General features: G+C 53.8%; 4 protein-coding genes across 14 annotated transcripts; 2 read left to right on the forward strand and 2 right to left on the reverse strand.

Annotated features, from left to right (window-relative positions):
* Positions 1-9,370: 9,370 nt before the first annotated feature.
* Positions 9,371-24,240, reverse strand: ZMIZ2 (zinc finger MIZ-type containing 2). 7 transcript variants are annotated; one of them, XM_058725655.1, is made up of 19 exons: positions 24,129-24,240; positions 18,351-18,484; positions 18,077-18,191; positions 17,572-17,774; positions 17,136-17,328; positions 16,681-16,944; positions 16,343-16,519; positions 15,732-15,809; positions 15,378-15,546; positions 14,627-14,771; positions 13,963-14,173; positions 13,508-13,613; positions 13,216-13,373; positions 12,599-12,666; positions 12,220-12,288; positions 11,737-11,987; positions 11,202-11,413; positions 10,883-11,122; positions 9,371-10,213 (listed from the first exon to the last, which is right to left on the reverse strand). In XM_058725655.1, the coding sequence occupies exons 2-19, from the start codon at positions 18,398-18,400 to the stop codon at positions 10,106-10,108; spliced, it is 2,817 nt and encodes a 938-aa protein (XP_058581638.1). In that variant the 5' UTR covers positions 18,401-18,484; positions 24,129-24,240; the 3' UTR covers positions 9,371-10,105. The 7 variants fall into 7 exon arrangements, with proteins under 7 accessions (XP_058581638.1, XP_058581637.1, XP_058581640.1 ...); XM_058725654.1 differs by lacking the exon at positions 24,129-24,240 and adding an exon at positions 23,769-23,902; XM_058725657.1 differs by lacking the exon at positions 24,129-24,240 and adding an exon at positions 23,769-23,901 and having other exon boundaries at positions 11,202-11,371.
* Positions 24,241-38,475: 14,235 nt separating this feature from the next.
* OGDH (oxoglutarate dehydrogenase) lies at positions 38,476-104,151 on the reverse strand. 5 transcript variants are annotated; one of them, XM_058725662.1, is made up of 24 exons: positions 104,020-104,151; positions 88,362-88,610; positions 77,555-77,746; positions 75,897-75,999; positions 70,480-70,524; positions 62,673-62,788; positions 58,248-58,402; positions 57,989-58,135; positions 57,712-57,802; positions 57,162-57,341; positions 54,286-54,414; positions 45,349-45,528; positions 44,892-45,044; positions 44,292-44,394; positions 44,048-44,176; positions 43,776-43,926; positions 43,408-43,535; positions 43,125-43,303; positions 42,661-42,732; positions 42,233-42,361; positions 41,814-41,886; positions 39,808-39,971; positions 39,566-39,720; positions 38,476-39,429 (listed from the first exon to the last, which is right to left on the reverse strand). In XM_058725662.1, exons 2-24 carry the CDS (start codon positions 88,581-88,583, stop codon positions 39,309-39,311), a joined length of 3,117 nt encoding a protein of 1,038 aa, XP_058581645.1. In that variant the 5' UTR covers positions 88,584-88,610; positions 104,020-104,151; the 3' UTR covers positions 38,476-39,308. The 5 variants fall into 5 exon arrangements, with proteins under 5 accessions (XP_058581645.1, XP_058581646.1, XP_058581649.1 ...); XM_058725663.1 differs by lacking the exon at positions 75,897-75,999 and adding an exon at positions 76,117-76,207; XM_058725666.1 differs by lacking the exon at positions 104,020-104,151 and adding an exon at positions 89,537-89,560.
* An 8,986-nt stretch (positions 104,152-113,137) lies between these two features.
* On the forward strand, positions 113,138-116,158 carry TMED4 (transmembrane p24 trafficking protein 4). The gene is made up of 5 exons (XM_058725667.1): positions 113,138-113,393; positions 113,513-113,613; positions 113,777-113,902; positions 114,162-114,308; positions 114,683-116,158. Exons 1-5 carry the CDS (start codon positions 113,153-113,155, stop codon positions 114,830-114,832), a joined length of 765 nt encoding a protein of 254 aa, XP_058581650.1. The 5' UTR covers positions 113,138-113,152; the 3' UTR covers positions 114,833-116,158.
* A 1,906-nt stretch (positions 116,159-118,064) lies between these two features.
* DDX56 (DEAD-box helicase 56) lies at positions 118,065-125,716 on the forward strand. Its single transcript, XM_058725668.1, has 14 exons — positions 118,065-118,202; positions 118,291-118,452; positions 118,904-119,064; positions 119,217-119,387; positions 119,505-119,595; positions 120,114-120,358; positions 120,665-120,784; positions 121,286-121,399; positions 121,476-121,570; positions 122,627-122,700; positions 122,833-122,922; positions 123,059-123,164; positions 124,998-125,074; positions 125,384-125,716. The coding sequence occupies exons 1-14, from the start codon at positions 118,143-118,145 to the stop codon at positions 125,459-125,461; spliced, it is 1,644 nt and encodes a 547-aa protein (XP_058581651.1). The 5' UTR covers positions 118,065-118,142; the 3' UTR covers positions 125,462-125,716.
* The last annotated feature ends 10,623 nt before the right edge of the window (positions 125,717-136,339 follow it).

Here is a 136,339-nt window from a genome sequence, read left to right on the forward strand (position 1 = left end):
CAGTTCACCTTGCAGACCTTGGGATGTGTCAGCCTCTGTATTCATGCGAGTTAATTCCTTGTGATAAATATCTTTATATTAATTCTATTAATTCCTTTATGTGTGTGTGTCTTTTATTGGCTCTATTTCTTTGGAGAACTTTAATACAGACACCCCAAAAAAGCAAGCTGATGTGGCCCATCGTCCAGGGAGACGACAGTCGATAGAAGCAGACCCAGGCATGGCCTGCAGCAGTGTGGGAAGACAGTCTTTAATCCTGGGGAGTGTGTGATAGGGTGTAGTGCTAAGGGTGGACAGCATGTGCGAAGACATGGGGGTTTCAGCGGAAAGAGAGAACAATAAAGAAGACCCGAGCAGAGCTGCCGCAAAGGGAAATTATGAAATTAGAAGGAAATAGGACATTGGAGATGAAGGCCTCTTGTAAGGATGGAGAATGTACTGGACTCACAGGGGGAGGTCCCGGCGGGTTTGAGGGCAGCTGTGGACTGGACGTCTGTCCCTCTCAACAAGTCATGCGTTGAAGCCCTTAGCCCCAGCATGACTCTGTTGGAGATGGGGTCTCCACGGAAGTAACTCAGGTTGAATGAGGTCACGAGGGCAGGCCCCGATCACATAGGACTATGCCCTCCTCACGTCTGGCTCTCCCTCGCTCAGCGCACACACGAAGGAAAGACTGCGGGACCGAGAAGGAAGCTTCCTGAGGGTCAAGAAGAGAGGCCTCACCAGAAAGCAGATCAGCCGGAAGCTCGACCTTGGACGTCCAGCCTCCAGAACCATGAGAAAATACACATTTGCTGTAGAACCACCCAAATTGTGATGTTTTGTTGTGGATGCCCAAGTCGACTAAGACAACAAGGCAAAAGAAATGATCCAATCAGATATATGAAGATAAAGAAAAATCAGGAGAAATAAAGCAGCAGCCAGCACTGCAGATGTGTGAGACGGTGTCTGACTGTCCGACCTGCCTGCAACTAGCATTTCCTGAAGGTAATGAAACATGTCAACTGATCCCAGAAATCCCAAAATGGATTTAAAAATTTTTTTTTCAACGTTTTTTATTTATTTTTGGGACAGAGAGAGACAGAGCATGAACGGGGGAGGGGCAGAGAGAGAGGGAGACACAGAATCGGAAACAGGCTCCAGGCTCCGAGCCATCAGCCCAGAGCCCGACGCGGGGCTCGAACTCACTGACCACGAGATCGTGACCTGGCTGAAGTCGGACGCTTAACCGACTGCGCCACCCAGGCGCCCCCAAAATGGATTTAAAAACAAACAAAGAGGGGCACCTGGGTGGCTCAGTCAGCTGGGCGTCTGACTTCTGCTCAGGTCATGATTTCACGGTTTGTGAGTTCAAGCCCCACGTCAGGCTCTGCGCTGACAGCTCAGAGCCCAGAGCCTGCTTTGCATTCTGTGGCTCCCTCTCTCTGCAGCTCCCCTGCACTCTCTCTCTCTCTCTCTCTCTCAGAAATAAATGTTAAAAGACATGCATTAAAAAATTTTTTTTGAAATGGTCAGTAAAACCCTTGAATGGCCTTAAAATTCTGAATACTATTTAAAAAAATAAGACATTTAAAAGAACCAGATATAAAGTATGAGGTGTTATTTTTTATAATCTCGGAGAAGAGAGGCAGCCAGGAGACGCGGACTAGATTCATAGATCAGTAATAATAAAATTAAAAACTACTCCAGCCAAAGGCTATAAACAAGGTTAAGATAAGCAAGATTCAGGCGCAGACAGAAGGTCAATATCTGTAATATTTGAAGTGTTCTTTTAACTAGAAAAAGACACTAGAGAAGAAAACCAAAAAAGGAACATTCGGTATGAAAAACGGGATGCGGCCCACCGATCATCAAAGAAACATAAAGCATGACATAAGACCATCCATGGTGTCCGCTCTGGCAGAGATGGAAAAGGAAATTATGCCAGGCTTCTCCCTAGGCTTGAGTTGGACACACGGAATACACAGCTGTTTGTATGTCATACCTCAGTAGAGTGCCTTAATAAAAGAGAGAGAGAACGAGAGGGAGGAAGAAGGACAGGAAGACAGCCTGGGTCTGGCAGGGAAGTGGTGGGGGAGAGCATGGGGAGGCAGGAAGGTCATCCCATCACTAGACCTGTGGCCCGGCCCGTGTCCAAGCCCCAGGCGAGGCGGGTGGGCCTGGACAGCTCTCCCGGGGTGGGGCCACAGCTGCTGGGACGCGGTGGGGGTGGGGGGAGGGGCACAGGCATGGGATGCGTCCTCCGGCTGTGAGGTCACCAGGGAGCCACGTTCCATCAGAGTCGAGCTGCTGGCTTGTGTGGACAGTGGACGGCTGTGCCGGGTGAGCACTCGCTCCCGTCAGTGCCCCGACGCCCTCGGGGGCCCCCTCACCGCACTGCCCATGCCAGGAAATGTGATGGCATTTGGTTTAGACCAAATTTGGTTTAGGCCCAGCCAGCATAGGCCCAGCCAGCTTTCCCACGGACATGGGGTTGGAGGCTCCTTTTCTGGCGGCCATGCTAGGAGGTGGCCCTCACTCCTCCCTTCGCGGGGGCGTCCCTGGGCCGTGTCCCTGCCCCAGGACCACTTCTCAAGTCTTGGCTCAGCCCCCCCACCCCCAGCAGCTGTCCCCCTGGCCCCTCGTCTCGCTCTGGCTCTGCCGGGACTTCATACACAAACTCTGGAACCCAGGACAAAATAAATACTTGGGGCCGCTTCTTGTGAAGTTATGAAGAGTTTCAAGACAAAGACGGTGCTTCTGAGCACAGGTCCTGTGTGACTCTGCAGTGGCCTGACCTGAAGCCACCGCTCGCCGTGCAAGTGCGGCTAGAGGTGCAGCTAAGACCCAGCGGGGCCATCGGAGTCCCCGAGCTGCCTCTCTGCAGGGTCCTCTCTGGACCTGACCCCAGGCCCTGCTGCTGGGGCAGGGTTTCCTCAGTCCCGGGGCCCTGCTCTCTGTGGGTCTGCTTTCCTGGCCTGGTCTGGCTGGTGCCACGGGGAATGTGGGACGTGCCCCAGGCCCCTTGCTTCTCCCAGAGACCACGGCCTGACTGTCTGGCAGCTGAGAGCTGTTGTCTCTTGCGTCCAGTGCTGATGGGATGGGGTGAGGGGAGTGAGTTCTTCTGCGGTGACTAAACCAGAAGTCCAAGGTTGTTTTTTAAAGATGTGTGTATCTGGGCGCCTGGGTGGCTCAGCGGGTTAAGCATCCAACTCTTGATGTCAGCTCAGGTCACGATCTCACGGTTCATGGGTTTGAGCCCTGTGTTGGGCTCCTTGCTGACAGTGTGGAGCCTGCTTGGGATTCTTTATCTATATCTGCCCTCCCCCCCCCCCCAATAAATGAATAGACTTAAAAAAAAATAAATGAATAAACTTAAAAAATGTGTATCAACCAGCCAAAAATCGTGTGCCTATCAGCAGAAACCAGTCCCGGCTGAGTTAGGCCGATCTGGCCACACTCATGCACAGTGGAGGGCTGGGGCCACAGGCTCAGAAAATGGGCAGGAACTAGGAGCCTACATGGCCCCAGCATCCGGAAGGATGCCGCCCAGTGCCTTGGTGCTCCAACTGTCCCTGCGCCTGTGGCAGCCCAGGCCTCACCCGTTGGGGGACCTGTGTGGGCAGGGCATACATGTGCTTACAGGGGTCCTGCCTGCTTCCCACCTGTTTAGGCCATTTTGTTTGTTTTAAAGTCAATGACGGGGCGCCTGGGTGGCTCAGTCAGTTAAGCGTCTAACTTCAGCTCAGGTCATGGTCTCGCAGTTTGTGGGTTCAAGCCCCGTGTGGGGCTCTATGCTGACAGCTCAGAGCCTGGAGGCTGCTTCAGATTCTGTGTCTCCCTCTCTCTCTGCCCCTCCCTTGCTCATGCTCTGTCAAAAATGAATAAATGTTAAAAAAAATTAAAAATAAAGTCAATGACAACGATTAAGAATTTATATCTGGTATTTAAAAATAATACGTAAAATGCCAAATTTTTAACAGACTTTGTGAATAGACATTTTTAGAACAGTTGTAGGTTTACAGCAAAACTGAGTGGAAGCTTCGTACAGAGATTTCCCCCCACGTCCCCCACATCCCCCCACCATCACCACCCCCACGATTCGGTGTGCTGGTTACAACCGACAAGCCCACACTGATGCGTCATCACCCGAAGTCCACGTTTGACGTGAGGACTCCCTCCTGCTGTTGGGCATTCTCCAGGTTTGGACAAGTGTCCCGCATGTACCCACTGTTGTCGTGTCACACAGGGCTAAACCCTGCACTCTGCCTATTCATTGCTCCCCGCAAAACCCTGGCAACCAGCAACCTCCGTACTGTCTCCGTACTTGTGTCTTTTCCGGAAGGTCAGAGAATTGGGACCAGTGTGTAGCCCTGGCTTCCTTCACTGGGCAATAAGGTTTACGTTTCCTCCACGTCTCTCCATGGCTCAAAGGCTCATTTCTTTCTAGCGCTGAGTAATACTCCACTGTGTGACTGGACCGCCGTGTAGTATCCGTTCACCTGCTGAGGGACACTCCTCAGCAATCCTGGTTGCTCCCAGGTCGTGGCAGCTATGACTGAGACTGCTGTGACACCAGTGTGTGGGCTTCTGTTTGGACACAAGTTTTGAGCTCCTTTGGGGAAAATACCAAGGAGCTCGCCAGCCGGACTGTATGGTGAGAATATGTTCAGTTTTACAACAGCCCCCCCCAACTGTCCTGCAAAGCGGCTGCACCATTTTGTATTCCCACCACCACCGGGTGAGCCCTCCGGCTGCTCTATTATTTCTTTCACCACGCGTGTGTGTTTGCAGTACAGAAGCAGCCTTTCCTGCCCACGCAGGGAGCTCTGGGGACCGCGGCCCCCGTGGCTGACCGCCGGCTCTTCTTACTTTGGGCTCCCATGGGGAGGGTCAAAGGACACAGAGGCGGACAGCCAGTTGCTGGCGAGACGGCTGGAAACCAGGGGCCTCTGGCTCTGTGGTCTTGGGCAGCCTCGGTCAGGATAAGGTTTGGCTTTGAGACAGAAGCCACCACAAGCCAGGCTTAGACTGCACGGCTGCCAACCTGCGCACACGAGTGAAGGCCCCGGGGTCTGGGTGCCGCGTCCTGCCCGCTCAGGAGAGAGGAGCAGCGTCCTGCAGGCTGGGTGTGGGAACCGGTTCAGTCCAGCCGGAGAGCAGGGCAGCCGCTCCTGAGGCGGGGGGGAGGAGGGGAGGTACCCCCATCACGTTGTTGGAGGGGCTCCTAGCATAGGCCTATGCTGGGACCCCGACCATCAGGGCTCACCTTGCCCTCAATCCTCATCGGAGCACATGCTCGCCGGACACCTGCCAGCCATCCCACGGTGCACCTGCAGGGCACAGGGCCTCAGCCGGGACAGCAGCAGGCTGGTTGGAGAGACGCAAGCGGGCGACAGTAGGGGTGCTAGGTGCTTAGCCGGCCATGGGGCGGGGGGGCTCGTTCCGGGCACCGGGGCCTCGTCCCTACTTAATCTCTCGGACAAACATTGCTGGCTTGGGGATAAATCGCGACACAGAAGTTGGTCCTCGCCCCCATGGAGCTCACGGTCTGGAGGGTGGACACTTAAAAACCAAGGCTTGTCTGGGGCGCCTGGGTGGCTCAGTCGGTTAAGCGGCCGACTTCAGCTCAGGTCATGATCTTGCGGTCCATGAGTTCGAGCGCTGCATCGGGCTCTGTGCTGACAGCTCGGAGCCTGGAGCCTGTTTCAGATTCTGTGTCTCCCTCTCTCTGACCCTCCCCTGTTCATGCTCTGTCTCTCTCTGTCTCAAAAATAAAAACATTAAAAAAAAAATAAAGTATTCAAAAAAAACCAAGGCTTGTCTGACCAGGAGCATTCAGGCAAGCTCTAGACGTCCCTTCTAGGGGACAGGACACACAGGGCAAAGCACTGAGTGTTGCCAGGACCATATATACAGGTGAACGTGGGCCTTTCTGTGAGGCAACTGGCCCAAATTGTTCAGAAAATCAGCGTGAGGGAAAAAAGCCAAGGGCTCTTCTCTCTTAGAGGGAGCAGAGACACAGCCACCAGTCGCAAAATGTGAGCCTTGACAGAGTCTCGGTTGGTAAAAGTTATAAAAGGCATTGGGACACTGAAATGTGATGGAGGACGCGGTGGGACTGGATGTGCTCACGTAAGGGAACATTTTTGTTTCTCCAAGATGCAAGCTGAGGTGTTTAGAGACCAAAGGTCCATCTGCAACTGACTTTCCAAAGTTGGCAACAACTGTGTGCACATAAAAAACACAGCTACACGAAAGGATGGTGGGAGGAAAGAGGCGGCATAATGCTCAGTCCGCAAACCCGAGGGTTGTGCAGACGCTCCCTGTGCTGTTTAACTTTGCAAAGATGGAAGTGTTTTTGAATAAAACATTGGGGGGCGTCTGGGGTGCTCAGTCGGTTAAAGCGTCTGACTTCGGCTCAGGTCATGATCTTGTGGTTCATGGGTTCGAGCCCCACGTTGGGCTCTGTGCTGACAGCTCAGAGCCTGGGGTCTGCTTCTGGTTCTGCGTCTCCCTCTCTCTGCCCCTCCCCTGCTCACTCTCTCACTCTCAAAAAAAAAAAATAATAATAAATAAATAAATAAAATAAATTAAAAAAAATTGTGAATAAAACATGTGGGAATGATCACTACCAAGTTGTCTGTGATCAGCTGCACGGGGGCCACGGAGGCAGCCATGGAGAGAGCAGTGGCCACAGCAGGCTCCCCGACTTGTTCTGGTGGAGGGCCCCCTGGGGCAGGGGCAGGTCAGGCGAAGCCTGGATTTGGGAGGAGAAGCCTGTGTGTCTCTGGCGGGTGGCCTGTGACAGGTCAGCAGGGGCTGTGGTACTTCTGGTACCTGTTCCCTGTGGCAGGGAGCACTCCTAACCCTACCCTGGTCTCGACCCCCTAGCCAGCCGGCCAGAGCCCCCCCACTGCAAAGCAGGTGGCTGAGGCCTTGGTGGGGTGCCGGCGAGAGCAGGCAGGGCTTGGAAAGGCAGGTCTCTTGCTCTCTGGCAGCCGCTGCTCTGGAGAATGAGGCCCTCAACGGCGGCAGGCCGTTCCGGGGCTGTGCCTGCCAGAGTCCGGCTGTCCCCAAGGCACTGGGTGGCCCTTTCAGGATGGCTAGCTTCCATCCTTCCCTTCCAAGCTGGTCCTGGTCACTCGCAGCCTGAGCCGTGGCGAACGCACACAGAAAGGGAACAAGTGGAGGGGGCCTGGCCGGAGGTGTGGAGGCAGGAGTGGTGTCAGCTCGTCCCCTACACCCGTCACAGACAAGGAGGTGCCAGCCTGGGTGGCCAGCAGCTAACGAGGAGGCGCAGCCCCGTGACCCCACTGACAGGCTCAAGACCATGCTAAGTCATTGTCTGCTGACAGAAGCAAAGTAGTGGTGGGTGGCCGCACAACAGGGACAGTGACGGTGCATCACTTCACATGAGCCCACTGCACTTAGCATCTGGGCAATTCATAGATGCCAACTTTAAGAACTGGATTGGGAAAAAAAAAAAAAAAACTGGATTGGGGAAGTGGCCAGTGATTCCTAACCTCAGATGTAAACTAAAACAAGTGATCCTGTCCAGGGACCCTCCCTCCAAAAGGGGCCTGGTGTCCCGACTTGTGTCATGATGCCCATCCTGGTCCCTGTGGCTGGCCCAGCTTGGGAGGGGGTGAGGCAGGGGCCACGCTGCAGGGAAGGGGCTCCTGAGGCTAAAGATGGGGGATTCCTCGATGTCAGGTAAACGAACCCGAGCTGCATGGGGTCCCAGCTTGTGTGTGTGTGCTTGGGGGGCAGGTTGACCAGGGGCTCCGCGACCATGCTAGAGTGTGCACTCTGTGGTCCCCTCGCCTCCTGGGACCTGCACACTGGGTTGTCTGTCTTCTCCTCTCTGTGACGGTGGCCACAGTTTCCGGCCCTATTGCTGACCTTAGTCACTCGGTCAGACTCCAGGTCGGATCATTCTGTCGCTTCTTAGAGATGCGCGTTTACCTGGCCTCCTCTGCATGGGCCTTCATTTCCTCCTCTCTGCGGCTTTGGACTGTTTCCCTAGTTCCTTCAGGTGCAGAGTTGGGGTGTTGAGAGCTGTTGGCAGCTAGAAAATTCCCTCCTGTCGCTGCTTTCACTGTTGCCTCTTAATGCCTGCTTGGCTGCAAAGTATCTTGTAATTCGGCTCGGTACTCCTCTGCGCCTTGGACCGTAGCGGTTGTTTGACCTCCACGCTCGTTACTGTTCCATGGAAGGTTACGGTGTCCCACCTGAATGCTGTTGGTAACACGCAGCCTTGTCCCGCTGGGCTCAGAGAAGGTACCTTATAGGATTTCTGTCTCTTTAATTTATGGAGACTTGTCCCGTGGCCTCAGGCAAGGGGTGTCACCCCGGGCACTTGAGAAGAGCTGGTGGGTGGTGGTCAGTGCTCTGAGTCCCGCCGGCTTGTTTTCATATTACACACATGGCAGACATGAGGACACGATGAAGCATGAGGACAGCTGCCACTCACCTGGAGGAGGTCATCACTGGTACCCCCCATGGTGAAGCACTGGTCGGTGTGCCCTCGCTGTCCCCCGGAACTATAGTGCATACATAGGAGTCCCGTGAAAGGTAGATTTGGTGTTGTGCTTTACTAAAATGGCACGTCCTATGTGAACGATCGCACCTTGCTGTCACCCCACGTTGTTTGAGGGGAGTCCCCATGTGGCCCTGCCCATCCCTTGGGAGGACTGCCTCAGCTCAGGTCTAGAGTTCTCCGTTCCACCCAGAAGCACCCAGAAGACACTGACGGTGCACGGATGTCCAGTGAGACCACACCCCGCATGGCACCCTGGTCTGCCCCCCCCCCCCCCCCCACAGTGGGACAGCACTCTGGACAGGTCCCCTCGTCCCCTGCCGTGCTGGGTGGCACTTCCCATTCCCTCAGCAAGGAACAGGCTGCAGGCAGACACTAAGGCTCACACCCGGGGTCCCGAGACGTCAACGGCTAAAGCCACCTGGGGCTGGGACACCTTCCACCTGAGCTTTCAGTACCCCACCACAGGGTTCAGACCTGCTGTACAGGAAGACCCTCGGGGCCAGGAGGAAAGGGCCACCCAAGCAGCTGGCAGACAGAGGGGCCTGCAGGACCCGGGAGCCCAGGACCACCCTCCATGAGCCACCTGGGGCTGGTGTCTAAGGCCCCTCCCGAGACCCCTGGCTCCCTACCCCAGGCACGACCACGCACAGTGACATGGTGGCAGATGTGTCTCCTGGCCCTGGTGACACCTCACAAAATAGTTCTCCAGCTGAGGCCAACTTGGAAAATTCCAGAGACCAGGAAATTTACCGTGAGGCAGGAACAGCCGGGTCTTGGCTTGGAATGGAGCCCTGCCCACGTGAGGAACACGGGCAGGGCACAAAGGAGGGACTGGCCAGGCCCACCTTGAGGGAGTCCTTTAATAGAGACTGGCAGACAGGGGACACGACTGGCCCCCCCTCCCCCACCCGGCCTGGCCCCGGGGTGGACGCAGGAGAGGCAGTTTTAAAAAACACAGCGGGACCAATTCTTCACGTTCACGGAAAAGGGGTACTCGGGCAGCCCGCTGGAGTCTGTACACAGAGCTGGGTCTGGGCACCCACCCCCAGGAGACCGAAGCTCACGGCCATCTGCCCCACTGTCTGCACCCAGGAGGGACAGGAGCCCGCGGGGTCCCCGGCTGCTTGCCCAGAGCTCTTAGTGTTTCTACACTATGTACACTGTTGTGCTTTGGACCTCCTACCCCATGGCCCTGGCCTGAGGCTTGGGTGGGAAGACGGACCGCTCCCACTGCGAGCTCAGGCTCAGGACAGGGCCACCCTGCTCCTTGCCAGGGAGCCACAGGGTCACTGCAACAGAAGGGTCAACGCTGGACAAGATGCAGGCTGGTGGGAGCAGGTGGAGCTGGGTCCGGGGGTGAGGTTGGGGACACAGGTGTGTATGGACGGGGCCCAGCTGGGGTCGGGGGCAGCAGGTGGTGGATGGGGTGGGGCTGAGCTGGGCGGGGGCGGGGTGTCTGAGGTCCCCTCCCACCCAGCGCAGCTGCCTCCACGGTCCGAGGGGGGTGGTGGGCAGGTGGCTGGGGCAGGGTGTGGTGGCATCTGCGGGTGTGTCCCCGCCAGCTGGGCGGGGGCGACAGGATCAGTTGTTCTCGAAGAGAGAGAGAAGGTCGTCATTGTTGTTTGTGGGGAGGTCAGGTGGGCCAAGGTAGGACAGCAGTTCCTCGGGGTTGGTCAGTTCTGGGAGCAGCTGGGGACAAAGCAAAGCCATCAGCAGCTTTGGCCTCAGGCCCACCACACCCCTGCAGGGGACCCTGTGCCTGAGCCCCTCAGCCTGCACGGGCCTCTCCCTGCCGAAGGCTGCTCTTAGACCAGGAATCACTCCATACAAGTTGTCCAAGGACAACCTGGGACACAGAGCACCTGCCCCAGGGGGCACGCATGGGGCCATGTGGGGACCCCTATGTGAACAGAGCAAATGCAAGAAGTGGGGTTTCCAGTGTCTGGGATATTCTGCTTTGAGCTGCTCTAATTTTCTCCCGCTGAACTTCAGGGTGTTCGGTTTATTAGAGAGAAAGACCGTTACCTGCAGTGCACGCACTGATTTTGGCTCACGCGACACCTGTGGGTCAGCTCAAACCACACCGAGGCCAGTGTGGTCCTCTGCAAGCCCAATCTTCTTGGGGACTCTACACAGGTTCCTGTAGCCAACTGCCTGGACAGAGTCGTCCCACGGCTACTCAGGTACCTGACACTCATCATCAAAAGAGCTGACGCTACCTGACCAGCTGTCCTGGCTTCGAGGTCACTAGGGCGTCAGTGTCCTCCCTTCTATGAAGCATGTGGACCCTGGGGACGACGGACACACCGTCCCCAGCCCCAGCTCCCATGCGCTCCCTGGCATGGGGCCTGTACTCACGTCCAGGGCTGGTTCCGGGGCCTCCCCCGCCCCAGACATGGGGGGCCCCATCACGCCTGTGGCAGTGCTGAAGGCCAGCTCGCCGATGGGGCCTGAGCTCACTGGGCCCAGGGGCTGCCGGGATGCTGGGGGAGGGTTTGGATGGTGCAGCTGGGGCCCTGGGGCCCCTCCAAGGCTGGGGGCGAGCAGCCCTGGAGCCCCTGGGTTGTGGGCAGGGTCCAGGTGACCCGCTGGCGGCATCTGGAGAAGGAGAGAAGAACCAGGTAGAACAGCTCCTGGCCCCCTGGAGTTGGCCCTCCGCCCCACAGCTTGCACTGACCTGGCCTGGGAGGCAGGGAACAGACTTCTCAGGTGTCAGGAGGCTGCTAGGAATGTCGGACTGGTAGGAGCTGGGGGTTGGCCCCGGGGTGAACTCAGGAAGGGCCGGGGTGCTGGGCGTGGCAGGCGGGAAGGACTCAGGGAAGGTCCCAGGTCCCAGGAAGCTGGAACCTGAGAGCAGAGCCCATGTTGGGTGAGGTCTGGGAGCTGGCACTGGGGAGCAGCCAGGGGGTGAGGGGGGCTGGCGGCCCAGGCTCCCAGCGCTCTCCGCAGGTAGCTCTGGGTTTTACAGAAAAGAGCATTTCCTCTCATCACAGGGGAGCGGGCCTCACCCAGGCACACCCACACATGGGGTCAGGTGGGGCCGGGCCCCCAGCGGGCCAGCAGAGAGCCTCCGTTCCCAAATGCCGGGCCCCCCTGCCCGTCCCCAAGGCGTGGCCACACCTACCCCACCAGGTCCCCAGGAGGCCCCCCCAGGCACAGGGCCCGCAGCAGACTGGTCTGGAGAGAGCAAATCACTGGCCCGTGGCACTCACCCTGGCCGGGGTAGTCACCAGGGGCTGGGGCCGGGGCCGAGGGGGGCTGCAGGGGGGCGAAGGGGGTGGCGGCGGGGCCCAGGGCTGCTATCATCTCCATCACGCTGGGCATGAGCATGTGTGCGGGGCTCACGGTGCGACAGCGCTTCAGCACTGGCCCGTCCGGCTCTTCCTTGACGTGAACGTCGGGCTTTACGGGCACCGGCTTCCAGCTGCACGTGGGGTCGATGGTGATCTCCTCGTAGTCAGAACTGGGCAGGGACACATGGCTGGTCACCAGCTGTCCTTGCCGTCTCTCTCGGCCCCCGGCCCGCTTCTAAGCAGACCTCCACTCCAACGCCTGTAGCCGCACGGCCCATCACACAGGCCCCGTGGGCAGCCGGGCCCGGTTGGATGTGGGTTCCATCTGCGGCTGGAATCAGCCCGCCCCGTGGCCGAGCTGTCACAGGGCAGCCGGCGGCGGGACGGCACGAAGACACTTACTTCTGAATGTGAACGAGGACACCCAGCACATACTGGTCCACCTGCAGGCCCTCCAGCAGCGCCGTCTTGCTGTAGGAAACCAAAGGCATGTGGCTCAGGGGCCTAGCCCGACCTCGCCCCGGCACACTTCTCAGCTCTTTCACCCTGCTTGAGGCCACATGGCATGAAGTGACCCCGCATGCGATGACCCGTGTACATGGACCCCACGTAAAGCTATTCTATGAGATGATCTCAGAGATGACCTCGCACAAAGCGACTGTGTGCGTGAGACTTTTGCCCTGAGCCGCACCGTCCTCGTCTGCTCTGTGACCCCCTAAACCTGGGGTTTTGTTGGTCCCCGTGCCTGGGATCCCGGGAGGACTGTCTGGGAGACACTCACTTGCACACAGGGCACCGCCAGGTCCCCCGCTCACAGTTGAGCTGCAGGTAGGACTCCAGGTCGAAACACTGCGGGGAGCAGGAGAGATGGCTTCTCACACGGGTGCCGGGGGCAACCGGGCCGTACTTTGCAATTGAGCCTTGTGGTTTCGGGCTGAGTTACGTGAATGTTGAGAAGCCACGTGGGCCAGGCTTGCCCGGGCACCATGCTAAGTGCTTGGCCCTGGGGGCAGCCGGGAGAGCACAGCCCTCCTGGGACTAGGGTGCCTTGTGGCCACAGAATAGGGTATCTGTGCTGGCAAAGACCCGCCTCCGGGACAAGGTGCTGAAGGGAAACTAGGGCCAGGGTCTGTGCGTGCTGCTCCTGGCCAGGGCAGGAAGACCCCACCCGCCACACTGACACCTCTTGAGATATGACACGAGAACGCAGGAAACCATGGGGTGCGCTCCAAGAAACCAATGCCTGGTCTGGGGAGCACGTGGGGGACGGTCTGGTGAGTGCATGGGGGCTGGTCTGGGAAGCACGTGGGGGAGCCGGCTACCCACCCGCTGGCTGGTCACCTGCTGGTGGAGGGTCCGCGGGAAACCGCTGCACGTCACAAGTTCTGGACCACCCACCTGTATGTGGCGACAGTCATGGCCTCGGGCGGGGAGCTGGATCCTGCGGAATGTGATGGGGCACCTGAGGGACACCTTGATGGCTGTCTGCTCCACCCCGTCCTCACCGTTGGGCCCAGGGGTGCCGGGGACGGTGCCGCTGCTGAAGTTGCGTTTTACTGGCGTGCACGGGGAGAGGACTCGAGTGAGGGGCCGCCAGCTGGGCCAGCTGCTGCCCCTACCCCCCGAGTCCCCAGCCCCGGCAGATGTGGGGGTGTGCCATGTGGTGGCTGGTCACCGGGTGGCCACTCACTCTTGGTGATACAGTGCTCCGCGGGCAGGAGGCGCTTCCTGAGGAGGCCCTGCAGCACCGAGCGGACGGACGGCCGGTGCACCAGCTGCAGCACGAAGAGGTGGGACTGCGGGAGGTGAGGAGGGTCAGGGGCGCGGCCCACACCCCCACATCCCGCACTAGCTGTCTGTCTGCGGCCTGTCAGAGCACCGACCCCCAAGAGCCCCCCTGCACGCCCTGCAAACTGCACCTCGGTGTCTGTGCAGGGCCTGGGCCTGCCTGGAGTCCCCAGCCGGGGAGGGTTCAGGTCAGCCTCCCCCTGGGGAAGGACAGGCTGCCGTCTTGTAGGGAGTAAGCGAGAGCGCCAGGCCCCGGTGAGCAGGCCTCACCAGGGAGGAGGGAGGTCCCCTCTCTCGGCAGGGGCTGGGGTCGGGGGCAAGCACAGCCAGGCCCCTGCAGGCCCAGGAGGCACTCACGCAGCAGCAGGCTGTGACCGTGATCTGGATGGTGTTGCGGCCCGGCTGGCACACGTGCTTCAGGTACAGCGGCTTGTGGGAAGTCTTATTGTCGCCGCGCTCGATGGTGAGCGGGGTGGCGTTGACGCTGACCTGCACCGACGCCGGCCAGTTGGTGTTGGTCTGCCGGTCCTCATGGTGATAGCACTTGAACTGCAGCTCCAGGTCTGGCCTGCGAGGGGTGGGCCGCTGAGCAGGGGTTGCAGGGCGGGGCTCGGTACAGAGCCACAGTGGGGATGGGGCAAGAGGGCGGGGCCCTAGAAAGGGGCCGTTGGGTGGGACCACTGAGAAGCCTCAGGCAGCCGGAGGGGGTTGCGAGCAGCTAGGCAGGGCCACAGGGCGGGGCGGCACCTCTGGGAAGGGGGCTGCAGGGCGGGGTCACACTGTGTGGCGGAGCCAGGCACCAGGCCGCTGAGATGTGGCTGAGGGGCAAGGCTTCATGGAGTGGGGCGTGGGTGGGAGGGAATATCTTGGGGTAGGGCCTCACCGTGGGGCGGAGGCACTCAGCAGGGGTCTCTAGGCGGGGCCACACTGGGGGCGGGGCCTCTGGAGGGGCGGGACCTCTGAGAAGGGTCAGGCGCTGGAGGGGGCTGCGCAGCTAGGCGGGGCCGCAGGGCCCGCTCACCTCAGCATCAAGGTCTTGTAGACAGAGTCCCGGAGCTGGAACGCGTGGTTGCTCACAGCCAGGTTGTGCTGCAGGCGGAAGGGCTCCAGCACTACCCCGTCCCGCACCGGGAAGGTCAGCCGCAGCTCGTCACCCTGGCCGCTGCCTGCGACACGCTGCTATGAGCAGGCCACCCCTGTGGCAGGGCCCCGGGGGGGGGGGGGGGGCAGGTCCCCTCATCCTCCTGCTCGGGCTGGTGTGGGCGGCATCTCCCCTGGGGTCCTGGGCCCGGCCATCACCCCCAACAGGAATAGGATCTTGGTTCTGTCCTGGTTCTCCCGCTGTTCTGTCCTGCCTCAGTCACCTGGCCCCATGTCCCCTAAGTTATGACTGGAGAACGTGCCCCAAACCCAGAAAGGAGGGTGCTCCTGTGCTTTCAGAAGGGGTGCGAGGCTAAGGTGTGAACAGACCACCTGCCATCATCCTAGCGCTTGAGCTAGGGTTCTAGGACCCCAGCTTCTGTGTGGTGGTCTCCCCCAGAGCATGGGTCTCTTAACCAGGAGTGGACCTCAGGAGGCCCATAAATCCCCTGAAATTATACACAGAACTCTGCGTGTGTGGGTATTTTTCTAGGGAGAAGATCAACACCTTGGGATGTGCAGAGTTCTAGGAGCACAAAATGAAACTGAGGGCCCCCCACCCCCACATTCCCTGCAGAACTCCAGGGTCCTGGGACCCCCGCCCAACCGTCTTAAGAGCAGGTAACACTCACTGGGGGGTGATGGGTGTAAGGAGCTCACGCTGGGCTTGAGGTCCGGCAGGAAGGGCGATTTGACCTCCTGGCTGGTGGACATGTAGGGGACGCTGCTGCCGGGGGTCATGGGTGGCGTAGGGCTCCCAGGCAGTGGGGAGCTGGGGTAGCCAGGGATGGAACGGGTGGGCTGTGGGGTTGAGCAAACAGTCAAGGTGGGATGGTGGGGGGTGGAGTTTGTTCTCGAAGCACCCGCTGGGACCGGTCACAACAGAAATGGGCAGGGGTATCCGGCTGGCCACCCGCACTTCCTCCTGCTTGGGTGCCCTCTGTCCACGTGCCCACCCTGAGAGCCGCCCACCCGTGTGCCCGTACCCCACTCAGGCCGGGCTGGCTGTAGCTGACGCTTCCCCCGTTGAAGTTGGCACCCTGCCCGTTGAACTGCTCTGTGGGCTGTAGGGAAAACACGGTGTGCGCCCGGGGCCCCAGCCTGCCCACCGCCGGGCCCCTGAACCTGACTCAAGGAGTGGGCTGGGGGCAGGGAGCCCACCACACACATGGCACTAGCCTGTTTTCTTTGTACACTTTTGAAGTTTACCATGTGATCTGCGGGGAGCACATATCGTTGTGTAATTAAAAAAAATTGCTACTATAGAGAACAAGATAACCCCATGTGGCAGAGGGGTTTTGGGAGAGCCACAGAGAGGCTGAACCCCCCCCCCCCCCCCCGCCCAGGCCTTGCTGGGCTTCTCCATGGTGAGTGGAGGGAGTGGAGACACTTTTCCACAATGAAATTCAAGTGACTTGGGGGCCTGCCTACTGCTCCCTACACCCAATTTCCAACAAGACATATGAATTTCAGAGGGTCCTTTCAGAGCTGGATCCCTGCCCTGGTCAGGAACCCTATGAAGCTCCTGGCTTCTTGGTCACCCTGAGTGCACAGGGCCCAGCAGGAGCTGTGTCGGGCCCGGAGGAGCCATGCCTACCTTGTAGTGCAGTCCTGCTGGGCCAGAGGCGGACAGGGACTGGCCCACACCCTGCTGCAGGGGCAGCCGGTGCCCAGGGTAGGAGGATGGGGCAGGGGGCGGCCCGGCACCGGACGTGTACTGGGTGGCACTGGGTCCGTACTGGCTTCCTGGCAGGTACTGCTGTCCTGGATAAACCTGAAAGAGGCACCATGCCAGGGGAACAGGTGTCGGGGAGGCCAGGTCCCAGGGAGGATGTGGTGCCCGCTCCATGAGGCGTGGCCGCTTTTCTCACACAGATGCCCAACTTCACCATGGGTCTGGGTGGAGCTCAGGATGAGGGAGGAATGGACACTCACCTCGCTGGAGTAGGCTCTCTTGACCCCCTGTCGGGGCAGTGGCTGGGCCTGGGGAGGCCCAGGGTACCCGTGCTGGGGCAGGCGCTGCCCTGCATAGAGGGGTGCCATGCCTGCTGCCCGGGTGGGGTTCATGCCCATGGGGTTCATGCCAGAGGGGCCCAGCAGCCCTCCCACGCTGGTGGGGTTCATGCTGCCAGGGACGCTGGGCCCCCGGGGACCTCCGTGCTGCAGGAACTGGCTGTTAAAAGCCTGCCCGGCCCCCATCTGGGGAGAAAAGAGAGGAGCCATTCAGCACCCCCACCACTGTGGGTGCTGCCCAGTTGCCCCCTGCGCCCCCTCAACCCCCTCGTCTCTCTGTGTGCACATCCCCAGTCCCCAACCCAGCTGCCCGACTGGTCCCTGCCTTCCAGACCAGCACATGTGTGGGCTGCATAGGAGGAGCAGCTGGGCCTCACCGCTCCGTACTGGCTCAGCTCCTGGCTCTGCTTCTCCTGGAGGGCAGCCACGGTGGCCGTGGCGGTGGCCGTGGCGGTGGCCGCAGCAGCAGCCACTGCAGCTGCTGCTGCAGCCTGAGTAAAATCGGTGGAGGGTCGTGTGGCATGTGAGGGCAGACCCAGGCCCCCTGGCCCCCCCGGGCCGCCCGCATACCTGTGAGAGACACAGATGGCTTGGCTCAGAAGTGCTTCCCTGCCTGTCGCCCAGGGGCCACATAGCACCTGCCGGGGCCCCCTTCTTGTCTAGATGCTCCAGCATCAGCCGTGGGAGCCGGCAAGAGCATCACACTCACAACAGTCAACAGACTGGTTCACATGGTGCCAGGCACCTGCCAAACCAGAAGCTTTGCACCTAGAGGACTCCCAGCACACCTCACAGGTCAGGGGTCCTGCTTACCCAGCCGTGAAGCCAGGGCCCCCTGGGTAGCCCCCGCGGCCATACACTCCTTGCTGCACGAAGCCCTTGCTGGCAGTGCCCTCGCCAAACGCCTGCTGTCCGAGGCACTGTGGGGAGTTCAGGGCAGGGCCACCACCTGCCACGCCAGGCATTACAGAGCTGCCGGGGGGGCTCCCTGCAGGGCCCATGGGGTTCCCCAAAACCTGCGAGGAAGCAAGAATTGCCAATGGGAATCATCCAAACAACTCACTTCCTGCAGTTGCTCTAAAGGGCTACAAAGGAGAGGCCTGGCAGTGAGGGGCTGGGGGCAGAGGTGAGGGAGGAAGGAGAGGAAGAGAGCAGGGGTACAGAGGCCCAAAGACGGGGGAAGAAGTCCCACACAACATGTGGGGGGGGGGGAACTCGTCTACAAGGATGGGGCAGACTCGGGGAGCCCAACCCCATTTCTGTCTAAGGTCTAGGGGGGCCCTGGCAGCTCTCGGAGGTGGCCCCAATGCAGGCTCACCTGACTCTGTGCCGCGTTGCCGACGCCCCACACGGTCGTGACGACAGACAGCGACCCTGCTGGCTGAGTGGCGCTCTGCTGCCAAGGCACCGGTTCATAAGCAAATGGACCATCACTGCAAGTAGACAGGTGGGTGGGGAGGCCCAGGTCAGGAGGCCATGGGTGTCGAGACCCCTGGCTGGGGAGGCTGGCAACTGGGGGAGGAGAGGTCCTGCCCTGCCACCCCGCCCGTACCCGAGGCCTGAGAAGGGAGGGCGGCAGGAGACCCACTCACCCGTGCGGTGTGGGGGGCAGGGCGGGTTTTACGGGGTGCATGGGGTTCATTAGCCTCGGGCAGCCTAAAGGCCGGGTCTGCGGGTGGCAGGAAGTAGTCCTCACAGCTGTTTACGTGGGACTCGGCTGCTCTGGCTGTGGGGACAGAGGAGGACGTCAGTGGAGATGCAGTGGCCGGGGGCTGTCGGGGGGGTGCCGGGAACCCCCAGCACCAGGCCCCCTTGCTCTGCTCTGACTGATGGAGGGCCGGCGACAGCGGGGTCTGAGGGCCACTGTGGGGGTGGGGGCAGCCTCAGCCTGAATTGCCCACCCTGACAAACCTCTGTCCTCTGCACCCCTAAAGCCAGCCTGGAAGCCAGCATTAACCCTTTCAGGCCAGGCCCTGCTACTCACAGCCCCTGAAATAGAGCAGGCTTTCTGACCCAGATCCTTTTCACACGCCCCTCCCTCAAGAAGGCCTGGATATCCATTAAAGTCAGGGAACTCCCAGGACCCAAGTGCCAGAATCCCCCAGGTAGGCCCCAGGGTGGAGGCCAAGGCCAGAGCCAGCAGAGAAGAACAGAGGAGGACCAGCTGGCGGCCACCTTCTGCTCAGGCTCTGAGACTTGCCCACTCTGGGGAGGGGGCTCTGCTAAACAGGGCTGAACAAGGTCAGCCAGCTGCTGGCTTCACCCTGGGCTGGGGAAGGGAGTACAGGTCACCTGCGTGCTCCTGGCTGACAGCCCCTTGAGGGCTGACGTGGGCACAGGGCCAGGTGGACCTGACCCCCACGGGCCACAGTGACACCCACTGAGAGGTCCCCAAAGGGGAGGGATGCACACACGGAGCAATGGGCAGGGGGTTGGTGCAAGCCCAGGGGCATGTCAAGGGGCCAAGGGGAACACGGCGGCAGTGACTGGCAAACTTTCTTGGGACCCATGTGCCCGTGCAGGGGGCATCCTCCTACTGTGTGAGGCTCACCGCCCCCTCCAACTGCTGTCTCAGAAAAATGAGGGAGGGAGGGCCAGGCACTCACATCCTTCAACACCCCCAAAAGCAAGCCCAAGCCCTTGTTGGCACCCCCAGGGGTATGCTGCACACCTACATCTGCCTGACCCAACCACAGAGGCGCACTGGCTGTGGTTCTCAGGGGTCCCCGGGAATCCCAGGTGGGGGACTCTGCCCTCCTGGTGTCCAGGTTCTGTCCTGGAGCACCAGTGCCTTTTAGGGGCTGTAAGCCCCCCCCCCCCCCCAACATGCACACATGCCACCCTGGACAAGCTAATGTGTGGTGGCTCAACCCAGACACCCCAGCACTCACAGCACCTCCCTCTGGCCTAGGAGTGAGAAAGTCGCCCCAGAACCCACCCAAGCCCGTGACTCACATTCCTGAGTGCTGACCAGGGACCTCAACGTTACCATGTCGTCTGTAAATAATCCTGGAGGTGTGTGTGGGGGGACCCTCATCAGGGACCCAGAGCAGGGAAGGGGTATAGTGGGAACTGTGACACGGGTGGTTCTGCCTTTGGCCCTTCGTGCCACTGAGCACTGAGGTAAGTGGGTCCCGGAGCCGCAGCAGAGCCGGGGCTGGGGCAGGAACAGTTGGCAGGTCTGCCTCCTACCTGGCTCTGCTCCCCCTCTGAACGCTGTTCTCCCCTGCCACCCAGACCAGGTCCCACTCTGGAAACAGAGGCCAGAAAATGCAGGAGTCAGTGGGTCCAGAAGGCTGTGGCCCCAGGAATCTGGGTAGACACAGGCCTGCGAGCCAGGATCACCCAGCCAGGCTGGCGTCCTCAGTCCCTACCGTCCAACTCCAGGACGGTGATGCGGCCACCGTGGATATGGATGGGTGGACCTGCCAACCAATGGACCAGACCACAGAGGGCACAGACCAGGCACCGGAGGAAACCAGCATTGTAACGCGGGGCTCCCACAAGCGAAACCAAAAGTTCTAAACTTCACATCTTGTGCAAAAATTAACTTGAAATGGGCCACGGATGTAAATGAACAACAGAAAATGATAAAACCTTTGGAGAAACTCTTCGGGACCTGGAACCAAGGAAAGAGCCCTTAGATGTGACACCAGTGCAGTCCTCACAAGGGAGAGGGGGAGTCATCTCAGAAAGGCCCTGCTGATGCAGAGCGACAGGTATGCCCGCAAGTCGCATCTCTGACGAAGGACTAGTATCTAGGATATATAAAGAATTCTCAAAACTCAAAAGAAAAATAAACACCCCAGCTAGAAAATGGGCAGAGGACACAAAGAGACATTTTAGCGAGGAGGTCGTCCGGACGGCATGCCGGCCCAGGAAGAGACAGACATCTGACGTCATGGCCACCGGGGACGTGCAAACTAACACCACATGGAGGCATCGCTATGCACCTATCAGAGTGGCTACAACAGTGACACCACCAAGTGCCGGGGCTGGGGGGACTGGGGGGACTGGATCTCCTACCCACGGTGGGTAGGACTGGAAAATGGCGCGGCCACTCTGGAAAAGTCTGGCAGCGTCTTGTGAAAGTCGGCACACAGCTACCGGGCAACCGGGCGACCGCACTCCTCTTCGAGACATGCAAGCTGAGGTTCACAGAAAACTATGCACGTGTCTACACCAGCTTCCTCCTAGCAGCTCAAGAACGGCCACCCAGACGCCCTTCGGGTGAGGTTAGCCAGCCGTGGGGCGTCCACAGCCCGCGGGCATGAAAAGGAAGAGCGAGCAGGAATCCCCAGAGGATCGAGCCGTGGAAAAAGCCAGTCCCCGAAGGTTACACGCGGTATGATTCCCTTTATGTAACGTTCCTGAAATGATGAAATCACAGAAGCGAGGAGCAGAGCCCAGCTGCCAGGTGGGGAGGAGGGAAGCAGGTGCGAACAGAAGAAGGTGTGGAAGGAGAGATGTGCATCTGGCCCGTATTCCCGGAGCATCCCGGTGTGACATGCCCGTCGTCTGGTGAGACGTCACCGCCAGGGGAGCCGGGAAAAGGATACAAGGGTGATTTCTCATAGCTGCACGTGAATCCGGAATTCTCTCAGAATACAAGTTGACTTGAAAAACAACCACCACCACCCGTGGTCTCCACAGAGAAGCCCCCGGCAATGCTCCCTTAGCCCAGGCTGGTTGGGCTGGCTGGGCCCACTCAGCTGTCCCAGAAGCAGGGGGGAGACCAGCCCCCTGCCCGGTGCAGAGCCCCAAGACTGCAGGTGCTCCACTCTGCTCTGGGCCTCCTGTCTGGCACATCACACTCACCTGGAGGGCGGGGGCCGGAAGACTCCTGTTTCTAAAGAGCTTGTGGGTCAGGGTCAGGCTGCTGCTGACGCAGGGACCCCAGTCTGAGAGCCCCGGAGATCCGGGGAGGAGGGGGCAGGGCAGGGGCCCCAGGAGGCCTCCTACATCACCCCCGAGACTTCTCTGCCACGGACGAGACCACAGACGGTTCCAGTTCCCCCTGAGCCTCCTGCACGCCTGGGTGCTTGGGTGTATGTGTGACTTCCTGCTAAACTGAGTCTGCTCTCCTCCCTGAGAAGACCCAGACTCTCCGAGTGGGGCACCCCACAACCTGCTGCTCCCCACAAATGGAGAGGTGCCCTCTGAGTGCAGACCCTCCTCCCACTTCCTGGCCTTGAAGACAGAGCCAGGAAAACCGGTGCGGGCCCACGGGGCTTGTGCCCCAGTGCCAGCTGGAAGCCGGGACCCCTCGGCAGAACTGCCCTGGTTCTGGTTCTGCGCCCCATCTTTCTCCAAAAAACTCACCACTCAGGCCCCCTGCCCCAGGGCCTCAGAGCAGCTGTGCCCAGGCTCCTGTGTGCCAACCAAAGGCAGACATTAATGTGGGTCAGCCTCTTCCACTCCACCCTGTCCAGGCCGCCTGGTCACCCAGGGGCGGCACGCCCCATGACAAGCCACCTGACCCCAGGAGGGCAGGCCTACTCCACGGTCACAGAGCAGGGAGCCCATGGTTCCAGGGCGAGTCCCCAACCGGAGGGACACCAGGGTCAAATGGGCTCAGAGGAGGTAGAAATGACGGCTCCAGTGAGCGCGACGGCACAAGGTGGAGACTCAGGTGTTCTGGTGTCTGCAGGTCCTACCGCTCTACATGCGAGGTCCCAACACTGACCAGCTAACTAGAGTCGTCTGAACACCCAGGAAGGAGCATTTGTGAATGGCCCAGACACCAGACACATCAGAGACCAGCTACAGGGTTTCGCTACTCTGAGCCTCGGTTTACAATGTGTAAAATGGGTACGTGGTAGCCACCCCAGGACTGAGGAAAGAGGAAGACACATGACTGCATTTATGCCAGCAGCCCTGACAGCTGTAGTGGAGGCAGCCACCAGTGGACATGCCATGGGGAAGCCTGGCTGCCCTTGGAGTCCTCCCCAGGCACACCCTGCCTGTCCTTCATCATCTCCTCCTCCCCCCCCCCCCCCCCCCCCCCCCCCCGACTTCTCTTCCCAGCCAGTAACCAGCCCCTGGGCATGGCAGGTCCTCAAGGCCAGTATCCCACCAGGTGAGGCTAAGACCCTGCACGGATCCTGGCACCTCCCTTGAGCCTGGAGAGGCCCCCGCTGCTAGCAAGCCAGGGTCTGGTTGGTGAGTCTGTGCTCACTCTCTCTACATCCACCACCGGCTTACAGATCAAGTCACGTGTTCTGTGTAGGTCCCTGCGAAATCTTGAGATAAAACAAACGACTTACAGACGTGGCCATAGATGTTCTGCAACTATCAGGAAGAGAGCAGGGCAGGGAGGAAGCAAGTGTGGGGGGGTAGGAGGGAGTAAAGGGGAGCAGGGCTGTGGAGAAAGGGGACCAGGCCAGGGAGGAAGCAGGTCATGAGGGGGAGAAGGGAGGATGGCTGGGAGCAGCTCAGAGGGGGAAAGCGGAGGAGGAAGGGAGCAGGTCGGGGGAGCAATACACCCTCCAGCCTCAGCTTCGTGCGTCCCGTTTGGAAAGGGGTGTCCCCACGGAATCCGCGGCCGGAGGCTGAAAGGTCGGCCAGTGTCGCCGGCCCGAAGCAGACCTGCGTGGGTCCCACGTCGCTGGACGGTGGGCGCGCACGGCCCAAGACAAGCCCGGAAGGCGAGCCCGCCGGCCAGAGCGCGGGGCGGAGGCGGCGGAGCCAGGTGGGGCGAGGGCCGGGGGTCACCCTCCCCGCGCAGGAGGTCGCCGGGGCCGCGCACACCCGTCGGGCGATCGGCCGGCTACCAGCCCCAACAAAGGCTCAGGTGAGGGTCTCCCGGCGCGCACGGGGTCGCTGGGCCCAAAACCGCGACGCGCACGCGGCAGGTGCGGCAGGTGGGCGCCGGGGCCGCCCCCAGCGCGGCCGGAGCCCCGGGGCAGAGGCGCCGCAGCGCCGGGCCCGGGGCGCCGCACCTGCCAACCGCGCGCACCTGCCGCACCTGCCGCCCCCGCCGCCCGCACCTGCCCGCCCGGCCCGCTCACCTCCGCCCGGCCCGGCCCGGCCCCTCGCCGCCGCGGCCCCCGGCCCGCGCCGCTCCATGCGCTCAGCCCGCCCTCCGCGCCGCCCGCCGCCCCGGGGCCGCGGCCGCCACCACCCGCGCCATCGCGCCGCCGCCCGCTCCGAGGGCACAATGGAGCCGCCGCGCCGCTCATGCATATGCATGACGCCGCGCGCCGGCCCCGCCCCCAGGCCAGAGCAGTGGAGCCCAGAGCCGGCACTCGGGCGGGGCTGCCGCGGGCCTGCGCGGGCCGGGGTGGCTGACCGAGTGGGGCCGAGCCGGAAGCGGGCGGGCGGCGCGGGCGGCGGGGGACCGCGACCGGCGACCCGCGCCCCCTCCACACCTTTCCGAACGCCGCGCCTGCGGAGCCTCCAAAGCTTCCTGCTCTCTGTCCGCCGGGGCGTGGCCAGATGGAGGGGCGGGGCCTGATGGAGTGGATGGGCCCGGGTGGCGGCGGGGACGGCTGATGGGCGGGGCCTGTCAGGGGGGTGTCAGAGCCTGGCTAGGGGGCGGGGCCTGGTGGAGGTGGCCCGGCGGAGGGGCGGGGTCCAGCCGGAGGGGCGGGGCCTTGTAGTGTGGGGTGTGAGAACCAGACTGGAGGGCGGGGCCTGGTGGAGAGGGCACAACAGAATGGAGAGCGCTGCCGATAGGCGGGGCCTGTCAGAGGGGAGGGGTCCGGCAGGAGAGGCGGGGCCTGGTAGAGGGAGTTCAGAACCCGTCTGGGGTCGGGGCCTTGCTGAGAGCGGGGCCAGTCAGATGGGGGGGCAGGGCTGAGGGCGGGGCCTGGGTCTGTCAGACGCGGGGTATCATAGCCTGGCTAAGGGGCGGGGCCTGGCGGAGGGGGCCGGTGGAGGGGCGGGGCCTGCCTGGGGGCAGGGCCTGTCATGAAGGGCGGAGGCGGGAGGTGAACGGGGTCTCTTCAGGGGCGGGGCCTGGAGGAAAAGAGGGCCCGCCCACGCTGGACAGGTCGCTGTAGCGCCTTAGCCGATGAAGCGCCTTCTCTGATCTGCTGGTACCTTCCAAGTACTGTTCTCACTCTTTCAGTTGTCCGCCTTTTCCTATCCTTGCTTTAGTGACACCTCGTTCTCCTGAGTACTCATAATTAATCTTTTTTTATCGGGGGAGGGCCAGAGAGAGAGGGAGACACGGAATCCGAAGCAGGCTCCACGCTCCGAGCTGTCAGCACAGAGCCCGACGCGGGGCTCGAACTGCCGCACCGCGAGATCATGACCTGAGCCAAAGCCGAACACTCAACCGACTGAGCCACCCAGGTGCCCCTCATCTTAGCTACTTTAAAAAGTATTTTTGAACAATTACTATGCACTGGGCAGTTCTTTATTTTAAAGTTTTAATTTATTTTGAGAGAGGAGCACAAGCAGAGAGGGGCAGAGAAGGAGGGAGAGAGAGTCTCAAGCAGGCTCTGTACTCCCAGCCAGAGCCTGTCATGGGTGGGGCTCGAACTCACAAACCGTGAGATCATGACCTGAGCCAAAACCAACAGTCAGATGCTTAACTAACTTATCCAGTCGGGTGCCCCAGAATTTCCTTCCTCTTTAAGACTGATAATATTTCATTGTATGGATGTTTGGCAATTTGTTTATTCATCCTTTGGTGGATGTGCCATGGCTTTTAACGTTCTTCCCTCTAGACTGTCTGAACCCTGTGCTGTTTTTCTTCTTCTATTTATTTAAAAACAATTTTTTTTTGTTAACATTTATTCATTTTTGAGAGAGAGACAGAGTGCGAGTGGGAGAGGGGCAGAGAGAGAGGGAGATACAGAATCCAAAGCAGGCTCCCCCCTGGCGTGGGGTTCAAACCTACGAGCCATGAGATCATGATCCGAGCCGAAGCCAGACGCTCAACTGACTCAGCCATCCAGGAGTCCCTTTCTTCTTCTTTTAAATGTTTATTTGTTTTGAGAGAGAGAGAGAGTGTGTGGGCCAGCAGGTGAGGGGCAAAGAGAGAGGGACAGAGAAAGAACCCCACGTGGACTCCGTGCTGTCAGCACAGAGCTGGGTGTGGGGCTCGATCTCAAGAACATGAAGTCATGACCTGAGCCCAAATCAAGAGTAAGATGCCCGACCACCTGAGCTGCCCAGGCACCCTGGTGCCCTGTTCCTTCAGAGAACCATTTGTCAAATGGTGGACCTGTTTTGTGCCAGGCATTCATCTGGGCTCTGAACACTGGTCTGTCGACAGTGACCATGGCAGCAAGGACTCTCCAGCCCCAGTAGAGGGGACAAAAAGAAGCAGGTGACTCACCAAGTAACAATGTGTCCTTCAGGGAGAGGGTTAGGAAGAAAAATAAAGCCAGAGCAGGGGATGGGGAGTGCGATAGAATGGGGGAAGATTCTATGGAGAGTTGGCCCACATGAAGGGGGAGGCAGGCGCCAAGGGACCCTGACCCTCTTCTGCCTCCAGGAGGCCATGGGTTTGGGGGAGCTGCAGGCAGGTGTCTGGAGGAGGCCAGAAGGGCTGTACCAGGCCTCTGGGCCTGAGACTGGCATCTCTGTCATCTCCCCAGGGCAACAGCCGCCCCCCTCATCCTGGGAGATGCCATTTGGTGGCCACTCCCGTCTGCATCGTGTTTTCATCTCTGACCATATGAACTGTTAAAAGAGTCTTCCTTATTTGCTGGGAAAAATATGCCCTCCCCAAACTTTTCTTCTGTGACTGCATAAAATGACAGTCGTCACTTTGGTATGTGACAGCTCTTCAGGGATTAGAAGAAACTTCTCTTGCCCCTGAATCTTGGGCTGGAGGACACAAGTAACTGATCCCTTAAGTGTTTCAGAGCCAATACAACAGGCCACTCCCTCCAGGCCACTCCCTCCCTCCACTCCCTGTGCTGGGCAATGCCATTTTTAAATGTGACACCAAGTGGGGGACAAAATACTCTAAGTGTGGCCTAAAGCTACATTTGCTTTTTAACTTGGGCCCTCGGTCTTTATGAATGGCTGCTAAACACACATAGCTTCACCTGTTCTTGACTTGCAAAACTGACTTTGAAAAGAAAAAACCTACCACTTCTTTGTATACGAGTATTTTATTCTGACTGTAGAAAATACAGAGGAACTTTTTTTTTTAATGTTTATTTATTTTTGAGAGAGAGACGGAGTGCAAACGGGGGAGGGGCAGAGAGAGAGGGAGACAGAATCCGAAGCAGGCTCAGGCTCTGAGCTGTCAGCACAGAGCCTGACGCGGGGCTCGAACTCACAGAGTGTGAGATCATGACCTGAGCCCAAGTCAGACACTTAACCAATTGAGCCACTCAGGTGCTCCTAGAGGAACTTTCATAATAAATCGAAACCTTTCACCATCCAAATGTTCAGCGTTAATCCCTGTTGATTTTTTGGTCTATTTTCTCTCAGATGGTTCTCCACATATCTGAGCACACGTGTGACTTTGCAGCCTTATTTTTCACTCCATCAACAGAAATGTTTCCCTTCTCATAAATGTTTGAGCCTCCTAAAATCAATGCGAAGGTTTGTGCACCAGGATGTTGCACACAGGCAATTCCTGTAATATTGGACAACTGGATTCAAGCTGTGTTCGACCTTTCAAAACTTTTTACTGAGCTCCTCCTACTTGCCAGACATTGTTCTCAGCTGAAAATACGTCAGCAAGCGAGCCCAGGAAAACGTGCGGTGGCCAAGCGTCCATCTGTAAGCCCGGAGTCATGCTCATTAAGTACAGTACCCCCGCAGGCTGCAATTTAGGGAGCGCCCAAATAATGCTGTTGGAGCTGTTTAATTGTATGAGAAGACATTCACAATTCAATCTGCTAAGTAAAAAACCAGGATACAAAGTTGTGTATGATGACAGCATAGTTTCTTAAAACCGTTCATGGAGCAGAAGATCTTCCCCAGGTGTAGAAAAGTACTTTGCAGTAAAGATGTGGCTCAAACACCCCCTTAACCAAATGAGTGACCAAGTCCGCAAGGCTGGGCGCGGGGCCGCTGACATCCGTGTGACTCGCGACCAGAAATGTTTAACCTGAACCTAATCATGACAAGGCCACGCGGGAGTCAGCCCCCAGCGCTGGTCTGACTCGGAAAACTCCAGAAAATCGGCCTGGGGAAATGGCCAGCAGAGGCCCCCGGGGCCGGGACCCTCGCCGCGACCTTGGGTGGGTGGGGAAGGCATGTGGCGACGCTGGGGCTCCCTGGGCGCGGGCTACAGGCGGGAAGGAAGGGGCTTGGCTGAGGACGGCCCTGGGGGACCCCTGCGGGGCCTGGGGACCGGAGGCCGGCCTAGAGGCCCCAGTGAGACCCGCCGAGAGGTGTGCAGCCGGAAGTGGAGGCACGTGGCAGAACCGTGGCGGGGCACGGGGGCAGGAGAGACACAGGCAGGAAGTGGATGGAGGGCGTGTTTGTAAGTGGTGCGCGCACTCCTCAAACCCCCCGATGCTGTAGCTGGCTGCCTCCGCCCAGGCCAGGGAACCCAGAGCCTCGGGGCACGATGGGCCGCGCACAGCGGCTTCCGGGAGTCCCCGCAGACCCGCGGGGTGACGGCAGGGGCTGTCGAGGTGGGCGGTGGCGCAGGACGGTGGTGTCTCCCAGGGACTTGGAGACGGGGACAGGGGACCGAGCTTTTTCTCAAGGGTGTCCTTGGCCGCTGGCGAGGAGCTGCAGGCCGCGCTGGGTGACCGGTCCTGGCGCAGGCACGGCAGGGTCACTGCGACGCGGCAGGTCGGCGCTCAGGGACTGCTCCCGGGGCACCGTCCTGTTTTCTTCTTGCAAGGGGTGCTTGGCGAGGAAACCCGCCCAGGCCCCACCCAGGCCTCCCGGCCCCCATCCCCAGACCCTGCCCACCCCACACCCCGTTCCACCCTATCCAGACCCCGCCTGATCTCGGACCCGGCCCAGGCCCCACCCCAGGCATCCCCAGACCCCACCCCACCCAGACCCCACCCAATCCCCAGGCCCTACCCCACCCCAGAGCTCGCCTCACTCCAGACCCCATCCAAGCCTCACCCCAGGCCTCAGGGTCCCCGCCCCAGACCCCGCCCCACCCCGCCCCTGCTCCACCCCGTCCCACCCAGGCCTCACCGCAGGCCTCGGGGGTGGGCCCCCATCCCGACTCCACCCCACCCCAGACTCCACCCCAGCCTCAGGCCCCGCCCCACCCGAGGCACCCTGGCCTCACCCAGACCCCACCCCCAGGCTTAGCAAATTGTATTAGTTTTTAAAATAAATTTTTTTGTCATAAAAGTAATACATATTCATGTAAAAAATTAAAAATAAGCAAATAGAATAAATTTTACTGCAACTTCGTCTCCCCGAACAAAAATTATTTTTGGTGTACCTCCTTCCTGTATTCCATGTGTAAACTCTCTCGGGCAGCAGCAGAGACCACACGCACTTGTTCCCTACCCAGAGCTGGGCCTGACTCGCCTTCTCCTGGGTCCCTGGGGGTCACCCACCTCCTCCTCCACCTACCTGCCCCAGCGTTCCTGTGTCTCAGTGGGGGCTGCCCCGTTGGCACAAGCAGGGTCTCCTGGGGGCTCCTGTGACCCATGACCAGCAAGACTCTCACTGTTACTGTTTGCTTCCCAAGCCCCCGACCCTTGGGGTCCGGCAAGGGGTGGACATCTGAAAGGTGAGGACAAAAGTCAGCTGCGTCCCTGTCTCTGCCGGCCACGGAGGCTCCCACGCCCACAGGGCAACACTCCAGCCCTGAGCCTCAGTGGGGGTGGGTGGGCAGCGGAGAGAAGGGCAGTGTCCACACTGTGTCCCCCAAGAGCCTGTGACACAGGACACACCCCCACCAAGATAGCACCTCTGGTGGCATCCACATCCTCCCGAAGCGTCTGCTCCTGGGCTCTTCAAACCTGTCTCCATTCGCACATGCAGCCTGGCACCCGCCCCCTCTGCCTCTGTTTTCCTTCCCTACCATTGTCTACAGTGTACCTGTTCTTGGTCAATTCACCCAGCTCTGCCAGACATAGACCACTGTCCCCAGCTTCCTGCACACTCTCCAGAGGGCCTGCTCGGGATTTCAGGAGCTAATTGAACTAACAGGGGACACAACCCGCGTCCCTGTCCAGCTGCACCTGCTACTGACCCAGTCCTCTCTTCCCTGGAGGTTGCTGCTTGCAGTGGGTAGATTAGTGGTCCCCAAAGACATGTCCATGTCCTCGTCCCCAGAGTTTGTGGACATCACTTCCTAGGACAAGAGGTGTGACCAAGGACTGGGAAAGGATTAGCCAGGTGGTCCTGAGAGGGTCAGGGAGAGACAAGGCGACTTTAGAGACAGACCCACAAACGGCGATGCAGCCATGGGCAGAGAGGGGAGGTATGCGGCCAGCAGCCGAGGAAGTTGGAGGTGCCCAGAAGGGTCCTACCCCAGAGCCCCAGAGGGAGTGTGGCCCCACACACTCTGATTTCAGACTTTGGCCTCCAGACTGGGGAGAATGAACTGCTGTGATTTGGGGCCCCTAGTTTGTGGTCCCCTGTTAGGGTGTCTGCGGGGCCCGCTTCCTCTGTCTCCTCCCCTGCATCAGGTCCCTCAGCGCCTCCCACCAAAAACCGGGGACTCCCAGCCCTCGGGGACCTGTCTCCCTGCAGCCACCCCACTTTCTCCAGACTCGCTGTCCCCCACCGTCCCTGGGCAGTGGCCAGCCTGGGCTCAGTCCTCAGGGCTGCCCTCTGCGGTGACACGTGTGGCCCTGGAGCTTTGTCTTTCACGAATCTCCTGCCACCCTCGTCTGTCTCTTTTTGATTCCGGCCTCGGCATGTGCACAGGTGGTACTCCGGATCCTGCCCCAGGCCTGCTGATCCCGCTCCTCCGGCAGGTCCTCCCCCACAGCCACCACCGTCCAAACCCCAGTTCTCAACATCATTTTAGTGGAGATACTGTTCAGCCGCTTGAAGTATACAATTCGGTGGCACTATGTGTATTCGGAATAGTGCCGCCATCGGCACAAGATGAGGACATCTGCATCCTCCGGGGAGAAATCCCGCTCCCGGGCGCTCACTCCCCAAGCCTCCCCCAGCCCCTGGCAACCAGCCGTCTACTTTCTGTCCCCTTGAATTTGACTGCTCTGAACATTTCCTACCTACGGTATCACATGGCATGCGGTCTTTCCTATCTGGCCGCCTCACTTACTGTTCCCAGGTTCTGCCGCGCTGTTGCAAGACCGCACTCCTGTTTGAGGCCGAGGACTGCTTGTCACGTGGATGGACAGGCCTTTGTACCCATCGGTTAAGGGGCATTTGGATTGTTTCTGCCCTTTGGCTATTATGAGTAATGCACGTACACGTTTCTGTGTGGACATGTTGTGGGTCATACGAGAACTCTAGGTTTAGCACGTGAGGCGCCACTGGATTGTCTTCCACAGTATCTTACATTCCCACTAGTGCACGAGGGGTCCAGTTTTTCCACATCCTGTGTCTTACTCACTATAGTCATACTAGTGAATGTGAAGTGGCATCTCATTGTGGTTTTTTTTCTTTGTAATTTTTTTAAATGTTTTATTTATTTTTGAGAGAGAGAGAGAGAGAGAGAGAGAGAGAGAGAAAGAGACAGAGCACGAGCAGGGGAGGAACAGAGAGAGAGGGAGACACAGAATCTGAAACAGGCTCCAGGCTCTGAGCTGTCAGCACAGAGCCCGACGCAGGGCTCAAACTCAGACCATGAGCTCATGAACTAAGCTGAAGCCGGACGCTCAACTGACTGAGCCACCCAGGCGCCCCTCATTGTGTGTGTGTGTGTGTGTGTGTGTGTGTGTGTGTGTGTGTGTTTAAAGTAACCTCTATGCCCAATATGGGGCTCAAACTCATGACCCCTGAGACCAAGAGTCACAAGCTCTTCCAACGGTGCCAGCCAGGCGCCCCCTATTGTGGTTTTGACTTGCGTTTCCCTCATGACTAATGATGTTGAACATCTTTAATGTGCCCATTACCTATTTCTATACTTTAATTCGTTGTTTTATCGAGTTGTAGGAATACTTTATATATTCTAGACACAAGTCCTTTATCAGATAGATGATGTGTAAATATTTTCTTTCACTCTGAGTTGCCTTTTTACTTTCTTGATGGTGTCTATTGACTTACAATTTTTAAAATGATGTCTAATATATATTTGTTATTTATGCTTTTTGTATCATATATAAAAAACTCATTGCCTAATTCAGGGTCACAAAGGTTTATACTAATGTTTTCTTCTAACAGTTGATAACTTTAGCTCTTACATTTATGTCTCTTTTTTTAAAAAATATTTGCTTACTGGGGCGCCTGGGTGGCTCAGTCAGTTAAGCGTCCGACTTCGGCTCAGGTCATGATCTCACGGTCTGTGAGTTCAAGCCCCATGTCGGGCTCTGTGCTGACAGCTTGGAGCCTGGAGCCTGCTTCGGATTCTGTGTCTCCCTCTCTCTGCCCCTCCCCTGCTCATGCTCTGTCTCTCTCTGTCTCAAAAATAAATAAAAAAAACATAAAAAAAATTAAAAATATTTACTTATTTAGAGAATGAGCAGGGCGGGGGCGGGGGGCAGAGAGAGAGGGAGACAGAGAGAATCTCAAGCAGGATCCACACTGTCAGCTCGATGCAGAGCTGGAACTCACAAACCATGAGATCATGACATGACCTGAGCTGAAGTCGGATGCTTAACCAACTGAGCCACCCAGGCACCCCGGTATTTATTTACTTTTGAGAGAGAGAGAGGGAGACCGTGAGCAGGGGAGGGGCAGAGAGAGAGGGAAGCAGAGGATCTAAAGTGGGCTCTGCACTGATAGCCTGATGTGGGGCTCGGTCTCATGAACTTCATATTTAAGAAGACAATAGATGCTAACGCCAAAGTGAAAGAAATGTTAGAATTATCTGACAGAGATTTTATTTTATTTTTTTATTTTTGGGACAGAGAGAGACAGAGCATGAATGGGGGAGGGGCAGAGAGAGAGGGAGACACAGAATCGGAAACAGGCTCCAGGCTCCGAGCCATCAGCCCAGAGCCTGACGCGGGGCACGAACTCACGGACTGCGAGATCGTGACCTGGCTGAAGTCGGACGCTTAACCGACTGCGCCACCCAGGCGCCCCTGACAGAGATTTTAAAGCCACCATCGTGAACATGCTTCAACACACACTTATGAACACTCTTGGAACAAATTTAAGAAACAGCCTCAATAAATAGAAGGTATGAAGAAGAGCCAAGTGGAAAATTTACAAGTACAAACACCATAACTGAAATTTAAAAACTCAATGGGTGGGCTTGCCGGCAGAATGGAGAGGGCAGAGGATGGCACAGCTGGAAGGCAGAACAACAGAAATGAACCCAGTCTGAACAACAGAGAGAAACTGACTGGAAAAACGAAACAAAACCGAGTTCAGGGACTTGTGGGACAAGAACAAAGGATCTAACGTTTGTTTTTATCAGCGTCCTGGAAGGAGAGGAGAAAGAGGGCAGCTGGAAGAGCACCTAAAGAAATAGTGTCTGAAAACACTCCAAATATGACGAAAGGCAAACACATACAGCTTCAAGAAGGTGAGCAAGTCCTAGAGGGGATAAACCCAAAGAGACCTATGCCGAGACATATCATAAGCAAACTTTAAAAACTAAAGACTGAGAAACACTGTTCCATGCAGCAGGACAATTAATGTGACAGGATTTCTCATTGGAAACCAGGGAAGCCAGAAGGAAGTGACACATTTCCAAACACTAAAAGAAAAGAACTGCAAAAGCAGCAAAAATATTCTCAATGAATGAAGAGGCAGCCAATACATTCTCAGATGTAGGGAAAGTAAGAGATTTGTCAGCGGCAGACCTACCCTAAAAGAATAGCTGAAACACGTTCTCTAAACAGAAGGGAAATGATAAAAGAAAGCACGTCTGACCATCAGAAAGGAAAAAACAACACAGACAGCAAACCATGTTTTTAAGTAAAATAGAACTGGGTCTTCTAAATTGTGTTTGGTGGTTGAAGCAGAACTTATAACACTGTCTGATGTGGTTCTAAATGTACACAAAGGAAATATTTAGGGCGATTATATTTTAAGTGGAAAGGGTAAAGGGATGTACAGGGAACTACATTTTCTAAAAAAATTTTTTTTACCATTTTAATTTATTTTTGAGAGAGAGAGAGCACAAGTGGGGGAGGGACAGAGAGAGAGAGGAAGACACAGAATCCAAAGCAGGCTCCAGGCTCTGAGCTGTCAGCACAGAGCTCGACGTGGGGCTCGAACCCACAAACTGTGAGATCATGACCTGAGCTGAAGTCGGACGCTCAACCGACTAGCCACCCAGGCACCCCGGGAAATACATTTTCTGCACTTTACTTGAACTGTTAAAATGATGACTCCAATAGACTGTGACAAGTAACGTACACATTATGTCATACCTACAGCAACCACTAAGAAGCTATACCATAGACAAATACCAGTGGTCAAAAACACCACAGATAAATAAAAATGGAATTATAAAAAACATGGTAGTTCACAGAAAGGCAAGAAAAAAAGGATAGAAATTAAAAACAGGATGGGGCGCCTGGGTGGCGCAGTCGGTTAAGCGTCCGACTTCAGCCAGGTCACGATCTCGCAGTCCGTGAGTTCGAGCCCCGCGTCAGGCTCTGGGCTGATGGCTCAGAGCCTGGAGCCTGTTTCCGCTTCTGTGCCTCCCTCTCTCTCTGCCCCTCCCCCGTTCATGCTCTGTCTCTCTCTGTCCCAAAAATAAATAAAAAACGTTGAAAAAAAAATTAAAAAAAAAAAAAAAAAGAAATTAAAAACAGGAAGAACAAACAGAAATTAAAAATAACATGGCATAGGGGCGCCTGGGTGGCGCAGTCGGTTAAGCGTCCGACTTCAGCCAGGTCACGATCTCGCGGTCCGTGAGTTCGAGCCCCGCGTCAGGCTCTGGGCTGACGGCTCGGAGCCTGGAGCCTGTTTCCGATTCTGTGTCTCCCTCTCTCTCTGACCCTCCCCCGTTCATGCTCTGTCTCTCTCTGTCCCAAAAAAAAAAAAAAAAAAAAAAAAAAATAACATGGCATACTTAAGCTCTGACATAGTAACAATTACACTAAATGTAAATGGTCTGAATATACCAATTAAAAGATAAAGATTGGAAGAATGGATAAATATTACATGCTGTCTACCAGACTCTCACTTAAAAAATAACTTATAGACAGGTTGAAAGTAAAAGAATGGAAAAAGATAAAGATATGCATATACCTGGAGATATTAAGCAAAGAAAAGCAGAGGTGGCTCTATTATCATCAGATAAAGTAGACTTCAGAGTAGAGAGAATTAATGGAGTCATAAATGAAAAAAGGACCAATCTACCGAGAAGACACAGCAATCCTAAATGTCCATGTACCAAACAACAAAGCTACAAAATAAGTGAACAAAAAACTAAGAACGAAAGAAGAAAATGAGAAACCACAGCTGTACTTGGAGATTTCACCATCTCTCTCTCAACAACTATGGAAAACTAGAGAGAAAATCCATCATGATGTAGAAGGAGTCAACAACCATCAACCAACAGGATCTAATAGATATTGACGAGACACTTCGCCCAATGCACATTCCTTCCAAGTGCCAATGGAACACACACCAAGATGGACCATATCATGGGCCATAAAACAAATCTCAGTGAATTTGACACAACTGAAGTCATATAGAGTGCCTTTCTCTAGGGACAATGGAATCAACGCAATCAATAACAGAAAGAGAACAGGAAGCAACACATGTTTTAGAGAGGGAGTCTCAAGGGAAAACTTTTTCAATGTATCAAATTCAATGAAAATGAAAAAATACAACATATCAAAATTTGCGAGCCACAGCTAACAGCAGTGCTGACAGGGAAATCTATGGAAGTAAATGCATTAATTAGAGATGAAGAAAAGTCTCAATTTAATAACCTACACTCTCACCCAAGAACCTAGAAAAAGAGCAAGATAAACCCAAAGCAAGTAGAGGAATAAATAATAAAGACTATAAATCAGTGAACCAGAAACAGAAAAGCTAAGTAGAGAAAATTAATGAAACAAAAATCTGGTTTCTTGAAAAGATCAATAATGTTGGCCAATCCCTAGCAAGACTGGTAAAGAACGCAGAACGGACTCAAAGAAGCTATAGATTGATAGCTGCATAGAGAATAGAATCTTCATGGAAGAGCGTCCGTAACAAAATATTATCAATGTATAAAAGACATCACACATCGTGACCAAGCAGAGGTTCATCCAGGGATCCAAGGACAGTTCAATGTTCAAAAACCAACCAACATGACAGACTAATGAAGGAAAATCACATGATTGTGTCCATCACTGTCGGTAAAGCATTTGACAGAATTCAACACCATTTAGGATAAAAACTCCCAGAAAAATAAAAACAGAGGGGAACTTCCTAACCAGATAAAGAAGTCTACAAAGCACCTGCGGCTAACATCATACTTAATGCTGAAAGACTGAGCTCTTTCTCCCTGACTGAAAGCAAAGCAAGCCATCTGCTGTCACGGCCCTTGTCCAGCGTGGTGACGTGACTCCGGCCTGTGTGACAAGGCAAGAAAAGGGAATAAAAACCATGTCTATTGGAAAGGAAGAAATAAATGTCCCTATTTGGGGCTGCCAAACCCCGTTCTTAAGGCTAATCGTGATCCGGAGCCAAGGAGGCAGCAGGAAATCTGAACCCCCTCACTCCCAAGGTGAAGAAGGTCCCAGCACAGAGGGGAGAGCACAGCCCGAGACTCCCTCGGGTGGCCACAGCCGACCAGGGAGACGGCAGGAACACCCTGGGGCCGTGTGTCCAAGCCAAGGGCCACCAAAGGCAGGGGGACCCTGGGCTGGGGAGACGGGGCCTCTGCCTGCCCATCTGACCCCAGCAGACGGGGGGACGGGGAGAGGGAGGGGTTGAGGCCGGGTGGTTATCCCAGGCACACAGGGGCTAACAGGCTGGGGCAGTGAAAGGGGGGCCCTGGGCGCAGGGGGTCACAAGGGACACATTTCCTTACACCGTGAGCGAGCTCTGGGGTACAGCGCACAGCACAGTGGTTGTAGTTAATGCGTATTTGAAAGTTTCTAAGGGAGTAAGTTTGAAAAGTTCTTGTCATAAGAAAAACTAATTGTAAGTATGTATGGTACAGATGCTAGTAACATGGAACCACGTCATACACCTGGACTATAACGGCATGTATCAATTACCTCTCAATTAAGAAAAGGGCCCTGATGGGGCGCCTGGGGGGCTCAGTCAGTTGAGCGTCCAACTGCAGCTCAGGTCATGATCTCGTGATTTGTGGGTTTGAGCCCCGCGTGAGGCTCTGTGCTGACAGCTTGTAGCCTGGAGCCTGCTTCCGATTCTGTGTCTCCCTCTCGCTCTCCTTTCCCGCTCACACTGTCTCTTGCTTTCTCAAAAGTAAATAAACATTAAGAGAAAGAAAAGAAAAAGAAAAGGACTCTGAGGTGATGAGGTCATCAGGGCTGGGAGATGGGGGGTTATGTGACATGGGCTCTGAAGGGACAGTGGGAACTTGAGGTGGGGGTGTGGGCAGTGTGGCCCCAGACCGTTTTCTATTGTTCTGCTGGGTCTGGGCCCAACTGAATACTAGCTGACGGTGGGGGGTGGGGGGGCGGAGCTCACTGTCCCACCTAATTTAGGGCAGAAATAGGTTCCACATTGATTCCAATTCCCTCTATTTCCACTGGAGAAGTTGGGTGGGCACCTTACCCCATACCTGCCTAAGATGGGTCAGGCGTCAGCCGCACCTGGGCCACCCCCCCCCCCCCCACCACCAACCTCCTCCTTGCCCAGGTCACCTGTCCTGGGGCTGCAGCCCCCTCGGGTCCAGGCCCCCCAGCACAGCAAGGTTTCAAGCTGGTGCAGGTGTCCGAAGCGCCTCTCTGTCCAGAAACACCCCTCAGCAGGTGCATACTCACACTCACCCTCCCCAAAGCCCTGTCGGAGCAGGCAGGATGCTCTTCTTTCACGCAGAGGTAGGGGCGACCAAAGGGTGAGCAGACAGCTGCCCAGTGAGGTCTAAGCAGTGCCTCGTCAAAGCGCCCCCCAGCGGCTCTCACTCTACGCGCCAACCACAAGGTGGTGGCATCCAGAGGCGACATTCCTTCACCGCAGGCCTCCCAGGCTGCAGCAAGTGGAGAGGGGACCCCAGGGAAGGGAAGGGGCTCCTGCCTCTCATTTTTTGCCTCCTTTAACCCTGATCCACCCTGCTGACTCCATCAGATGCAGCGCCCTGCTGGTCCTGTTGTCCTGACCCCACACCCAGCTCCGCCTGTGTGGCCAGTCACAACAGGGCTGGAGGACCCACGGCCAAGCCACAGGGAGCACACGGGACAACACGAAGAGATTCCAAGAGGCTTCAAGAACAAGGGACCCAAGTGTGTCCTAGAAGATGGGGTGGCCGTCAGCCCGTGTCCACACTCAGGCCTTTCCCTGAGCTCGCTCAGTGCTGGAACCTGCTGACCCCCCAGGAGGAAGAGGATGGTGTGCTGTGAGCCCAAGATGGTGGGGCTCTTGTCAAGAGGGGACACCGGGCCCCGGGGGTTCTGCACACATGGCTGGTTCCCTGGCAGAGGTTGTCTAGGGGCACAAACTCATCGGGGAGCAGGCCGACCAGCCCGGGGTCTAAGGAGGGGCCACCGGGCACAATCTGTACCTGTGACACAGGGCCATGCAGTGAGAGGCTGCTTCCACGGCAGGATGGGGGTGGGGGGGGTGGGGGGGTAACAGAACCACACACAGACGGCCTGAGGGTAACTTCGTTTATGGGTCAAGCCAAATGCAATGCCAAGTTGTTTTTGTTTTTGTTTTTTTAACCAAAATAAATAAATCAGATTTGTCCCTGTGACGGGTGAGGGGAGCCGCCCCTGGCCCCGGACCTCCTGTACCCCCTGACCGGTTACGGCACGGCCCAGACAAGACCGCTTCCGTCTCCACAGCGTTGGCATTGGGAGAAGCGGGACACGAGGGTGGGCTGAGGGGGCGGGTGTGTGTGCGGGGGGCAGGCAGTGGCCACGTCCTGGCCTGGCCCAGAGCCCTGCATCCTGTGGCCTGGGTGTGGCCTGGCCCCAGGTGGGTGCAGTGTGCACGGGCCCCACAAGTGGCCCAGGCCCCTCTCGAGGGCCAGAAGTGGATGCTGCAGAGAGCGGACCCGCCTTTTCTGTGCCAGGCCAGATGCAGGCCACCTCCCGCCCGCAGCCCCACCCAGTGCCTCGGTTCACCACGCAGTGGGGGCCCCAGTGGAGCCCTGCCCTCTCCCGCCGCTCTGGGGGTTGGGGTGGGTGGCGTGAGGCTGGGCCTGCAGTGCGAGAGGGCCGGGGCACGGCAGACCCTCCTGGGACACCTGCAAAGGCCCCTCTCCACGCGGGATGCTCAGCCGGACAGAAGTCGCGGCGCCTGGGGGGATCTGGCCTGGGGGGTGGCCAAGCACTGGGGGTATAGCAGCCTAACGTTAAGCGGGACAGGGTGTGCGGTGCGGTGGACAGCAGAGATGCGGACAGCGCTGAGGCACTATTCTTTAGTGGAGAAGCGAGGGGCGGCCGTGGCGTGGAGGGTGGCGGCTCAGGCGGCCTGGGCAGCGTCTACGAGAAGTTCTTGAAGGCGTCCAGGTCGAAGGCCGTGTCCAGGAGGCGCTGCAGCTCTGTCAGATGGGTCTTCTTGTTGCCAGTGGCCGGAGCTGCGGCTGGATCCCGGCCAGCGTACCTGCGGGGGGGAGGGGGGGGTACCGTGGGGGCACAGTGAGCCCAGAGCCCCAGCCCCCGCTGAGCCAGCTCCCAGGCCCCGCCCCCATTGCCCCCAAGGCAGCCAGTTCCCAGGGCCGCCCCCAACCCCTGCTCACCACACTGGCTTGGCACGGCTGATGGTGGTGCGCAGCCGCGGCTTCACATAGTCGTAGTAGCCCTGGTTCTTGTGCTCCTCCTGGCACCAGGCCAGCTCAGCGTTGGGGTACTTGCGCACCTCCTGCAGCAGCAGGTCGAAGGGGAACGGGGACAACTGCGGAATGAAGGGTTCCCGTCAGAGGGGATGGGGCCTCGGGCAAGGAGGGATGCTGGCCCCCACTGCAGTGCCATCTTCCCCCACCTGTTCGATCCTGGTGATGGCCACCTGCTCGGCCATGCCCCGGGCCTTCCGCTCGCGGGTGAGGTCATAGTACACCTTGCCGGTGCAGAAGAGAAGTCTCTGGACGTTTGCTGGGTTCTGAGCCGCCAGGCCGTCTTCTGGGATCACCCGCTGGAAGTTGGTTCCTACAAGAGAATCCCCATGGCCGGGGGTCCTCTCAGGACCTGGCCGAGGGCACCCAGGGCCCGCTGCTGCTGCTCGTGCAGGAGCCGGGCCCCCGGGGCAGCCACGCGAGAACACCAGCTCCGAACACCAGCTCTGAATGAGCACCAGCCTGGGGGAGGGGGCCCTGGAATCGCTCCGGACCCAGAGCGCCTTGAGAAGCACATCGTGTGCAGTGCATAGTAGGCAAGGCCAGCCCCAGACAGCAAGCAACACCGGTTCCTTCCTCCCAACAGGAGGGCAACGAACTCTGCTCACTCGGCTCAGATTCCCCACGAGGTACAAACACCGAACCTTCTGCACAGCTGGAACACATACTCAGCTTTCCAGCGCTGGCCCGGCCAGGAGAACCAGACTGCCCTCTGGAAGGGGCATCCAGAAAAGGGTCTCACTTAGTGATACACACATGACACATGCACAATCGTGCTACAGGAACTTTGCCTGTGGAATATAGGCCAGATACAAAAAGCCCACCACGAGCACCAGACTTGGGGGTGACAGAGCTCTTCCTCTAAGACCAGGAAGAAGACAAGGACGCCCACGGCCACCACTCCTGCCCAACCTCATGCTGGAAGTCTCAGCCAGACCAGTGAGGGGAGAAAGGAAAATGAGAGGTCTCTGAACTGGAAAAGGAAAAGGTAAAACAATCGGTGTGTAGATGGCCAAAACCCTAGAGATTAGAATAAACCAACCCGGCAAAGTTGCAGGATAAAAACGTCCATACTCAGTGCTCAGTTGCATTTCTGCAGACTAACAACAACTAATCCAAACACGAACAAGAAAGCCCATGTGCACCAGCATCAACGGGATAACTGGAGACGGTGAGGACTTGGGATAAAAACTGTAAGGTGCTGCTGAAAAGCACTGAAGACACAAGTGAATGAAGACACGTGTTCTGGGGGTCAGGCTTATTGCTATTCCGTAGTAACCTCCACACACCAAGAACCACAATTCAACAAGGCAAACAGCCTAACTCAAACTCAGGCGAAACCACGCACAGATGCTTATCCAAAGTGGACGCCCAGATAGCCAGCAGACGTGCGTGAGGGGGCTCAGCATCACTGTCACACAAGTGTAGAGACGAGCTCTGGCGGGCTGAATGTGAGATGGCGCAGCTGCTGTGGACAACAGTTCCTCAAAATCCCACGAACAGAATTACGTGGGTCCCTGCCTCGGGGATGCGCCCGAGTGAGTGGAAAGCAGACTCCAGAAGAGGCGTCTGTACACCCACGTCCATGGAAGCGTCACTCTCAACTGCTCGAACGTGGGAGCAACACCATGTGCACCAAAGGATGAACAGTCCACTCGAGCGGACCGCCCAGACAGGGTAGGTCAACAGCCACAGGGCAGAAATGGTCCCGGCACCTGCTCTGTGACGCCTGCGGGGCAAGGACGGGAGCACAAATGGCCAGACACAGGAGGACATGAGCTGCGCAGCTGCACCCGCGTGCAGGGCCCCTACCGGGTGACCCAGGCACAGCAGCAGGGTGGTAGCCACCGGGTCTGGGGGGATTCAAACAGACTGGGGAGGCTTCACCTCGACTCAAGATGAAGGCAGCTGCCTGGCCCAGGGGCCTGGGGTCTCTGTGGGTCTCATGGCAGGTCCCCCTCCTCAGAGTGGGGGAGGTCTTAGCTGACTTGCTCTGCCACCTCTGAAGGAGGCCTGGGGCGCCCAGGCGAAGGTTGCAGACGGGGGCGGGGGCAAAACACCCAAGCGCAAACTCTGGCTTCTGGGCCGTCGCGTTCACTGGTGTGTGTGCAACGACCGCAGGAGACCGTCGCCACCCCACCCCCGGCACACCCACCTGAGAGCATCTCGTCGAAGCTGGTTCTGGCCTCGGGATGCCGCAGCAGGGACTTGGGGGTGAAGATGATGAGCTGGAATGGAGGAGCACAGGCCCGTGATGGGTCAGGCCCCATGGGGTCCAGAGGGAGGCCCACTGTGTGGCCAGGAGCCCCGCATCCACTCTCCCAGCTGCGCTGAGTGCCGGCACCCTGGCCCTGGGCCCCCAGCCTCTCCTCGGGGTCCCCACCCACAGCCAGGCTCTGTGGACTGTGGGTCCTTCACACCCACTTCCCCTTTAACACCCCGCCCAGGAGCCCGCTCGCTGGGACCCTGCCTGGTGTAGCACCCACTATCCCCTACCCACAGGTCCATCCCCCTGCTGGGCAGGGGCCCTGGACTCCTGAGGCCCGGCCTCTGGGCAGGGACGCCCTGACTGACCGGCTTCCGGAAGGGCAGGAGGATCTGCCGCCTCAGCACATGGAAGAAGTTGCCGGGCGTGGAGCAGTTGACGACGATCCAGTTGCAGTCGTACAGCTGGTTTATGTCGAAGTTGGCTTCCTCCAGGTTCTGCAGCATGAGGGAGAGGCCCCAGCCCTGCCTCAGGCACCTTGGCTGCCCTGGCAGGGTGCGCGCACGAGGGGACCCCACCAGGAGCTCTGGCAGCAGCCACACGCTCTCATTGGGGTTCTGTGTCCTGTTCCCTCCCTCCCTCCGTCAGTCCTGAAATCACCAGAACTTTCCTCTACAGCATCTGCCTGAACCCATCTGCGCACAGCTGCTCCTTGCAGCCCCCGAGGCAGCACCCACAGCAGCAGGACAGAGCCTCTCACTCCGGGGTGGGGGTGGGGGCAGGGTGCTCTACTCACCGGTAGGACGTCCGGGTCGTCATTGCACATCTGCAGGAACCGCTCTGGCCGGGCAGAGGAATGTTCTGGACCCTGGAACCAGACACACAAGTTACAGGCAGAAGGTGTATTTGCAATGTCTCTTCCTTAACGGACTTGGGTCATTTCTGGTCTGAAAAACACCAACTTCCATCAACCTGCTGGCATTTCGACCCCTTTCCTGCCCCCAGAGCATGGAGGGGTGCTTCTGTGTCAGGACAGGGCCCACAGCCTGGGTCCACACGGCTCCTCCCGTGGGGCCTCGGCAGTGAGGACAGTCCTTCTAGGCCCAGGGCGGGGACAGGGAGGTGGCAGGGCGTTTGAGCCGGTGTGACCCGCACCGGCACCCCTGCTTCCCTCCAGAGGTGGAATGGGACCTACCACCTGCCCTGGGGGGTAGGGGGAAGCAGACTGCACCCTGGGCAGGAGGGAGGGCGGGAACTCACCATGCCCTCCATGCCGTGGGGCAGCAGCAGCACGATGCCGTTCTGCCGCACCCACTTGGCTTGTCCTGGGCAGATGAACTGGTCGATGATGCACTGGGCCGTGTTGTGGAAGTCACCAAACTGTGCCTCCCAGAGGACCAGGGCGTTGGGACTGGCCATGGCAAAACCCAGCTCGAAGCCTGCAGAGCGCGGAGGAGGAGGGAGGAGGGAGGAGAGCGGACCTGAGCCTACAGGTGGGCAGGCAGGGGCAGCAAGGGCTGGGCCTGAGGGCCGTGGCACTCACCCAGGACCCCGTACTCAGACAGCGAGCTGTTGCACACGGTGTAGGGAGCCTGGTTGGGCCAGAGGTGGTTCATGGGGATGCAGGTCTTCTTGTCCACGTTCTGGTCATGGAGCACGTGGTGGCGGTGGCTGGGGTGGAACAGCACAGGGTAGACGTGGGAGTTGCAGGGCGTTGGACCCATGAGGAGACCCAGGCAGTAACCCGTTCTCAGCCGAAGTGCCCCCATCGGAGCAGGGAAGGGGTGTGTCTGGGCCAACAACGGGACTGCATGGCTGCTTCCCAGCAGTGATTTTCTTCTCAGGATAAATGCCAGGGCCCTCCCCTTCTGTCCCCTGCACTTCACTGGGGCCACGAGATCACGCAGTTACCTAAAAGTGCCTCGCTCCACGTCCTGGCCGCTCAGCCGGATGTGGATACCCTCCTTCAGGAGGGAGCCGAAAGCCATGTATTCCGCCAGGGCCCAGTCCACGGTCCTGTTCTTCACCAGCTCCCCACGTGTCTTCAGGATGCGGCTCAGCCCTGTAGAGACGACGCTCACCAGCTGCCCGTTACACCCCCTCGTGATGAGAGCTTGTGGTGTCTCCTCTGGCCCAGCCCCTGGGGTCCTGACTTGCCTCCCAGGGGGCAGAGGCTTCCTCACCTCCATGAATGGTGAAGTTCTCCACGGGCACGGAGCTGGCCACGTTCCCGATGTGCGTCAGAATGTCCTCTGTCAGGCCCGTGGGCGGGCAGGTCATGCTCCTCGGCTGCCCGTCCAGGGTGAAGAAGCCTATGATGGGAGGCCCAGCTGACGCACAGCCACCACCGTCCCGGAACCAAACTGTGGGCCCTGGGGGCGCTGTGGGGGTGGGTGAGGGGCGCATGGTGACGTCCCCGCTGCTTACCGGGCCAGGGGGAGTCTAGCCAGTGCTTGATGTGCAGGATCTTCTCGTCCTTGGACCTGGTGAAGGCCTCCTCGCAGATCTTGTCGTACTTGGAGATCTCCTCCTGGAGGGCGGGGCACAGCACAGCTGTTGGGGGAGCTGCACAACAGGCCCCAGGGTCCCCGTGTGCACAACCACTCAGAGGCCAGCGAGGAGCTGCCGTCCTTTTCTACGCCCAGCACCTTCTTCTCCAAGTCTGGGGAGCCCCCACCCCCACCCCGCTGGCTTCCTTGCAAACTGGCCCAGTTCATATGACTTCTAGCACCACTGGGAGAGGGGAGGCCCGCCGCGCCACCCCATCGCCAGCCCTGACCTCCACACGGCCACCAAAGCCAGCCCTTCCTGCCTCTGTGCCCTGAGCATGGGCACGGGCCTCTCTTAACCTGTCAGGAGTGACCAGATCCACAACAAGCCCTTTACCTGCCCCCGCCCGCCCCCGGGCTCTCAGGACCCACCTCTTTTGTGAGCTCCCTGCAGCCGCAGGACAGTCAAGAAGTGACAGTTGTAAATATTGCGCATGCTCTTACTTGGGGCCTCCGGCCGGCTGCACCTCATACTCACCTCGTACTCAGGCTGGTTGACCACGCCCTGGGACACCAGCAACTCCGCGTACTTCTGCAGCACTGGCTTCTGCTTGCGGATCTGCTTGTACATGAGTGGCTGCGTGAACATGGGCTCGTCCATCTCGTTGTGGCCATTGCGCCGGTAGCACACCTGGACACAGCCCAAGATGCCAGTGTCAGAAACACACAAGCGCCTGCCCCCAACTCCTGTGTGATGCCTCAGTGCACCTCCTCTAGAATTAGGGTCTATGTCTCCTTCACACCAGAGTTGCTCTGTCACAGGAGATGGAACAAGAGTGACCTGGGGACACCCTGGGATGAGACCCCAGCTACTTTCTTTCCCGGGCATGGCTCACCCAGGCTGGAGCCTCGGGAGCTCTAGGGAGGAGCGGCAAGGCGAACCTGCACCAGGGAGCCCGGCCCTTCTCTCCCTGGCGCAGACAGGGGTGGCTCACCAGGTCCACCACCACGTCCTTGTGGAATGTGCTCCTCCACTCAGCTGCCACCTTGCACACGTACATGACGGCCTCTGGGTCGTCCGCGTTCACGTGGAAAATGGGGGCATTCACGACGCGGGCCACGTCAGTGGGGTAGGGTGAGGAGCGGGCCATGCGCGGGTCTGTGGTGAAGCCGATCTGCAAGGGACACCCAGGCAGGGTGGGCAGAGCGCCACCAGCTGGTGGCCACCCGGCTGCACCAGCCCCACCAGGACCCCAAGTACCTGTTTAGGGTTACTTATTTATTTATTTGTAAATTTACATCCTTATTTTTTTAATGTTTACTCATTTCTGAGAGAGAGAGAGAGCACGCGCGTGAGAGTGAGCGGGGGAGGGGCAGAGAGAGAGGGAGATACAGAATCCGAAGCAGGATCCAGGCTCCGAGTTGTCAGCACAGAGCCCGACCTGGAGCTCGAACTCACAAGCTGTGAGATCATGACCTAAGCCGAAGTCAGACACTCAACTGACTGAGCCCCACAGGTACCCCTAGGTCTTTAAAAAATTTTTTTGTTGTTTCTTATTCTATGAACAAAATTCATACATGTTCAATATACAGAGTTTGGAAAACAGTATAAAAAAATGAAAAGTTAAACAAAGTTGTGTATCTTTCCACCAGCCAGTGGAAATATCTTGATGTTTTTCTTTGCACATGTACACATGTAACCTATGTTTAAAATTCTGAATGCTATTCTCTAACAGCCTATAATAACTAACCCTAACTTTACCGTAACCCCCACTTTTCCTCCTGAAGCATTCAGGGTTGAGTTGTAGAATTCCCATTTCCTAAAACAGGGACATGCCCTCACTAGCCTGAGCAGTTCCATGTCCTAAATACGTAACCTGACCCACGGTGTCCACACACACTGTGCCTGATGACCCACCTTTCTGCCCCCGGTCCAGCGTCCAATCCAGCACATCACCCCGTGCCAGTCTTGTCTCATCTGGAAGGCTCCCCACCTCCTCGGTTTTCCGAGGCACTGGCATTTGTCTATGTTGGTGGCTTGTGGTCAATCCGCTGTTGCGGGACACATTCTTACACAGGGTTGGTCCAGCAACATGGACTTCATGTGCGAACTCTCCCAGCAGGGAGAACTGAGGCACAGGGCGAGCACTGTGGACATTTCCGAACAGCAGTAAACTGCTCTTCAAAAGTGTGAGCATGCGTGTCTGTGCCCCACGCTCTTGCCAGCACAAATGAGTGCCCTGTGCTTCCTCTCACTGCACGGGGACTCTTTCTCTAAGACATCAGATATTCTAATGCTTATACGGCACTGCCTCCTACGGCTCTGCCAAAAGTTATGCAAAGGCTTCTATCGTCAGGCATATAGCTTATTTCCCACTCTTGTACCAACATGGTTTTGACACACACAGAAAAATATTTAGCTCCCGAAGGCTTCCTCAGGAGAGAATTTTAGAAGGTTGAATCTGAGGCACGTTCTTAGCAAGACAAGGGCCAGGACGGCAGCCACTTCTCCTGCTACAGATCTTACCGACCCCACGCACGCCATCAACTGTGGCATCAAAATCAGTGAAGAGATTAAAGAAAACCCTTGCTAAACTGAAGCTCTTACAGAAGACTGGGCATCATTTATCACACGTTGCTTTCACATACTCTCCTTTATCACACTAGCTAAAGAGATGAGAAATAGAAACCGATGAGGATGTTAACTGATGACAGTTCTCATGGACACGTCTTCCACAGTCTCCTCGCCTGGGAAATGAGCACAGGGACTGGTGAGTTAGTGATCACAGCATGCGTGCCGTCTCTAGTGCCTCACAGGAAGGAAACTGCTCTGGAAGGTTAAGACCTCAGGCCCTCGGCTGCCCCCCACCCCAATGTCCGCCAGTTACTAGCTTCTGTGTCTTTAAGCACATACGGATGTGGGCACACACACGTGTGTGTGGAGACGGTGTGCTCTGTGGGTGTGCATGCACACAGACGTAGGGAGATAGGTGTTTACACACAATACCTTTCTGCACGTAACAGATCTTGTAGGTCATTTCAACAGTGTATGAAACAGTTGAAACAGTTTCACTGCGTGGTATTAATCACTTCAATAACTTAGGCCAGTGCTTATTCGTGGGCCAGGCACTATTCTGAGCATTTCATGTATATTAATTTTCATGCGTTAATTCACGTAAGCCGTATGACACACATGTGGGTACACCATAAATTATGTAACCAGCTCCCCATTGATCTAGGGATGGAAATTTTCATGTCTGGTCTTGTTGCATTAGCGATGTCTTTAAAGACATCGTGAGGGCACCAGTGGGAAGACCCCACTGACTGGAACTGCTGGTGTGAGAGCCAGAGACCCTGAGGTCAGCCCTGGCTGGAGCCCTGTCTCCCTCAGCCCTGAGGCTGGTCCCCAGCTGGAACAGAGCTGGTTGCTGAAGTTCTTCCTGTCACTCCACTGAGACCGGATTTCTGGTTGTTAGCACCCATGGTGCCGACTCTGCCGTCACATTCTTGCTGTGTGAATCATTCGCTCACAGGAAGGGAGCCCTCATGCTTCCTGGGCCTTCTATCTTCTGGGCTACACGGGCCCAGCTTCCTGGGAGGGTAGTTTCCAGACACTGCCATCCTAGGACACTCTCCCCTGGATCCAGCCTCAGACAGGTGCAACCAGGATGCTTAGCTTTCTGTCACAAGAAGTCTGACACACCCAAGGCCTACCTGTACCGTTTTTGTGTAACGTGATTCTTAAATCGGAATGTTATTAAATGTTTCTATTGCAGAGAAGGAGGGTTTCACCCCAGTGATTTAACAAACCAGGAAGAGAGGCTACATTAAATCCAAAGCAAATAGAAGGAAAGGAACAACAAAGAGCAGAAATCAATGAACTAGAAAAACAGGAAAATACAGAAAATGCAATGAAGCCAAAGCTGTCCCTTTGGAAACAACAACCAATCTACAACCACAGCAATTGAAAACAAAAAGAGAAAAGACATGAATTATCAATATCAGGAATGAGATAAGGGATTCCAGGACAGATGCTAATAACAGAACATCACAAACTCTAAGGACACAAATTGTAATTGTACGACTTACATGAAAGAAATTACCATAGTTCACTCAAGAACAAACAGACCTGAAGAGTCTATGTATACTAAAGAAATGGAATTTATACTTAAAAGAAATGTTCTCGTAGGGACTTGCACTTCTGGAAGATGAAGGAGGTGAACCTTTCCCTATTCTTCCTACCAAGGACAATGGAAGCCCCAGGACATTATCTGTAGAGTAAACATAAAACTCTGAAGGTAGACAGAAGTCAGACTAGCCAGGGACCATAGGGCCCGAGGAGTGACTCAATGACAGGTCCCAGGACGTCTCCTCCTATACCCTGGGCTGGGTGCTGGAGCAGGTTGCTTGGCAACACCAGCAGGAAGAGCCTGGGTGGCTCAGTTGGGTAAGTGTCAGCCTTCTTGGTTTTGGCTCAGGTATGATCTGAGGGTTCATGGGTTCGAGCCCCTCGCTGGGCTCTGTGTTGGCAGTGCAGAGCGTGCTTGGGATCCTCTCTCTCTTTCACTCTCTGCTCCTCTCTTGCTTGCACGGTCTCTTGTCTCTCAAAATAAATAAACTAAAAAAACCCCCAAAAACAAAAAACAAAACACCAGCAGGCACAGGCAGGAAAGCCAGAGGACCAAGACACTATTAGACAATCGCCACCCTGCTGCAGCCAGCCCACAGAAAACACCGTGGCCCTTCCCCACCCCCACCCAAGATGCCTAGGAGGTGGGCCTCACAGAAGATTTAAGTAAGATCGGAGTCTCACAACACAATGCTCAAAACATCCCAATGTCATTTGAAAACCAGTGGAATGTTACACCAACACCTGGGAAAACCTCATGGAATAAGAGAAAGCAATCGGCAGTCAGCACCACGATGACACACGTTAGAATCACCTCACAAAGACATCACAAAAGATGTCAGGAAAATACTTCGATGAAATTACGAACATGCCTGGCATGCGTGAAAAAAATAAAAGCTCTCAGCAAAGACACAGGAGACATAAAGAGAACTAAGTGGAAGTTTAGAACTTAAAAGTAAAGGAAATTGGGGGAAAACCCTGAATATTGGTCTGTATAGTGGAACAGGGCAGAGAGGAAAGAATCAGTGACCTTGGGATCACCCCAAATCTCAAGGAATAGAGACTGAAGGGCACCATGAACAAAGCCTCAGGAAATGTGGGCTCTAACAACATGTCTGACGTTGGTGCCGCTGGAGACCCAGAAAGAGGGGGTGGGGCTTAATAAATGTCTGAAGTAAGAGACACTGTCTGCAGAAATAAACATAAAAGAGGGGGTGAGAGACCTGTCTTCTGGAAACTGAGGACATTCTGATGAAAGACACTGATTATGACACAAATAGAAAGATATACCATGCTCATGGATTGGCAAAATAAATATTAAAATGTCCAAACTGCCCAAAGCCACCTACAAATTTAACTCAATCCCTATAGAAATACCAGTGGCATTTTTCACAGAAATAGAGCAACAAATCCTAAAATTTAGATGGAACTACAAGACCACGAAGAGCCAAAACAGTATTGAGAAGGAAGAACCAAGCTAGAGGCACCACATTCCCTGATTTCAAATGATACTACAAAGTGTAATGATCAAAACAGTGGTCCTGTCATAAAAACAGACACATAGACCAATGACAGAATGGAGAGCCCAGAAATAAACCCATGCCTCTATGGTCAATTAAGTTATGACAAAGGAGCCAAAAATATACAATGAGGAAAGGACAGTCTTTTCAACAAACGGCATTGGGAAAACTGCACGGCTACATGCAAAAGAATGAAACCAGACCACATTCTTCCATCACACACAAAATAAACTCAAAACAAAGACTTGAATGTAAGGCCTGAAAACCATAAAACTCCTGGAAGAAAACACAGGCTGCAAGCTCTTGGATGTTAGTCTTAGTGACTTTTTGGAAATGACACAAAAAGCAAAGAAAACAAAAGCAAAAATCAACAAGTGGGGCTCTATCAAACTAAAAGTTTCTGCACAGCGAAGGAAACCATTACCACAATGAGAAGGCAGCCATGGAATGAGAGAAAATATTTGCAAACTGTATATCAAATTGTATATATGGGATTCATACTCCAAATACATTAAGAACTGATACAACTCAGCAGAAAACAATCCAATTAAAAAACAGGCAGAGGATCTGCACAGATATTTCCCCAAAGAAGACATCCAGATGCCAACAGACACATGAAAACATGCTCCATATCACTCATCATCAGGAAAATACAAATCAAAACCACAATGAGATACCACCTCACACCTGTCTGAATGGCGAAAATCAACAACTCAGGAAGCAACAGGTGTTGGCGAGGATGCAGAGAAAGGGGAGCCCTCGTTCACTGCTGGTGGGAACGCAGACTGGTGCAGTCACTCCGGAAAACAGTACTGAGGTTCCTCAGAAAGTTAACAATGGAACTACCTTATGACCCAGTAATTCCACTTCTGCGTATTATCTGAAGAAAACAAAATCACTAATTCAAAAAGATACATGCACCCCTATGTTTACTGCAGATTTATTTACAATAGCCAAGACACGTAAACAATCCAGGTAGCCATCAATGGATGAATGGATAAAGAAGATGTAATATATATACAATGGAAAATTATTAGGAAATCAAAGAAGGAGGGGCGCCTGGGTGGCTCTGTCGGTTAAGTGTCCCACTTTGGCTCAGGTCATGATCTCGAGGTTCATGAATTTGAGCTCTGCATCAGGCTCTGTGCTGACAGCACAGAGCCTGCTTCCTATCCTCTGATCCTCTGCCCATCCTTGTCTCTCTGCCCCTCCCCTCCTGCTCTCAAAAATAAATAAACATAAAAAAAAAAACCCCAAAAACAACTCAAAGAAAGAAATCTTGTCATCTGTGACAACACGCATGGACCTTGAGGGCATTTCGCTAAGTGAAATAAGTTGAAGACAAATACTGTATGAACTCCTTTGCGGAATTTAAAACAAAACCAAACCCAAACTCATAGAGAACGTTTTGGTGGTTGCCAGAGGTGGGAGTGGGAAGGAGCATGGGTAAAAGGAGTGAAGGTGGTTTGGAAAAAAAGATACAATGTTTGAAAATTCCCCAAATTTGTCAAAAGATACAAATCTACAGATTCAAGCAGCTGAATGATGCCACGTCACGTGTCATGTGGGTGGGGGAAAGACGGTCTTCTTCACAGGTGGTGAGGTGTAAGGCAAGCCCCCCCTCCTTGCCTCACACCCAAAAGCTAACTCCAGGGGGTCACAGACATAAGAGCTTAGAGGGAAACAAAGGAGGAAAAGTACAAAACTTTCGGGCTTCAAAAAACAACTCAAGAAAGTGAAAAAGCCATAAAGTAAGAGGAAACATTTGCAAATCATTTATCTGATAAAGGGCTTGTATCCACAATATATGAAAAATTCTCGCAACTCATAACAAAGAATCCAATTTATAAATGAGCAGAAAATCTTTGTGGATATTTCTCCAAAGATCTACAAATGGCCAATAAACACATGTGAAAATGCTCAACATCGTCAGTCATTAGGGAAATGCAAAAACCAGTTCACACCCTCTTTGATGGCTGAGACAGAAGGGAGACAGTAAGAAGTGTGAGAGAAGACCCGGGAAAGTGGGAGCCCTCAGACACTGTGGACGTGGGGGGAATGGCGGCCTCCTGGGAAAACAGTCTGTGGGGTCCTCCAGAGGGTACTCAGAGCTACCATGTGACCCCACAACCCCGCTCCTGGTACGTGCCACACAGAAGCCTGCGCCCGGAGCAGCGTTATGTGTATCAGCCAGGAGGTACGAACGGTCCAAATGTCCGTCAACAGACACGTGGGTGGACAGCACTTGACAAAGCCACAGGACAGCTATCCACGGCCATCACAAGGATGAAGTCCTGACTATGATGTGGCTAATGGCTGTGTAGGCCTGGGGAGCACGGGGGGCAAGCATGTGACACCTAAGAGACACAGAGTTTCTTCAGACGACGTGATGCTCTACAAGAGTGAGGACACCAGAAGCCGCTGTCTGCTGTGGGGATCCCAGCTCAGTAAAGCTGCTGAGACAGAGAAAACGTGGAGCAAAGCCCCAACAGGGTGGACGGGAAGAAATCAGGTGCCATGTAATCGAGCCCTGAACGCAAAGACAAGGGAAAGGCCTTCCCATGGCCAACACTCTGGGCCACCAAGCCTCCTGCCGGCAAATTCCACTCAGTGTTTACAGAGGAAGTTAACACCCACTCTACACAGGCTTTTCCAGAAAACAGAAGATGAGGGAGAAGTTCCCAGCTTACTTTATGAGGCCAGCGTTACCCTGCACAGCCAGACCAGGCCGACACGGCCAGAACACCACAGAGCCACGTGGTGTGTGAGCGGACACAAGAGTCCCACGCTCAGAGTGGATTCACTGTCCGCAAACCAGTTGACCATCTTCAGAGACGCAGAAAAGCATCTGCTAAGAAACACCAGCCCCTTGTGATAAATACTGCCTACAAACTGGGAACTGCCTGCAAAGGCACGGACAGAAAACCTACTGCAAGCACCACACTTAGCGGCCAAGACTGAGCACTTTTGTCCTAAATGGGGAACAAGGAAGGGACGTCTTCCCTCCCCCCTCCACGCTCTGCTTACATCCTGGCCGCACAACAGGAAAGAGAAACACCAGGTGTTTACGTATGTAGGTTGGACACAAAGAAACAAAACGGTCGCCAAGACAGGGCTGTTAATACAGAAATTCCAAACTATCACAAAAAAATTAGTAAAAGCGAGTTTAATAAAGTTGTGGGATAAAAAATGCAAAACTGAACTCTATTTCTATATCCTAGTAACACCTGGATATTAAAGTGTTTAAAAAGTACCCTTTATGATAGCCCCCAAACAGTGAAATATTTAGGTGTCTCACAAAACACGTGCAGGATCTATACTTGGAGGATTACAAAATACCTAGACAGAAATTAAAAAGAATCAAAATAATGGAGAGATTTACATATTCTCAGATCAGAAGGCTCAGTGTTGTTGCAGCTGTGGCCCCTCCCTAGCGGACATACCTGCCAGCGCACTTCTAATCACAATACCAGAGCTTTGTGGAAACTGACAAGCTGCTTCTACAGTTTGGATGAAAAGGCTACCAACTTAGAAAAGCCAGAACAATGTGAAGAAGGAAGGAAGCCGGAGGACTCCCACGGCGGCCTCCAGACACACAGCAGAGCTACGTCATCAACGTGGTGTCAGCAGAAGGGACACATGCACATCAGTAGAAAAGAACAGAGGCAGAACAGACCTGCAGTCACGTGGTCAATTCATTTGACAGTCCTTTCCACAGACTGTACCGGAACAAGTGGATATCTACACCCACCTCGAAACTCCAAATACATCACAGACTACACCCTATAGAAAAGATGAAACTGTAAAACTTCCAGATGGGGGAAAATCTTCGTGACCTCGGCAAGGCAAAGTTCCTTTAGATCTGACATCAAAAACATGATCCAGGGGTGCCTGGGTGGCTCAGTCGGTTGAGCGTCTGACTTTGGCTCAGGTCATGCTTTCACAGTTCATGGATTTGAGTCCAGCGTCAGGCTCTGTGCTTTTGCAGGGTCCTTGGTCCCCCCTCCCCTTCCCCTGCTTGTGCCCTCTCTCTCAAAAATAAACAAACATTAAAAAAAAAAAAAAAGAAAGAAAAAAGACAATGCATTGTCCACATTCTTATAAAAAGACATGTATCTTTATAATCAGAAAAGAGCAACTATGCTAAAAAACTGACACACGCCATCCTAGGTAAGACTAATATGAGCACAAGGGCCCTTGGGAGGGTCTGACCACAAACCCGATGCTGTGGCCTCAGTGGTCTCTGTCACCAAGATGCAGAGGCTGCCTGGAGCCCGGGTTACCTGGTTGTTGACGACCACGTGGACGGTGCCGTGTGTTGTGTAGGACGGCAGGTCGCTCAGATGGAAGGTCTCGTACACGATGCCCTGGCCGGCGAAGGCAGCATCTCCATGCAGAAGGATGGACATGACCTATACACGTGCAGAGAACACCCCAAATCTGACAGAGCCCTGACCACCACGTCCACAAGGCACCCCAGAGACAGTCACTTGTCTGCTTTCCCAAAAATAATGTTTTAAAAAAACTTTTTTCTTAAACGTTTATTTTCGAGAGACAGACAGAGCGTGAGCAGGGGAGGGGCAGAAAGAGAGAAGGAGACACAGAATCCAAAGGAGGCACCAGGCTCTGAGCTGTCAGCACAGAGCCCGACGTGGGGCTGGAACTCATGAACCGAACCATGAGATCATGACCTTAGCCAGTCAGTGGCTCAAATGACTGAGCCACCCAGGCACTCCCCAAAATAACATGTTTTGAGACCATTTCAGACTTAGAAGAAGTGGCAGAACACAAGACCCCCTAGACTCCTTCCAGTGTGTCTGCCCTGCATCTGCATACCTGTCACAGAGCCCACGGACCCCATGCTGAGCACAGCAGGTGGGACCCTCCACCAGGGCAGCAATGCAGGCCAGGCCTTGACCGGGAGCAGCCCATTGCCCCTCCTGTGTCCACAGCCCAGACAGGCCCGGGGTTCTGGGGTGCTTCATGAACAGGCTCAGGAATGGCGCCCTCTGTGCCAGGACACCTCAGCTGTGTCCCCCATTCACCCAGCCGTGTCCCCCGTTCACCTGTGTCCCCCATTCACTCAGCATTTCCCCTGTGTCGTGAGAAAGGTCTCTGTGAGGACCTCAGTACCCCGCTCCTCATCAAACTGCCCGGCTGTGGTCGCTCCAGCGTGTGTTTGCTGGGGCTCCAGAAGAGCCTTCCCTTCTCACCCTTTACGTGTGCTACTGCAGGTTCAGGAAGCCCTAGTCCGTCTGGGAGGCACCACGGGCTCACAGAGCCCTAGTCTGTCCAGGAGACTGTAAACGATTAGTGTGATAGTGACTCTGTGGTGCCCACCATCCCAGATTTGGCATGGGAGCCCCGTGCTATCTGGATGGGCTCCGTGGCTCCCGCGCCTCCTGCTCTCTGGCCGGGCGAGGTTCAGCCTCACGCTGCGTGGCCCCCGCACAGCCTGGAACCACATTTCTCTGGGAGCCTGTGTCCTTGAGCAGAGCACGGGATCCAAGATTAGTATTTGCACACAAGGGTGTCTCCTGGTGTCTGTGTCTCTGGCAGGATGGCAACACTGCCCCACGCCCTCCTCCCTGCATGTCTGTGAGCACCTCTTGCACCATGAGACACTGTTCCTGCCGCCTCGACATATCCCCAGCGCCCCTGCTCCTGACAGCCTCCCGTGTGTCTGTCCTCAGTGCCAGGAAGGGAAGGTCTGTGACGTCCTTCTTGGGGACAAAATCTAGATCTATTAAACAGAACCCTGCGTGTCCTGCCTCCAGATGCTCACGAGGACAGGGGGATGGTGGACATGGTGCTAGGTTTGTGCAGGGGCCTGCTTGGTGCAGCTGGGGGGAAGGTCACGGGAGCCCTCCTCCCGTCATGCTGTGTCTCCTGAACTGGTAAAGCCACACGGGTGTCCCAGAGGCTCCTTCGGCGTGGTGCTGCTTGCTGACGCCACAGGTGCCCAGCGTTCCTGGTGTCTGACAGGCCCCGGTGTCCCACACGGACCCTGGCAGGAGCGGGTCTCAGGGCAGCCACCCCTCTATACCAGGGGCCGCTTTCCCACAAACACCCAAAGGGCCAATAGGGCCAGACTCTGCCTTGGTCACACCTACAGAGGTTACATGACTGTTCTTAAATGCCAAGTGACATGGTGTAACAGACCCCAGCCCGGCATCCTCAGCGGAACAGAAACTGCAGACGGTGGGGTCTAGGTTCATGGCCGAGGCGGGTGCGGGCTCACACCTGGGCAGCAGCGCTCCCCAAGACCGGAGCCTCTCCTGGCCGCACATCACATGGCAGGACCTATCCAGTGCCGTCGCCTGGAGCACGTTACCTGTGCCTGACAGCTTTTGCCTGTTTCCTCCCTCTCTAGGATGCTCCCAGCACTCCCACTGAGTGCTGCTTTGGGGACAAACGAGGACACCACACGGAGCTTCCTGCCATCTCGCTCCCTGCTCGGCTCCCAACGCCCCAGCGAGCGTCCTAGCCCAGGACAACGGAAATGCTGGAGGCAATGGTCATGCTGGCCTCCTCCCCATCCCTCCCCGGCCACCCTATTCTTGCCGGTCCCAGGGGCTGCATGGGGTCCCTTTCCACCTGGAGTGTGTACGGCACCGCCCAGGCCCCTAAGCCCCTGGGTGTGGCCTTCACATCCTGCCCCTTGTCTGCAGGGCATCCGTCAGCGCAGGAACCACTTCCTGTTGCCAATGCCTGGCCCAGACCCATTGCCGCTAACAATGTCCCTTGTCACCCTCTGCGTGTGGTACTAGTGAACCTATGGGATTTTGAATCACAGAACCCGGTAAACGAATGCTCGGCTCCACCTGTAATGAGCTTAACTCGTGTAAAGGTTGCCCTGGGCCAGCGGTCCCCTCTGCCCTCAGTGCCCTCGACAGGCCTCTACCCTAGCCCGTCTTCATCTCCAGAGAAGGTCCTTTTTTGGAAGACCAGCTTCACCACAGACGTGATGGTGGCAGCGGCCCCTCCAGCCCAGCCCTGTGCTCACCACCTGGGAGGGAGCACTCTGAAGGCAAGCCTGGGTCACCATATACAGGTCCCTTGAGGTCCGCTCAGAATACTTTGTTAAATGCCAGAAACTCGAGGTCTGAGATACGACTGGGCCTGTGAGCCCATCCTGGCCGGCCCCCCACGGCCTTACCTTCTTGCCCTCTGTGTCCCCGCAGTAAAACTGCTCGGCCTTGGTCTTGCCCATCACCACGGGGTCTGCGGCCTCGAGGTGGGAGGGGTTGGCCACCAGTGACAGGGTGATGTTCCTGTCGGTCACGCGGTTGATGCGCCGGTGGTACATGCCCAGATGGTACTTCACGTCCCCAGAACCCTGACACACAAACAGCAGTCTTGGCTCTTGGAGGGAGGGGTTCAGGCTGCTGTGCTACATCCAGTCCTAGGACTCCCAACCTGCAAAGGTTCTTCCCAGGACGGCTCCCGCCCATGGCACCGGGAGGAGGTCCCCTGCCAAGGAGCACATCCTGGACCCCCAGCAGGAGGCCTGGGGGTTGTTGCTGGGCCTCTGACCTGTGGCCATCCCTCTTTTCTCAGAGAGGACGGCTCCGGGCACGTCCTCTATGAGTGGGGTGGAGTGGGGTGGAGCCCCCACCCCTGGAGGCCGTCCTGAGAAACACACGGAGAGGGGATCCCATGTGGGCTGAGCTGCGCCAGACGTTTCTGGGAGAAAGTGGGGGCCTCACCTCATCGGCAGCCTCCAGCTTTGAATCGAACTGGCAGAAGATCTGCTCCAGCTCCTTCCTGATGACATTGGCAAGCACGTTCAGCCGCCCCCTGGGACACAGAGACCGGTGAGCGGGGATCAGCTGCTCTGGGCACCTCAGGCCACGGTGTGGCAGGAGGCAGGAAGGCGGAAAACAGGCCGCTGCCCATGGGGAACACTCCACTAGCCCCTTCGGCTGCGGCCCCACATGGTCGGGGATGGGGGAGGCTCATGGGGACGGTCACCGGGGCGGGCACCTGTGGGGCATCCCCATGATCACGTAGTCCACTCCATTCTCACTGGACTTGTCGATGATGGTCTTGAGCGCAGGAATCAGCACCTCACACCCCTCCAGACCAAAGCGCTTCTCGGATGACCACTTTCGCTGCAGGAAATCCTCAAACCTGGACAGGGACCGAGTCACCCCGAAGAGCCAGGTCACCTGGGCCAGTGCGGCTCGCAGGGCCTGCAGCCCCGCCTCCTGCAGCGACCCCCTGCCCTGAGTGCAGCCCCCACCTGGTAGACCGCACGAGCCTGGCCAGCAAGGTCCGCTTCTCCTCGTTGGTGAACTGCATGATCCCCGGTGTCTCAAACTTCTGCCGGATCCACTGGCACTGCTCCAGGTCATTGATGAACATGAACTCCACCCCGATGTGCTGACAGTACGCCATCTGCTTCACACACACAGACCCCATCAAGGCTGCTTGCCCAGGGCCGCTGGCCGCCCACCCAGCTAGGAGGCCAGAACAGATGCAGCAGAGCCGGCTGTGACCCAGGGCAGAGACCAGGGTGGCGCCAGGCCTGGGTCCACGGCCCCCTCTCGCTGCCAGTGTGGCCGCGAGGTGCTTCCTTGGGGTCACGCTGTGCCCACTAAGCAGGGAGGGGCAGCGATAACCATGGGGACACAGTGCTTCCCTTTGTGGCAGGAGGACGGAGGCACCTGCCAGGGGACCGGACGACTCTGGGAAGATAGTCTCCCTGAGCCCAAGGTCAGACTGTGCCTGGTGCCAAAAGAAAGAAGGGACCACACTGTTGGTAGGTGATGGAGCTCAATGGCCACCTAAGATTTGCAGGTGCTTAGGTTTTAAATTCAACTTTTAATGACTGCCTCCTCTTGGGAAGGCCGGGTCCTACAGCAGCGTGCTTGCACACATTGCAAAGCAAAGGGCCCTGAATAGAGCGAACGCATCCCATCCATGGTGCAGACGTTGCCACTGGGAGGGAGGCCGTGTGTCCTGTGGGAAGCATGGGCTCCCTGGACAGGAAATGGTGGGGGGGGGGGGACACAGGAAGGCCAGGAGGGCCCAGCCTCAGGGTGGGGGGCCTGGGCCCAGGCCCGTCTGTATCCTCCACCAGTTCAGGGTGAGAGTAAACCCCAAATCAACACATGAGCTAAAGAAGAAAGCACCTGGTGTGGCAACAGGGCTATTTTATGAACCCCAAAACGTCTCCAACAGCCACACCGTCCAAGCACTCAGTACCAGGTTCTGTCTGTGCCCCATTGGTTTTTACAACAGATACGGAGCCTACTGGCACAGGGCAGGGCAGGGACATGCCCCAGGCCCTTTGATTCTGTCATCTGGAAGAGTGCGCGTCTCTGCACACTGCTCCATGATTGTGAAACAAAGGAAGGTTTGCCCTGAACTCAAAATAATAGCCAAGCACTACACACGCCATCATGCTAGCCAGGAGGAGGACGACCTTGTCTGGGGATGAAGAGGAAGCGAGCTGGGGAGGGCCTTGGTGCTTCGGATCAGTTCATCAGCCAGGTCAATGAGGGTGTCTCAGTGATAACAGAGGGTGCAAGAAGTCCGGGGCTGGGGCTGCTGGGCCGCCCTCCCTGACTGCACGGTTAGCACTAGCTTCACGGTGCCAGGCTGACCCACAGAACATGTAACACAGCCCAAACAGAGTGCCTCTGAACATGAACCCTCCTCCCTCAGCTTCAAAAAGGTCTTCCTGGGGTCTCAATACGATCTTCAAGGCCCAGAGAGAGGGGGAGTGAGATGGAGGGGAGGGCAGGAGTTAAGAAGGGGGGGAGGGGAGAACAGGAAGGAAAAGGGGAAGGAAGGAGGGAAAGGGGAAGAGGGAGAGATGGAGAGGAAAGCAGAAGAAGTGGGGAAAGGGGACAGGGAGAGGGAAGAGGGAGGGGAAGGAGGAGGGGAGGGAGAGAGGGGGGAGAGGAGGGGGAAGGGGGAAAGATGGAGGGGAAAGCAGAAGAAGGGGGGGAAGGGGAGAGGGAGAGGGAAGAGGGAGAGGAAGGAGAGGCAGGGAGAAGGGGAAAGGAGGGGGAGGGAGGGGGAAGAGGGAGAGATGGAGGGGAAAGCAGAGGAGGGAAGGGGAAGGGAGAAGGGGAGGGGCAGGGAGAGGAAGAGGGAGGGAGAGGAAGGAAGAAGGGGCTAGAGGGAACAGGAGGGGGACAAAGAGAAAAGAGGAAGGGGGACAGAGGGTGAGGGCAGGGGAGAGAAGGACGAGGGAGAGGAAGGGGGCAGGGAGAGAGGAGAAGGAATGGAGAAGGAAGAAGGGGGCAGGGGAGGGGAGGGGGAAGGAGGAGGCAGGGGAGCTCTGGGCACAGGTGGGAAGAGGGCAATGACAGGTGCCCCTGACACCTGCTCACACCTGTGGGGCATAATTTCCCTGAGGGAACACTTAGAAGATCAAAGGAAAGATCAGGCAGAAACTAGAAACGAGTGAGGTCAGTGTGGGTTGAGCTACTAACTGGGACATGTGGTTACTGGGACCTGGACGCAGTTTTGTTTTTCCCATTCCTGGCTCCATCCCCAGGAGAAACAGCAGCAAGTTTGAGGGGTGGTTCTCAGCCTCTCTCCCTAGAAACAGGTGCCGAGTGGCCCTGGCTGCAAGCAGATCGTATAGCCCTGGGGCCCCGGGCCTGGCCTGTGGTTCTGGCAGCGCACGTGCACCAGCAACCTAGTGTGGACAGGCGTGCGTGAACGTCCGCACCACCGGCAGGCAGGCAGGTCTGCCCAAATGCCTGGCCACCATGAGCACAGCACTGGGGTGGGGATGTGGGCACCCTGGGGTTGGGACACGCTATGGTCAAGGTCCCACACCTTAAGAGTGGGCTCCTGGGCTGAAAGAGAGCCGTGGGGCTCTGCTCCCTCCCAACGCCGGGGTCAGGGCCACCGGGGACTCCAGCTTGAGGAGGTCAAGCACAGGGCTCTGAACATCTCCACTGTGCTCTGGCAGGGGAGGAGGGCTGAGCTCCCCACTGGAGACCATCTCTGTGAAGGGAAGGAGGGGCAGATGCACAGCATGAGCTCCTGTGCCGACTGGTTCAGTCCCTGCCTTCCGGAGAAACTGTCAGCTCTGAGATGGCTGAGGTGCCTGCGGGCAGGGGTGTGGCGTGCACAGGCTCATCTGGATGAGGACAGGTCTACAAGGGGTGCTGTTTCTGGGGTCTAGACCAGGAGAGCGCCTGGTCAGGAATGTCCCAGAGAAACACAACATGAGCACACATGGAATTAAAATTTTTCTAATAGCGCTGAATGAGTCCTCAGACCATGTAGTGAAGTATCAACACGTCAGGTCTTTAATACTAAAAGGTTACTCAGATCCTCTGTACACTTCCAGTGCTCAACCGCCACAGGTGGCTGCTGGCCACGTGTGCACAGAGCGGGTCTATACACTGCAGTCAAGGTGCACATGGAGGAAGAGGAGGGACCAAAAGTCCATTGCCTTGGCCAATCCTGCCCACCCCTCCCTGATGTCCACCTTCCCTCACGCTTCCCCGTGCTCACCTGTCCCCCATGCCCACCCCTCCCTGATGCCTGTCTCACCCCAATGTCCACCCCTCCCTGCCATGCTCACCCCTCCCCCATGCCCACCCTCCCTGAGGTCTACCTTTCCCCCCTCCCCACCCTTCCCTGTGCTCACCTGTCCCCCATGCCCACCCCTCCCTGATGCCCCCCCCCACCATGTCCACACCCTCATGCTGGCACCAGGTCACCAAGTTTCTACATTTTACCCCACAGCCTAGAAGTGACGAAGACCAAACTGAGGTGCTGATGCCATAGGCCACTTGTCACAAGTTAGACAATGTCACCAACTCAGACCTTTCTAAGCCACCGTAGCCACATGTGGTACCACTGAAAGGAGCATTTTGATCAGACCCCACCGGCTAGAGTTGGGTCCCCATTGTCACACCTGAGTCACAGGGCTGGGGCTCTGGCTCAGTGGATGCAGGTGTCAGTGGTGGTTCTAGGGCCCAGCCTGCAGACCCGCTGCCCGGTGTCCTTCAGCTGGGGATTCCAGGAACGCCAGGTGCCACCCGTGATTCAGAGCGTGCATGCCAGGCAGCACCCCAGAAGGCTGCACAAACCCGCGGGGAGCCCACTGCGGAGTAGTTTTTTTCTCAGTCTGTCTGAATGGGCAGTGTCTGCATATGGAGCCTCCCCCCACCCTGTGTAGACCGCGGGGCTGGACACCAGCAGCCAACAGCAGAGCCCTGTGTAGTCCTAGTGTGTGTGTGTGCGCGCGCGCAGTGCCCAGCAGGCTGTGAGGCCCAGCCCCAGAAAGGAGAAGGAAAAGAAGAAAACCACAGAAGGACCCTGTCTGGGGTGGGGACCTGCCGGGTGGCCTGGGGCTCGTCCCAACGGGGCCCAGAAGGTGGAACTTGTGCTCTGGGGGACCTCACACTCCTGAAGCAAGCCACTGAGCTTGGGACGCACAGAAATGCTTTTTCTTCTTCTATGGTTGATTGTAAAAATAAAAAGCATGAATCTTTATCTACAAAATAGCAAAAATGCTCCCCGTTACCTTACATTAAAAAAAAAAAACAAACAGAAAACAAGACAAACAACTGCCTCATCTGGAGGCCCTCCCCCACCCCCTGCCTGCCCCCACCCCATCTGGAAGCCCCTGTATGTTCAGGTTTGCAGCAGGTGCACTGGGTTTCTGTGCAGGCACCCTGTGCCCCCTCACCTCCAGCCGCCGGATGATCTCCCGCAGAGGAAGTGCTGACTCCTGTCCCCCGATGAACGTGGTCGTGGGCAGGTGGAAGACCTTGTCCAAGTCAGACTCATCCAGCCCGTAGAATCCTGCATGGTGAGGAGAGAGGGGCACAGCCACACGGGGGCCATAGTTTATGGAAAGGGGAAGGGACTCCCCAGGGGAGAGAAAAGAGAAGAGCAAAGGCATAAAAACCTCTGATATATATGAAAATAAGTAATGTCTTATAGCTAGGAACACAAACTTTAGCAACAAACAGCTGTAAACATTACTGGTGTGGTAGTTAAACAGGAAAAACGTCCATATTATGTGTGTACTAGTCCAGTGAACCAGTTTCTCATAATTTAGGAAGCACTGTACTTCAAGGTCCCAAAGACATAAATTTTGACTTAGAAAGGCACTGGGTAAGTTAATCAGAAAGCAAAAGAGAAGCAGTTAAGGGAGGAATTCAGGTAGACACTGAAGAACTGGTGTAGAATAGGGCCAGGACCTTGTGTGCAGAGGTGGCGGGCGGGGCTGGGGGGGCTGGGGGACCGGGGGACTGGGGCATGAGGGCACGGGCCGCGGCCGCCCTGGACGAAGGTGTCCCTCCCTTCTAGGAACCGCACATCTGCACCCATCCTGCAAGTGGAAGTGCACAGGTACCCCAGTACCACACCAGCAAGGACCTGCTGACTAACCGCTAGTATTTTCTACGTTGCCAACCACACAAGGCGCCTCTGTATCTGAAAGTGTATTTCAAACTGACAAAAACGTGAAGGGAGGGCTCTTTCTCAGGCATGACATGCTTGTTTCGTGTCAAGGTAAGTGTCATGGGGAGGAGACCTGGCAGACTGTCGGGTAACACAGCAGGCAGGGTCACTTCACACCAGCATCCCAGATGCCAGGACGGACAGGGAAGCTCTACGCCAGCGCGCCGCGGTCTCTGTCACCTGGCTGTGCAAGGTCAGACTGTGTCCTGGTTTCTGCCTACCCAAGTGGCAACAAGACGCGACAGCCCAGTGTAGGACTCAGGCAGTTGCCGGCAAATACGGTTGTGTGTCTGAACTGCTGGGAGGTTTGTAAAATTGTATATTTCCAGGCCCCATCCCCAGAGCTGACTCACTGGCGGCACATGGGCCAGGAGTCCCCCGGTGTTCCCATTCAAGCTGCCATGGGAACCACAGCTTTTATGTCTTTAACAATTCTGTACACGTTTTGTAAGACTTCAAAGCAAATTCTGTTTTTCAAACACTTTTTGCTTTTTTGCTGGCTTTTTCACGTGGGGGTAGCAATGGCAGCAGTGGTGTGGGTGACCCCATGCGTCTGTGTCCTGCCGCTATTCTACCAACAATGAGGACAGGTCATCGTATAGGTCCAGGGAGGCTCTGGGCATTCACAGCCCAGCGCGCGGCAGTCACGGGGGGTAGCCAAAGTCATTTGGGCGCGGGGAGAGGGGCATTCTCCCTAGCTGATGAAAACACCAGGCGTGGCTACTCTCGGGAACATTCTGACCCGGAGACCCTCAGCCTGCCATGACCTTTTAGCATAAGGTGCCCCTGGCCTCAGCACGGCTCTTTGCCTCCATCACCTAATCTGAACACTCCGGGGCTGTCCCAGTGAGCCTCTGCACGGCCAGCCCTGCTTCACGTGAGAAACGGAACCTCAGACACCTATTTCCAGGAAGGTGGAGGAGACATCTTCGTATCTCTTTCCCACTAACCGTAACTAGAAACCCAGACATCCTACATAAAATGTAAGACAATGTCAAAGGGTGGAGAAGAAGGCTGACCAGCCAGTGAGGTCCCCGGATTTGCTTCTGGGCTCCCATACCCCAGACGTGGGGCAAAGAACCAGAGATCTGTGAACTCCTGCAAATGCAGACAAAAAAAAGCCCCAATCAGAGACACTCTAAAGGGTCGGGAGAGGGGCAGCCGAGCAGGACAGAGAGCTTTGACAATGACAGCTCTATTCTACCCAAGCACACAGACCACACCCTTGCCAGGCTGCCATGCATGCCAATCTCTGGCCCCGTCCCAAGGCTTCAGGCCCAGGATGGAGCTCAGGCTTCACTCCCTCCGGGAGGTTGTGCACAAGCCCACTTCCCCATCCTAGTGTCAGCGGGGTCTGTGGGGACCGGGATGCGCACCCCAAGCTGGCAGTGAGGAGGCAGCCCCTTCCTGCCGCAGCAGTGTGCAGACGGGCCCTGCTGTCACAGAGCTCCGAGTGAGACTCCAAGTCTGGTAACACCCGCACGTCCTGGTCTCAATAAAAGAATCCGTCACAACAAGAACACTGCAGACTGAATGAAGAAAGACAAGCAACAGACACCAGCAGCCGGTGGCACGGACGCTGGGGATTACCTGGCGGATGCTCCCCAGGAGCCGTCCTCAGACGACTTTGGTTAGCAATGAGAATGTGACAGAGACAGTGGGGAACCAAGTCTCTGCAAAGACTGGGGACGCCAAGAAGGACCAGATGGGAAATTCTGAAACTGCAAAATGCAATAGCCCTGAGTTAAAGCTGGCAGATAGGCTCAGGGGCAGAATTAGGGTCACAGGATTGGGGACCCTGAAAACAGAACAGTAGAAATGAAGTAATGTGAAAGAGAGAGAGAAAGCAGACTGGGGAATGAACGAAGAAAGCCTCGGAGACATGTGACATAAAACAAGAGACTGTGTTGTGCCCACGAATCCCAGAAGGGGAGGAGGGAGAGGGAAGCTGAAAAAAGGGACTTGGAAAATAATGGCTGAAATGCCCCAAACATGGCCACAGACTTCAACCCAAAGATTCAAGACGTAGTACGAACTCACACAAGAAACCCAAGTACGACCACGCCAAAACACGGCATAAACTTCTCAAAATTAAAGATGAAGAAAGAGTCTCAAAAGTAGCAGGAGTCCAGGACACCTCACCTGGAGGGAAAAACCACTTGCATGACTGAGGGTTTTGCATCAGGAACAAGGGGGCAGAGTGGGGTCCGCACACTTTTCCAGAGCATGAGGAAAGAGCTGTCTCCCTAGAACCCCATGTGCCGGGTTTAACACGCTTTAGGAACGAAGGGGAAATGGAGATATCCTCAGTTACAGGGAATGAAGAGAGTCTGTCACCTAAGGAATGGCTATTGGAGGTGCTCTACAAAGAAAGGAGGTAATGTCAAAAGGGCTCTTAAACACTAGGAGGAAGCCAGGACACGGAAGGCAAAACACAGGCAAACAAACCAGATTTCCTTCTCCTCCTGGGTCTTCTAAGTTTGGTTTGATGTGATGCCAAACCTCTGACCTGCCTGATGTGGTTCTAAATGTAGGCAGAGTAAGTATTCAAGACAATTTTACTTTATTTATTTATTTATTTATTTATTTATTTATTTTCAACGTTTTAAATTTATTTTTGGGACAGAGAGAGACAGAGCATGAACGGGGGAGGGGCAGAGAGAGAGGGAGACACAGAATCGGAAACAGGCTCCAGGCTCCGAGCCATCAGCCCAGAGTCTGACGCGGGGCTCGAACTCACGGACCGCGAGATCGTGACCTGGCTGAAGTCGGACGCTTAACTGACTGCGCCACCCAGGCGCCCCAAGACAATTTTACTTTAAATGGGGAAGCTAAAGGGACGTACAGGGAGGTGCACTTTCTACACTTCACTTGAACTTGTAACATGGAGACACCAGTAGGTTATGGTAAGTTCTATATACATAATATCATACCTAGACAACCACAGAAAAGCAGAAAAAAACTACTAAAAACATGAAAATATGACCAAAAATACTATATATAAATAAAAGTGAAATTTTAAAATGTAGGCTTGGGGTACCTGGCTGGGTCAGTTAGAAGAACATGTGACTCTTGATCTCGGAGTTGTGAGTTCGAGCTCTATATTGGGTGTAGAGATTACTAAAAAACGTAAGTAAACGTTAATAAATAAATAAAATATAGGCTTAAAAATCCATATGAAGTCAGGAAAAAGAGCCAAGAAATGAAAAAGAAGACAAACAGAAAAGAAAGAATAGGAAGTTAGACTTAAGCTTTAGCATAACAATAATTACATTAAATATAAATGACCTAAATACACCAATTAGAAGACAGAGATTGGCAGAGTGGATTAAAAATCAAACAAACAAAAAAACAGGACCCAACTATATGCTTGTCTAAGAAATCCACTTCGACTATAATCTTACGGGCAGATTAAAAGTAAAAGGATGAAAAAAGATATATCATGTAAACCCAAGCAACAGCAGAAGTGGCTCTATTATTACCAGCTAAATTAGACATCACAACAAAGAAAGTTAATAGACACAGAGGGAGCATGACATAACGATAGGTCAATCCACCTAGAAGATACAGCAATCCTAATTGCACATGCACTCAACAGTGGAGCTACAAAATATATGCACCAAAAACTGAGGACCAAAAGGAGAAACAGAAACTCACAACTATAGTTGGAGACTTCAACTCTTCTCTCTCAGTAATTCATTGAAAAAGTAAATAGACAAGGATGTAGAAGGACTCAAGAACTATCGACCAACAGGATCTAATGGGCACTGACAGGACATCTCACCTATCAGTAGCAGGACACACGTTCTTTCTAAGTGCCCATGGAACTCAAGACAGACAACACCCTGGGCCATAAAAAATCCTCAACAAGTTTAGCGGAATTGAACAGAGTGCACCCTCTAACCACAAATGAGTCAAATTAGAAATCAGTAACAAAAAGACAAAAGGAATGTCTCCAAATTATTGGAAATGAAACAACATGACCCTAAATAATCCACAGAGCACAGAAGAAGTATTAAAGGGTATCAATACAATGACCTGAATGAAAAAGAAATACAACATATTGTGGGACAGCTAAATTTACAGTAGTAAACACACACATTAAAGAGAGAAAAAGTCTTAAGTCAGTAATATAAGCTCCAACCACAAGAACCTAGAAAAGGAGGGGGGAAACCCCACACAGAAAGCAGAAGGAAATAAAGATAAAAGCAGAAATCAATTGAAATCAACTGAAATTGAAAATAGCAAACAACAGAAAAGAATCAGTGCAACAAGAAGCTGGTTCTTTGAAAAGATCAATAGCACTGACAAACCTTTAATAAGACTAACAAAGAAAAAGACAGAAATTACCAATATCAGGAATAAAAGCGGCTATCAATACAGACCCTGCAGAAATAAAAAAGATACTTAGGGAATACTACGAACAACTCTATACATGTACAATGTATACTTGACAACTCATATGAAATGAACCAGTTCTAGAACAATACAAACTGCATTACTCACCTGATATGAAACAGATAATTTGCAATATCTCTACCACTATTAAGGATATTGAATTCATAAATAAAAAGTTTCTGAAAAAGAAATCTCCAAACCCGACGGTTTTTTTTGAGAATTCTAGAAAATGTTTAAGCACTTTTAAAAAACGTTTATTTTTGAGAGAGAGGGGAGAGAGAATCCCAATCAGGTTCCGAGCTGTCAGTGCAGAGCCTGATATGGGGCTCGATTCCACGAACTGGGAGATCATGACCTGAGCTGAAATCAAGAGTCAGATGCTTAACCCACTGGGCCACCCAGGTGCCCCTCTACCGAATGTTTAAAAAAGAATGAACGCCAATATATGCAATCTCTTCCAAAACAGAAAACAGAAAAGAAAAAAAAAAAAAAAAAACCACCTCATTTTATGAGGCTAGAATTACCCTGACACAAAGAGCAGACAAAGACAGCTGAAAAAGAAAGTTACAGACGAATCTCCCTCATTAATACGAATACAAGAAATGTACAGTTGCAGGAATATGTATAAAAAATTATAACCAAGAGAAGTTTGTTCTAGCAATGCATGCTGGGTTCAATATTTGAAAATCAATCAATGTAATCTACCATACTTTCAGGTTAAAGAAGAAAAATCATACGATTGTATCAACAGATACAGAAAATTTTCACTCTTCCTCATAAATAACAATAAGCAAAAATAGGAATAGAAAGGAACTTCCTCAACTTGATAAAGAGCATCTACAAAAAAATCCGTGGCTAATATTATACTTGGTGATGAAAGACTGAAGGCTTTCCCCCTAAGACCAGAAACAAGGCAAATATGTACATTCTCAGCACTCTTACTCAACACAGTGCTCTAAGTTCTAGCTAGGGCAATTAGGCACAAAAAGGAAATAAAAGACACACGGATTGGAAAGGAAGAAATAATTGTTCCTATTGTCAGGTGACATGATTATCTACACAGAAAATCCTAAATACTCTACAAAAAAAAAAAAAAAAAGTCCTAGAATAAGCGAGCTCAGAAAGGCCACAGGATATAACATAAATGCAAAAATCAATTCTATTTCTAGATATTGGTAATGATTCGTAGACACTAACATTAACAAGAAAAAAAATCTTGGGTATAAATCTAACACAACACATACAGAACTGGTAAGCTGAAAACTACAAAAAGCTGACGAAAGAAATCAAAAAAGATCTACATAAACGGAGAGGCATACAACGTTCATGGACTGGGAGGCAATGGAGTAAAGACAGAAAATCTCTTTAACCAAGCTGTAGGTTTAGCACCATCGTTACCAAAATGTCAGCAAGTCGCTCTGTAAACGCAGACAAGCCTTTTTTCAGATTTAAATGTAAAATGCAAACCTAGAAAAACCACTAGAAAAATACACAGGAGACAATCTTCAGGTTCGTAGGCTTGGCAACGAAAGCACAATCCATCAAAGGGAAAACTGACAAACCAGACCTCATCAGAATTTAAAATTTTGCCTCTCAAAAGACTCTATGAGCCAAAGAATGGGAACCACGTGAAGGTCTCTTAATGAGTAAGGAGCGGACACAACGGTGAGAGCCCACGGCAACGGGTGCCGCTCAGCAAGGAGGGACAAGCTGGAGTGACAGAGTGGCCTGGATCAAACCCAGAAAAATCACGTTGACTGAAAAATGCCAAATCCAAAATGCGACGTATTATGACTGCATTTGCATAACACCCTGAAATGATGAATCACAGAAATGGAGACCAGGGTGGTGGCTGCCAGGGGTTCCACGCGGTGGGATGGAGGGGAAGCAGTTGGGGCTGAGAAGGGCAGCAGGAAGGACCCGAGGTGACGTGTGGCCACACTGGCATGGGGGACCCCTGTGAACTCTTAGAGCTGCTGTGAATCTACAGCGATCTCACAAGTGCAATCAGGATGAGAGTCACAGCTATGGGACGATGGAGGAAAAAGAGACCCTCTGAGCGCCAGCTGGCATGGGTAAGACTGGCCACTGGTGGGGGGTGGGGGGGATGACAACAGGCAGATGGCCCCCAGCACCTCACTCTGGATTCCTCAAAGGCGCTTTGCCCAGAAGCACAGGTCACTGAGGATTCCTTACTCGATGAAGTACGTGTTTACAGTACTTCAGGTGTCCTTCACACACGGGAAGATCAAAGAGAGACCTTGTCCAAAATGCCCGGGAAGCAGAATCTGAAAGAATCCAGAGCTCCGTGGAAGGCACAGCACGGAAGGTGGTGAGAAGGAGGAGCCGACATGCACAACACCGTGTGGCGTCAGGCCCCGCCGGCCCCGGCAGGAGCCACAGGCCACCTGCACCGGACAAGCCCAGCGAAGCAGCGGCCACAAACTCCAGGAGGTGAAAATGGACAGGGACAGAGACGACACAGAAGTGGCTCCCCCTGCTGGGTGACAGCCGAATGACGGGACAATCAACAGTCAACTTTCCCCAAATGGCATGCTGGGAAAAGTTGCACATCCTGCTGAAATGAAGTCCTCGGCTCAAGAAAGGGGAGAGGCTCGTTGTTTTCCTACCTCCTACGGTTAGCATTCGGAGTCGTTCCTTGAAAACTGCAAGGTCTGAGAGGCAGAGTGAGGTGGCGTGGGTGAGCGCAGGAGGAAAAAGACAGCAAGAGTTAGTTGAGGACCCAGACACCCCAACCCTGCACCATCACCATGGTCATGGGGAGCACAGACACCGTCACACAGACAGACACCAAAAGGGAACAGGGTGGGGCTTGGGGGCTGAGAGCTGCTGGGGTAAGTGTGGAAACCGCTCAGGAAGAGCAGGAGTGAGGGGATCCTGAGGGAGGGATGTGGGCCAGCCACCGCAGTAGCGGCAAGACATTCTCCCGACCCGTCCCGTCCTGTCTGGAAGAAGCAGCTGACACAGGCCTCTCCTGGGACATCAGACCCACCCAACCCAGCTGGCTTTGGGAACAGAAAAGGAGAAGGCCTAATGTCTAGCATACCGTCCTCAGAATCCGGAACACCAGGCAACAGACCAGACCTACACCTCCAGACTCTGATGGGTCCTAGAGGACACATGCAGGTCCTCGGTACCCCCCCTTGGCTAGACGGCAGAGCTGGGGGGGAGCCCGGCTGCAGAGAACCACCCAGGGGGCCTACACATGGCTCCCGCTGCAAGCTTTTCAGTGCTTGTACCGTTCCTGGCACTTTCCAGGCCACTGGCGAAAACCCACACGTTCGTCTGGATGCACAGAGCACCTTTCTGACCCTGGTCACCCAACAGGGGGCATGAGCCCGGGGAGGTTCGTGGCAGCGGGGCACCCAGGACTGACGGTCACTGCAGCTGGTCCCTGTGCTGGGAGTGCAGAGGAAGGCCAGTGGATGCCGTCTTGGGGGCTGAGAGTGAAAACTCTGAGGCAGGGCAGGCAGGACCCTGCTCTGGGTGGTAAGCCCCCCTCCCCACCCACAGGGACAGCAGCACCCAGCAAAGACCGCAGAGCCAGTGGCTCTTAAGACAACAGATCGTCGAGTTCTGCACAGAAGTGCAGATACTCGGCTTGGGCAAGAATAAAGAATCTTCATTTTTCTCCTTCTATCCTCAGAATTAAGACACAGGACCACACCAGGCGGCCACCCCCACCCAACAGGGAAATGTAGGGGGCCACATCTGTTAACAATCTACAGGCAACACACGAAATGTCCTGAAATGTTTACATTTGTTCACTCTGTACTGGTTATGTGGACGTGTTCAGTTTCATCTGTACTTCTTTGTCTTTTTAAAATAAAACGTGAACAAAGACACCAGCTGAAGGTGAGTGGAGGGGCAGTGGCATTCTGGTTGTCATTTACAGAAAGTGCATGGGGGCCCTAGCTATCCACACGCGACACCACGCTGGACGTAGAGAGGCTGGGATTCAGCCATGGTGCCCCGGGGCATCCAGCAGGACACCTCTGCAGGGCACGGCCCCTGTGGCCCTGGCTTGACTCCAGCCTGATTCCCAGCTCTTCACTCAGGTGTCTGGTGGCTCCACACGCCACACATGGCAGTCCCTAGACGTTAAGTGAATTGTTCTCTGTTGCTCTGAAATTAGGAAAGTTGACTAAAAAATCAACTCTATTTTAGTTATTCTCCCCGGCCATCAAGGGAGCACAACTGGCCCTGGGGGATGTGGAGTGGTGGAGCAGGTGGGGAGGACCAAGAGGACCAGGAGGATGGGCAGAGAGGCCCCATTGCTGGAGCAGGTGGGGAGGACCAGGAGGAACAGGAGTATGGGCAGGGAGGCCCCATCGCTGGAGCAGGTGGGGAGGACCAGGAGGATGGGCAGGGAAGCCCCATTACTGGAGCAGGTGGGGAGGACCAGGAGGACCAGGAGGACGGGCAGGGAGGCCCTGTCCCCCACTAATGCACTCAAGCATCAATGCTGCCGTGATCTTGCACTTCTGACTTGGCTTTGTAACTGCAGACATACCTCGCGTTGTTGGACTTCACAGACAGGATCCGTCTAACAAATTTTAGAAGTTGACACATTTGTGGCAACCTTGCACCAGCAAGTCTATGGGCCCTGTTTGTCCAACCGTATTTGTGCACTCCCTGTCTCTGTGTCACATGGTGATTCTCACCGTTTCAAACTTTCCACTGTGACTGTGGTCTGGATGTGAGGAAGGCCGGACGGCACTTTTCAGCATAAAGTATTCCGAACTAAGGTGCGCACGTGGCCTTTACTCACAGTGCTCCACTGCACACTCACAGTGTGAACGCTTCTGTGCAAACGCGCAGGGAGCCAAAGCGCTCACGGGGCAGGCTTCAGTGTCACACCAATTTTCCTGTGCAGGTCTGGAGCTGAGCTCGAGGGGTCTCCAGCCACGCCCCCCCCGCCCCACCCCAGCCCTGCACTGAACTCAAATGTGAACAATGGTGGCAAACAGGAGCAGTGCCATGAGGTTCTTCCCTGCTCTTTACAGATTTTGTCTCGGGCCCCCTTTAATTGTGTTTAAATCTCACACCAAGGCAGAACCGCACACAGGCGAGGCAACGTGGCTGCGTCCACAGTCCGTAGCGAAGATGGCAATGCCCCGACGCCACAGGACTCTCTATCTAGACCTTTCCATCCGTCACACCCTGATCCATCTTTCCCACCAAGCAGAAGAGGTCTCACTAGGAAACCCAATCCTGTCTGCACCCCCCACGGTCTCCCCTGGGGTTCAAGGTGGAGCGTGTGCCGGGGCATCTCAGGTCAGCGCTCCGGACTCTCCTCCACAGACGTGGGGTTGACGGTACAACCTGACACAGATGAAGATGCGTTACTGGGGCCCACCTGGGACACCTGGCTCCCCGCAAAAGGTGGGAAAAGGTGCCCCGTTCCCAGTAATCACCTACCCAACTGTGGCCTCATTCAGAAACTGTACCAACATTAGTGTAAATTTAAAATCATAGTTAAAATAATCATGTCCTCAACAACGTTCCTGCCACACTGGCGGTGTTGTGTGCGTCACATCCGACATAACCCTGGAGCCCTGGCTGTCCAGGAGCACTGCTGGCCACAGAGCCTGCTGGGACGGGTATGAGCCTGGCTACTGGTACCTGTTTATTCAGGTGCTGGAAGGCACGAGATGGTAGGGTACAGACCCTAGGCCAGCATTTCCCCTTCTCAATACTGGCCAAGGGGCAAGAGCTTCGTGGAAACTATTTCACATAATCCACTTTCTTTAAAATAAAAAAACAACTCTGAGTGGACACGAGCCATGCCGGCACCGCACACGAGTTCAGCACGGGACACCGCGTGCTGTCTGCCTCCGGGGCCCACGCCTGCCCAGCGCTGTGCCCCCTCCCACGTGATTCTTCAGCAGAACGTGCTCTCAAACATGTGTGGAGCGAGCTTCTCCCCAGCCTCGGTTTCCCCATAAGAGAATGGACAAATTGTGCTCACCTCCACAAGGAGAGGTCAGCCTGGAGGAGGTGCGAGAGGGTCCCAGGCCCAGGGAAGCTGCCGCGTGACTGGGTGGTGCGTCCCCAAGACCTCCACGTGGAACGTGCAGGCCACCCTACTCCGGCCGTGGCTCTGGGCTCCCTCACCACTCCTGACTCCGGTGTGACCCCAGGCTGCCTGCCCCCTCAGTTGCTCTCATTGTGACCACGAGGTCTGACAGCTACTTACGTCAGAAGACTGCTAAGCACCGCACTAGCTTACACTCCCACGGAGCTCAGGAAGCTCCAGGCAGCATTCTAACGAGTTTATCTAATTCTGCAACAGCCTCACGGATGAGGAGATGGAGGTGCACAGCCGCTCCCACCAAGGGGGCTGGTGCTGAGGCCAGGCCCGTGGCCCAGAGGAGACCATGGGCACGTTAGCACCTGTGTCTGGGTCCATGAGCAGCGGTCAGGCTGGACGGGCTGTTTTCCTGAAGACCTGCACGTGCCAAACTGACATTCCTGCAGATTTATTTCCAGTGTTTGCACGTAAAGCAAGAACTCAGCACAACTATTCCGTGCTGACGCTCAACTTCACACAAGCACAAATGCCCAGGGACACTATTCTAAGATGGAATGTTAAGGGGAGGCCACAGCAGCCCAGAAAGAACTGGAAAGCATGATGCAAGCCCTGCCCCGACCCCCACCTCTGCCCCGGGCCAGTGCTGTGAACAGACACCGAAGAGTCCACAGGCTTCCCACCCTGCACAGACCAGCCAGGGGACCTGTAAGCATCCTGTGCCGGAGCCCGCAGGATGCAGCTGGGTCCTGGCCTGACCAGCCTCACATGGGGCAGAGCAGAGCTGCGCGCCCCCCTCCCTGCAGTGCTAATGAGAGCCCAAAACCAGCAGGAAAGGTCCACTTTAATACCAAGCACCCTGCCAGCACGGATGCCCCTAGATGGGATGCGGTGTCAGGTGGGAGATGGCAGCCCCCACCTCCCGCGTCTGGGAACACTAGCCTCTGAGGCCCTCACTGGTCTCTGGGAGAGAGGCCCCAGGCCCCCAGCTGGCCCCGGGCTGCTCGCCTGCCTTCCACACCTGGAGGGGACTCCCTGGGGAGGAGTGGAGGCGCCAGCCAGGGCTTCAGGACAGGCAAGCATTGGTGGAGTAGGGCCTGAGTGCTGCAGGGTGGAGAGGAAAGGGAGGAAGCCCTGCACCTCTAGCAGCGTTTCTCCAGTGGAGACAGCAGCGATTCGGTCTGAAACCTAGCCTACGGGGTGCCGGGACACTACGGTGCGGGAGACCGTTACTCAAGGAGGTGGGTTCCGTCCCCCCGATAGGGCAGCGTTAGGCAGGTAGGCAATTGTCAGTTTTAGTAGCATGCACGGTGTGTCTGTGGACGCCTGGCCATTTCGAGATCAGTCACGTTTCAGCACAGGTTAGTGGCACAGTGACCAAGAGCAGATTAACTGGAGGAAGCAGCTGCAGGGTGAACCCAGCGCCCTGTGCTGCGCGGTGGCAAAGGAAGGGTGGGGACGCGTGACAGCAAGTGCCCGAGCGCCACACACACGCCTCCCTGCACGCCGGGACACCTTCCAAAGTTTCCTCGGTGTGATCACCAGCATTTACGGATTGACAGCCAGCCCACAGAACGGACCCGCCCGCTACAGGCAGCCATGTCTCGTGCCCAGGAGCACAGCGCGTGCCCACGGCCCCAAGAAGAGTCCCTGGAGGGGTGGAGGCCGCACTGCACCGGGATCTGGACACCCAGCCGGCAGAGCTGGCCTCCGGCATGTCTTCTGACCTGCCTGCCCAGCGAGGCCATCTTTTCCTCTGTGCCACAAACCTTTTCTGCCCCAAATTTTACTCTCCAATTTTGAGACCCAGACAATTGAGCTCACACTGTCTGGCTGAAAAGCTGGGATAAACGTAACTTGTCCCAAACGCACTAAATATTGAGTGATCAGAACGAAGGAAACTTCAGAGTCTCTCCCTGGTGCCTGAAGACACCCTGGCTGCCACAGATGTGACACCGGGCGGCGGCGCGGCGCTGGCCGCCCCCAGACCCTCACCAAGTTTGTCTGTGGATGAGATAATGTCAGCGGGCACGGAGGAGTCCAGGTCGGCATCCAAAATTCCCAGGGGGTCCAGCTGCGCTACATGGTGCCCTCGTATCTACGAGCGGGCCAGCGAGGGAGGGGTCACACACAAGAGGACAGGAGAAAAAAAAGAGGGAAGGGGTAAAAAAAAGTAAAATTACATTAAAATTAGCGTTTACAGACGCATTCTCACCCACGTTTGAAGACACAGTTACCGGAGCACCATCAAAATTTACACAACTAATGCCGAGAGGATCAAGCTTTGCAATGTGGTGACCCCTGACCTGGAAGCAATAACACAGGCAGGCGTTAGCAGGACCCGGGCTGTGGGGGATGTTACACCTGGTCCAACCTGAACCTAAAACAACAAGATTAGTCGTCATCGTGAAGCACGCTTGTGCTCACGGATGAACCTGGCGGTTCAGAGATCAGTTTTGGGGAGCCCTGCTGCCCCCTGGGTAAGTGGAGCGGGACATGCTGGGTGCTCACTCCCACGTGAAGCCACACAGTTCAGCACCTCTGCACCCTGAGAGGGGATGAGCAGGTGCTGGCCCAGAGTTGGGGGGGGCAGTGGCCACTGGGGGTCTGCCTTACACCCAGCCGGGCCCGCCGAGAGGCACAGGGCCTTCCCATCTGATCCCAACTGCCCGAGGAGCAAGAGAAGGAAGAAAATCCCTCCCAGTTTTAAGTCTTGACTGTTTCGCCCACGATTGTGTGCTAGCTCTTTGTGAAGGGGTGGCTGCTGGGGGGACATGGGACCAGGTGACATTACTAAGGCTGCAGGAGGCAGGCGACAGTCAGAAGCCACCCAATATGCCTCTTTCAACTGAACAATGCTGGAGAGCATTGCTGGCCACTGGCTCGGAGTTTCTCCGTCTGCTCGCCAGGACCCACTACCCTCCCCCGCACCACCTGCCCCAGCCGTGTCGTCTCTTGGAGACAGAACACGGATGAGGAGACTGCAGCAAGCCCAGGTGCCAAGGACTCCCAGAGGGACACCCTGGGTGCTTAGGGACCTCGGGAGGGACACCCCGGGTGTCTAGGGGCCCCCGGAGGGACACCCCAGGCCTGACTTCTCCTCCTATCCTTCTCGGGGCTACCCTCAGGACAGGTGCTCAGGTTTGAATTCTGGGCTCTTCCCCGTCAGGTGGAGAAATGTCAGGGGAGCCCCACTTGCCCTGACACTCCCTTCAGTGGTGCTGATCACCAACTGGAACATTCCTGGACACTGCTCCACCCTCACGTGTCTGCGGGCTCAGTTTCTGTCTCTGCGGGTTCATTTTCTCTTGTCGTATCCGGGCACTGGCGACTGAGAAGGGGCACACCCCTCCTGGTCACTGCTCCCTCCCGGTGTAGCCACCTAGCGGACCCCACCCCACCCCCCAGCCATGACCTTCTTTCCCTGCCCACAAGCTCTTCTTGCCAACTTATGGGAAGAAATGAGGAGCTGTTCACATCTGCAAACAGGGTCAGACTGTCCTGGCTCCTTCCATCTTGGCACATCTCAGGTGTGCTCCCCAGGCCCCCGGGCAGGGAGGGTGTGTCTCAGGGTTGGTGGGGTGCTAGTCATAGGACAGTTCACGCGGAGCGCCCGGTGTCACAGATGTGCCACTGCCCGGCCGGCACCCTACCTGGTAGGCTCTGATGAGCGACTGCACTGCCAGGTGGTCCTCCACCAACTTGTCCACGTTGGGCTGGGCTTCCACCAGGGGCTGCACTCTGGCCACGGTGGACAGCGAGCCTGGGCTCAGGGGGAGCGGGCTCTGGTAGGCGGTGCCTGGGGGCGCTCCAGCATTGGTGTTTCGGAAAAAAATGTCCCATGACTAAAGACAAACAAAGAACTCACGTTATCCCGATCACTTAGACACAGGACTCATCTTTAGCCCAAAGGAGCTCTGTTTTTGGCAGGCAGGTCCCATCCTGGGGGGGCTGATGTGCTCCTCCGCTGGACGGCCTGATCCCAGGCCTGAAGTATGGGGCCTTGCTCCCAGCATCCCCGCAGGACACCCCTCCTCACCCCCACCCCAAGATGCAGAGGACTTGAGGCTGCCCTGCCATCAAAACCCCAAAGGCCCAACGTCGCCCAGCAATGCCACACCCCAGTGACATGCCGAGTGTCTCTGTGGCAGGCTGCCCGGGGCGGGCAGGTGAACACGGGCCTTCCCACCCCATCTGCCCCCGGTCCGGTTATCGCGAAGACCAGAGCTCCTGGCCCTGGCCTGCAGCTCTACAGCTGCCCCCACGAGACCACTTGAGGGGGAAGGGGCATCCTAAGTGCGTCTCCAAACCCCAGAGACTGGGCACGGCCTTGGGGGCCCAGGCTGGCTTTGCTCATGCTCGTGTCCCCAGGTGCAAAATGGAACCAGGGCCTGTAAGGAGCCAGGAGCTTGTACCGGGCAGCCTGCCGGGCTCCCTCACCGGACCCTAGACAAACAGTCTCGTTGGTAATTCAGAAGGGCGACTCTGGAGCTAAGGGCCCAGGGAGCGAGCTCAGAGAGGAGACCTGGTGTGTTGGCCCTGACATCCTGGTGAGCCTCCTGACTTGCTGGGCTCGATTTATCTGTGAGAGGAAGACACAAGTACTTCTCACAGGTCTGCTGTAAAGATCAACTCACGCGGGGAAAGACGCTCACACATGACCTGCAGGCAGTTTCCTCCAGGCACATGTGAGCCACCTCATCTACTTCTTCCTCCTACATTTGCTTATCCCGTGTTTGGATGATCCAATTTCTGATCTGCATAGATACCACGAACTAGAATAATTTATCATCTCATGCGAAGGTATGAGGCTTAAAGTAAATATTTTAGAGGTCAGGGAGATGAAAACTCAGTAAAATTCCTGTAGAGAAAAGAACACTATTGAAAAGTGGCAAATTCAGAAACACGAGAACACTGTCTTTCCTGTCGGCCACACATACTCCAGTTTCCAAGATTCTTCTGTCAGTAAGCTCTGATTTAGACTCGTGGAAAGTCTGGACAGGAGGAATGTCGCTGGACTTTTGTGCTTGTCCGCCCAGGAAGAGCTACCAGGACCATTTCTGGAGTGGCTTGGCCGGGGCTCGGTGGGCAGCGAGTGGGTCTGTTGGGGCGCGGGCTGACACTGGTCCTCGCCGTCTTCTGGCTTTCTCAGAAGGGCTCTTCAGTGCTGTTCAGGGCACAGACCTACTGAGTCCATGGCCCCTCAGTGGCCGCTCACAAGCTCATCACCGGTGTTACCGGCTCACTGTGCTGGCCCAGAGCACTGCCTCCTGCAGGACAGTCTGGCTTCTCCCTACAGCCACTTTTGAGGGAGCTTTGCAGAATGTTTAAACCATTCTACAATAAGAACATATTCCTTTTGTATTCAGAAAAATTGGTTTTTAGGGGCACCTGGGTGGCTCAGTAGGTTAAGTGTCTGACTCTTGACTTCGGCTCAGGTAATGATCTCAGGGTTCGTGGGTTCAAGCCCCGCATCGGGCTCTGTGCTGACAGTGTGGAGCCTGCTTGGGGTTTTCTCACTCTCTCTCTCAAAATAAACACACTTAAAATAAAAAAATTAATTAAAAAAAAATCAAACCAGAAACAAGATGACTGTCCAACACGGAGTTGTATACTTTATGTGATTTAGAACTCAGTAACAATTCTAAAATGCTTTAACTGTTTTTACCTTTCTGGTTAAGCTGGAGTGTGCCAGCTGACGGTGGCAGGGAAGTGTGGCTCTCTGGGGGCACCTGCCTTAATACCGACACAAAAGCACCTTGTGGCATGAAACCTGAGGCCGGACGCCCTGTGCAATCCAGGACTCAGAGGCCCAGGGCCACCCCCCTCCCCTTTCCAACATCGTCCCACTACTATGCTGGCCCTTCTGACACGTGTCCACTAGAGAAGGCAGCTGCCTTAGTCTCTGGAGGGAAAGAGAGGCCACCTCAGTGTGGACTCCTCGGGGAGGATGAGGCTGCCCTCCCCACCCTCTCATCCCCACTGCTTGGCACCCACTTGATTCCTTACAAGGACACCCCCCCAACTTCTGACCTTGTGGAGCTTTGCCACCAGGTCTCAGGGAGCCCCTGCATTTGGGGAGTGGCTGTGGCCCAGGGCTCTCCCTGACCTGAAAGAAGCCCCCTGCCTGAGACGGCAGCAGCAGCCAGGCAAGAACCACCGGCACGCGGCCCTGAGCAGCGGGGACCCAGGTTGGCAGGCAACCCCAAGTACACGGCCCTGCTCACCCGTCCCCCTCCCCCCCCCCCAAGCAGATGACGAAATGAAAGGCCTCTCCAGCAGACACCGAGGGCGCAGCTGGGAGACAAAGGCTGTGGGGGCCCGTCCAGCCCGGGCCCTGAGAAAGGGGGCGATCGCCATCATCGGACCTCCTCTCTCTGACCTTCTTTTGTGCTCAGAATACAACTCCAGGTGACTTTCAACTGGCCGAGGACAAACGTACGGCCACGAACCCTGCTCGCACTGGAGGCGGTCAGACGAAACTGGTTGGTGGCAGTCCTACAGAAAGCAGGGAGCCAGCACCCGCTCCCCTGGTGCTCACCCCCAACACCCGGCCAGGCTGGGCACCTGCCCTCACGTGACCCGCCCAAGGACAGCAGCCCGGGAGGCCGTGCACACCTGCAAACCCGCTGCCGCGCTGCCACTCATGTTGGTCAGACCTCAGAAAAGTCTGCCTGAAAGTGGAGGGCGCGTCTTGTCCCTCTAGTGCTTTCTGTTCCCTGAGGAGCCTCTTTCTCTCTCTCTCTTTCACCTCTGCCCGCCCATTCCAGACTGGGGCCCTTTGCCACCACCTGGAGAGGGAGCTTCCTATCTGACAACCACAGCCCTCACACGCACACACCTGGATGGCAGGTTTTGCAGACCTGTGCGCGGACAGGTGACCACGAGGCTGCAGCACTGGTCAGGGGCGCCCCTCCCCTCCTTGAGGAGGAAGCTTCCAGAAAAGGATGCCTGTGCCTGCCCACAGGCTCCTTGAGCCTGAAGGTATGAGGCTGATGTGCCATCAAGGCAGGTGGCCCCAAGCTCTTGTCAAGAAAAACCCTGTCCATGTTGGCCACCTCAGTGAAGTTCTCTTTTTCTCTGAGCCAGACTCATCCCTAACGATCGCGTGCTCTTGTGTGGATGCCCCAGTCCACGGCGCAGGGACTTGTGCCTCTAGCAGTTACTCGGGTGACCCAGCAAGGAGTGAGGAGAAAGCACAGGTCTCTGAACACCTCGAGAAACAAGCTGAGCCGAACTGGCTTCTGTCTGGGGTCTGGAGAGTGGCCTCCGGTGGCCAGTAATGGATACCCAGTCCTCTGCCCACCGCTGGAGGAAGTGGTGGCCTGAGGGGGATACGAAAAGGCGCCAGCTTCTCCTCCTGCCAGGACCAGAGGGTTCCCATGACCTTCTCCCTGCACGTGAACACTCTTCCCAAAGGCACACGGGACGCACACACAAGGTGAGCACTTTACTCCAAAGTCTGGTCCCATGGTCACACCAAGGCAGCCTCATGCAGTGTCCCGGAAGCCTGGGGCCAGGGGGATGACTGTGGGAAGCCCTCCCTTCTCTCGGGAGCAGCAGGCACAGGTGCGGAGGTGAGAAGAGACGGTGCTTGGGGGACGGCTGGTATGAGGAGCCCAAGGAGAGGACCCGAGGGACCTGCCGGAGACAAGACCAGAGAAAGGGCTGGAGCCAGCAGGGGCTGCGTGGGAAGGGGGCATAGCCATCAGTGGAGCTGTGGGGCTGAGACCACCACCAAAACACGGTACATTCTGAATGTAAACGAGTGGAATATTCTGGTCAAAATGAACCCACAATTCTTAAATTTTAGGTAATTGAAGCTCTGTCCCAAAAGCCATGGCACCCGCATTCCCCCAATTTCCCATAGACCTGCCAGGCACTCCCTGCAGTCCCAACGTTCTGAGAGCCAAGCAGAGGAAGCCCGTGCAAGGCTGTAAACAGGTCACTGTTCCTCTGCAATGTCCCCGGGCTTTGCACACAGTAGGTGCTCAACTGAGATAAATCAGGTTCAGACTCCTTCACAGGCTGAGTCTGGCAAGTGTGCTGTTAGCTGTGGTGCCAGGTGGGGGGTTAGGTGAGGTGCCAAGTGGGGGGGGGTTGGATGGGGGGTCAGGCGTGGTGCCAGGTGAGTGCCAGGTGGGGGTCAGGTGGAGTGCCAGGTGGGAGGTTAGATGGGGGTCAGGTGAGGTGCCAGGTGGGGGGTCAGCTGTAGACACCTGTAGCCTCCAGAGTCCAGAGGCCCCACCTCAGCTCAGAGAAGGTGCTGGCACTGGTCAGCATAGGACTGCTCACCAGCAACATGGGTGTGAGCAGGTCAGTGAGGCAAGTGGACTCTGCCCTAAATTATTCAGTCAGCAGATCACAAGCGCCTCTGGGCCTAGTTCCCGGCTGTGGAGTTCATGCCAGAGGCCATTCAAGGAGCTTTGGTCTCGGAAGGGTGGCACACGTGCTACCTGGTGCCCTTCTGCTGTTGGGAAGGAAGGCCCCCATAGCGTGTGACCGAAGGGCCCTGTGGCGACAAGCCTGTCTCAGGGAAGCGGCTTGAGCAGTGTGGGTGCCCGACACCTCGCCTGCAAGTGTGAGGAGCATGTCTGGCACTTGCACACCTGCTCATGCTTTGAAAAGCAGCAGGATACTTGGATTTGTTGCAGAAGCTGTTGATCAACACTGACCACGGGCGCGACTGATGCTGATTCTGGCCACCAAATCGTACGCCTCTGGGTTCTAGGGTGACCAGACCGTTTCCTCTTTTCCAAAGTCCCCTTCAGACGCTGCTCCACCGGGGGGCGCCATGCGCCTACATGCCACACCCTGGTCTGGCACATGTTGTCACCTGACGCCACCACCACCCTCTGCTGGCATCCTGCCAAGGACCCTGCTGTAAAGCCAGCTTGGGGAGTGTGGGTGAGGCAGCCTTTGGCCACCTCGGAACGGACCGAACCCTAGGCTCAAAGGCCACCACGAGGCTGATGATCTAGTGACCCACAGTCATTGGGGTTGGACCCAGCACGTTCACAGACAACTGCGTTACTAAGTTCCAATGTTAACAATGTTTAGCTGCTACAAACATGAAACTTGGGGCATTAAGTGACCAGTGGCCATCCTGAAACAAGGGTTTGGCTGCTTCAGGCTAATCCCTACAGACATGCAGCAGCAGCTCCCCAAGCTAAGGGTGGCACTGGGGCCAGCAGGTGCTGCTCCCAGGCTCCTGTCCTCCCCAGCCCCCTGCACACGGGCTCTGTGGGCTCAGGAAGTGTGCTGGTGGCCCTGTGTTATTTCCTAAGCATCCAGGGGACTGTGCACGGCAGCCCAGCCATGGAGTGGGTGTACATGCAAAGGCTGCCCTGGACGGTTCCCACACCCACCTTGAAGTGCTCTATCTGTGCCAAACACTGGGTCCCGGCCTTCCTCGAATACACTGTGTATGCCTGCCCTCCGGTGGGGCTCTGACCCCTCCATCCAGGGACACTGTGTCTGGAAGGCAAGGACTGACCACGCACTGGGGTCGGGAACTGCCTTGCCACCGTGGAACACTTCATACTAGAAGCCGCTAAAACTGGGGGTTCTGCTTGGGACTTCCTCGGTTACAGAGACTGAAAGAATTTATGTGCAGTCAGAGCACAGCACAGGGGAGGGAACATCTCTGGGCAGGCTCTGCCACCATCTATCTCTCCAGAGGGCGCACAAGCAAAATGCCAGCAACCACCCAAGACCAGCCAAGGACAGTGCCCTCTGCTCTGCCCGTGGACTCCGCGGACGGTGACAGGCCTTTGCCTGAGGGACTGAAGGCAGCAGTCCCTCCAGACAGTGACGGTAGGTCCTCCCAGGCCTGCAGCACGTCCCCTCGTGGGCTCTGAGTCCCGGGCTCACTTCCAACCCCTGAGAGCCCGAGGATCTTCAGACTCCTCGGGGCTTCGCTCATCACAGCCCACCCAGGAGAGGCGCCACCTGGCCTGGGCGTACAGGGCCCTGCAGGGTCCCAACAGCCGCCCCCCCCACCCCCACCCCCTGCTGTCCTCGGGCTGATGTACGCATAAGGGAAGGCGCTACTCCTGCTTCTCACTCTTCGCACGTGCTCACTTTGTCCTTGGACTGAACCATGCAGGTGGAAAGCCCCTTGAATACCAAGGTCAGGGAAAGCACTCCACCTGTTTGGTTAACTTAATACACAAAGCCACTACGGCTGAGGCTCGCAGCCTCCCTCACCAAAATCCCACAAAGCGCTCCAAGGACCTTCAACTAGGTGTCCCCCCGCCCCCGGGGGCCAGCCCATGGTTCTCCAAGCACAGCCCGGGATGGTTCAAAACCACAGAGCGAGCAGGCACATGTCACCATGAATTGGGGGCTGTGTTTTTCCCTGCTGGTCTGGTTCACTCACAGAAAACGACAGGACTGTGTTTTATGAGCGTGGAAGAGGCAGAGCTATCCAGGCCAGAAGGGGGGCACGACCGAGCCCCAAGAGGTGGGACCGAGTCTGGAGACTCCGCCTCGGGTGCGGTGACCACGCTGGACCAGAGCTGTCATTACACTTGGAGCCGACCCAGGAATGGCATAAGAAACGGATGCGGTTATGAAAAGAGGAAGACGGCATTTAGGAAGTGGGCCGAGGCCCCAGAAGGCCTGGTGGGGGAAGCAGTCTCCGAGGCTGTGGGGGGCCCAGCGAGCACAGGTCTGGTGGGTCTCCCGCCAGCACCAGGGCTGACGTCGTTCTGTGTGTGGGTGGGCACGTGCCTCCGTGCACAAATGGGGCCTGGCAAGGGCTCAGGGGCTCCCAATGCCTGCCTGTCTGACACATGAACGGGGCAATCTGCCTTTGGTTCTATGTGTTTCTGAGACATAAACGAAAGATGCTGCCATCTGACTTGTCCCCAGAATGGCTGAGACCCCATGAGGGAGGCTTCGCAGGCTGACATCACAAGCCCCAGCTGGGGGTTCCTAGGGCTTCAGGTGGTGAGCTGTGCCTGGAAAGGTGTGGAGGACTGGAGGGGACAGTGGGGGAGGCCGCAGCAGGGGGCACAGGGGGGCTGGGGGCCCCTGCAGCCCGTACGGGCACCGTCGGGGCCAGCCACTGACCTGGGCACCAGCAGCATGAGGGGCTTGCGACTCCAAATTGCTCAATTACTTTACCAATTTCCACAATTAGACATTTCAAAATAGAAGTGGTCTTTAAAAACGGGTATGACAACCAACCGTAAGTTACGAAGGCAGCTGGCTGAGGCTGAGGATTAGGTGTTAGAGAATTATCTTGTTAACTTTGTTAGGTGTGGTTAGGAAGACATCCCTGTGTTGGTTAGAGCCATGTGGAAATGACTCAGGTCTGGATCTGCCTTCAGACTCTCCCAGCCACCCCCGCCCCCGCCCCCAAGAAACCAACCAGCACAAATGAGTGGGGAAGGAAGAGGTTTAAGGCCTAGCAAACTGTAGAGTGCCGTTGAAGGTGGATGTGGGTCTCCTCACAGAGGCTCACTTCATACTCTTCCCTCTACAGGAAATGTTACAGAAGTAATCAGAAAGCTAAGTACAGTAGGGCAGGGAGGGGAGATGCTAAGCTTGTGCTGTTCCTGCCGAATACGAACAAGTTCTGTGCCAACGGAGGAGGGGACAGAAGCAGCCCTCAGGACAAGGAGGCCGCACCCCACAACAACGCACAAGTGGGGGATCAGAGGCACTCAGTTTAAACCTGAAAATCTAATTGTCATTTCTTCCTGAACCATGGGTTCTAAAACACGAGAACAAATGAGGCATTCTTAACGTAGTCAATTATTTCTGAGGACTTCTGTAGTCGCTGATGCCTCTAAAATCTGGTGAAAGTTCCAGATTATGTCTCTGAAACAGCACGCACACAGGTATGGGGCCTCCAAGGAAACCTGGAGAAGTGATCAATTCCACAGGGTAGGGATGGTGGACGAGGACACACCCACTGACGTGCGCCCCCTGAAGAACCCTGGCAACAGAAACTAGCATGTAAAATTGGACCCGGGGATGATAGCCTGTGCGTACTCTCTCATTAAACTGAAAAGTCCCTTTCTGGCGTCCTCCATGTCTCTGGCATCTCCATGTGGTGATCGCTCTGGCCTGCAGAGTCCAAGGGCCATGCCCCTCCTGAATTCCCCCCAAAACCCCGGCCCCACGGCACCTGTGCCTGTCAGTGGACCTGTCGGTGTGCTGTCCTCCCCAGGATGGACGGGCACCATGGCCACCCCTTCCCGGCCTGAGAACCTCTGAGGGGCTTCCTTGAAACCATGTGGTAAAAACACTTTCCAAGAACAGGTGGGGTGCAGAGGACTTTGAGGGCAGTGGAAACACTGGGATACCATGGGAAACCATGACAGAGATACATGTCACTTGGCATCTGTCCCAACCCTCAGAACACATACCACCACGAGGGGCCTTTGGGCGAAGAAGATGTGTCAGCGTGGGTTCCCCAGCCTGATAAATGTCATAACCCCAGCATGTGTGCCGATGGTAGGGGAGACCGGGCATGGGGGTCGGGGGTACATGGGGAATCCCTACACCTGACCCTCAATTTTTCTGCTGAACCAAAAGCTGGTCTAAAGAGTAAGTCCCAGGGGTCCACAGGGCCTTAGCTGGCCTAAGACCAGTCCTGTTACTGGTGATGATGAGTGGGAATGAAATCAGGGGGCTCCCCTATAGCCCAGACTGCACGCACTACTTCTTGGATTCTCAAAAAAGTCCTTAAAAAAAAAAACCCCAAAACCAGTAATAATCAAAGACGCCTGGGTGGCTCAGTCGGTTGAGCGTCCGACTTCGGCTCAGGTCATGATCTTGTGGTTCGTGAGTTCAAGCCCCGTGTCAGGCTCTGTGCTGACAGCTCAGAGCCTGGAGCCTGCTTCGGATTCTGTTTCTCTTTCTCTGTGCCCCTCCCCTGCTCACGCTATCAAAAATAAAGATTAAAAAGGATTTTGGAAAAAACCCCAGTAATAATCATAATGATATTAACTCAAACTACTGACAACAATAGCAAACCTAATAGAAAAAAAATTTTTTTCAAGGAAAAGTGGCCTCATTTAGGCGTCATGGTTTACAATCAGATCCCCATAAAAACCTTCTCAAGAAGCTTCCGGCAGCAGCCGTGGTGCCATGTCAGCCCCACTTGTCTGTGCTCTGTGCCGGAGCCATGGTGCGCTTCCCAACTGCAATGCAGTCCGAGGCCAGGCACTGGTGTGGATGCTACTGAGCCTGGGCCCGTCAGCACACATACAAGACGTGGCTAGTTCCACGAAGAGGTTGTGTTTGGGGAAAGGAAGGCAGAGGGACAGGCTGGGGCACCAGACGACTGTCCGACCTGACCCCTCCAGAGCGCACCGCGCACACCTGTCTGCAGAGTGCCTGCCAGCCGGCCAGGCACGGCCATTCCTACAGCGCACTTGTGGGCAGTCTTTGTCTGCAGGCCAGGGAACACCTACTCTTAAGGAAACCAGGCTTCACCTTGTTCAGGGAGCCAGTGGCCTCCAGGTTGGTAGGGAATGACTGGCTGGGTGCCCTGAGCAGTGAGGTCAGACCAGGAGGGCATTCGCAACGAAACAGGGCCGGCGGCTGTGGCAGTCACATGAACGTATCCAACCTTACACACCACTAACATTTGAGGGTAAAGCGGATTCTCGGGGGCCTGATGGAAGCAGGCTGCCTTCTGATGATGAGACCCTAAGATTCACAAGTGAGGAAGGGGCGAGGCCGGCAGCACATGGCAGCCAGGCTCCGTCGGGCGCTTCCTCTGCACAGGCCCTGAGCACCTCACACGCACTGTCTCCGCCAAACCTCCCCCGGCCTGCGTCGGGGCATGACGGCAACCTGGGGACCCACCACCCTCTGGTTCCTACCGTGGGACCGCCGCCCAATGTGAACACAAGAAATGGGTGTCAGAACCAGTCAAGTTTAGAGGCCAGGCCTGCCCTGTGGGCGGACTCATGAACACGGGTGACCGGGAGGACGTGCCTCACAGGCAACAGAAGTACATCAGAAAGAAGCCTGCAGGGAATTCACTTCCAGATACAGGAGGAAAAACACGGCACACTAACTGGAAATGCCATTTGCGCAGAAACCAATGTGATGATTCTGAGGTGCTCCTGGCATGACGGGACTGGGGAGCATCCAACGGGGTTGCTGCTCTGGCCGCAGCCTGTCTCCGCTGTCTGTGTCCTGCAGCGTCGTCGGGGAGATGCTGGAGGTGGAGCACGTCCTTCTCACACCCTCGCAGGGCAGATGGGCCTTCTGTTCCCAGGAGCAAGTCTCAAGTGCGTGGCTTGTCAAGGGGAGGGAAGTGCTCCTCCAGTGGTGTGGCGGTCGTGGTCAGGCCGATGTGGAGGACTCCGGTCGGTGGGGCTCCCAGCCGCCTGCCTTCCCAAGGGCTCCTCAGCACACTGGCACTTACCTGGATGCCCAGCCAATGGCAGGCCGAGACACCAAACACAGGAAGATGTCTGCTCGGAGCCTTACCTTGTGTACACTTTTGGGGTTTTCCAGCCACGCATAGTACATTTCCTCCACATAGTTGGAGCTAGTCCCGCTGAGGAAGGGCTCAGCAGCAACGGGGGCGGTATAGCCCCGAACCTGCCCGAACGTCCTAGCTGCGGCCGGTCTGTTTTGTGAAAACGTCCTCACAGTCTGGGAGGCCGTCAACGGCCTCAACTTAGCAGCACAAGTCCTTAAGTGAAACATTCTCGTCCCGAAGCCTCTCGCGAGCGTCTGCACAAGAAAGGGAAGAGAAGTCAGAAAGTGTTTTAGCGAACAAGGCCACCAGGAAAGACTGGCGGACACACCAGGGACCCTGCGCCCCGCCCCAGTGCCCAGGCCCGCGCTTGACATGACACCGAGGGGGAGACGCAGCTTCGGTCTCATAGGAGGGAAGCGAAGCAACGATCGACATGTGATACTTGTCAAGTCTGCATCGTGTGACACAATCACAGAAAAGGCAACCAGGATTATTCAATGGGATTAGATCAGGATTAATTACAAAGCGAGAAAGACATTTTCTTTTTTTGTTAGAAAATTTTTTTAGTGTTTCTTTTGAGAGAGAGAGACAGACAGACAGACAGACAGAGTGTGAGTGGGGTAGGGTAGAGAGAGAGGGAGACACAGAATCTGGAGCAGGCTCTGGGCTCTGAGCTGTCAGCACAGAGCCTGACATGGGGCTCGAACTCATAGACTGTGAGATCATGACCTGAGCCAAAGTCGGACGCTCAACTGACTGAGCCACCCAGGTGCCCTGAGAAAAACATTTTCTAATCTATCCTGGAACTACTGAGCACCTGCTGGACCCAGAGTGCTCTGGAAAGTACAGAGAAACTAGAAAAACACTGTGTTCACCCTCAAATAATTTATCTTGAGGCAGAAGAGAAAACAATCATAAAAGAATCAGTAGAAGGAAAGACAGAGGTGGAAAAGTGTGGAAGGGGCCCAGAGGAAGAGCAAGAATTGTCTGATGAAAGACAGGGAGGGTGGGGTGAGCCGGGCAGGACCGCACGGAGGATCCTGACACCCCACACGCAGCAAGGCCATGTTTCACAAGCACTGGGTGGGGGGGAGGCAAGGGGGTTCTGCCAGGGGAGTGAGTGGCTCTAACAAAGGTTCAAAAGGAAAGTACGCACAGCCATGGTTAAAGAGATGTCTACCTGCCCTGTGCCGCTAGACGGTCAGCAATGAGACACGACAGGACTCCACGAACCCCACAAACCCCCTAGAAGCCAGGTGCTAGCTCCTCTACTTATGGACTGCCTTTCTGAGTTTCAGTTTCTTTCTTGAAATAAAGTCCCCAAGGTCACAGGGCCATCAACAGCAGAGCCAGGATGCAAACCCTGTCTTCCTGTTCTGCCTGGCCCTTCAGTGGCTGGAGAGGAAGGGAGAGGCCGGGGCGGGAGGGCAGGGACTCCGGGAGGGAGGAGGGAGAAGGGGCCACTTACTTGCTTCTGATCTGAGTGGACCTTGTGCTTGGCGGTCATAGTGCTTGACGGTCATAATTTTACTAAGCTTAACGTGTATACCTGTCCAACACAGCCACACTACAAAAGAAGCGGCTGTATCCACCAGACCATGCGAGAGCCAGACTGTTCCCAGGGTACCCTGAACCACTTGCAGCCGTGTCTAAGAACGTGTCTGAGGGCAGGGGCCCTATGCTGTCCTCCTCCCAAGAATCCTAGCTGCCCAGGGGCACCTCTATTCAGACCCTGGGGACCCCAGGAGGGCGGGAGGCAAGGCTCACCGCAGCCCCCTGTCCAGGGCTGCCCTGTGTGCTGCTGGCCTAACACATCACTCACGCCAGAGCCTCAAAGTAGGTGCCCTGGCTGGAGTCATGCACCACCCCCCACCTACCGGAGGGAGATCCAAGCTCTGAAATGTGCTAATTCCCCAGAAATACATGTTGAGTAAACTACCCTCTGTACTGTTTACAAGAACTCTTCCTCTTGGCCCCAACACGATCAGAGTACACATAAGGCCTGTGATGGAGAGGGCACCCAGCTGGCTTTGTGGCTTGGAAGAGACAGGTCAGCAAAAGGAAAAAGCAGGGGGGGTGCCTGGCTGGCTAAACCAGTGGAGCATGTGACTCTTGATCTCGGGGTTGAGAGTTTAAGCCCCACGTTGAGTATAGGTATTAATTAATTCAAAAAAAAAAAAAAAAAGGAAAAAGCAGAACATGTGCTCTGAAAACCAACAACAAACGAAAACTTGCCCATTGAAAATTAAAGATGGACGGGGGTGCGTGGGTGGCTCAGTCGGTTAAGCATCCGACTCTTGATCTCAGCTCAGGTCATGATCTCACAGTTTGTGGGATCGAGCCCTCTGTTGGGCTCTGTGCTGATAGACAGCGTGGAGCCTGCTTGGGATTCTCTCTCTCTGCCCCTCCCCCGCTCATGTGCTCTCTCTGTAAAATAATTAAAAAAAAAAATTTTAAAGATAGACAGGCCATGTATTTTGAACATGGCCCCAGAATGCAATCGTAGCCTGTGTTTTGTTTTCACTCAAGTCGCACGTTCCACATTCAGCCGGCAGGTCTCCTGGCCCCTTGCCCCTCGCTCATTCACAAACATGTCAAGGCAGACCAGCACCTTCACACACAGTGATGGCAGAAAGCATGCCTGCTGCTCTGGACATCAGTCTTCTTTCTCTTGTTTACGTCCAGAGGAAAGTGCTCATGTCTCCCCACTGGTGTTGCTGCCCTCTGGACCTCCAGAACCACGCAACCGTCTCTTGAGTCGGGCTCTCCTCCAGGAACACAGCAGTCTCACTTCCATTCACTGTCATCATTCAGCTGCCGTGGTGCCCAATTATACAAGGACCACACTGACAATCACAAAACCACTTGTTTCTTCTGTTCCACCTAAAGTTGTCCTTCCAATCCCACGTGCAAATGAACCGTGTTCTCTAGCTGTCTGCAGTCACGGAGTCTGCTGCCCAGTGCAGTGACCGGGGCAGATCGCAAGCATCAAACTTCCCTCGAGATGACTCATCACAAAGACTGTCTGTCAGCATATTGCTCGGGACCCCTTACCTCCACCCCAGGGTAACCAGGAGCAGCTGTTCTCTGTCCACGATCTGATGGATCCAGAGCAGACCCTGGGGTTACATTCAGACTTTGGAAGAATCAGTTTCCGTCCTTCCAATTCCAAAGTCAACTGTAAGAATAGCGTGTTCTTTGCTAGAGACATTCAATTGTTCAAACACTTTCATGAAACCTTTGGGCTGTCCCAGAAGTCCAAGTGTTCTGACTTTCATTTGGATGAGTATTTCTATTTCACAAAGGTGCCAAAAAATTCTATGGGGAAAAAGTAGTCTTTTCAACTGATGGTGCTGGGACAAGTGGGGTTCCACAAATAAAAGAACAAAATTGGACCCTATCTCACACCATATCCAAAATTAACTCAAAATGGACAAAGACCCAAACGGAAGAACTAAAAAACTGTAAGACGCTTGGAAGTTTCATAATTTCCAAGTTAAAATGGAGTAAATCTTTGTGGCCTTGAGTCAAGTAATGGATTATTAGTTAGGATACCAAAAGTACAAACAAATGAAAAAACAGATAAATTGGACTTCATCAAAATAAAAGCCACAGTTTGTTGTCACAGGACACCAACGAGAGAGGAAACACAAACAGAATAGGAAAACATATGTACAAATCATATGATTACGTACAGAATACGTGAAAAAAAATCCTCTTTTTAAAAATGTTTATTTATTTTTGAGAGAGAGAGAGGGACAGAATATGAGTGCAGGAGGGGCAGAGAGAGAGAGACACAGAATCTGAAGTGGGCTCCAGGCTCTGAGCTGTCAGCACAGAGTCTGATACGAGGCTCAAACCCACAGACCATGAGATCATGACTTGAGCAAGTCAGATGCTTAACCTCCTGAGCTGCCCAGGCGCCCCCCAAAAAACACCTCTCGTAATTCAATAGTAAAGGGAAATATAACTAAATCAAAAATCTAACAAAGGATATGAACAATTTTCCAAAGAAGATATACAAATAGCCAATAAGCACATTAAAAGTTGTTCAAAATCATCATTCATTAGGAAACTTCACATCAAAACTGTAAGAGACCGCTTCGCGCAAGGAGACTAGGTATAATCAGAGAGAAAATCAGTGTTGAAGACGTGGAGGAACTGGAGCCCCCTGCACCGCTGGTGGGAACAGAAGCTGGTGTAGCCGTCGTGGAAAACAGTTTGGCAGGTCCTCAAAGAGTTAAACAGAAAGTCACCATATGACTCAGCAATTCCACTCCTAGATACATAATGGAGAGAAACGAAAACATATGTGTACACAAACATTTGTATGTGAGTGTTCACAGTGGCATTATTCATACTAGCCCCAAAATGTAATAGAGTGGGCAATAAAAAGGAAGGAAATACTGTTATGTGCTGCAACACAGACAAACTTCGAGAATGTGAAGAAAATCATCCACAGAAAACATACTGTGATTTCACTCCTGTAAAACGTTCAGAAAGCCTGCGGGTGGCTGCCCAGGGCTGGGGGACGGCAGGTGGGGCCGAGTGCCCACACGGCTGCTGATGGGTGTGCAGTTTTTTAGTTTGGGGGGGTGGTGCGGTGAAGATGCTCCATGACTAGATTGTACTGATGGTTACACAACCTTCTAACATACTGGAGAATTCCCCATCGTAAAACTTCAACGGGTGAATTGTATGGTATACGAATTGTGCCAAAAGTTATTTCAAAAAGAACTATGGGGCGCCTGGGTGGCTCAGTCAGTAAGCGTCCGACTTCAGCTCAGGTCATGATCTCGTGGTTCATGAGTTCGAGCCCCGCGGCGGGCTCTGTGCTGACAGCTCAGAGCCTGGAGCCTGCTTCAGATTCTGGGTCTCCCTCTCTCTTTGCTCCTCCCCCACTCACACTCTGTCTCTCTCTCAAAAATAAACATTAAAAAAAAATTAAAAAAAAAAGAACTATGTCTAAGAAAAAATAAAAGTGAGTCTACCAGTATCAAAGTGACACTACTTGTGACCTATAATTTCAAGACGCAGGTCTAAACCTGTCCACTTGAAAAAACAACATTTAAGATAAACACAAACCAAAGCAAACTTTGTTTTTAAGGGTTCAATCTACTGCCCCTCAGAACCTACATGCTGACGTTAGACAGGACTTTATCTGTGCCTGGACCTTCCCCAGCTGGGCACACACTTTACCCAAGGCCACCTCCCCATACACAGAGTGGAGAGATAAACTGACTCCTGATGCCTATCAGGGTCACGTCAGCTGGGCAGGGGTGCAATTAGAGAGGCAAGGTCTAGCAAGCACAGGCTGGGCAGTTCCTCAGGAAAGGAGTCCCAGGAAAGGAGTCCCAGGAAAGGAGTCCCAGGAAAGGAGTCCCAGGAAAGGAGCATGCGATCACGATGTGATCGTTCCCTGTGCATGTTACTGACAGCAGTTTTAAAAGCATAACAACTTATCTTGAAAACGTTCCCCATTCTCTTCTGTTAATGGTTTTGGATGCAGGAAGATTCAGGTAACGAATCAAGAAGACAACGCATGCTACGTGCCTGCACGGCTACCTTTATCGTACTTCCCGCAGCTGGACACAGACAGAAACGTGCACAGAGAGCACAGACATCAACTGTCCCCTCGCTGGCAGACAATCTCAAAGAACTCAAGTCTTTTACTTGGGAAGCCTCGTCCAGCAACGAAATGAGGGACAGGGAGGTAGTGAGGAGCACTTTTCAGTGCAAAGGACTCTTGTCGGTACCAGGTAGAAACGATGGTCAGCCCACAGGACACACGGGCAAAGTGACCACGTTGCTGTGCAAGCCTCAGGCACATCGCAGGCTCTGCATTTAGGTTCTTCTGCCATCAGGTGTGTTCCCTGGCATCGCTTTTTGTGATTATGATGCAGAAGTGAAAATACTTTTGCACACTTTAAAAGTGTTCTATGACTAAAGAATTACAACTTACCGGCAGGAAAAAGACCAACTCATCTCTCTTAAAAACCAAGTTCCCAAGGTGCAAGGTTCCCAGATTACCATGGAGTGGGCAACTGACCAGGTTGCTGGGAGAGACTTCCACCTCCGAGGTCAGAACCCCCACCAGGTTTCGGGGCGCCTTCACCCAGACTGCCATTGTGCAGTGCTCTGGGGTGCGGCCAAGCAGGCATCCTTCAATGACCAGAGTATAAATGATTAAGTATTTATTAAAGCAAGGCTATTTGTCAATATTTATTAAACATTTTAAAGGTACATAAAGGACTTGTTTCTCACTAAATGCAGCCAAAGAAATAAGACGTTACACTTAAACCCAACAAAACAGGAGTGGAAAGGGATCTGGGGGCTCGAAAAGATACAGCATCAAGTCCTCAACTTTCTTTCTGCCTCACGTATCCCAGACTAGGTGCTGAAGAAGCTGGCAATCCAGAAATGCCGACTGATGGAAACAGAAGCCCCTGCTCTCTCTGATCAAAGGACAGACATTTCTAGACAATAACTGCTCTACTGTAGCCTGCAGCTAACCCCACAGAAAACACTGTGGCCCACCACTACCCCAACTGATGGTGTCAGAGAAGATCCGGGGCTTCCATCCCCACCGGATGACCCCCACCAGGTCCATGGAGGCCAGGAAGGGGCCTGCAGTCCACCTGTGCCCTCAGCAACAGGGCAGCACCCCTCCTTTCCCACGCAGGGTTGAATCACAAAGGCCTACTGGGGAACGTTTACCCACACAGCAATAACAAGGAGTCCCTCCCTGCAGACCCCAAGGAGGCTGGGTGGGGAGCCTGGATTCCACCCTTGCCCAGCAGTAATGAGGCGGCACCCACTGACGCCCAGCAGTGTCAGCAGAAGCCTGTGTTCAGACATTTAAGATCCAGAGTCTCACATACAGAACACCCAAAATGTCCAAAATTTAACCAAAGATCACTCATCACAACAAAAAGCAGGGTGATCTCAACCAAAACAAAAAAGGACAATCTATAGACACCAAGAAGACAGACCTGTTAGAAATATCTGGCAAAGACTTTAAAGGAGCCCAGCCTCAAAACACTTCCTTGAGCAACTATGAACAAGTTTGAAAACAAGTAAAAAAAAAAGAAATTAAAAGCCTCAACAAAGAAAGAGAAGACATAAAGAAGAACCAAATGGAAATTCAGAACTCAAAAATAACCAAAATAAAAAAATCTGATGGGTTAAATTGCAGAATGAAAGGGACAGAAGAAACTCAGAGAACGTGAAGATAGAACAAAAAAAAGTACTCAGGTTGAACAGTAAATACAGACTGAAAGAAAAATGAACAGCATCTCAGTGACATGTAGGACTATCATACAAGATTTAATGATGAATGTGAATGCCATCATATTAATGATGACATGTAAATGTCATCAGAATCTCAAGAGAAAAAGAAAAAGGGAGGGGTGGAAGGAGTATTCAAAGAAATAATGGCAAAAATTTCTCAAATTTGGCAAAAGACAACCACCTAGAGATTTGAGAAGCTGGGTGAACCCCAAAATGAATAAACCCAAAGAAATCCACTGTAAGACACACTATAATCAAACTTGATTAAAAAAAATTTTTTTTTTAGTGTTTATTTTTGACAGAGAGAGAGACAGACAGACAGAGCATGAATGGGGGAGGGGCAGAGAGAGAGGGAGACACAGAATCTGAAGCGGGCTCCAGGCTCTGAGCTGTCAGCACAGAGCCCGACATGGGGCTTGAACTCACAGACTGCGAGATCATGACCTGAGCCGAAGTCAGACGCTCAACCGACTGAGCCACCCAGTCACCCCCCCCAAAATTTTTTAATGTTTATTCTTGAAAGAGGGAGAGAGAGAGAGAGAGAGAGAGAGAGAGAGACAGAGGCAGAGAGAGAGACACAGAATCAGAAGCAGGCTCCAGGCTGAGCTGTCAGTACAGAGCCTGACATGAGGCTCGAACTCACTAACTGTGAGATTATGACCTGAGCTGAAGTCGGACGCTTAACCCAGGCGCCCCCCTAATCAAACTTGAAAACTACAAACAATTTGAACAGCGTATTTCTCACCAGAAACTATGGAGGCCAAGAGAAAGTGGCACAATTCGTTTCAAGTGCTGAAGGAAAATCATTGTCAACCCAGAATTCTATGTCCAGTGAGAATATTCTTCAGGAATGAAAAGGGAATCAAGACATTCTCAGATGATGAAAAACTAAGAGACGATAGGCAGACCTACCTAAGTGAATGGCTAAATGAAATTCTCTAAAGAGAAATGAAATGATAAAATGAGGAATCCTCCTTTAACAAGACTATCTAACATCTAAGTGGTTAGGTCAGCTGACCAAAGCTTCATGCCTGCTTTTTTATCCAATCTGAAAATCTCCACCTTTTAATTACCTAATGAATCATGTTTTAGAACATTTACATTTGATGTGATTTTTGATATGGTTTAGGTTAAATCTATCATCTTGTTTTTTGTTTTTTATTTGTTCTATTTGTTCTCGTTTTCTTTTTCTGTTTTCTTTTGTGTTAAGTATGTTTTATCATTCCATTTTATCTCTCTTGTTGGCTTATTGTATCTCTTTGCCTGTCAGTGATTGCTAGTGCAGTATCCTAAACTACACATACACATATGTACAGATGTACAGAAAGATCTACACCATACTATAAAAAAAAAAAAAAAAAAAGAATCCTCCAACATCATGAAATAACAAAGAATAACATATGGGTAAATATAATTTCTTTCTCCTCTTGAATCTTCTAATTCTGTATAATGGATGAAGCAAAAATTGCAATATGTCTGATGTGATTCTAAACACACGCAGAGGTAATACTTGAGACAATTTTAAATGAGGGAGGGTAAAGAAATGTAAATGGAGGCACACTTTCTACACTTCACTCAAACTGATAAAATGGTAACACCAACAGACTGTGATAAATTGTGTACATATAATACCCTGCCAATCACTAAGAAGGCCATATAAAGAGACATTCTCAAAATCAGCGTTTATAAGTAAAAGTAGAATTTTGACATGTGTTCAAATAATCTGCAAGAAGTCAGGAAAAAGAAAGCAGAGAAACAAAAAATAAAGAAGATTAAAAAAATGACAGGCTCAGGGCACCTGGGTGGCTCAGTTGGTTGAGCGTCCTACTTGGCCTCAGGTCATGACCTCACGGTCTGTGAGTTCAAGCCCCGTCTCGGGCTCTGTGCTGACAACTCAGAGCCTAGAGCCTGCTTCGGATTCTGTGTCTCCCTCTCTCTCTGCCCCTTCCCCACTCATGCTCTCTCTCTCTCTCTCTCTCTCTCCGTCAAAAATAAATAAACATTAAAAAAAAATGACAAGCTCAACTCCTAATATACCAACAATTACATAAAACGATCTAAATACAGCAATTAGAAGACACTGATTGGCAAAGTGAGTAAAACAGGATCCACCTATATGCATGTCTACAAGAAACTCAAGTCAAACAAAATTATATAGAATAATTGAAAGCAAAGAGATGAAAAATTACATATCATGCAAATGTTAATCAAAGGAAAGCCGAAGTGCTATGTTGTCAAAGTAGACATCAGAGCCAAGAAAATCTGGAGACAGAGACATTATACGATGATAACAGGTCAATCTACTAAGAAGATACTGCATGCATCAAACAACGTAAGGGTAAAATATGTGAATCAAACTACTAAAAAGATGACAAACCCACAATTATAATTGGAGACTTCCAACTTCCAATGCCCTCTTTCAACAAGAGGTAGAACAGCTAGACATTAGATCACAAGTATATAGAGGAATTTGGCAGAAGTACAAACTACCACAATTAACCCAATATAAAATGATTTTACAACCCCACAACTATTGAAGAAATGTAATGTATAATTAAAAATCTTAAAAAGTAATTTTCTGGCCTAGATGGTTTCACTGGGGAATCCTACCAAATGTTCAGAGATTAATTAATTCCAATCCTACACAATCTCCTCCAGAAAATATGAGAAACCAATTCATTTTATGAAACTGATATTTCCCTGAAACCAAACCCAAAGACAGTACAAAAAAAAAAAAAAATGCTTCAAAGTAATATTCCTCATGAGTACAGATGAAAAAAAAATCCTTAACAAAATTCAGCAAATAGAATCAAGGAATGTATAAACACAATTATACTCCATGACCTAGTGGGGCTCATTCCAGGAATGTAAGGTTGGTTCCATATTCAGAAAAACAACATAATCTATCATACTGACAAGCTAGAAAAGAAAAATCACAGGAGGGGCACCTGGGGGGCTCAGTCGGTTAAGCGTCCAACTCCGGTTCAGGGTCATGATCTCACAGTTTGTGGGTTTGAGCCCCACGTCAGGCTCTGTGCTGACAGCTTGGAGCCTGGAGCCTGCTTCGGATTCTGTGTCTCCCTCTCTCCCTGCCCCTTCCCCATTCACACTCTGTCTCTCTCTCTCAAAAATAAAATAAACATTAAAAATTTTTTAAATCACGTGATCATATCAATAGACGCAGATAAAACATTTCACAAAATTCAACAGCTACTTATGATAAAAACCCTCAGAACAGTAGCAGAAGGGAATGTCAATTTGATACAGCACATCCACAAAAGCCTACAACTGACATTATACATAACAGTGAAAGACTGAATACTTCTAAAGTTTTTTTTTAACGTTTATTTTTTTGAGAAGAGACAGAGCATGAGCAGGGGAGGAGAAAGAGGGAGACAAAGAATCTGAAACAGGCTCCAGGCTCCGATCTGTCAGCACAGAGCCCGACGCGGGGCTCAAACTCACAGACCGCGAGATCATGACCTGAGTCAAAGTCAGACGCTTAACCGACTGAGCCACCCAGGCGCCCCTCTGAATACTTCTTTCTAAATTTTTTTTTTTTTTTAACGTTTATTTATTTTTGAGACAGAGAGACAGAGCATGAACAGGGGCGGGGCAGAGAGAGAGGGAGACACAGAATCTGAAACAGGCTCCAGGCTCTGAGCGGTCAGCACAGAGCCCGACGTGGGGCTCGAACTCACGGACCGTGAGATCATGACCTGAGCTGAAGTCAGACGCTTAACCGACCAAGCCACCCAGGCGCCCCTGAATACTTCTTTCTAAAACCGGGAGCAACACCGCCGAGGACGTCTATGCTCATGCCTGCTACTCAGCACAGTACTGAGAACGGCAGCCAGAACAAAAACGCAAAACAAGAAACTAAAAAGCATACAGATTAGAGATTAGGGAAGAATACTATATCTGTTTGCATATGGACATGGTTGTCTTGATATAAAATCTCCAGGAATCTACAAAATCACAGAACCAACAAGTGAATTTGGCAGGATCATAAAATACTAGACGAACATACAAAAATCATTAACATTTCTATATGCTCTTAACACAAGAAAACCAAACCTTTTAAAAAAAGAAATATTAAGGGTGCCTGGGTGGCTCTATCAGTTTAGCATCCAAGTCTTGATTTTGGCTCAGGTTGTGGGATCGAGTCCCTCATCAGGCTCCAGGCTGAGCATGGAGCCTGAGATTCTTTCTCTCTCCTCCTCTGTCCCTCTCTCCCAATTCATATGCACATGTTCTCTCTCTAAAGAAAAAAAATAAATAAAATGTTAGAAAGGATTATTTAGTGTAAGTCTAACAAAACAAGTGCAGGACCTGTATGCTAAACACTACAAAACACTGATGAAAGAAATAAAAAAATCTAAATAAATGGAAAGACACACTGTTCATAGATGGGAACACTGAACACGGGAAAGATTTTGATCATCTCCAAACTGATATATAGACACAACACAATTCCTATCAAAATCCCAATCTACCTAATTTCAAGATTTATTATATAGCTACAGTAATCATAAACCATGAGGTATCGATGGACCAAAAGTCCAATAGGACAGAACAGAGAACTCTGAAACAGACCCACATAAACACAACAAATTTCTGACAAAAATGCCAAAGCAATTCAACAGAAGAAGTCTTTTCAACAAATGGTATTGGTTGGCAACCAATGAATGGTATTCACAGGCAACCCCACCTGAAAAATAAAACAAAAAAAACACCTCAAACTAGACCTCACACCTTATTTGGAAATTAATTCAAAATGAATCAGAGATTTAAATGCACAACACAAAACTATGGAACTTACAGAAAAGTACCTAAGAGAAACCCTTCAGGAACTAGAGCTAAGCAGAGTCCTTAATTTTGACACCAAAAGCATGATCCATAAAATGCAAAATTGATAAACTGGACTGCATCAAAATGAAAAACTTTTCCTCTGCAAAAGATCCTGTTAAGAAAATAAAAAGATAAGCTACAGATTAGGAGAAAAATATCTGCAAATCACATGTCTAACAAAGGACTGGAGTATATAAGGAATTCTCAAAACTCAACATTACAAAAAAAAAATCTATCATAAAATGGGTAAAAGACTCCAAAAAAGGCATAACTCAAGAAGATATACGGACGGCAAGGAAGCACATGGGAAAATGTATGACGTCACTAACCATCAGGGAAATGTAAATTAGAACCTCAATGACACATTACTACACGTCTATTAAAATGGCTAAAATAAAAAAACAGTATCATCCTGATGTGCTGGCAAGGATGTGGAAAAAGTGGATCTCAAATACACTACTAGTGGGAAGGTAAAATGGTATAGCCACTTGGAAAAACTTGGCTATTTCTTAAAACAGTAAAAACGCAACCACTCTATGTCCTAGTAATTGCACTCCTAGGGATTTGTCCCAGAGAAACAAAAACTTATGTTCACATGAAAACTTGCATATGAATGTTTATGGCAGCCATATTCATAACTGCCAGAGAATGGAAACAACTCAGACGTCCTTTATTGCATGAGTCAACTGTGGTACGTCCACAGCCTGAAAGGAACTACTGATCCAGGTGACAAGTTGCATGCACCTGCAGAGAATCATGAGTAGGAAAAAATCAATCCCAAAAGGCTACATACTGTGATTCTCTTTACATAACATGCTTTGTTTGCCAAAATCATAGAAATGGAGAGATTAGTAGTTGCCAGTAGCTAAGGACACAGAGGCAGGAGGGAACAGGTGTGGCTGTAAGAAGGCAACAGGAGGGATCCTTGTGACTACGGAAATAGTCCATATCTTCACTGTTATCCGTGCCATTATCTGGCTGTGATATCATACTATAGTTGTTGCAATATGTTATCACTCGAAGAACGGGGTAAAGGAACACTGGGATCTCTCTGTACTATCTGTTGTAACTGCATGTAATATGTTTACGTGTACAATTCTCCAAACATATCTCAATAATTATACGGTTATCCCCAAATAAAAAACTATCTACAAATTTAAAAGGTAGATGGTACATTTTTTTTTAATGGGGCAGTGAGACCAGTTAAAAGTAGATCTGATATGCACATAAGCACAGATATATGAACATATGATATACATGTGATATGCATTTAATAAATATAGCAAATATTTGCCATTTAATAAACTGTGCAAATTTAAATGAAACCAACAGAAATTCATGTTTCTGAAACTAGTTTTTTTTTTTTTTTTTTTTAATTTACTAATTTTGAGAGAGAAAGCGTGCACACATGGGGGAAGAGCAGAGAGAGGGAGAGAGAGAACCCTAAGCAGCCTCCATGCCGTCAGCGCAGAATCTGACCCGGGGCTGGATCCCATGACTGTGAGATCACAATGTGGGCTGAAATCAAGAGTCAGATGCTTAACTAATTGAGCCACCCAGGTACCCCTGAAATTAGGTTTTAAAAGTAACTGAACTGTGATGGTTGCATAACTGTGAATACACTACAAATTGTTTAGTCATATACTTTAAATGAGTGAACTGCACGGTGTGTGTGAACTGTGTCTCCACAGAGGTGTGTGTAAAAGAAAAAACTGAAATGTGGAAAGCACTCTTAATCATCAGGAAACTCTGATCTTTCTCCAACGTTCGATCCTCAGCTAATTGGCAAAGCTAGAATAGTATTGCATGTTCTCATATGAAGTGTGTCCTCACAAAAACACCGGTTTGACTATTGTAGCTCCCACCACTGTGCAAACAAGGTTTCATTCCAGGCCACTTGTCCTGGAAGCTGCTCAGAGCTGTCAGCCTGGCAGCAAGCGTCCAGTCCCTGCTTCACAGGACAGGACTGCAGAACGAGGCACGGAGGAGCACCAAGACAGACATCACACCTCTCCCCCCCATGCTGCAAGTTTTCTACTACATTCTAGTACAGGTTACACTTCTGTCAGGCAGCTTCGCAAAGGGGAGGTGGCACAGGACTAGCGTGCTGCTCCAAGAAATGTGCATCACCTCAACACGGGCTATCAAACCTCCTGAAGAAGGATGAATACCAAGGGGTGCGGCAAGGAGATTCGCAGGGAACAGAATGGATGTGGTGGGGTGGTGATGTTGGGAGGTGTCACCTGAGAGCACAGGGAGAAGGAGGGGTACTATGGAGTAATGAGTACAGGGTGTGCTGTAGGGTGATCTCCCCAGGGTGTTACCTTAGTTAGGAGTGCAGGGAGAAGGATGGGTGTGGTGGGTGGGGTGCTAAGGACAGAGGGGTACTGAGTACACGGGTGTTGAGGGCAGAGGAGTACTGAGTACACGGGGTGCTGTAGGGTGATCTCTCCAGGGTGTTACCTTAGGAGTGCAGGGAGGATGGGTGTGGCAGTGTGCTGAGGATGGAGGAGTACTGACTACACAGGGAGCTGAAGAAATTAAGGACTCTCAAGGGTGTCAACCCAGGAGCACAGGGAGAAAAATGGGTGTGGTGAGGTACTGCACAGGGCAAGTACTGAGTACAGGGTGCTACAGGGTGATCTGCTCGACTGTCACCCCAGGGGCTCAGGGAAGATAGGTGAGACAGGGTACTGAGTACACAGGGTGCTGCAAACATTAAATATGCTCAGAGACCTCCTCAGGAGTGCAAAGAGAATGGGTTTGGCGGGGTACTGAGCACATAGGGTGCTGGTCCACTCGAGGACATCATCCTAGCCATGCAAGGAAGATGGGTGTGGTGGGGTACTAAGATGGGTCCTGAATATACAGGGTGCCGGGGAAGTCTGCTCAAGGGCGTCTCCCCAGGAACAGGGGAGGATGGGTGTGGCGGGGTACTGAGTCCGGAGACGTACTGAGCACGAGGGGTGCTGAGCAGGGTAAACACATTCTAGGGCGTCTCCCCAGCGGCGCCCGCAGCTAGAACAGGGGCGGACCCCGCACAGGCTCTGGCGTGGAGCACGGGCCCGGCGCCCTCAAGCCGTCCCATCAAGGGCGCACCACCCTTCCGTCCGCGCAGAGGACAGAGACGGGAGGCTCCCTCGTGACGCCTCCTCGACCTTGGGGGTCACCCCAGCCTGGCGCCCGTTCCCTCACATCCGCCGCGCGTCCCGCCCCTCCCGCCCGCCTCAGCCAATCGCGCGTCGCTCCGCGCCCCCCGCGACGCCCGCGCGCGCCCGCACCCGCCAATCTCTGCCTGTCAGGCGGCGCTCGCCGCGCCAATGGCTGTCACGCCCGTCCGTCAGGTCCCGTCCCGCCCACCTCCCTCCGTCAGCCCTGCTCCATCCGGCTTCACTCCCTGTCACCGCAGCGCCAGTGACAACGAGGACGCGGCGCCCTCGCCCTCTGCTGCATCCCCCGCCTCCTACCCAAGGGCGCGGGTCTTCTCGCACCGGGCCAGGCCCGGGGGCAGCGCGCGCTTACCTGTCCTCTGCTCAGCTCCACCCGAATGAGGCGCCGACACCCCACTCCGGGGCACCAAACTCTTGACCCCGCCCCAGCGTGTGGCGTCAGCACGTAGCCCCGCCCCTGGAGGAGAAGGCCCACCCCTGTTGCCTGGGCGTCATAGAGCCGCGCCGGCGTTGCTGCAGCGCATGCCAGTGGCTTGTGGTGGGCGGGGCGGGTTCGGGTGCTGCTGAGCGCTGGGTTTTGCGCGTGCCCAGTAGTGTCGCCGGCGGTGGGCTCCCTGCGGGGGTTGGCATGGTCCGAGCGGAAGGAGACGGTTGGACGGCAGGCCTCGGCGCGTCGCGAGTGGATGTTGAGGCCGTCGTGGACGTGAAGGCTTCTCACAGGGGCGGCGGGGCGCTGGACTCTGCTCTGCGCCCCCCCCCCCCCAGAAGGCTTCCGCGGGGTCGTCGTCCTGGCAAGACAGGAAAAGTGCGTGCCCATTCCCCGGAGCGGGAAGTCGTGCAGGGCTCCTCCTCGGAGGCCGCGGGCGGGGGACGTTGCCCGGTCTCGGAGCGGGATCCCGCGGACCTGCAGTACTGCTGAAGTGTGGCAGGGCGTGCAGACCCCCGGCTGGGAAGGTCAGCCCCTCGCAGCTCTGCGCGCTGACCGCTGCCAACGGGAAGCCTCCTCTCCCGGACACGGGTCTGCACGTCCCTCCCGCACCCCCCTGTCCCCGTGTCCACAGGTCGCGGACCTTAGGCCCAACACTTTTGGAGGGCAGAAATAGAGAACTAGAGTATAAACGGCTTTGACCATAGCCCTGTGCAGTACGTTACGTCCCCATCGCTCCGTTAGCTTATAACCGAAAGTCTAGGTCTCCTAATCCCCTTCACGTACTGTGCCTGCTCCCCACCCCCCCTACACGGCTGGTAGCCAACAGCACCTTTCCTGTGCCTCGGTGATGTTGAACATCTTTTCAAGTGCCTGTTGGCTGGTTTTAGCTTTTATGTTTAGGTGGTTTATCCATTTTGAGTTAATTTTTGTGTTTGGTGTGTGGTAGGGGTCCAGCTTCTTATGAACTCAGGCTGTTCCAGCACCAGCTGTTGAAAAGAGGATTCTTTTCCGTTGAATGGACTTGGCACCCTTTTTGAAAATCAGTTGGCCATATAAGTTGGGTTTGTTTCTGGACTCTTCAGTTCTATTCCGTGGGTCTGTCTTTATGCCACGGCCATGGCATGTTTTGATTACTGTAGCTTTGTAGTATTGGACTCCTTAAGTGTGAGTTCTCCAACTTTATTCCACTTTTTCAAGATTGTTTTGGCTATTTGGGACCCCTTCTAATCCATATAAATTTAAGGATTTTCTACTTCTGCAAGAAAAAAAAAACCCAAAACTTGGAATTTTGATAGGGACTGTGCTGAATTGGTGGACCACTTTGGGTAGTACTGAGATCCTAACTCAATTAAGTCTTGCAGTCCATGGGCTCTTGCCATTTATTTGTGTTAATTTCCTTTAGCTATATTTTTAGTTTTCTTCTTAAAAATTTTTGTTAAATGTTTGTTTATTTTTGAGAGAGAGAGAGAGAGAGAGAGAGAGAGAGCGAGCGAGCAGGGGAGGAACAGAGAGGAAGACAATCTGAAGAAGGCTCCAGGCTCCAAGCTGTCAGCACAGAGTGAACTCACTAACCCTGAGATCATGATCTGAGCTGAAGTTGGGGGGTTAACCGACTGAGCCACCCAGGTGCCCCTATTTTTAGTTTCGTCTGCAAGCCTTTTTTACCTTGGTTATTTCTAGTGTGTGTGTTTTTGGATGCATTTGTAGGTGGACTTGCCATCTTAGCCCCCTTTCCTGGTTGTTCATTACTAGCATGTTGATTTTTGTGTACTGATACTGTGGCCTGCAGCTTCACTGAATTCATTATTAGCTCTGGTAACTTTCTCTTGGATTCTTTGGGATTTTTTTCATACATAAGATCATGTCATCTGTGAACATACGTTTTCTTCCTTTCCAGCTTGCATGCCTTATGTTTCTTGTGTGATTGATCTATCTGGAACACCCAGTACAATCTTGAATAGCAGCAGTGAAAGTGGAAATCCTTGTCTTGTTCTTGATCTTAGGGGGAGAGCTTTAAGTCTGTTGTCATTGAAAATGGTGTTTGCTGTGGGATTTCTGCAGATGTCCTTTATCATGTTGAGGAAGTTCCTTTCTATTCCTAGTTCTGAGTGTTTTTGATAATGAAAGGGTGTTTGATTTTGTTAAATGCCTTTTCTGCATCAGTGGAGGCAATCATGTGTTTTTCTCCCTTTCATTTTATTACTGTGATTTATTACATTGGTTTTCTTATGTTGAACCACCCTCACATGCATGGGATAAATCCTACTTGGTCGTGATGTATAATCCTCTTAATATGTTGGATTTGCTAGTATTTTGTTGAAGTGTTTTCATTTATATTCCTAAGTGAAGTCGGTCTAATTTTCTATTATTGTGGTATTTTCTCTGTTTCAGTGTAATGCTGGCCTCATGGAATGAGTTAGGAAGTGTTCCCTCCTCAGTCTGTTGGGAGAGTTTAAGTAGGATTGGTGATAATTCTCTAAATATTTGGTAGAATTCAGCAGTGAGGCCATCTGGTCCTGGGCTTCTTCTTAATCTTGTGTGTTTCTAGGAGTTTCCTCTAAATCACCTTACTTGGTGTGACGCTGTTCAGTATTCTCTCCTTTTTATTTCTGAAAAGTCCTTGGAAATGTCTCTGCTTCCCGTTTCTGATTTTAGTGACTGAGGTCTTCTTTCTTTTTCTTTGTCAGTCTAACTAAAGGTTTGTCAATTTTGTTGATCTTTTCAAAGAACCGGCTTTTGCTTGCATTGACTATTGTTTTTCTATTGTTTTATTTATCTCTATTTAAATTTTTATTCTTTTTGCTAGCTTTGGGTTTAGTGTTTTTTGTTTTTCCTTCTTTAGTTTCTCAGCATTAGCTTAGGCTCTTGATTTGATGTCTTTGGTTTTAGTTTTTTTTAATGTTTATTTATTTTTGAGGGGGGGGGCAGGGGATCTGAAGCAGGCCCTGTGCTGACAGCCAAGAGCTTGATGCACTCAAGAGCTGTGAGGTCATGACCTGAGCCAAAGTGGGACGCTTAACCAACTGAGCCACCCAGGCGCCCCGCTTTGGTTTTAATGTAGACATTTACAGCTATAAATTTTTCCTCTGTGCACTGCCTTCACTGCATCCTCAGGCCTCTGCTCAGTGTGCTTTCTCATCAAGTATACTTCTGGCAGTCGTTCAACAAGTGTTTATACCAGTCTGGCCCTAGGTTCTGGGCATAAGAGGTGAACTCAGGAGAAAGGCAGGAACTGTGTTGTCACAGAGCTGACATTCTAGGACAAACCAACAAGCTAGCGATTGACAGCAGCTTAAATCCATCAAATGGATTGAGGGTGGTGGTACCTGCAGTTTAGTTTTTAAATTCTATTGTATTATATAGGGGACGTACTCCTATGGTTCAGAAATGAGTAAGATATTAAAAGGTCCAGTTTGCAAAGTCTCTCTTGCACCCTGTCACCATCCACTTCAATGCCTGCTGACCTGCCAGATCCCATCCCTGCCAGGGGTAGCTCTGTATTTGTTGGATTTATCATCTTGGGGTAGACACCAGAGGTGGAGGGAATCCAGGGGCTCGGGGAGTGGCCATTCAGCAACCCGGAAAGTATTTCTATATTTTGACCTGTACATCCATACCAGTGTGTATTGGCCGAATACTCGTGTTACTCTAAGTGACTACTAATGCTGGAATCTTCTATGAAGTCTTCCAATGTTTTCCAGCCACTCCCTACTCTCTTTGGCACCTTGCTTTCCTAACTTAGGAATACATCACAGGTGTCTTTCTGTATCAGCTCATAGAGCACATCCTCGCTTTGCCAGTTGCAAAACTGTGAAGCGTGATTTTGGTGGGGATGGCGCATCTCTGTTCCATGTGGCATTGGCGAGGGCAGTCGCCCTGGGATGGGAGTATCCCAACACGGTGTCCTCCCAGTGACTGGTGGCTGCTTGAGGTGCGCTGAGCCTCATGCCTCCTGGGTTCCCAGGGAGGGGAAGCAGGAGCCGCAAGGCCTCTGAGGAGGGCTCAGGCCCAGGGCCCACACAGCTTCCCTGCACTGCTGCATGCACTGAGTCTGCAGGACAAGCCACCGGCTAGTGGAGGTCCCTGTGAGTGGAGACGCGCTCCACCTCTTCACAGGCAGAGCGGCATGCAGACACGGGGGTGGCAGGTGGTGGGGAGGTTGGCACAGGTCACAGCAGATATGCTAGCACACGGGTCCCATGACAGCTTACACACCTTCTGTCATTGTGCATCTCTAGTTCTCTCCTTTCAGTAGTTTTCAAGTACGACCCCCCCCTCCCCCGCCCCACATTTCTATCTCGTCTTGACTTCGGTTGTTAGAAAGTAGTCACCACTCGCTCCAGCTTCTGAACTTCCTTATTGTTTGCTCACACTGCCCTTGAACTCTTGAGTTTCCTGTGAACTGGAAGATAGGACAGAAGACCTGATTTAGATGAACCATTACTTACAACAACATTCTGATCCTTTGATCCATTGATGAGCCTGTGTTTGGCAGTGATCATTTGCTGCCTGGACAGGATGAAAATCTTAAAATAGGAATTAGATCAAGGTATTCTTCACTCAGAATCCCCTACAGGCTCTCGGTTCTTGTTTGCCAAAGTCCTTAAAGTGGCCTGACAGGCCCACCCGATTCTCCCACCCCCAGTTGTGACCTCATTTTCTCATACCCCACCCCCCACACCTAATCCTCCTGCCACACTGGCCCCCTTAACCTTCTCACACCCCACACCAGCCTTGGGGCTCTTGCTCTTTCTTCAGGTATCCATGTGACCTGCCCCCGAGGGCCTCTCTCACATGGCGCCTTCTCAGTGATCCTTCTTTGGCCACTCCATTGTACCCCACCCAGGCTCTAACCAGACACCTTCTACGTTGGTCTCCTGTGGCTGCCATAACCAGTCACCACAAACATGGTGGTTTAAAACAACAGAAATCGGGGCACCTGGATGGCACAGTGGGTTAAGCGTTCAATTTTTGATTTTGGCTCAGGTCCTGACCTCGCAGTTCGTGGGTTCCAGCCCTGCATTGGGCTCTGTGCTGACAATGCAGGTCCTCCTTGGGATTCTCTCTCTCCCTCTCTCTTTGCCCCTCCCCTGCTCATGTTCTCTCTCTCTCTCAAAAAAAAAACAAAAAATAAATGAATGAATGAATGAAGCAAACTGGAAACTTACTCTCACGATTCCAGAGAGCAGAAGTCCAAAATCAAGATGTCAGCTGATTTGTGCTCCCTCCAGAGGCTCTAGGACAGATTTTCTTGTTTCTCCCTCAGTTTCTGGTGGCTCCAGCCATTCCTTGGCTTGTGGCCACACCCCTGCGGCTTCTGCCTTTGTGATCACACGTCTGCTTCCTTTTCTCTGTGTAGCTCTCTCTTTTTAAGTGTGCAGTTCAGTGACATAGTGTTGTCAAACCATTCTCCAAAACTTTTCATCTTGCAAATCAGAATCTGTCCATCAGACAACTCCCCATCCTCCCCTGCCCCCAGCCCCAGCACCCAGCATTCTTCTCTGTCTCTACTAATTTGACTACTTTAGATAGCCTCTTGTAAGTGGAATCATACAGCATCCATCTTTTGTGACAGGCTTACCTAACATAACGTCCTCAAGGTTCACCCATGTGGTAACATTGAAGAATTCCCTTCCTTTTTAAGGCTGAATGATATTTCATGGTGTGTATATACCATGTTTTCTCTCTCGTCTGCTTGTCCTTTGATGGACTTTTGGGTCACCTCTACTCTTGGCCACTGTGAGCAGTGCTGCTGTGAGCCTGGGCGTGCCCAGTGCCTTTCCAAGATCCTGCCTTCATCACGTTTAGAGATCTACCCAGCAGGGGGATTGTTGGGTCATTGGGCAGTTCTGGTTTTAATTTCTTGAGGTACCTGCATATTATTTTCCATAGTGGTTGTACCATTCACAAAGCCACACAGAGCTCACAGGGGCTCTGATTTCTTCACATCCTCACCAACATTTGTTTTATAGCAGCCTTCCTACGGGTATGTGGGTATCTCTGTATCTTTTTTTTTTAAATTTTTTTTTTTCCTCAACGTTTTTAATTTATTTTTGGGACAGAGAGAGACAGAGCATGAACGGGGGAGGGGCAGAGAGAGAGGGAGACACAGAATCAGAAACAGGCTCCAGGCTCCGAGCCATCAGCCCAGAGCCTGACGCGGGGCTCGAACTCACGGACCGCGAGATCGTGACCTGGCTGAAGTCGGACGCTTAACCGACTGCGCCACCCAGGCGCCCCTATCTCTGTATCTTTTATAAAGACACTTGTCATTGGACTTAGGGCCCACATGAATAAGCATCAAGATCCTTAAGTACATTTGGAAAGACTCCCCAAGTAAGGTCACATTCATAGCTTCCAGGGATTCAAACACAGATGACATTCAGCCCCTGCATTCCTTAACAGCTTCCCTCCTTTATTTTTCCACTTGACACTGACCACCAGCTGACAGGCTATATGTTATTTATTGAAGGGCAATAATCAAAATAAATCTACAAGGACAAGGATTTTTGTTTTCACCGTTGTGTCCCCAGGGCTTAGAATAGTGTGTCTCCAGGGGTGCCTGGGTGGCTCAGTGAGTGAGGCGTCCAACTTCAGCTCAGGTCATGATCTCAGGGTTCATGGGTTTGAGCCCCACATTGGGCTCTGCTGAAGCTCAGAGCCTGGAGTCTGCTTGGTATTCTGTGTCTCCCTCTCTGCCCTTCCCCAGCTCACACTGTCTCTCTCTCAAAAATAAACATAAAATTAAAAAAAAAAAAAAAGGTAAGTGCGTCTGGCACAATTAGCTGCTCTTAGATATTGGTTGAGTGAGGGGGTAGCTAGTTTAGGTAAATGTTGGCAGAAATTGCCACACCACCTTTGAGAAGTTTTTGGTCCTGGGGATTTAGATTTAGATTACCTAACTTAGATTTTCTCCTGTGGGTAATGCTGTCTCTTTAAGATTACCTGTTACTTAGGACAAAGTTTAGGGTTTGTCTTTATGAAAAGAAAGCCCACAAGGGGTACCTGGGAGGCTCAATCCATTAAGCGTCTGACTCTTGATTTCAGCTCAGGTCACGATTTCACAGTTCGGTTCATGAACTTGAGCCCCACATTAGGCTCTGCGCTGACAGGGAGGAGTCTGCTTGGGATTCTCTCCCTCTCTCTGCTCCTCCCTTGTGTGAGCATGTGTGCGCTCTCTCAAAATAAACTTTAAAAAATGCACAAAATTAGAAATGTAAATTCCATTTCTCACTCAAAAATCAAAAGCGAGGAACCCACTTAAGACTACCAGAACTGTGTTAAAAGGGCTTAGAGAAACTGGATGTCTTATGAGGCAATTTGAGTATCTTTCAAAAGGAGTAGTGATTGTCATGTATGCACAACATTTAGTTTTACTGAAAATCCTCCCAGGTTCTGGATTTAATGGTTTACAGGATGTAGCAGTGACAGACGCATGTCAAATGACATGTGAAGATGCAACCAGCCAAATCCACGATGTCCAAGGATGCAGGTGCTTTAGTACATAAATGGCACCATCATCATCAACAGCAGAGACGGAGGGGAGTTGTTACATATTAAAAGAGATTATCATGAATGCAGTGGGTTTACCTTGTTTGGATCCTGATTAAACAATCTCAAGTTTTCTGAGACAATGGGGAAACTTATCATACGCTAAGTATTAGAGGGCATTAAAGAATTGTGTTTAATTTTGTAAAGTCCTTGTCAGAGACACACCCTGAAGTACTGATGGGTGAAATAGATGTGATGTCTGGAAAAAATATACTTAATATACTTCAGGGGAAAAGTGCAGGAAAAAATGAAACAAAGGCCAAAAATTGATTTTTGCTGAAGGCAGGTGATGAGTATATGAATGTTGCCTGTAACTTCTATGTTTATGTGTGTTTGGAAAGTATAAAAAATGTAGCACCCGCTGCTGTGATTGCATGTCCAGTAATGGTGTGCTTTGGTTTCCGTCTTCCTCTGCCCCGCAGAAGGCGGTGTTACTAGATGTAAACACGCCTCATGGCCCTGCTCGTTCTGAGTTTTTCTCATTCTCTAGCCCAGATTCTCGCCAGTTTGCACCGGCTCGTTCAACGAAAGGACAAGGGAGAGCCCTGTAACCCGAAGCCTGGCCCGAGATTTGACCGGAGGTCAGACTGCCCAACGTGGCCAGAGTGTGTTCACTGTCCGTTCCATTAGACAGAAATGAGCCACATACTATATTTAAAAACCTGGAGGTTTCATGCCAAACCCAAATTTCCAGGTTCAGAAGAAGAGAGATTTAAAAAGAGGCTTTGGGTCCTCCCCCACTAGAGCTCCCTGGGAGGCCCTGCCTTGCCGACCGCGTTCTTTAATCCCCAGGAGTGTTGCTGCCCAGCTCGGCAAGGACGGTATTGCAGGGTTTCTTTGTGTTTAGCAGGAAGGCGCTCAGCACAACCGCGCTAGGCCCCAGGTGTACCTCCCAGCGGCCCGACAGCCCGAATCCAGGTCACGCACGTCCCAAATCTTCACCTTGAGGACAGCGAGCAGTCCACAGGCTGAGAAAACCACGGGAACTGCGGGTACAAAACGAGGCCGTCGCCACATCTCACCCCGCAGGCCCAGGGTCCAGTAAAATCTTGACTAAGGGACCCTTGTCGCCATCAGTCCCCGCACCCGCTCAGCCAGTGTCTCCGACGCAAGGGTCGGGAAACGTCGGCACAACCGCGGGTCACGCCAGAGCCCCACTAGCTCCAGCCGCCCCTACCCTTTCCCCCGCGCAGGACGGGGCCCCAGCTCCTTCCCCGGGGCCGGGCCTGCAGGCGGGACCCGACGCCAGGCGAAGAGTCGGGGAGCGAGCGAATCAGCGCGTGAGCGCTCTGACCCCGGCTGCGCAGCGTCTCTTGGAAGTGGGGCGCAGGAGTGCGCGTGCGCACAGGAGGGCGCGCTAGGTAGATGTCGAGGAGAGCAACATCTCCGGGGAAGCGGGAAGGGGCCCCGGGCGTCCCCCGCATGCGCATTCTCCTCTTCGGCCGTGCTGCGCGGCCTGGAAGACCCGCGGACCCGGACGGAGACAGGGCCGGCGTCATAGCGCATGCGCACTTTGCGTCTGGCCCCGCTGCGGCGCCGGGCCTGGGGCGCAGGCGCGCGCATGCGCGGCGGGCCGAGGGCGTTCGTTGGCAGGTGTCGGGGCGGGTGGCGGCGGGCGATGGGACGACCGGCGCTGCTGCTGCTCGCGCTGTGCGCAGCTGGCGCCCGGGGCCTCTACTTCCACATCGGCGAGACCGAGAAGCGCTGCTTCATCGAGGAGATCCCCGACGAGACCATGGTCATCGGTCAGGCGGGGCGAGGGAGGACAGGGCCCTGCGTGTCCCCCAGACGCGGTCACGGCGCCCCGCGGAGCGTGGGAGTCGCGCGGAGCAGGCGGGTCGTGACGGCTCTGTCTGCTCCGCAGGGAACTACCGCACCCAGATGTGGGACAAGCAGAAGGAAGTCTTTCTGCCCTCGACCCCGGGCCTGGGCATGCACGTGGAGGTGAAGGATCCCGAAGGCAAGGTAGGGCCCCCGCTGGCCGTGCTCAGGCTGGGGCAGGGGCGCTTTGCAGACTCCGTCGGGCTTCCTTCGCTAGAGCTGTCTGGGACGCGCGGAGCTCAGAGGACGTGAGCGTGCCCTGGGACAGGTGACAGTACAGGTAGAGGCTCTCTCTGTCCTGTTGCAGGTGGTGCTGTCCCGGCAGTATGGCTCGGAGGGCCGCTTCACCTTTACTTCCCACACTCCTGGTGACCACCAGATCTGCCTGCATTCCAACTCCACCAGGATGTCCCTCTTTGCTGGCGGCAGACTGGTAAGAGAATGTTCTGTTTGGCCACAGCTCGGAATCTTGAGTTTGATTTTGTCAAGTTTTGAGTTCATGACCATTGTTGTTTGTGACACTTTGTGACACGGTCACAGGGAGACAGACGCAGCACTCCTATCCCACAGCCAGAGACCAGAGGAGGTTCTGTAGCCTTGAACAGAGTCGGAGGCCCCCTGGGCTCAGACACTGTAACCTCAGAGGGTATCTGACGTTAGGACCCTGGGGCGCTCATCCCGTCTCTTTGTAGCGTGTGCACCTAGACATCCAGGGTGGGGAGCATGCCAACAACTACCCCGAGATTGCCGCCAAGGATAAACTGACAGAACTGCAGCTCCGAGCTCGACAGCTACTTGATCAGGTGGAGCAGATCCAGAAGGAGCAGGATTACCAGAGGGTAAGCACGTGACTGTACTGGGACATGGCTGCTGACCTTTGTACCCTCTGTGCCTACTGGAAGTTTCTGCCTGGGGCCTCTCCTACTTGGGGGATCAGCTGACACCGGGGAGTATCGGTCTCCATAGCCGTCTTCAAGCTTTGTAGACCAAGCGAAGAGAGGACAGTCCCCAGTCTAGCAGTAGCTGTTGCCCGCCCAGCAGGGATGCTTGCGGAGGGCAGCATGCCACCCTGGGGCCACTGCCAGTGGGATCAGGGGCGGTATTTCAGAAGGCACTTGGTCCTGAAGTTCAATCCTGTGCAGGAGGGAGGAGCCTAACAATAGCCGGCAACGTTTCCCCTGTGCCTCTAACCCACCTCTGTTGTCTCGCGCAGTATCGTGAGGAGCGCTTCCGTCTTACCAGCGAGAGCACCAACCAGAGGGTCCTGTGGTGGTCAATTGCTCAGACGGTCATCCTCATCCTCACTGGAATCTGGCAGATGCGTCACCTCAAAAGCTTCTTTGAGGCCAAGAAGCTGGTGTAGTATCCTCTCCGTCCGATCCTCCCGTCACATCAATTTTTGGTACTTTCCCCACCTGATAACTTCTCCACCTGGATTTTGAGGGAAAAAAAATGAAAAAAGACCACAAGCCACATTGTTTCCATGGCAACAAAGCATTCACGTCAGCCACTTGTGCACACTGTTTTTCACGGACCCAGGACGTTGGTCTGAGTTTCCAAAGGTCCATTTGGGGTCTGTTTGGAGTCGGAACTGACCCGGGACTAAGTCTTGGGTCTTTTATATCCAGGGATTCCCCCCATCCTGGCACAAAAAGAGCGAGTGAAAAAGTGTCTGTTACCCCTTTAATTTCTCTCTTTCTATTTCTGCAGTAGGCAGCTGAAACGCCCGGCCAGGGGTGGCCCTGCCTCCCTATTCCCTTGTTAGTCCTGTGTTTGCTCAGTGGCTTTGTGAATGTAAATAAGGGGCAGAGGCCTCAGAGAATTGCAATGTTTTTCTATATATTAGAACTATTTTTTGATAAATTATATATATTTTACTTCCTAGTTGAAGTGTTCCTGCCTGTGTTTGACTAGGTGAAAACACCCATGCAGCTTCCCCTACGCTGTTTCTCCGAACAGTTTTAAGGGCCGCAGCAGCTCACAGACATCATAGGTGCTCTCACGGCCTCCCCAGGCGGCCGGGCAGAGACTTCCCTGAGGCACCTGCGATTTCCATCACGCAGGGTCTCAGAGTGAGGCAGTCACAGAGCTAGCACCGGCGGGGCCCTCCTACTCTTTTTTTCACTTTGATTTAAGCCGTGGTAAATGTTTTTTTTGCAGGAGCCACGTTTGGTTCTTCACACAGATTTTTCCAGTGAAATAAAATGTGTTGTAGTAGCTGTGTTTGAAATGAAGTAAGAGGTGGTGAGCAGAGGGGAGGCACGAAAGGAAGTGGAAGAAAGGCCCTTGGCCTTGCTGGCTCCCGTGCTGTCCCACAGTGGGCTTCAGTGTGGCCTCATTCTGCAGGGGTTTGGCTGGATGGGTGTCCATGGGTGTGGAACGGACAGGGCAGTTGCTCAGCCACTCACAGAGGTCGGCCACGCAGGCCCATCAGCAGGGAATCGCGCAAGCAGATGAACTACCTGTTTCTTAGCCCCTGGAATCTTTTACAGATCTTAGTACACTGTCCCCCTGTTGTAGTAAACTTGCCCATTCTTGGCTTTTTCTTTCATGGTTTTATTTATTACATGCATTTGTTCATTTAACATATTATTTGACCCACAGAACTAAATCTTTTTCTCTGCATCCCATACTATTCCACATGTGTTCATGTTTTTAATCATAAAAACACATGCAAGTTTGTTTTCTAGGCTTTGTCATTCAATATGTGTAAGCGTATTTAAAATTAAGTGTCTCTCCTGTTTCTGATTCTGGATGGTTGTGTAACAGTCCAGTAAGTGAACTACTGTAACTGACTTCTCTAAAATTTCTTTGAATACTTAAAAATTAGTTTTCAGTTTTTAAAAAAATATTTACTTATTTTGGGGAGAGTGCCAGCAGGGGTGGAACAGGGAGAGGGACAGAGGATCCAAAGCGGGCTCTGTGCTGATAGGCTGACAGCAGCGAGCCCAGTGTCGGGCTATAACTCACAAACTGTGAGATCATGTCCTGAGCCAAAGTCAGGTGCTCAACCAACTGAGCCCCCCAGGTGCTCCTAGTTTAAAATTTTCTTAGGTGAGAATTAACACAGGGAAAAAGAGGTGGCCCTGGAACTTGTTAGCCACGCGGACCTCTGGCTTGGGGCGCCTGGGGACTAAGGGATGTGGCCGGGACTGTGGCTGTTCTGCTGGAGCCCGGGCTGAGGGAGGGCAAAAGACTACAGCTAAGAACCAGAGCAGGCTTCCAATCTATCCACTACAGACACAGTCAAGCGGATCTTGGTTATGCCAGTAGGTCTGTGAGTTCTGGGTTTCTTCTGTGACGTTTTGAAAGGAAGGGGCATGGACCACTGATGGGGCAGGTCAGTGAAAGATGATGGGCCATCAAGTGGTGGCTGTGGAGAGGAGGATCTTCGTGCTGGTGTGTGACATTCACATACCTTGTGGTCTATGAAAGGTTTTTTGTTTTTGGGTTTTTTTTTTTTTTTTAGAAAACAAGTTTGGCTAGATTCAGGGAAATCTGATTTTCTTCACAATACTACCCTGATTACATTCTGAAATTCTTCCTTTCTTAGTATGACATCCTTAACCACAAAAAAAAAAAAACAGTAGGGGGAGAGGCCTGGTCTCCAGCTCTGGGCAAAGGAAAATGAAGGTTGCTATTAACTAGGGAGATTATTTTGGGTTATCTGGGTGAGTCCAGTGGCATCACAAGGTTCATTGAAAGTGGAGGCAAAAGACAGCGATGAGACGTGAGGACCGAGTCTGCAGAAGCAAATGCAGTGCTGCCAAAGTTATTTCAGCCTGGTGAGACCTCGTAAGAGTGAACTACAGAACCATAGGACAATAGTTGTGTTGTTTTATGCTGCTAAGTTTATGCTGATTTGTTACAGCAGCAGTAGGGAATACAGGTGGCCACGAGAATCCTTATTTTTAACCACGTTGTGCAGGTAACTGATGGGCAGCCACATTAGGGAACTCCAGGCCGGCCGACCTTCCTCTCTCTCATGCTAGTCGTTTTTCCAGCCCTCATCCCAGTACGGCCTAGGTGCTGCAGCCTGTCTGTCCTATGGAGTGCCTCGGGGGCCTTGAGCCCTTGTGCTGGTGCACGCAGGGTCACATGTTTTCTCTGCAAGCCGCCACCCCCTGCTCGGTTCCCACTGCAACCTGGACTCCACCGACGCCGCAGGTGCCGAGAAGGTGGCCTCAAGCGCGGCGGCCCGGGGGCAGGCGGAGCGCACACACCGCGGCCCGGGAGCGGGTTTGGGGGGGCCCCCTCCCCGGCGGGGGGTGCACACAGGCAGGCCCCGACGCTAGTCTCCCGGTGGAGGCAGTGCGGGCGGGACTCCTAGGGCGAGGCTGACAGAGGCAGCGCTACCTGAAGGTGGACCCACAGGCAACGACTGCGGACAGGAGGCGGGTCCGGGCCCTTGGTGGGCGGGCGGAGGCGGGCACCGAGAAGACCCCCACCGGCGACCACGCAGCCCCGCCTCCGTCGCCGGAACACCCGCCCGGCCGGGCCTGAGGATGAGGCTCCGCCTGCGACCCCGGACCCTGCGCACTGCCGCAGCCGCACAGCCCAGCCGGAACGCCGGAAACCCAGGTCGCAGCACTTCCGGGGGGGGGGGGGGTGAGGCCCATGCGCAGTCGCGCTCTGACTGCGGTGCGTTTGCGCTGGCGTCGCAGAGAGGCGGCATGGCGGACCCAGAGGTGCTGGGCTTCGAGCACATGGGTCTGGACCCCCGGCTCCTGCAGGTACCAGGGAGGGCTGAGGAGCCGGGCCGACGGGGCAGGGGCGGCCACAGCGCCGCGCGCCGCCTGAGCCGCGCCTCGTGTCTCCTAGGCCGTCGCCGACCTGGGCTGGTCGCGCCCCACGCTGATCCAGGAGAAGGCCATCCCGCTGGCCCTGGAGGGGAAGGACCTCCTGGCTCGGGCGCGCACGGGCTCGGGGAAGACGGCCGCTTACGCCATTCCGATGTTGCAGCTGCTGCTCCACAGGAAGGCGGTGGGTCGGGGCGGGAGCCCGGGGGGCGGGAGGGGCGTGCCTGGTGCTGGTCCGCGCACTGGGCTGCAACCGAGGTTGCCTGGCCCCGGCCCAGGCGCTGCCAGCGTTGTTCTTTGCGTAGAGGTTGCATCACACTCCCTTCTCTGTGCCATGGAGAGCGGGCACCTTTCCCGGTTCTGCTTAACTCACGTGAACCTCTAGCGTTTAAGTAACTTTGTAACCGCAAAGTAAGTTGCCGTTCGTGAGGGTCGGCGCCTGCGGAAAGAGCATTCCGTTCTGAGAAGAATACAAGTGAGCGAGGGCTTGATGAGGACACAGCCAGGTGGTTATGGGGAAGCCCCCACGGTTGGGTCAGATTGCCCGGAAGAGACGGAGGAAAGGAAAGCAAAGCGTCCGATGGCTCTGCGGCCGCGGGCTGGCCCGCTGAAGTCCGACGTTTGTGCTCTTGCAGACTGGCCCCGCGGTAGAGCAGGCTGTGAGAGGGCTCGTGCTGGTGCCCACCAAGGAGCTGGCGCGGCAGGCCCGGTCCATGGTTCAGCAGCTGGCCGCCTACTGCGCTCGGGACATCCGTGTGGCAGATGTCTCCGCTGCTGAGGACTCAGCCTCTCAGAGGTAGGTGAGAGCAGCAGGGCCGTGGAGGAATGAAGGGCATGGGCCTGGGGGGCTAAGGGGGGGGGGTGTTATGCAGTCATGAGGAGGAGCAGGCAGGGGTGAGGCCCCAGCTGCGCCCTTCTCTCCCATACTGAGGTGTTGCCTGCCTGCAGAGCTGTGCTGATGGAGAAGCCCGATATAGTAGTGGGGACCCCGTCTCGCATCTTAAACCACTTGCAGCAAGACAGCTTGACCCTGAGAGACTCCCTGGAGCTGCTGGTGGTGGACGAGGCTGACCTTCTCTTCTCCTTTGGTTTTGAGGAGGAACTCAAGAGTCTGCTCTGGTAAGGAGGACGCGTGGGGTGGGAACAGGCTCCAGGGCCTGGAGCAGGGGGCCAGAGCTTCACCTGCTACACTTGGTGGCTCGGAGCTGGAGTCTGACAGGTTCTGCTTTGTTCCAGTCACTTGCCCCGGATTTATCAGGCTCTTCTGATGTCAGCTACTTTCAATGAGGACGTGCAGGCCCTCAAGGAGCTGGTATTGCATAACCCGGTAAGGGCCCTGCAGTACCAGCTGGAGCCGCTGATGTGAAACTCCCTTCTCGAAGGAGCTCTTTGGTATCTCGGGTGGGACAGTTGTTAGGGCGTGAACCTCTCTGGTTCTGAGGCGCTAGAGGCCGGTGGTCGTTAACACGCTGTCCGCTACAGACAACCACGCAGATGTCCACTGGGGTGGTTCAAGGTATGAGCAGGGACCCCCAAGGGTCAGAAAGGCTGCTTTGAGCAGCATGGCCGAAGCTCTCACCTTACGTGAGCTGGACTCTTATGAAAGGTTACTGCCGTAGGGCTTTCCTCCTGAGGGCCATCCCTCATGTTGTGTTTCTCTGTCACGTGCCTCTAGCGCATCGTAGTCTTGTGTCCTCCACCCACACGACGGTTAGGGTGCGTTGAATTGTCATGGCACCCAGATGAAGGGGACGCAGGGTGCCCTGGCTCACACTTTTGTGCCCTGGTTGGCCAGCAGCTTGCGGTAGCTGACCTGACTGCGGGCCGCGGGGCCGTCTTTCCTAGGTTACTCTCAAGCTGCAGGAGTCCCAGCTGCCAGGGCCAGACCAGTTAAAGCAGTTTCAGGTGGTCTGTGAGACCGAGGAGGACAAGTTCCTGCTGCTGTACGCCCTGCTCAAGCTCTCGCTGATCCGGGGCAAGTCCCTGCTGTTTGTCAACACGCTGGAGAGGAGTTACAGGCTGCGCCTGTTCCTGGAGCAGTTTGGCATCCCCGCCTGCGTGCTCAACGGGGAGCTGCCACTGCGCTCCAGGTGGGCCACGCCACCCCCCAGCTGAGATGCGCCGGAGGGGTTTGGTGGGGGTGGGCGCGGCTGGCGTTCTCTCTTAAGCACAAAGTAGAGGCCTGGCTGTGGGCCTGACTGATCTTCGCTGACTTTCCCTGTCACAACTCCTGCCGTCGCTTTGTCTTCAGCTGAGGCTGTTGAGGCACGACAGTTGAGCAGGAACAGAGTTGGAGAGGAGGAAAGTGTCAGGGTGGTGGTTACGATGATGTCAGGGTGGGAGGGGGACTCCAGCTGCCTCCTGGGCCCAACGCTTCCTCTGCCCTCGGGCCACAGGTGCCACATCATCTCACAGTTCAACCAAGGCTTCTACGACTGTGTCATAGCGACCGACACCGAAGTTCTGGGAGCCCTGGTTAAGGGCAAGCGTCGAGGCAAGGGCCCCAAGGGAGACAGGTGAGTGCTGGTCTCTCTTCCCAGCCCCTGCAGGGAGTCTGGTGTTCAGGCCTGCGGGTCCACAGAAGAGGGGTGAAGGGTGCACCTGCACGTGCCCCAGGGCAGCGGTAAGGGCCAAACTTGGCTTGTTGGTGGGCCGTCCTGTGCTGGGTGTGTGTCTGTGATGGGTGAGGAGTAGGTTCCCCAAGGGAACGTGAGCCTAACAGACTCCAGGTGTGGCTCTCGGATCGCTTTGTGATGCAGTGAGTCTGCTCCCCCCCCCCCCCCCGCCCCGCCCCCCCCCCCCCCCCCCGCGCTGAGGTCAGGGTGAAAGGTTTGGCCGCCGCCACTACCCTAGGTCCTGAAACAGTACCAATTCTAGGGTTTTAAACCCATTAGGGTTTTATCATTTCTTATCAAGCTTTATTGAGAGATGTTGCGAATTAAAAGGCTTGAGAGGCTGGAGATCGCTGGTCTGGAGGGAGGAGGAGGTCAGTCTGACGCTAGGATGTCTCCCCACAGGGCTTCTGATCCGGAGGCCGGCGTGGCCCGGGGCATAGACTTCCACCACGTGTGCGCTGTGCTCAACTTTGATCTGCCCCCTACCCCTGAAGCCTACATTCATCGGGCTGGCAGGTAGGAGAGCCGGGGCCTGGCAGGCAGGCAGTGGGCCTCGGGCTGGAGATTGATGCCGGGCCACGTGTCCTTGCAGGACGGCGCGCGCCAACAACCCAGGCATGGTTTTGACCTTCGTGCTGCCCGCTGAGCAATCGCACCTGGACACGATCGAGGAGCTTCTCTGTGGAGGTGAGAGCCCAGCCCTCCTCTCCAGCCACACCTCAGACCCAGTGGTGGGGATGGCAGCGGGGACACCAGCGTGGGCAGTAGCACCCCTGCTCGGCCCTGCTCTGCTCGGCCCTGCCCTGCCCCTCCCTCCTGCTCCACCTTCTCACACTCAGGGTGGCAGGCAGCATCCCCCACAGATGAGCAAGCTGAGGTCCAGAGCTGTCGGGCAGGTGGTCAAAGTCACGTTTATTGTCTGATTCAAGGGGCAGAAGGACCAAGGGAGGGGAGGGGGTTTGGAGAAAAGGGAGGGGGCTGGTGGTGTCCCAGGAGAGGACTTTGGGAGAGGAGGCTACGCGGGGTGTCCTTCCCTGACCCCCAGGTAGCCCAGCCGTGGTCTGGGCTCCTCTGTCTTCGAGGTTACGTTGCAGCAGCGTAGCTGGCAACTTTCCAGGCCGAGGGGCAGGCTGTGCAAGGGGCGTGGCTGGGGCTGCCCTCCAGCCAGGAGGTTCTGTAAGGAGATCCGGACAGGGCTTCTGTGCAGCCTCATTGCTGCCTGTGTTGGGGGCGCGGGAAAGATACCATTCATCACGTGGCATTAAGCCTGTGGGCTCGTGCAGAAGATGGGCCGGGGCACCGCTTGGCAGGCATGTGAGGGGTGCGTTGTGCCCTGGCTTCTTCAGCTGGCACGCTGGTTTGTCACGGACGCTGAGTGTCCCAGCGTGGCCATTCTTGCTCAGAACGGGGCGTGGCTGCAGGTGGTGGTGTTCTGTGCTGCCCTTTGCTTTTGCTGCTCTTATGGCGAGAGTGGGTAGGTGGGCAGGTTGCGAGGCTGAGGATGTGTCTGGCACCCAGGGGATGATGGGTTGCCCCAGTCACAGTGTCCTGGAGCAGCTGTCGTGGGCCATCCACAAGACTCTGGTTTCTCGCTGCACATGCTCGTCACGGGGAAGCAGTGGGCTGGGCTCTGGGCTGCTTCGCCCCAGGGAGGGGTTACAAGGGGCTCTGAGCAGGTGACCCCCCAGTAGACCCACCCTGAACCTTCAGCCCAGGGAACCCTCTGTGTTGTTCTCTCCACAGAGAACGAGGCCCCTGTCCTGCTGCCCTACCAGTTCCGCATGGAGGAGATCGAGGGCTTCCGCTATCGCTGCAGGGTGAGTGGAACGTGGGGTGGGGAGAGGGGGGTCCGTTCCTCAGGGACCTGGGTCAGACCCCTGCTGCTGAATGCTGGGCATGAGGGAAGATTGGGCAGCCTCGCCGTCCTGATCTCTGGTGTGCACACCCAGGACGCCATGCGCTCAGTGACAAAACAGGCCATTCGAGAGGCAAGGTTGAAGGAGATCAAGGAGGAACTTCTGCATTCAGAGAGGCTCAAGGTGAGGGCCGGTGGGGGGAGGACTCGGCCTCTGTGGGGGACACGTGGCTCTGAGCAGGGAGCACGTGGGGCGCAGCTGCTCACAGGAGGGCCTCAGAAGGAAGAGTGAGCCTGCTGTTCGCCCGTGTCCCTTGCAGACATACTTCGAAGACAACCCCCGGGACCTCCAGCTGCTGCGGCACGATCTGCCTTTGCACCCTGCCGTGGTGAAGCCCCACCTGGGCCATGTCCCTGACTACCTAGGTGAGCGCGTACCCCTGTGTGGGCAGGGGCGGGGACCCCATGCTGCAGGCACTGGCAGAGGCCGCACCCAGGCCCAGCAGCACCATCCCAGCCGCTGGTTATGCAGCAGGGCCAGTGTGGAAGGGGGTCATGGCAGGAGGTGAAGCGGGGGTGGGGGATTGGGGAACAGGTCTGTCTGAGCCTCATGGGGACCAGAGATGCCCAGGTTACCGTCATGTCAGGAATGGACCATGAGCTCGGCTTCTGGGGTACAGTCAAGGCCAGAATTCAACCAGGTGGTCCAAGTGTCTGGTTTTCTTTGTGCAGCCGTAATCCTGGTAATGGTGTCCGGTGTGTGGTGTCTCTGGTAACAAGCACGTGTGTTTTTGTGCTGAACTTGCTGAAGACAGGTTAAGGGGGAAGGGCCAGTAAGAGTTGGCCCTCTCAAGCCCGTGGGTGTGTAGGAGAGGCTTGGGCCAGCAGCACAGAAGGATTCAGAACATGGGAAGGTGCCACAGAGACTGGTGGAGTGGGTTCCCCAGGACTGACCTGGAGGGACTGGTGGGGGCCAGGTTCTCTAAAGACTGGAGGGACTGGTGGGGGCCGAATTCCTCAGGACTGATCTGGAGGGATTGGTGGGGGCCGAGTTCCCCAGGACTGACCTTCAGGGATTGGTGGGGGCCAGGTTCCCAAGGACTGACCTAGAGAAATTGGTGGGGGCCAGGTTCCCCAAGGACTGACCTGGAGACGTTGGTGAAGGCCAGGTTCCCCAAGGACTGACCTGGAGAGATTGGTGGGGGCCAGGTTCCCCAAGGACTGAACTGGAAGGACCGAATTCCCCAGGCCTGATCTGGAGGGACTGGTGGGGGCCAGGTTCTCCAAAGACTGGAGGGACTGTGGGGGCCAAATTCCCCAGGACTGATCTGGAGGGATTGGTGGGGGCCAAGTTCCCCAGGACTGACCTTCAGGGATTAGTGGGGGCCGGGTTCCCCAAGGACTGACGTGGAGGCATTGGTGGGGGCTGGGTTCCCCAAGGACTGACCTAGAGGGATTGGTGGGGGCCAAGTTCCCCAAGGACTGACCTGGAGGGACTGGTGGCGGCCAGGTTCCCCAAAGACCTGGAGGGATTGGTGGAGGCTGGGTTCCCAAGGACTGAACTGGAGGGATTGGTGGGGCCCAGGTTCCCCAAGGACTGACCCGGAGGGATTGGTGGGGGCCAGGTTCCCCAAGGACTGACCTAGAGAGACAGGGAGAAGGGGGTGAGGGAACCCTGTCCTGCATCCCACAGGAGCAAAGTCTTTGGTAAGAGTGTGTGGCGGGGAGCCTAGGGGGCCAGGTGAGGTGGGAGACGGCGGCAGTGGGATGTGGAGGCCTGTGGGGATTGGGTGGGTGCCCTGCCAAGGTCAGGTGGTGGTGAGGTCAGAGGCCAAGGATCACAGCACGTGGCAGCAGTGACCATGTGGCCTGGTGGGTGTAGGAAGGATGTGGAGGAAGGGCTCTGCTTGGGTATGAATTTGTAATAACAGACCACATGTGAAGAAGTTACACGTGGGCTTTTTTTCTGTTTCAGAAGTATCTTTGCCTTAAAAATGCATGTGATTTTATCTTTCTGCCACGTTCTTAACGCAGCCAACAAACACAGTCGGGGAGGGACTTAACCTGTGTCTTTGCAATCTCGTCCCAGAACACAGCCACCCTCGCATCCCTGGGCACGTGGCAGGAGGCAGCGGGGGCTCCTGGGCCCCTTGGACATAGGGGCGGATTGGAGCCAGCCCGCCGGTCACAGGGGGCGTGGGTGGGCAGGTGGGCTACGTGCAGGGGTGGTGGTAGCCATGGGGTCTATGTGTCTTTTAGTCCCTCCTGCTCTGCGTGGTCTTGTCCACCCTCCCAAGAAGCGGAAGAAGCTGGCCTCTAAGAAGGCCAAGGTCAAGGTAAGTTTTCTGGGTCCTTGGTGATGCTGCAGGGCTCTCCTACCTTGTTCCGTTGTCCTAGGGGTGTACATGTCCCTTGCCCTTGGGAGGTGGGGGAAGGGCCCTGAGAACTCGGCCCATGCTCTTGGGCTGCGGGTTAGTCGTGGGGGCAGACACTCCCTGGGCTGCTTGCCAGCAGCTTCAAGAACGCAGGAGGGTCTGCTCTGCCCCCGCTGCCCACCCTGTCTAGCGGGGACCATGCCTCCCATCTCTCCCAGTCTGTCTCCACTGAACCCAATTTCCTGGCTAACCCGTGACTTTGCCCCGCAGAAGGCACGGACCCGGAACCCACTGCGCAGCTTCAGGCACAGAGAAGAGAGACGTAGGCCCACCGCTGTGCCTCCCTGAGGCTGTGCGTGCAGCCTCTGGTCTTGGGGATGCGTTCTGGGGCTGAGCAGGGAGCGGAGGCCAGCTTCCCGTCCTGGATGGTCTGGATGGTGGGGCAGGCAGCGCCGTGGTGGTGCTGGTTCCTGGTGCCACCAGGCTGGCACTTTGTTCCTTGACAGAATAAGGATTCTGGCTGGCCTGGCCTGTGCTTCCTCTCTGTGTGAAGGTATGCTCATCCCTGGAAACCTTGGGAATTAAACTGCATCCAGGAGGCGGCGCCTGGCTCTCTGCCTGCTGCGTGTGGTACCTGCCGGGCCAGCGGAGGTCAGCCGTGCGGCGCTGTGACCCACCTCGCCTGGGTCTCTGGCCCAACCACTGCCGTGCCCAGGACTTGGAATGACCCTGCTCCCCTGGAGCACCACAAGGAGGCGGGCCTTCCCAGCCGTGAGCCCCACACCTCCCCCTCCAAGCCTGGTTGTGTCGTAAATGCCTCCCAGAGGCAGGGAGCCCAGGGAGTCGTCACGGGGTGTGCATGTGCAGCGTTCCAGGCTCTCCACCCAGCCAGAAGGCCCCAGAAGGAGCAGATCCCAGCGTCTGCTGCTGTCCAAAGGCAGGGGTCTCCCTCGTGCCGTGTCCTGGTGTGACTGTCACCTGCTGTGGGCCTTGTGAGGCCGGGCTGGTTGGGAGAGAACATAGGGCAGCGAGGAAGCTGTGTCTTTGCTTCCTGTGAGGGTGTGGTGGCGCTTGGGGTTGCTGGGGCTTGACCTTTCCTGCTGCTGTTGCATTTGAGGGTTTCTGAGGTGTGCCGGTGGGGCTCTGTGAGCGAGCCTGGGGGGCCACTGGGGTTCCAACTGGCCTGAAGCTGCTTTATGAGGCGGGGAGGAGCCGAGGCCTGGTCCTGAGCACAGGAGGGCCCTGGGTGTTCTGGGCTGCCTACGAGGGCACAGCAGCCTTCTCCCCGAGGTTCCCTGTCCCTCTGACTCTACCACCTCCACATGCTCCTGGCCAGTGAGCTTGCAGCTTGGATCCAGGTGCAGGAGGGTTTGGGTCCAAGGGGACTGCCCTGGGCCTGGTCCCCACTTGGGGACAGAGCTGAGGCTGTACACCTGTTGTCTTCAACAAGCTCTGGAGAAGGCCGGTCCCCATTCCCAGGTGGGAAGCAGGGTTCAGAAGTTCCCGGCGCACTGAGCTTACAGGGCAAGTGAGGGCTGGTGGATGGGATGTGGGCCCTGTGCTGGCCCAGTGGCCACCCCAGTGGAGGAGCAGCTGGCCTGGCCAGCACTCTCACCACCACGGGGCAGGTGCCGTCTGAGGCACATGGGAGCTGGGCTGTGCCGACGCACCCCTCCCTGAGCTAGAATGTCAGCCAGCTGGGGCAGTGGAGAGAGTGGGGCGTCCCTGCACCCTGACACCACAGAGGGTCATCTAGTCCCCACCTCACCCTGGGGATAGGCCTTGCTGTGTCCATTTACTTAATTTACATGTGGGGAAACTTAATTTACATCCTGGGGCTAGACTTGTCCACCCAATGTGTGTCTAAACCAGAGCCAGACAGGCCCTAGGGATGTGGGCGTGTGGGAGGACACCCTGGACCTAGAAGGGGTGGGGTGGGGTGGGGTGAGCCTGCTATAAGCCTGAAGCATAAGGCTCACAGCCGAAAGGTCGGCAGAGTGCAGGGACCATGTCACCTCAAGCCGGCAGAGTCACACCCACACGGACGCCTGAGTGGGTGCTTCTGGGAGGTGGGAATCCGCTCTTAACTGCACCTGAGCCGCAAACCACACACTTGCTGGGACCTGCCAGGTGCAGGGGTGGGGTGGGGGGCTGGGCAGCGCACTGACTGAGACAGACCTGACTGGAAACAGCCTGTGGGATCCTGACGCATCTGAGAGCAAAAAGAAAACAAAGTGGTGTCTTCCAAATAGGGAAAGGCTGAGGAAGTAATTTATTTCTGAGATAAGAGTCCTATGCTAAGTGCTGAGAAGGTGGAGGGAGGAGCAGGTGGTTTTGGAGCAGAGGAGCGTCCGGCGGTGGAGATAAAGGAGGGAAGAACACTGTGCTCCTAGAAACCTCTGGACCCAGAGTGTTTCCAGCTAACTGATACCCATCTTCCGCGGGCCAGTGACTCAGGGGAACGCGTTCCAGGCACTTTGGTCCCTAGGGGCAGGGTCCCTGAGAGGTAGGGGCAGTCCAGTGGGGTACGTGCAGGGAGACGCCCCTGCCAAATGCTGGCCTCTGTCCTGCAGGAGGAAGTGCTGGGGTGCCCTGTTTCTGTCTGTCACAGCAATTTGTGCATGCACAAGGGGGTGGTGCTCACGCACCTGCATGGGGAGTGGGCCAGGCACCACTGGACAGATGCTTCTCGGGACATTAGAGTTCAGTGTCTGCTCACCCACGAGCCCACCAGCAGTCCGTCCACTGAGCAGAGTAGGCACATGGGCAGGGACTCTTTGTGACACCGCGGTGCGCCGGCCCAGCTGGCTTCCAGGGGGGGACCTCGCCTCTCTTGGTTTCCCCCTGCGTCTCTGTGAGTGGAGTGAAGTGACCCATCCAGTGTTCCTGTGTGGGACATGCCCACGGGGGCTCTGCACACAGCACCCCTCCCCTCATTTCTGCAGACACCTGAGGCATAGGCTTCCCCTTACGATGCAGGGATGCAGGTCTGAGCCAGCAGGTCTCGGGCAGGGCCTGGGGCTCTGTGTTCCTCACGACCTTCCTGCCAGGGGAGGCCGATGGTGCTGGGCTCAAGACCCCTTGAGAGGTGAGCTTTCATGTCTATGCACCTGTCCCATTCTACAGATGGGGAAACTGAGGCTCAGAGAAAAGCCAGGCCAGTGGCACCTGGCTGAGGGACAGACTGGGCTGGTGTTGGGATCTGCGGACCCCAGTCTGGAACCCCAGGTGAGAGAGCTTAGTTTGAGTCCTGTCCCATCCCTTGTCGAGCCCGATCATCTGTAACATACGTGATGAGGGCTGTCACTTTTTAGCATAAGTGTGTCCCATGCAATGTGTGTGATCTACAAAATTATCCATTGTCTGAAATTCAGATCTACCTGGCTGACCTTTTTTTTGAATTTTTAAAAAAATTTTATTTATGAGAGATTGAACACAAGCAGGGGAGGGGCAGAGAGAGGGAGACACAGAATCTGAAGCAGGCTCCAGGCTGCAAGCTGTCAGCACAGAGCCCAACGTGGGGCTCGAACTCATGAACTGTGAGATTGTAACAGTCAAAGTTGGATGCTTAACCGAGCCACCCAGGTGCCCTTGACCTTTTCTAAATTTGGAAGTTCCCTTGCTGGAGCACAGCCTTGTCCAGCAAGCCCTCCTGACTCCCCGCCTGAGCTGGCCACCCTCCTCTGTGTCTCTAGTACGGACTTGGCCGTCCTGCTGTCCACCTTGGGATGCGAGACCCAGAGGTAGGGGCTCGACTAAGGGACTGTCCTGGTGCCAGAGGCTCCTGACTGTTTACAATGAAAAGTGAAAGGAAAGGATGTACCGACCGGGCTGGACTCTGCCCTCTGACACAGCGGGTTGGACGCACCTTGTGTGTCCCCTCCGTGACTCAGGGCGGAGACCATGGGGCTTCCCCAGCCTGGGGCTGGCTGCCAAGCTGTTGGGTATCTATCTAGTGACGTCAGGCCCACCCCCGCCTGCCCTTGCCCATTCCCTGGATGGGGGCTGTGGGACCCCTGGCTGGTGACCTGCTTCAGGTCCCTTTGCCGCCCAACTCAGCTCCAGATTAGAAAGTGCAGGGGGAGTGCCAACAGAGACCACTATAGAAGGGCTACCGTGAAGTTGCCTAGCCAGCTCCAAGGGCTGGGAAGGACACAAGGAGCCACATGCTTGTCAAGTAGAGACTAGGCATCAGGGGTCAGCTTTCCAGGCCTTGTCCTCACTCAGCCTGGCTGCCTGAACTCCAAGCCCTGTTTGGTGGTCTGACTTCTGTGTTCTCAGCCCTGCCCACATCTTGTCACGTTAACATCTAAGGTCTTCTTTTGCCAGATCCTGGAGATGGGCCAGGGGTGCCCATGGAGGCAGCAGTGAGGGATGGATTGTCCTAGCTGCCCGTCCAGGGAGTTCTCAGGAAGGACCTGAGGTCTGTCCATGTAAGGGTTCTATAAAGCAGACAGCTGGCCTCGCTGCTGGCCCTTCCCCACGTCAGCAGTGGCCTTGGAGGAGCGGACTTCCTCCTGAGATGCTGGTGCCTGCCCCATGGGCAAGTGGGAGCAAAAGAGCAGACAGCCTGAGCTCTCGAGCTTCTGCAGCTGTCAGTCCTGACTGCTGCTGAGCTCCAGGGACAAAGGATCTAATCTGTCCACTGAAATGTCTTGATGGGACCCTTATGTGTGTTCAGGATCCCTGTACCCAGGAACCAGGAAGTCAGCCTCCAGGAGCAGGACACACACAGAGAAGGCAGCCAACCAAGTGCCATGCTGGGTGGAGCAGGGGAAGCCTGCTGGAGTCTGGGTGGTGGGTTGTTTTGTTTGTTTAATTTTTTTTTAACGTTTATTATCGAGAGACAGAGTGTGGGCAGGGGAGGGGCAGAGAGAGAGGGAGACACAGAATCCGAAGCAGGCTCCAGGCTCCGAGCTGTCAGCACAGAGCCCAACGTGGGGCTCAAACTCACAGACTGAGATCATGACCTGAGCTGAAGTCTGATGCTCAACCGACTGAACCCCGCCAGGGGCCCCTTGTCTGTTTTTAAGTTGGGTGAGTTCCTTGGTTATTTTAGGAGTTCTTTATATATTCTGGATACTAATTCCTTATCAGATATGTTTTTGATACTTTGCAAATGTTTTCTTCCATTCTGTGGGTTACCATTGCACTCTCTTGATGGTGTCCTTCGATGCACAAAGGACTTCAACTGTGATGAATTCTAATTTATTTACTGTTCCTTTGGCCTGTGCTTTTGCTATAGCATCAAAACCATCGCTGAATTCAACATCGTGAAGAATTTCCTCTAAATTTTCTTCTAAGAGTTTTATAGTGGGAAGCTTGGGTGGCTCAGTTAGTTAAGCATCCAACTTTGGCTCGGCTCATGATCTCACGGTTCAGGGGTTCAAGCCCCACGTCCGGCTCTGTGCTGACAACTCAGAGCCTGGAGCCTGCTTTAGATTTTGTATCTCCTGTCTCTCTGCCCCTCCCCCTCTCACTCGTGCTCACTCGCTCTCTCAAAAATAAACACTAAAAATTTTAAAAAGTTTTATACTTTTACCTCTTGAGAGTTTGGTCCATTTTTTTTTTTTTTTAAGTTTATTCATTTTGAGAGACTGTGAGTGGGGGAGGGGCAGAGAGAGAATCCCAATCAGGGTCTGCACTGTTAGCATGGAGCCTGATGTAATCTCATGAACCTCGATATCATGACCTGAACCGAAAGCAAGAGTCAGATGCTTAACCAGCTAAGGCACCCAGGCGTCCCTGGTCTGCTTTTTAAAAATGTTGATTTACTTTTGAGAAAGAGGGAGTCAGTGGAAAAGGGGCAGACAAAGGGAGACAGAATTCCAAGTAGGCCCTACACTGTCAGCACAGAGCCTGACACAGGGTTCAAACCCACAAACTGCAACATTGTGATCTGAGCCGAAATTGGATGCTTAAGCTACTACTGAGCCACCAGGCACACCAATTTGGTGTATTTTGAGTTAGTTTTTGTGTACGGTGACAGGTAAGGGTCCAACCTTACTCTTTTGCATGTGGACATCCAGCTTTCCCTGCACCATGTGATGGGAAGCCTGTCCCTGGTCTATACATCCGTCCTTCTTCCAGTACCACACTCGTCTTGAGGACTGTGACTTTGTAGGCATAGTTGAAACAGGAAGTGTTAGTTTTCCAACTTTGCTCTTTTTGTCAAGATTGTTTGGATATTTGGGGCCCCTCAAGTATCCGTATGCATTTCTGCAAAAGTGTTGTTGGGATTCTGATAGGAATCGCACTGAATCTGTAGATTGCTTTGGGGTAGTATGGACATCTCGGCAACACAAGCTCTACTGGTTCACGAACCTGAGATGTCCTTCCCTCCTTTGTGTCTCCTTTCATCTCTCCGCAATGTTTGATAGTTTTCAGTGTACAAGTCCACCACCGCCTTGGATTTATCCCTGAGCAGTGTATTCTTTTTGAGCCTATTGCAAATGGAATTCTTTTATTAATTATCTTTTCAGATTGCTCATTGTTTGTGTGTGAAAATGCAGCTGATTTTTGTGTAACTGATTTTTTATCCTGCCCTTTGCTGAATTCATTTATCCTGCCCTAGTAACTTTCTTGTAGCTTCTTTGAGATTTTCTACATATAGGATGATGTGACCTGTGAATAGAGATAGTTTTACTTCATTTTCTCCAGTTTGGAGGCCTTCTGTTTCTTTTTCTGTCTACCTGATCAGACTGGAACATCCAGGACGATGTCAAATAGCAGTGCTGAGAGGCATCCTTGGCTTGTTCCTGGTCTTGGGGAAACGTTCAGCTGCTCATCATGGTGTGTGATGTTTGCTCTGGGATTTTCATGGATGTCCTTTATCATGTTAAAGAAGTTCACTTCTATTCCTAATGTTTTTGATGACAAAAAGGTGTTTGATTTTGTCAGATAGCTTGTGTGTGTCATCTGAGAGAACCATGTGGCTTTTCCCCTTTGTTCTAGTAAGGTGACAATGTCATACTGATTGATTTCCTTATGTTGAACTGTCTTCGCATTCATGGGATGAATTCCGCTTTGTCATGACATACAATCCTCTCAACATGCTATTGGATTTGGTTTGCTAATTCTTTGTTGATGATTTTTGCATCTGTATTTATAAGGGATCTTGATCTAATGTTCTTTTCTTGTAATGTTTTTGTCTGGCTTTGGTACCAGTGTAATGCTGGCCTCATAGAATGGATTAGAAAGTGTTCCCTCCTCCTCAGTTTGTTGGAACAGTTTAAGTAGGATTGGTGATAATTCTTTTTGAGGGAGGGGCAGAGAGAGAGAGGGAGACACAGAATCCGAAGCAGGCTCCAGGCTCCAAGCTGTCAGCACAGAGCCCGACACAGAGCTCGCACTGCAGGCCACAAGATCATGACCTGAGCTGAAGTCGGATGCTCAATCCACTGAGCCACCCAGGTGCCCCTGTTGTTGTTTTATCAACATTTCTGAGGGGAATCAAGAGCTTGGATGGGGTGCCTGGGTGGCTCAGTAGATTGAGCACTTCGGCTCAGGTTATGATCTCACGGTCCGTGGGTTCAAACCCCACATCAGGCTCTGTGCTGACAGCTCAGAGCCTGGAGCCTGCTTTGGATTCTGTGTCTCCATCTCTCTCTGCTCCTCCCCTGCTTGTGCTCTATCTTTCAAAAATAAATAAATGTTTAAGAATTTTTAAAAACAAAATGTTTAAAAAAAAAGACTAAGGCATTTTAAAGAATGATAAGCTTATGTTTGGGGGCACACACTGTATAAAGGTGTAATTTTGCATTAACAACTGCAAGAGGTGGGGACACAGTTATAAAGAAGCAGAGATCTTGTATATTACTTGCAATTAATCTGGGATAAATTCAAATCTGTTATAATTTTAGAATGTTAAATGTAATCCCCATGGCAACCACAAAGAAAACAGCTATGGAATGTACGCAGAAGGAAATGAGAGAGGAATTTAAACATTTCACTATAAAATAAGAAAAATGAAGGACAAAAAGCTACAGGATATATGAAAAACAAATGACACAAGGGCAGAAGTAAGTCCCTCCTTTTTAAATTACTAAATTTAAAGTAACTACTTTTTTTTTTTTAATTTTTTTTTTTCAACGTTTTTTATTTATTTTTGGGACAGAGAGAGACAGAGCATGAACGGGGGAGGGGCAGAGAGAGAGGGAGACACAGAATCGGAAACAGGCTCCAGGCTCCGAGCCATCAGCCCAGAGCCTGACGCGGGGCTCGAACTCACGGACCGCGAGATCGTGACCTGGCTGAAGTCGGACGCTTAACCGACTGCGCCACCCAGGCGCCCCGAAAGTAACTACTTTCAATGTAAATGAGTTAAACTTTTCCATGAAACATCAAAAGTTGGCAGAATGGGTAAGAAAACCCGATCCAGCCCTGTGCTGTCTACAAGAGACTCCCGTGAGATTCAAATACACCCACGAGTTGAAAGTGACAGGATGGAGAATGATATTCCATGCAAATGAAAGAAAGGAGGGGTGCCTATAGGCATTGGTATACTGTTACAGTATACCATATTATGTATATCAGTATACTGGTAGCACACAAAATAGGCTCTGCATCAAAAAGATTATAAGAGACAAAGAAGGACATTGTATATTAATAAAAAGGTCAGTACAGGAAAAGTGTGTGTAAACATTTACGCACCTAATGACAGACCATCAAAAATCTATGAAGGGAAAATTAATAGAATTGAAAAGAGAATTAGGAATTCCTACAGCAAGAGTAGGAGAGTCCATGGCTCCCTCTCTCGATAATGGATAGGACACCCAGACACAAGTAAGGAAATAGCACGAACAACACAATAAGCCAACTGGATCTAATGGACAAATACAAAGCACTCTGCCTGCCAGCAACAAAATACACATTTTTCTCAAATATATATGCAGTTAGTCCACAAATTAAATCTCCACATTTAAGAAATAATTATCATCGGACATACATTCTCTGATCACAACTGGATAAAGTTAGAAAGCAGAAACAGAAAACTGTAAAGCTCAAACTTGTAGAAATTATACATCACGCTCATAAAAACATCACGCAATGGCCCAAGGAATAAATCACAAGTCAGAAAATACTTAAGGATGAATGAAAATGAAAACACAGCATACCAGAACTTAACAGCATGCAATGAAAGCAGTTACTGAGGGGGAAAGTTACGATTCATAAATGTTTACATTTTTAAAAAGATCTCAAATCATCATCCTACCTCTATAACTTAAGGTGCTAGAAAAAGAGGAAGAAACAAAACCAAAGCTAGCAGGATGAAGGAAATCATAAAGATCAATGAAACAGTAGGAAAACAGCAAAGAAAATTAATGAACCCTAAAGTTGGTTCTTCAAAAAGATAAACAACATTGACAAACCTCTAGTTAGGTTGACTAAAGAAAGAAAGAAGCCTCCAATGACTAAAATCAAATGAAATCTGGGACGAATACTGCCAATTCTACAGATATATAGTGTTAATAATAGAGCACAGTGAACAATTGTGTGGCAACAAATTGAGTAACCCAGATAAAATAGATTCCTAGAAACACAAAACCTATCGAGACAGAATCACGAAAGATTAGACAATCTGAATAGACCTCCATTGCAAGGAGATTGAAGCATTAATAAAAAAATCTTGGGCCGCCTTGGGGGCTCAGTCGCTTAAGCATCTGACTCTCAGTTTTGGATCAGGTCATGATCTCATGGTTTGGGAGTTCGAGCCCCACATCAGGCTTGGTGCTGATGGTGTGAAACCTGCTTGGGAGTCTCTCTCTCTCATTCTCTCTCCTTCCCTCCTCCCCACCCCACTCGCTGATGGTTCGTTCTCTCTCTCTCTCTCTCTCTCTCTCAAAATAAATAAACTTAAAAAAAAAAATCTTCCAGGGCACCTGGGTGGCTCAGTTAAGTGTCTGACTTTGGCTCAGGTCGTGATCTCGTGTTCGTGGGTTTGAGCCTCACATCAGGCTCTGTGCTGACACCTCAGAGCCTGGACCCTGCTTCAGATTCTGTGTTTCCCCCTCTCTCTGCACCTCCCCTGCTCGTGTTCTCTCAAAAATAAACATTAAAAAATTAAAAAAAAAAAATCTTCCAACAAAGGAAAGCCCTGGTCCCAAAGGCTTCACGGGTGAATTCTACCAAACATTTAAAGAAAAGTTAACACCAATACTCCTCAAATTTGTCTAAAAAATTGAAGAGGAGGGAACACTTTTGATTTATTTTAAGAAGCCAGCATTACCTTGATACCAAAGCCAGACAAAGACACTACAAGAAAAGGATATCCCTTGGGAATATTGATGCAAAAAATCCTCAACAAAATACTAGCAAATAAATGGCAGTACATGTTAACAGGATTAAACACCATGACTAAGTAGGATTTATTGAGAAATGCAAGGATGTTTCATCATACAAAGATCAAGCCATGTAATATGCCACATCAACTAAATGTAGAGGAAAAGCCCACAGGATCATCTCAGTTGATGGAGAAAGGCATTTGACAAAATCCAACATGCTTTCATGATAAAAATGTGCAACAAACCATGAATGAAAGGAATCCCTCAACATAATGAAAGTCATCTATGAATAACCCACAGCAAATATACTCAGTGGTGAGAGACTAAGCTTTTCCTGTAAGACCAGGAAGAAGATGGACAGATGCCCATGTTCACCACTTCTATACAACCTTGTGCTGGAATTCTCAGCCAGAGCAGGGAGTAGAGAAGAAGAAGAAAAGCATCCGAACTGGAAAGGAAGAAGTAAAATGATCTCTGCTTGTGGATGATGTGGTCTTATATAAAAAACCCTAAAGACAAGGGGCGCCTGAGTGGCTCAGTTGGTTAAGCATCCACTTCAGCTCAGGTCATGATCTCACAGCTTGTGAGTTGAGCCCTGCATTGAGCTCTGTGCTGACAGCTCAGAGCCTGGAGCGGTTTTGGATTCTGTCTCCCTCTCTCTCTGCCCCTCCCTCATTCTCTCTCTCTCTCTCTCTCTCTCTCTCTCTCTGTCTCTTTCAAAAGTAAATAAACTTTAAAATTAAAAAAAAATTAAATTAAAAAAAAAATCTAAAGACTTCACAAAAATACCTGTTGGAACAAATAAATTTAGCAAAGTTGCAAAATCACACAACAATCAGTTGTATTTCTATACAAGAACAATGAACAATCTGATAAAGAAATTGAGAAAAATAGTTTCATTTGCAATAGCATCAAAAGGAATAAGATATTTAGGAATTAACTT

This window comes from Neofelis nebulosa, chromosome 4 (genome assembly GCF_028018385.1).
Source record: "Neofelis nebulosa isolate mNeoNeb1 chromosome 4, mNeoNeb1.pri, whole genome shotgun sequence".
Taxonomy (NCBI): Eukaryota; Metazoa; Chordata; class Mammalia; order Carnivora; family Felidae; genus Neofelis; species Neofelis nebulosa.

Coding starts and splice junctions, on each gene's coding strand:
- ZMIZ2 (XM_058725655.1), bottom strand. CDS start 18,400: ATGAACCCCATGCACCCCGTAAAACCCGCCCTGCCCCCCACACCGCAC. Junction 18,192..18,350: donor CTGCCCCCCACACCGCACGG/GTGAGTGGGTCT, acceptor GTCTACTTGCAG/TGATGGTCCATTTGCTTATG. Junction 12,667..13,215: donor ATGACTGTCGCCACATACAG/GTGGGTGGTCCA, acceptor TGCTCCCCGCAG/TGTTTCGACCTGGAGTCCTA.
- OGDH (XM_058725662.1), bottom strand. CDS start 88,583: ATGTTTCACTTAAGGACTTGTGCTGCTAAGTTGAGGCCGTTGACGGCC. Junction 58,403..62,672: donor AGATCATCCGGCGGCTGGAG/GTGAGGGGGCAC, acceptor TGTGTGAAGCAG/ATGGCGTACTGTCAGCACAT. Junction 45,529..54,285: donor ACGTGGTCGTCAACAACCAG/GTAACCCGGGCT, acceptor TGTCCCTTGCAG/ATCGGCTTCACCACAGACCC.
- TMED4 (XM_058725667.1), top strand. CDS start 113,153: ATGCGCACTTTGCGTCTGGCCCCGCTGCGGCGCCGGGCCTGGGGCGCA. Junction 113,614..113,776: donor TGAAGGATCCCGAAGGCAAG/GTAGGGCCCCCG, acceptor GTCCTGTTGCAG/GTGGTGCTGTCCCGGCAGTA. Junction 114,309..114,682: donor AGGAGCAGGATTACCAGAGG/GTAAGCACGTGA, acceptor TGTCTCGCGCAG/TATCGTGAGGAGCGCTTCCG.
- DDX56 (XM_058725668.1), top strand. CDS start 118,143: ATGGCGGACCCAGAGGTGCTGGGCTTCGAGCACATGGGTCTGGACCCC. Junction 118,453..118,903: donor TGCTGCTCCACAGGAAGGCG/GTGGGTCGGGGC, acceptor GTGCTCTTGCAG/ACTGGCCCCGCGGTAGAGCA. Junction 122,701..122,832: donor GCTTCCGCTATCGCTGCAGG/GTGAGTGGAACG, acceptor GTGCACACCCAG/GACGCCATGCGCTCAGTGAC.